General features: G+C 52.0%; 4 protein-coding genes, 1 non-coding gene and 1 pseudogene across 10 annotated transcripts; 2 read left to right on the forward strand and 4 right to left on the reverse strand.

Moving 5' to 3' along the window:
* Window positions 1-7,328: 7,328 nt before the first annotated feature.
* On the reverse strand, window positions 7,329-16,493 carry LOC132502556 (SEC14-like protein 3; annotated as a pseudogene).
* Window positions 16,494-39,710: 23,217 nt separating this feature from the next.
* Window positions 39,711-44,780, reverse strand: GAL3ST1 (galactose-3-O-sulfotransferase 1). Of its 2 annotated transcripts, XM_060119594.1 has the most exons (3): window positions 44,625-44,780; window positions 41,633-41,772; window positions 39,711-40,854 (listed from the first exon to the last, which is right to left on the reverse strand). In XM_060119594.1, the coding sequence occupies exons 2-3, from the start codon at window positions 41,761-41,763 to the stop codon at window positions 39,711-39,713; spliced, it is 1,275 nt and encodes a 424-aa protein (XP_059975577.1). In that variant the 5' UTR covers window positions 41,764-41,772; window positions 44,625-44,780. The 2 variants fall into 2 exon arrangements, with proteins under 2 accessions (XP_059975577.1, XP_059975578.1); XM_060119595.1 differs by lacking the exon at window positions 44,625-44,780 and having other exon boundaries at window positions 39,711-40,851; window positions 41,633-41,766.
* A 12,329-nt stretch (window positions 44,781-57,109) lies between these two features.
* Window positions 57,110-74,376, reverse strand: PES1 (pescadillo ribosomal biogenesis factor 1). Its single transcript, XM_060119347.1, has 15 exons — window positions 74,281-74,376; window positions 71,587-71,666; window positions 67,752-67,905; window positions 66,490-66,599; window positions 64,462-64,633; window positions 64,289-64,378; window positions 61,728-61,844; window positions 61,534-61,608; window positions 61,243-61,332; window positions 60,961-61,088; window positions 60,444-60,569; window positions 60,128-60,312; window positions 59,507-59,667; window positions 59,205-59,366; window positions 57,110-57,626 (listed from the first exon to the last, which is right to left on the reverse strand). Exons 1-15 carry the CDS (start codon window positions 74,302-74,304, stop codon window positions 57,543-57,545), a joined length of 1,758 nt encoding a protein of 585 aa, XP_059975330.1. The 5' UTR covers window positions 74,305-74,376; the 3' UTR covers window positions 57,110-57,542.
* Window positions 74,377-74,656: 280 nt separating this feature from the next.
* Window positions 74,657-108,492, forward strand: TCN2 (transcobalamin 2). Of its 5 annotated transcripts, none has more exons than XM_060118573.1 (9): window positions 74,657-74,744; window positions 74,849-74,941; window positions 99,236-99,393; window positions 100,419-100,580; window positions 101,809-101,981; window positions 102,107-102,293; window positions 103,139-103,310; window positions 105,668-105,783; window positions 107,921-108,492. In XM_060118573.1, exons 2-9 carry the CDS (start codon window positions 74,907-74,909, stop codon window positions 107,980-107,982), a joined length of 1,065 nt encoding a protein of 354 aa, XP_059974556.1. In that variant the 5' UTR covers window positions 74,657-74,744; window positions 74,849-74,906; the 3' UTR covers window positions 107,983-108,492. The 5 variants fall into 5 exon arrangements, with proteins under 5 accessions (XP_059974556.1, XP_059974555.1, XP_059974553.1 ...); XM_060118570.1 differs by lacking the exons at window positions 74,657-74,744; window positions 74,849-74,941 and adding exons at window positions 94,720-94,807; window positions 98,308-98,500; XM_060118569.1 differs by lacking the exons at window positions 74,657-74,744; window positions 74,849-74,941 and adding exons at window positions 95,110-95,320; window positions 98,308-98,500.
* On the reverse strand, window positions 82,529-82,601 carry TRNAG-CCC (transfer RNA glycine (anticodon CCC)). Its single transcript has one exon. It is a non-coding gene; the product is annotated as a tRNA-Gly (tRNA).
* Window positions 108,493-113,279: 4,787 nt separating the features above from the next.
* SLC35E4 (solute carrier family 35 member E4) lies at window positions 113,280-120,023 on the forward strand. Its single transcript, XM_060118873.1, has 2 exons — window positions 113,280-114,534; window positions 119,021-120,023. The coding sequence occupies exons 1-2, from the start codon at window positions 113,916-113,918 to the stop codon at window positions 119,452-119,454; spliced, it is 1,053 nt and encodes a 350-aa protein (XP_059974856.1). The 5' UTR covers window positions 113,280-113,915; the 3' UTR covers window positions 119,455-120,023.
* Window positions 120,024-121,648: the final 1,625 nt, after the last annotated feature.

Here is a 121,648-nt window from a genome sequence, read left to right on the forward strand (position 1 = left end):
AGCATGGCAAGGTGGTCAGGAGCCCAAATGGTAAAAAGAATTAACTGGGGACCATTCAGGGATGAGTCTGTTTACACACAGGACAGCTGCTCACACTGACACAAAGCAAGCAGTTACTGGTAGGGATGGGGTAAAGGTAAACTCAGCTTTTATTTTAATACCATTGGTATCATCCAAATCTTGCCATGTTTTTTTTTTTTTTTTTTTTTTTGCGGTACGCGGGCCTCTCACTGTTGTGGCCTCTCCCATTGTGGAGCACAGGCTCCGGACGCGCAGACTCAGTGGCCATGGCTCACGGGCCCAGCTGCTCCGCGGCATGTGGGATCTTCCCGGACCGGGGCACGAACCCGTGTCCCCTGCATCGGCAGGCGGACTCTCAACCACTGCGCCACCAGGGAAGCCCAACTTCAATCTTTAAATAGTTCTGGAAGAGCCCTTCGTTGGGAGTCTGAATCTAAGTTCTGCAGCTGATAGCTGCATGTAACTATGGGCAGATGGTAGCAGGACTTCCTAGCCTGTCTCCACATCTGTAAAATAGGGGCAGTTGTGCGGTTCATATGGGGGTATGTGGAATAGCCCCTAATGGCAGCTAGGACGATGCTCAGTGCTGGTCAAGTTTATTTGAGCAGCTTCCCTTTGGTCGTCCCATTCCTATTCCCTCCCCTTAGGGGAACCTGCTCAGGGCTTGCCCTCCAGTCTGACTGTGGGGACCCACTGGACCCCCTTGACCTGTGGTGCCTCTTCATTAGGAACTCCCCAGCGCAGGCTGCCCCTTGGGCAGTAGGCAAACAGCTCGGCTGCAGCTGGCCCATCGTGAACCCTGCCTGGCCTCCTGAAGGACCCCTCCAAGAAGTCCTCAGCCCTCAACACACAGCTCCTGCAGGTGGCCCTCCAGGTACTGCATGGTGAGTCTTGGCCTGGTGCCTATGGAGGGGATGGAGAGTGAACCCCTGAGGGCTGCCCAAGGAGGGCAGAATGTGGGCCATGTGTACCATTCCTGTACCTGGCCTCAGTCTTCCACCCCTGGTGGGACAGGTGTGCACCCATTTGGTAGATGAGGCTGGGGTAAGAACCGAAGTTCTCTCTGAGCCTCCATCACCCCATCTGTAAAATGGGCATAACACTTCTAGGACCATTCAGGAAAGAATGGAATAATGGCTGTGATTTACCAGGCATGCAGTAGGTGCTTGTTAGGGGGTAGCTCTGACTAGGTACCAGGAATAACCGTCTTCCCTCGGGTGCCTCGCCACTTCCCTTATGTGGAAGGCTTGTGGTTGACCCTAGAAGCCTGCATCCAGCCGGTGCTAAACTGGGCCATGAAGCTCTACATGGACAAGTGTGTGAACCTGAACCACTCCCAGAGGACATATACCCTCATCTTCAACTGGGGGTCTGTGGGGTTTTGAGGGGTGGGGAGGGAGGTGGGGTCAGATAGCTCATCCCTATCCTGGGGTCTTGCTTAGCTGGGCCACTGGTGTAATCACATGTAGAAGTCTGTTTTTTTGCACTTGGTCGTTAGTAACCAACCATTTATGGTGCCTGGCCTGAACTTGCTGGGGCCTGAAGCTGCCCACCTGGGCTGAGTAGCTTGGCAGAGGACGGACTGTCCTTCCCAACCAGGGTGCAGGCCGTTGAGTGGTTGCAGGGGCCTTAGAGTCTTGTCACTCGTGGCTGACTTTGTAACTTCTGCCCTTTGCTCAGGCTAAATACATCTGTCCCCAGACTCTAGTAATGGGGTGGACATTCTTTAATGTGGCTTTAGGGAGCAAGAAAGTCCCACAGAGTAAGCCTCTCCATGGCTTCCCAGGAAACTTGTTACGGCCAGTCTCCGAGGTGATGGTCCCTTGGGATCCCTTGTCTGTCCCCCGGGTGCTTCTCAGTAGGCCCCGGTTCTGGCCCTTGGTCCCGGCAGAATGATGAGACATTGCAGTTCAGCGTGGAGGCCTTCATGCTCAACGATGACGTGGAAGAGGATGAGGTGAGGGCGATGCCCCAGGTCGAGGTGGATCTGGGGATTCTCTTCCTGTTACTCTGCTTCCCCTCCCAGGGCTATCTTGGGCAGAGTTGGGGGTCAGCCCAGGAAAGGAGTGCTGGATCCCCTGATAGGTTTTCCAGATTTAGCAAATCAAAATTTAGGCCTTGCAGTTAAACATGAATTTCAGATAAACAATGAATTTCTTAGTTTAAATATGTTCCAAATATGACATGAGATATATTTATACTAAATTTTTAAAGAATTAACCAAGCATCCTGTATTATCTGGCAACCCTCACCCTGAGAATGGCAGTGGAATAGGCATCCAGAGCTGGGACTTGGAAACCACAGCCCTGGATTCAGCTGAGCTCTGACCAAAAGGCGAGGCCCTGGGAGTCTCGCATTTCCATGTGCAGGAGCAAGTCTGGGATCAAGCCTGGCCCAAGGATTGCACGGAGGGCTGGGAAGGCCCACTCACCACAGAGAGATTGTGATAGATGTGATTAGGATGGAGGAACCTGGGCACTGTGGCCTTTGTCCCAAAGGATGCTGGCAGCCTGGGGCAACTTGAAGCTTCCTTTCTTTACAGTAAGATACTTCCATCACGGGAGATACAGATGCACAAAGGACAATTAACGCTGCTTGGAGATTATCCCAAGATGACACTAGAATTTCCTGTCTGTACGTCTCTTTATAAGAGTCATACACTACACTTTTTTGCTTCCTTTTAAGAGCTGTTCTCAATGTTACCTGTTAAATCATATATAGAACAGAAAATGAAAATCCTGAAACCCTGAGAATCACCAATCCTTGGGCATATACTAAGTTAGTGTTTTATGAAATAGGTCTGCGTATGCCATGATAGAGTTTGTTTTCCTCCCACTGAATATCCTGTTTCTCTGCATGGGAGAATATTTTGACTAGTGGGTCAAAAAAATCCTGGAGCTAGTGGGATCTTAGTTTTTAACGTGACTAGTGGGATCTTAGTTCTCTGACCAGGGATTGAACCCGTGCCCCCTGCAGTGGAAATGCAGTCCTAAGCACTGGACTGCCAGGGAATTCCCAGGAGAATACATTTTTGTATTCTCCCATGAATGTTAACAGCTATGTAGAATTCCAGTCTGGTTGAGTTGTAACTTAACCAGTGCCCTATGGCAGAAACTACCCATGGGTTCCAATCTGCCCCTGTTCTAAACCATGGTTGCAGTGAGGAAATGCCCATGGGTAAGGGAAAATCAGGAGAATTCTCTCTCCCTCTAAGGACCTATTATGCACTGGGGCTGTGACAGTCACAGGCTGACCTGGCTTCTCCCTGCAGTGCCCAGTTGGATAAATGAAGCATAACGTAGTTCAACACAGGTGGTTGTGTTGGGGGGCATGGGAGCCCAAGAGGAGCCCTCTCACCTGGGGCTGGGGGCCTAGGTTCTTCCGTAAGTATATATCATCTGCTGGATGAGCATCTGGAGTTGGAAGAGACCCTTTGAGCCTGGCCAGAAATCCTGTTTTTACAACAACACCTCCTACAGGTGAGTACTTCCTGTTTCAAGCTGTGGGAACCTGGGCAAACTCCTTCCCCATTTCTCTGAAATGAAAGTGTTGGCCGCCATAACGCACAGGCCTTGGGTTCTGGAAGCTGGGTAACTGGGAGAGATGAAAGGCCTCAGCTAGCTCCGTACCTGGATGCTTCACCCACATCATGGGAAATCCTTATCCTGGAAATGTAGGTGGCCTCTCCTTGGTACAGGAGAACCAGGACAAGGACTGAGAGGACTGGTCCCACCACCATCCAGGTTCACAGATACTCGTTTGTGGTCCTGTCCCCTCTGCCCTGTCCCATCTCCAGCTTCCCTGCCTGCTCCTGGCTTTTCTTTTTTTACCTTGATGAGTAACTGTGGGCTCAGGGTCACTTCCAGCTGCCCCGCACGGCCTGCCCCACACCACTGGGCAGCCCTGAGGTGCTTCCCGGCCCCGTCCTTCCCAGCCTCCTGTAAGACACTGAAGGACTTGCTGGCAGTGGTTCTGGCTGTCAGCTGCATCACTCTGCTGTTGATCCTGATCCTGCTGTCCCTGAGGAAGGTGCTGGAGGCTTTCCAGCTGAGCTGCCCACTAGGCTGGCTGGGGAACACACTGAGGCGGGCCTGGACCAGGCCAGACACCGAGGAGAGGCAGCCGTTGGCCAGGGCAATGGAGAGACTGTCTTTGGAGGAGGAGACTGATGGAGTGTCCCAGACAACCGCTGAGGAAAGCAGGGAGTCAGGGGGCCCTTCAGAAGACCACTAGGTGACCCTTTATATTCACCCAACAAAGCTTTCTACTTCTCTAGTGCTCTGCCCTTAACTCCCTCTGGTACTTGTTTGTGTTTGTACCATGTGCTGGGGGCAAAGCTGACCTTAACTGTGTGATGTGAAAGTGGATTCTCTGGAGAGGCTGTGGCGGTGCTGGGTCCCAGGGGAAGAGGAGGGGGTCTGGTGCCTAATTAGCATCAGGACAGAAGGTTGCCCTGGCCTGGGGTCTACAAGGTTAACTGGCCCAGACTTTCGGCCTCAGCTGCCAAACTTGAACCCCCTCTTTTAAGGGAGACAGGCTGTGGTCACCACCTTTGCCTCTCAAGGGCAGCTGAGGTCTTTCCTTCCCTGTCTCTTCCCTGGCATTTCTGGGCTTTGGGAACTGGGACTTCACTTCCCTTCCCACACAGTGGGGAGCCTGCAGGCCTTGGTCTTCCTGCCACTATACTGGTTGCTGACTGCTGCTGGAATGAGGGGGCCCATTCGCCAAGGCTAAGTGGGGTTTCTTTCCCTCCCCAGCCACCTCCTGGACACTCAGAACTGGAGCAAAGCATCCTGCCCCTGGGTGAGACTGGAAACCTGGAGGCTGGGAGCTGGAGGGCTGCTTCCCACCGACTGGCTACAGAGTAGGAGTGGGTTTGCTGTGGCTGGGCATCCATGGATACCAAGGGGCACTTTTGGGTTCTTGGCTCCAGCCCTAGCCTAAGCTCTCTGCGCTGCCCCTGCCTCCTGGTAGCAAGTTCCCCTCTGTTCAAAATGGGGTCTATAAGCTGCAGGAGAGGAGCTTAGACAAATGCAGCTAATCCAACAGCACTGCGCACAGCTGCCTCAGCCTCAAGGGTGCACAGGGTCCACCCCTTCATCCTCTGCCCCTGCTGCAGCCTGGGGGTGGGGTCTTTACCTCAGAGGGCAAGGGTGAGATCCCCTGTCCCTCCACACTGTGTCCCCGATGCTGAGCCATCCTCCCCCCATGACATCCTTGCCCCAACTGCAGGTGCTGCCACCATCTTCCAAGAGCATGAACCCATCCTCCTCTTCTCTGCCTCCCTGCGTCCCTCTCCTCTCTCTCATTTCTTATTCGTAGGGTGGCCAGATAAAATATAGGACACTCAGTTAAATTTTAGTTTCAGATAAACAATACATTTTAAGTATGTCCCAAGTATTGCCTTTTTTCTTCTTCTAAATCTGACAACCTTTTCTTCTTTTCCTCCTTCCTATCCACACCCCCACCCCAGCCCCCAGCTCAGAGAGTCGGCAGTCTTGTCCTGTTCTGGCAAGTTGCTGCAGTAACGTGAATTAGTGGTGGGAGGAGGGTGCCTTTAACTCCAGTCCTATTTCTGCCACCCACGGGCTGAAGGAAACAAGGCCAGTGCATTTTGGGAGCTGTTTTTCGTCTATAAAATGTGTCCATAAGTGCAGATGGAAAGTACTAGCTGCTTGATTAGTCTAAGAGTCAGGCCTCCTCTTCTGCCCATGGGTTAAGCTCACCCCAGTGGGCTCAGCCCTCAGCTCATTCCTAAGGAACTTCAAGTCCTTTGGTTCCCAACCATCCACAGTCTCTGTGTAATTCGACTCCTCCTGTCAAGAGATGTGTCAGGACCTGGGGCTCAAGCCAGCAGCTCCATGTCCCTGAGGCCATGTCCCTGGAGCGAGAACGTCCTGGGGCCCTGGTGTCTCCTCTAGTCACCCAGGGTCTTGGTGGATGGCAAGAGGCCATGCTTCTCAGAGACCATATGAACAGTGGACCGGATGCTGAGCTTTGAAGTACAAGCCCTGCCCCCTCTGCTGTGAGTTTCCTTGGAGGAGCTGCTTAATTAGCATTGTGGGTCTCCATTGTTCCAGCTGCCCAATGGGCATAACACCTCCTCTGCCCGCAAACTGAGATGGGAGAGGGTGACATCCAAGACACTTCCACTGGATGATCTAGGACAAACAAGTCATTCCTTCTCTCCTTCTCTGTAAAAGTAGGGTCTTTGGAAGCAGTATTATAGGGCAAGTAAGAACAATGTCTTTGTAGTGAAAAAAAAAAACAGGTCTTGGATCTGCCACTTAAGAGGGCATGGGTTTGATCCCTGGTCAGGGAACTAAGATCCCGCAAGCTGCGTGGCACAGCCAAAAAAAGAAAAAAAAAAAAAGAGTTGTATGATGTTGGGTGAGTGACTTCACCTCTCTGAGCCTTGGTTTCCTCATGTATAGGTGACCATGATACGTGGCCTAAGGGCAGGCGTGAGAGTGAAATGGGCTAAACTCATAAAGCACTTGGCACTGTGTTTGGTGCATAGAGAGCACTCACCGAATGACAGCTGTGGGTTTTTTTTTTTATTATTGCCAGGCAGCAGCTAGAGCCAGATGTGACTTCCTTTGCTTCTAGGAAAGTGCCTTTAATTGTTTAAAACATAAGCTATGAGTTGCCAGGGAAGGCGGTGAGGGTGGTAGAGACGGGTTGGGGAAGCTGTGTGCTCTGAGTCAGACAAAGCCTTCTCTAGGCAGCTCCTACCCAAGGGGGCAGCCACTGCCATAGATCTGGAGGCTGGGTCACCTGGGTCTCCAAGAGAGTCCATCCCCTCCACGGCTCTGTCCCTGTCCGAGGTGCTGAAATCTCCCCTAGTACTTCTTATTTGCACACACATGAATCACTTGCTCCCTACCTCCATTCAACTTCACAAGTATATATTGAGCATATACCATATAAGGAGTAGCAGTAAAAAGAATTTAGATACATCTCCAACCCAGGTTGCTGATAACTCATGGAGAAAAAATTCAAGCACACAAATGCCTCAGAAGTGAGGACAAAGGCTAGGAGGCTTGTTTTCCTATTTTTTGGGTTTCAGGGACATCCACTTGTTTTTACCCTTGCTGCTTCCTCTTCTGCAACCTCAGCATTCTCCAAAGCTGTGCCTCTCGTATTTCCTGATCTGACCACAGCCTATGCGTTTTCCCCAAGGCAGCCGTTTCTTTACTTACTAGTGTCACAGAGTCAAGAGGACTACTGAGCAGTTTCTGGGGGAAGAGTAGGATATATAGGCCGAAAGCAGAGGGTCAGGGGTCTCTTGGAAGTGAGGGAGCTGCCTAGACAGGGGTGAGCTCTTTGTCTTATTTCTGCATGCCCTCATCCGGAAGCAGCACCTACACTGTGAAGCTGACCTCCTTGGTGTGGACAAAGCTATAGGTATTGTCAGAGCTCAGGACATCTAGGGGGATAGCTGGACAGACGGGTAGTTTGGCCTGACTTCACACTCCCTGTGCCCTGCCCTGGCCATGGGGGAGAACAGGCTGTGTTCCCACCTGCTGTGTTTGCCAAGCTGGACCAAGTTCCCCCGACTGCTTTTCCCTTCCCCATGGGAACTGCCATTCCTGAGCAGGGCCTGTGAACAGAAACTGACCTCCTCCTGGCATGTGCCCAGCCTGGCTTTAGTTGCACCAACTGGCAATGAGAACAATAGCCACTGCCTCCCACTGTGTCCACACCTGGACAGTCACATGACAGGTGTGCAAGGGGGGCATTTCAGAACATCAGAGGCCTCCCAGGCCCCTTGATGAAGTGGGGTGCAGGGCGAGGCCTGTGCATGCCTTCTGCCTCATTACAGGCACCCGAGAGGTAGGAGTTGTAGCCTCTGCTTCACAGGTGAGCAAACCTGTGCTCAGTAAGACTTTTGCTCAGGGTTATGCAGCTACCACAAGACTGAAGTGGGACCCTGGTACCACACTCAGCTGTGTGCCTCTGGACAAGTTGATTTACCTCTCAGAGCCCCAGTTTCCTCCTGGGGAATGTCGCTGCCCTATTGTCCCTTGCCTGTGTCCTGCGGCCTGAGTGCTCTCAGCCCCTTCTGTCTCTGGCTCTTGGCACACGATAGGTGCTCTCAAGTGTAGACCGAATGAGTGACTGTATGGATGAATGGCACTGACCTAGGGCGTATGTTCCTTGTTGGGGGAGGTGGTCACTACCCCTCTGTTTCTTCCTATAAACCATGGCACAGGTGGCTCCAACCTTCCAGGGCTGGGGCCCAGCCAGGGCAGACTTAGAGACACCAGCTTCCATGCAGGTGAGGCTCCCGTCCTCGGGCACCAGGTGGGCGTTGTAGCGCTGGCTGCGCTGCATCTCTGTCATCTCCCCAGTCCGCTGCCACTCCCCCATCTTGGTCTTCAGGAAAACCCCGAAGCCAATGTCTGCACTGTCAGATGAGAACTGCCACCTGTGTTGGGGGGGAAGGAGGGGAACAGGTCGCTGCTCAGGCTGAAGGGTCCCTGAGGGTCTAGGGCCCAGCCAGGGGTGGGTTGGTGGCCTGTTCCTTACCTGAGGACACAGCCTGGGAACAGGATCTCGTACTCCACCTGGTGCGAGAAGCTGCGGTTGATCTGCACCAAGTGCTCGTACTGTCTTCACAGGGTCCTGCATGTACATGGACTTGGGGATCTCCCCACCATAGTTGATTTGCAGACACAGAGCAAGATGGGCTTGCTCCCCACCTCTTGCATTGTTCATGCTGTTTCTCCTACCTGAGCTATTCCCCATCTCCTGGAAGTATCCTGCTCATCCTGTCCTCCCCTACCCACACCCCCACCCTGGGAAGCCTCCTGTGTCCCTCCGTCCTCAATCAGGGCCTCTTCTGGGAACTTCCCCTCCCAGCTCATCCCTCTGGGTCAAAATTTCCCCATTTCTTGTTTGCCTGCACAGTTGATGAGAGCTCTGTCAGGGCAGGGCTGGGACTAACTCAATACCTGGCTCACAGGGGTTTCTCCATAGACATTTGTGGAATGAATGAGTGGGTGAGAAAGGAACCGAGTTCTACTCCTCTACCCTCCCCTGTTCTGGGGCTCTTCATACCTTAAGTTAAATATTTGGGGTTCCCATCTGGGTCGGTCAGGGTCCCCCCAAACTGGGCAGGCAGTTCTTCAGGACTGATGAGTTTTAGCAAACCTTCCTTCCAGTTGTCTGTGGGGAGAGGGGTTGAAGGGTGACTATTGAGCATGGAGGGGACCCATCAGCCCCCCTCTTACCAGGAGGACCTGACCTTGGGGGGAAGCCGTACAGGAGCTAGGCTGCCAGGGCCCATTCCCTAGGCCCCCAGGCCTTAGGCTGCAGAAATGTCTTCCAGCATTGTGTTGCCATGGAAACATGTTTTCCCTGGCTGATGGATGTGCAAATTTTTGAGGGTCTCCCAGTCATAAGCAGTCAAGATTAGAGTTGTCTAACTGTTTCAAGGAGCCTAATGAGGTCAAGGACCATGTCAGGGGCCACACTGTGTGCAAGTGACATACACAAGTCAGACCTCTGTGTGGAGAGGGACAGCCCTGGGTCTTTGAAAGGACCGCCCCCTCTCTGCTGCTTAATCACCACGATCATAATGCCCATTATTATTCTTCATGCCCTATGCAAAGCTCTAAGTGTTCTGGATCCTGGGGTGTCACCACGGCCCCAGCCCTATAACCAATTCAAGTTGTCCCCTGCTGTGGCCATGGGAGATACCAGTGGGATGAGAAGGAAGACCATAATGCCTGGCATCTCACAGCCAAATGCACAGAACCCTGTGTGCCACCAAAAGGGGCAGAGGCCTGGACGTGGGTCTGGAGTGTAGCAGTTAACCACACTGCTCCAGGATTTGGGGGCTACCTTGTGATTCACCCAGCTCCCTACCCCAGTGGATCTAGGCAGAGGCAGAGACTCAGGTATCAGAAAGGGAGAAAAAACAGGGATTTGTTAGATTCATCCCCATCCCCCTGGATCCTCAGATCTCCTGATTTGATGATCTGACCATTCTGATTATGAGATGTTATCCTCCAAGCTCAGGGTCACTGGTTGAGTTTAAGAACTATTTCTCTTCTCTACTTCTTTTTTTCTATCATTAAAACATTTTTTTTGCCCACTTATAAAGGTAATACATGTAATTCTGAAAGTTTAGAAAGTACAGAAATATTAAAAACAATTATAAACCACCTGATTTCTTGCTAACCACAAATTATTTTGTTGTATTTCCTTCTAGAAATATATTCTTGTTTTTATAAAAATAAGACCATACTACCCACACCACTTTATAATCTATTTTTCTTTTAACTTAATGACATTTCCCATGACATCAAATCACTTTTCATGGCTGCCCAATAATTCATCAAATGGATGCATTGTTATTTACTTATCCAGTCCCTTCTTAATGAGCATTCCTTCTCTGAATCACTTCTCCTCTTCCTGTTCTTCTTCCTCATCCTCTTCAGCCCAAATTGCCTTTAGAAGCACTGAGGTGACGAGTGGTGAAAAGAAACTTGATGCCCATAGCCCAGAGGTTGACTAGCAACCAAACTGAAACTGATAAGGAGAAAGATGTGGAGGTTTTAGTCACCAAAGAGGTATGGCAGGGAGTAAGACAGAGGTAACAGGATAGACTCTATAGTGTAAGACCCATTTCATCTTTGAGAAGGAGGAGCCTCTGACTTTAGGTGGTGTGTGGATCTCTGGAGGGGGTGATGGACCAAACTTACTCCAAAGTTCATACGTAGAGCTTAGGGGATGGAGCTGGAATTACTTATTTCCCAACACTATAATTTTCCTGTGAGTGTCCTCACTCAAGAAGGGCTTCATGAGGTTGTATCCCACAGGGAACAGTTTGGCGGCTGGAGAGATATAAGCAAGTATAATGGGGAAAAGATAATTCCACTGGGCCACTCTCTCCATAACAGTCATAGCCAACAATGTGGAGGAATCATGAGCTACCTTGGCAAGTTCCAATGCCCTGAACCTGACAAACCATCCAACCAACCGGTCAACTAAAACAACAAGCAGCCAACTAACCAACCACCCAGTCAATCATCCAATGTATCAAACAGCCAGCAAACCAGCCAAAAAATAGCCAATCAATTCACCTTCTCACCAACCCATCTATCAGCATACCAATCAAACAGCCAACCTACCAAATAGTCAAACAACCAATCAACATGTCAGCCAATCAGTAAACCAATCAGCTAATTAAACAACCAGCTAACTGCCCAACCAACCGCCTCTTCCAGTCAGTCAACCATTCAAATAACCAACCAGCCAACCATTCAAACAACCAGCAATCAACCATCCAAGATACAGTCAAGCAACAAATCAGCCAACCAACTAACCAATCTGCCAACTAGCCAATCACCCACATAGGCAATCAAAATGCTAACTAGTCACTCAGTCAGTCTACCAAGTTAACAACTATCCAACCAGACAACCAGATATCCAACTAACCACCAGTCAACCAGCCAGCTAAACAACTGGCCAGTCAAATAGACAAAAACTAAGCAATGAATCAACCAGTCAACCATCAAACATATATCCATCTTTCTATCCACCCGCCCACCCAAACAACCACCACCCAAATACCTATTGAGTTCCCACCTGGCCCCAGGCCTGTGAGGGATACAACAGAAGTGGAGAATTAGAGGCCCTGCCTTCAAGGAACAGACAACCCAAGGAAAACAGGATGAATACACACAAGACAACTGGAGGCTGCAGAAAGCAGTTGACAGGAAAGGCCAGACTGGGCTGCACCAGCTGCCAGTGCCAGAGGCAGTTTGAGGAGGGAGAGATCAACATGGGTGGGAAAGGTGAGGGGGGATTCCTGGAAGAACTGAGGTTGGAGCTGCCTCTTCTTGCAGTAAAGCCAACCATAGAAGTTACCAGTTATGGAGAAGTTACTCTGTTTCAAGCACTCTGATTTGCATGCAGCCAAGCAACCAACCTGCCTCACTGCTATCCAGGGAAAAAGGCACTAGTATTGTCCCCAGGGTGCAGGTAAGGAATTGGAGGCACAGGGGAGTGAAGTCACCTGCCACACACCTTTCACAATGAACATGAACTTCAGGGTCTCTGGGTAATTCTCTTCAAGGAGGCCAAAGAACTGTGGAACCAAGAAAGACCCCATGAGAGCCCACACCTCTTCTTCTCCTACCCCCATTCCCTTTGCAACCTCCCCTCTGGAGGATTCAGAGGCTGTGGAGGGTTTCCCTTCTTTCCATCACCTCCATGGCCCCTGGAGGAAATCTCACCCCAGGCTATTACAACCATAACCTAATAGTAATTACATAACAATAATCATTTTTAGAGCAAATGTTATAGCAACGGTAGTATATAATAATGATTTATGTAATAGTAAATAAAACGTTTACTGTTTATTAAACGTTCACTATTTGCCAAGCACTTGTTTATACACTTTACATAACAACTCACTGAAATATCCCTACATCCCTTTGAAGTGCAATCAGTATCCCCATTTTGTAAGTGAGGAAAATGAAGCATGGAGGGATAAAGCGACTCGCCTGAGTCACAGAGCTAGGGTTGACAAGGCTGGGCGGGGTTTGTCTGAAGCTGGCCCCTATGGTCTCATTACAGTGTTGTCCCTGAGGCCTGTTCTGTGGGATCTTCCAGCTAACATATCTTTGGGTCCTGAGCTGCAGTGATGGGGTCCAGGAAAGCTACCACCTTTTACCAGATCCTGGCTCTGAGTGAGCAGCAAGGTCACAGCAGGCCAAGCTGGCCGTTAAAGCAAGCAGGGGTGCCCAGGGGCCTTTCCCCACCTCCTGGTACACTTCCCCCAGGGGTGTCAAGAAGTGCTTCAGCCCCAGGCCTTCACAGTCAAATATCATCACGATGGTCTCAATCTTCCTCCCCAGCTGTGAGGATGAGAGCAAGGATCAGGGTGCAGGCTCAGAACTTGGGAGATGGTGACCCCAGCACATGACCCTTCAGGGCTTCTCCCAGATTCCTACTCTGGCCTCAGATGAATGAGTGGACAAAACAGTGAATGCATTTACTACCCATCCATCCACCATCCATCCATCATCCATCCACCCATCATGGCTATCCATCCACCCATTAATTGACCCACCCACTCATCAGTTCACCCATCCATCCCTTCATACTGCTGTTTATTCAGCCATTCATTCCTCCATTTGTCCAACTAATATTTATTAAGCACCTATTTTGAGCCAGACACTGAAAGTATAGCATGTAGCTCAATAATCCAGAGTTCTTGTCCTTAAAGAGCTCACAGGCTGGTTGGGGAGACTGACAAGCAACCAGATCCCCATGGTCCTGAAGCGAGAGCTGGACAACATGGGAGCTGTGGGAACACATGTTAACCCAGATGGGGGCCTCAGAGAAAGTGACAGTTTGAGACCTGAAAGACAGATAGGAGAGAGCCAAGGGAAGTGTGGGAGGGCAGTGTGTGGGCTGGAGGTCGGGCTGTCCAGACAGAGGAACAACAGGGGCAAAGACTCAGAGGGAATAACGGTAGCTAGCATTCTGAGAAATATGAATTAGGCCCTGTATGCCAGCCATGTACTTGCATTATCTAATTTAATCTTTGCGACCATTATTATTGTCCCTGTTCTATAGGTGAGGAAACAGGCTCAGGGAGGTGAGGTAACTTTCCAAGGTGGCAAAGTTACCACCACCAAAGTTACCACTTTCCAAGGTGGCAAACCAGTACACCCATCCGGGAAGTGGCAGAGCTGGTGTTTGACCACAGAGCCCTCTGACTGTGACAGCAGAGAGCACAGGTGTGTTCCTGGGACCAAGTCCCCTGGCAGCCTCACCCGCTCTGTCTGCAGGTCACACTCGTGCAGGATGTGCTCACAGTCCCTCATCTTGGTCTTGAGCAGGTCCTGCTTGGTGACAGAGAAAAGCAGGCCCTTGGGGTCAAGCGGCCCGATGATGTCATACCACACAGGGCAGCCGTCACGGTCACAGCCACACAGGGCCCCAGGCATGTACTTCTGGATCACCTAGGCATGGACAAACACATGAAACTTGGCATCAGGCACCTGCCAGAGATACCCAGACCAGGCTGCCATGGGCGGCCTGAGCCAACACACACCGTGGTACAAGCACTGTCCCTCTGCTGGAGGGTGGCTCTACTGTCCAGGTAAGAAAACTGAGGGGCTTGCAGGAGGGGGTCTTGCTCACAGCAGGTACATGGCTAAGGCAGGTCTCAGCCACGCCTGCTTGAGGCCTCTGGGCTCCTTAGTTCTGCCCCCAATGTCTCCCGTGTCCCTTTCCATGGAAAGGAGTTGGGCTTAGTGATGAAGAACATGGATTCTGAAGGTCACAGACCTGGTTCCAAAACAGATGCTACTGCTTCCCTCCTGTGCATCCTTGAGCAAGTGATGCCAACTATCTGAGCCCCATTCCCCCTCCTCTGTTGGGGAGAGTCCCCAAGATTACACAGTGCCTGACTCAGAGCTTGTGCTCCACAAATGAAACTAGGACCACTGCTTTACTAAGACGCCGGTGGTGGGACTCTTCTCCCCAACTCCTTGGTGAGCTAAGTTTCTTTCCCACCTAGACAGGATGCTTTGACCAAGGCCCTAGGGGTGAGGGCTCAGAGCCACGAGCTAACTGTGGTGGTGAAGAGCCTGGATTTGGAGGACAGACAAGCTTGAGCTCAAATCCCAGCTCCACCTTGGGGCTGTGGGACTTTGGGTGTGCTGCTTAACCATTGCTGGGCTTCAGTGTCCTCATGTGTACAATGGGGACAACAGTACCCACTTCATGGGGTTGTGAGGATTAAATGAGATCATGCAGATAAAGTCGTAACTCAGGCTTGGACATCATAAGTCCCCAGGAAATATTCATAATTGTTAGAGGAGAGGTGCCTGCACACTCATGGTCTTTGCTACCCTCCACTCATGGGCCCGATGATCCAGAGGCTGCTCGGGTGGTAAGTCTATGAGAGACTGGGGAGGGGGGTGCGGGTGTTGGCTCACCTCGGGGGGCTGCCAATCAGTATGTGGTCAATGTCCATGGTCTTCCAGAACTCCATGTACTGAAAGGGAGTTGAGTGGTAAGGTCTCACTGGGCTCCCAGCACCCCTGAGGAGGGGATGGGGGTAGGGGCTGGAGGCAGGGATTGCCCCCACAAAGCCCCTCGCCAAATTTCCAGGGAGGGGGATGGGTCTCACCTTGTGCAGCATGGCCTCTGATTTCTGCAGGTCAAAATTCTGAGCTGTGAGGAGATGGAAAGAAGGCATGGGGTGGGAAAGAGGTTGCCTTGCAGTCATCTTGCCCTAGTCCTGGGCAGTGGGGGGCTATGGAGGGCACTGGGGGCCTGGGTGGGACCTCCCTTTCCTGTCCCCTCCCCTTTCCTGCACCTGAACATGTGAAGCAAGGTGGTGTGGTCGGATCCTGAGAGCCTTGGGTCCTTCTGGAGCAGCTGGGACAAGGGCCCTCTCACTGCCCCCTCACCCTGACCTCCCCTACCTCTGCCCTCACCTCAGAGCCAGCGCAGAAGGAAATAGTCATCTGGGTTGGGCAGGGCAGGCAACACATCCTGGACATTTTCTTGGAACTGGGAAGAGAGACGTTGATTGAAGAGGTTTTCACACTGAGCCTTTGCCCCAGACTCAGTGATTGTTTTCGACTTGCCTCCTTCTCTTCCAGTGCAGTCTGGCCCACAGTGAGGATGGGTGGGTGGATGGATGCGTAGGTGAATGGAAGGAAGGATACATGGGTGAGTAAATAGAAAGAAGAAAGAATGGATGGATGGATGGGAAAAAAAAGGAAGGACAAATCAATGAATAGTGGATGGATAGAAGGAGAGATGGGTGTGTGAGTAGCTAGATAAGATGGGTAGGTGGGAGTAGGAGGATGGATGGAAGAAAAGATAAATGGGTGGATGGGTGGGTAAGTAGATTGGAGTATGAATGTATTCTTAGTTCTTTTCATGTGTTAGCCCACCAAGGCTTCTGTCTTTTTTTCCATCCCATTTTCTACAAAAACATGGTTAGTGATTATGCATCCTCTTCTCCACTGACCGTGGGGATGACAACACACTCTACTCCATCTCTCAGCTCTTACAGACAGATCATCTTTCAGTGTCCTGGGGAGTGAAAGGGAACAGAGTCAGAGGGCAGACCATGAGCATCTTCAGCTCCCACCTAAGGGGAGGTGGGGAGGGGCATGTCAGGTAAAGGTCTCTGGGTCCGGCTCCTGGATGAGAAGTCAGGCTTGATCTGGCACCCACACTATTGCCCGGAAGTGGTGCTATTCCCTCAACCTCTGCCCTGGACAGGGCTGATGTCACCGGGCACTGGGAGACCCAACCCTGGGTGAGGTGATGACAAAGAGACAATGTCAAGGACATGCTGAGCCAACAGACTGGGGCAGTGTTCCGGCCACCGCCCTCCCTCCTCCTCTCAGCCCTTTTCCCCTGGCTCTCACCTTGGCCAGGGTCTCTGCCTGCTTGGGGCTCAGGTCTCCAACTCGGCCACTCATGGTCCTGGGTGAGGCTGGAGGAGTGGAGGCCACTGCAGGCAGAGGCCAAGCCCGGTCTGTGGTCCTGACCAAGTGGAGCCTTTTGCCCCCACTTCTGGGCGTGGCTCCAGGCACCTACTCCTTGGCCAACTGTTGGGTTGCACATTACATAATTGGGATTAAGTGAGGTCCCGTGCTTGGCTCTGGGATAGTTTGGGGTGGAGGGAGGCAGGTGTACACGGGAGGGCGTGTCAGAGGTCCCCTGCCAGGTGGAAGAGGCTGGGAGGAAATGAGGCTGGCTTCCCATGGCATGGGAGTCCAGGTTAGGTACCTGTAGAAACCCCCTCAGTGCTCCCCAGGCCTCCAGGGAAGGGGGGATTTCAGGGGGAGTGAGGACTGCTCCCTGCAGGCACCCCTTCTTTCCGATGCTCAGTCTCCCCATCTCACTAAGGAAGAGACCCCGCACTTACGGTTCTGCAAACGTCACCCTCACCCAGCTCTGATGGCTAGGAGTCAGGGACTTAGTCTAGTAAACAGTTCATTCACTTTGTCGGGGTGGGAGGCTCATGTCTTTTTGCAACAAATGTCCCTATTCAAGAGGAGACAGGCTGGGGCAGAAAAATGGAACTCGAAAGGTGTCCTTGCTAAAGGTTTTTTTTCCCCACAGGGCTGATGCTGCTTTTCCTGTCTTTCAAATTCTATCCTGTGGTGCTGGTCCCTCACCTTCAATACAGGGAAGGGTTGAGCTCCCCCAACCCTGCTGTCCTCCCTTCTCATCGCTGAGGTCATGGGGACACAAGGGTCCTTGTCCAGGACCTCGCATCCCCTGGGTCCTAAGGGAGAGGTGGGGCATGTTGATGCCCTTGGGGCAGTAAGGGTGCTTCTTGGGATTTTAAACATCTTATCAGTGAGGGGCGTTCACCACTTGTGCCAGGTGATGAGGGAAGCCCAGAAGGTTTCCCTGTCCTTTGAGATATAGACTGTCAAGGGTCATGCACGTCTAAGGGATTCTCCAGCTGTCAGAAGCTCCAAGAGGGCAGAGGCCACATTGTCAATGACTGTCTATAAGGAAACCAGGAGTGCATCTGCTTGAGACCATAGTACAGCCACATGGCCACAGCTTCCAGGCCTTGAGGGGGTCCACATGGGCTGAAAGTTTCCCCTGGTCTAGCCTCGGACCCAACAACTGGGCTAACTCAAGCCCCTCTTCCCAGTGCTGTTCCAGGTCCCCTACCCCCAGGGCATTCCTGGTCCTCACCCCTGGGCTGTCTTGGGACCTCTTTACACTGATGTGGGTTAGCGCTGACACCTCCTTGCTCTGGGCCCTGATAGAATTGGGTCCAGAAGGAGAAGGGGGGCTGTCTTTGGCGATCTCCCTCCATCCAGGGTGCCTGCCACGTGCCCTCAGGAGCAGTTAGGTACCTCTCCACACCCCGGTCCCGCCCCACTTCACATTCCAGCCTCTTTCTGCAAAGCCCCCAGCTGCCACCTACACCCACTTCCTGCCAGGTGGGCAGCACGCAGAGATTGGGTTCCTCCACTGCCCTCTCATTAGCCTCTAATCCTGCCTGTTTCTCAACAGTCACCTTTCTCACCCTAATCCCTCTAATGTGAGGGGCCCCAGTTACCTCTGGGGACATCAGAGGCTGGGCAGGGAGGGCCAGGAATAGGAGTTGGGGTCCTCCCAGGAGTTCTGAGCCTTCAGAGATAGCCCTAAGTACTTCTCCTGACCCAGACTACAAACAGGCACAGAGCACATATTGTGTGCCCACAGCATCATTGTTGTTATCATCATTATCATCATCATCATCATAAATAGTGCTATCTAATGGAACTTTTATTTATTTATTTATTTGTTTATTTATTTATTTTTGGCTGCATTGGGTCTTCATTGCTGCGGGGAGGCTTTCTCTAGTTGTGGTGAGCAGGGGCTACTCTTTGTTGTGGTGTGCGGGCTTCTCATTGTGGTGGCTTCAGTAGTTGTGGCACGCGGGCTCTAGAGCATAGGCTCAGTAGTTGTGGCACACGGGCTTAGTTGCTCCGCGGCATGTGGGATCTTCCCAGACCAGCGCTCGAACCCGTGTCCCCTGAATTGGCAGGTGAATTCTTAACCACTGTGCCCCCAGGGAAGCCCGTCTAATGGAACTTTCTGCGGTGATGGAAATGTTCTGTATCTGGGCCGTGTCCTATTGGACATCACTGGTAGCCAGTTGTCACATGTGAAATGTGGTTAGTGAGACTGAGGAACTCAAGTTTTAAATAAATTAAATTTTGATTAATTTTATTTTATAATAGATTGCCCCATGTGGCTTGTGGCTACCATATTAGCACAGATCTACTGCATTTATTGAAGGCTTACTACATGCCAGGCCCCACGCTAAGTGCATCACCTTGTGGGACTTCCCTGGTGGTTCAATGCTTAAGACTCCCCACTCCCAATGCAGGGGGCATGGGTTTGATCCCTGGTTGGGGAACTAAGATCCTGCATGCCACACAGCATAGCCCCCCCCCCAAAAAAAAAGAAAAGAAATGAAAACAATGGGATTTCCCTGGTGGTCCAGTGGTTAAGACTCTGCACTTCCACTGCAGGGGATGCAGGTTCAATCCCTGGTTGGGGAACTAAGATCCCACATGCCTCACGGTGAGGCCAAAGGTAAAAAAAAAAAAAAAGCATCACCTCATTTAAACCTCAGAGGCCCCCTGGGATTAGCTACCATTATTAAGCCCATTTTACAGACAAGCAAACTGAGGTAGAGAGAAGTTAAGTATCTTATACAGAGCTAGGCCCATGCAATTAACCACTCTGCTGTCACACTGGAGGCCATCCCACAGTCTCAGCTCTGGGGGCCTCCACCTTAATCAGGGAGAGGACCCAGGCACAGAAGTCACCCCAATGGGATGTAGGTGGCATTGAGCCAGACCTTGAAGAAAGGGAGGATGTCGATTAGTGGAGATTGGGGTAGAGGAAAAGGCATCCCAAGTGGAGGAGACGGCATGGGCCAAGGTGTGGAGGTGGGCAAGTGAAAAGCACCCGGAGGGCAGAGCTGAGGATGTTACAGTAAACAAGATGGATTGGGTCCCTGCCTGCACGGAACTCACAGTCTCCCATTTGTTGAGCATTTCCTCTGTGTTGAGAACATTACATTGTTATCAAACCATTTGGAAACAGGTAGGGGTATCTCCATTTTACAGTCAAAGATATGAAAGGTCAGAGAGATAAAGAAACTTTTCTGAAGTCACACAGCCAGGAAATGGGAAGCCAGGATTTGAACCCAAGCCTGTCTGACTCTGGAACCTGTAGTGGAGCCACTGCCCAGATGTGCCTTCTCCCAGACGGCTTAACACTGTGCTTAGAAGACAGTAAGTGCTCGATAAAAGGTCTAAGATCCATTGTGTGTTAGGAAGCCTGGATCCACCCACCTTGGGCTGCAGGGTGTTTTGAGGCCAGGAGAATTCATTTCCCTCCCTTGAAACAAAGGCCTCGGCAGAGGAGAACCACCTCCACCCCCACCCCCACCCACCGTTTCCGTTTTCTCCAAGTCCTAGTTTGTCAGGCTCTCAGGGGACCATGGCTACAACCAGGACACCAACAAACAACTGCAGGGGGATAGACGGGGCCACCCAGTCCACACCCAGGAACCCCTCCTTTCTGGGGGTTGGTTACTAGGAAATGTGAAATGCCGTCCTACCAGAACCAGCTGGGTGAGTACAGAGGGGGCCCCGGGGGTGAGGGAGCCTCACCATGGGGCAAACGTGGCTGGGACGAGGCAAGTGGGAGTGGGGTTCAGGGCACAGTGAGATGAGGTGAGGGGAATTGCGGGGGTGGGAGGAGGGGAGGGGCGCCTTGCCGGAGCCCCAGTGGTGATCTCAGCAGCGCCCTGGGACGGTCTGCCTTCCCTCTTTTACCCTTGGGCAGTTTCATCTGCTTTTTAAATTAAAATATGGTATAATTCACATACCGTAAGTTCACCATTCTTAAAGTGTACAATTCAGTGATTTTTAGTATATTTACAAAGTTGTGCAACCAACTCCACTGCTTAATTGCAGGACATTTTCATTACCCCCGAAAACGGCTGTACCCTTTAGCAGTCATTCCCCATTTCCTGCACCCCTGCTCTTGCCTCTGGCAACTACTAAGCTATTTTCCATCTCTATAGATTTTCTTATTCTGGATATTTCATAGAAATCGAAACATGCGGTATGTGATCTTTTGTGACTGGCTTCTTTAACTTAGCATAATGTATACAAGGTTCATCCATGTTGTAGCAGGTACCAGTATGTCATTCCTTTTTATGGCTGAATAATATTCTTTTGCATAAATATACCAGATTTTGTTTACCCATTCATCAGTTGATGGACACTTGGGTTATTTCCACTTTTTTGGCTATTATAAATAATGCTGCTATGAAAAGTTTTTGTACAAGTTTTTGTAAAAACATGTTTTCACTTCTCTTGGGTGTATCTTTAGGAGTGGAATTACTGGCTCATATAGTAATTCTATGTTCAACCTTTTGAGAAACTGGCAAACTGTCTTCCAAAGTGGCTGCATCATTTTATATACTCCCTAACAATGTGTGAGGGCTCCTTTTCTGTTTTCTTATTTTGCTATTATAGCCATCCTAGTGGGTGTCACGTGGTATCTCATTGTGGTTTTGAATTGCATTTCTCTGACTAAAGCTCTTGAGGATCTCTTCATGAGCTTATTGGCCATCTGTATATCTTCTGGGAGAAACATCTATTCAAAATTTTAAAATGTCTTTACCTAATTTTAAATTGGGTTGTCTTTTTATTGTTGACATGTAAGAATTCTCCATATATTCTGGATTTTAATCCCTTATCAGATATATAATTTCAAAATATCTTCTTCCATTCTGTGGGTTGTCTTTTCCCTTTCTTCAGTGTCCTGTGATACACAAAAGTTCTAAATTTTGATGAAGGCTGACTTATCTATTTTTTCTTTTATTGCTTATGCTTTTGGTGTCATATCTAAGAAAGCATTGCCAAATCCAAGGTCATGTAGATTTGAAACCTCACACCTGGTCTCAGATTGGCCGAAACAGCACAACTCAGATCAGATTGGGACTTTAACTCAATCACACCTCAGATGGTATTCAAACCCAGCTAAAACTCAGATTGGGACTTGAACCCAAGGGCTGGGACTCAAACCCACTTGTCTTTTTTTTTTTTTTTTTTTTTTTTTTGCTGTACGCGGGCCTCTCACTGTTGTGGCCTCTCCCGTTGCGGAGCACAGGCTCCGGACGCGCAGGCTCCGCGGCATGTGGGATCCTCCCAGATTGGGGCACGAACCCGTGTCCCCTGCATCGGCAAGCGGACTCTCAACCACTGCGCCACCAGGGAAGCCCAAAATTTGACATTTTTAAAAGTACAATTCAGTGCCATTAAGTAGATTCACATTGTTGTGCAACCATCACCACCATCCAGCTCCAGAACTTTTTCATCTTCCCAAAAGGAAACTCTGTACCCGTTAAACAGTAACTTCCTATTTCTCCCTCCCCGCAAGCCCCTGATGTCACCAGCAAAGCCCATGAACAATTCTCGGGAAATAAAAATAGAATCTGGGTAATAAAATAAAGTCTAACCTTTTTTCCTCTTTTCCTCTGTGCTTAGTCTAGTTTCACTTGCTCACAGGAGGCCGCCTGCAGAGGCCGTGCACCCGGCACTTCAGACCAGAGTTCCTGGTGCAAAATGGCTGCACGGACACCTCAGCTCGGTGGGCCACGTGCAGAAGTGCTGCACGCACCACTCAATTCAAGATGGCGGCAGGAGCCTGTGTGCAGAGATGCTACGCCCAGCAGGGCGATCTGGAGCCGTGAGCAACACGCCTGCGCCAGACCCGTGAAAACCCCGCCCCCTTCCGACTGACGAGAGCCCTATAAAGCAGCCCCGCTGAGGGCCTATTAGGGAGGGCCTAATGGAGGGTACTCTAGAGCAAGCTCACACCTGTCCATTCTTTGATCAAAGAACGAAGCTTTCCTTTGCTTCTGAACCAAACTCGGTCTCAATCTTTTGGCTCAAATGACACCAGGTAGAGGGACCCCTGTTGGGGCCCGACTAGAAAGGGTCAGTAACACTGGCAACCACCATCCTACTTTCTGTCTCTATGAATTTGACTACTCTAAGTACTTCTTGTAAGTACAATCATGCAACATTTGTCCATTTGCATGTGGCTTATTTTGATTAGTTTAATGTCATGCAGGTTCATTCATGCTGTAGCACATGTCAGAATTTCCTTCCTTTTTAAGGCTAAATAATATTCCATTGTATGAATAGGCCACATTTTATCTATTCCTTTTTTTTTTTTTGGCCTCATTATGTGACATGTGAGATCCTAGTTCCCCAACCAGGGATCGAACCCATGCCCCCTGCCTTGGGAGCATGGAGTCTTAACCACTGGACCACCAGGGAAGTCCATATCCATTCATTTGTTAATGGATACTTCGGTTGTTTGCATCTTTTAACTATTATGAATAAAACTGTTATGAACATTGGTATACAAATATCTGTTCAAGTCCCTGCTTTCAGTTCTTTTGGGTATATACCCATAAGTAGAATTTCTGGATCATAAGGTAATTCTATGTTCAGTTTTTTTGTGGAACTATCATATTGTTTTACCTAGTGGATGCACCATTTTACATTCCCAGTAGCCATGCACAAGGGTTCCAGTTTCTTCACGTCCTCACCGATACTTACTATTTTCTGTTGTTTGATAATAGCCATCCTCAGGGGTGTGAGGTGGTGTCTCATTGTGGGTTTGATTTGATTTCCCTAATAATTAGTAATGTTCAGCGTCTTTTCATGTGCTGTTGCCCATTTGTATATCTTCTTTGGAGAAACGTCTATTTAAGTCCTTTACTCATTTTTATTGTTTTTTTTTTTATTTTCAAATTTATTTTTGGCTGCATTGGGTTTTCATTGCTGCCCGTGGGCTTTCTCTAGTTGCGGTGAGCGGGGGCTGCTCTTGCGGTGCACGGGCTTCTCACTGCGGTGGCTTCTCTTGTTGCGGAGCACGGGCTCTAGGCACACGGGCTTCAGTAGTTGTGGCGTGGGCTCTAAGAGTGCAGGCTCAGTAGTTGTGGCGCACGGGCTTAGTTGCTCTGCAGCATGTGGGATCTTCCCGGACCAGGGCTTGAACCCATGTCCCCTGCACTGGCAGGTGGATTCCTAACCACTGCGTCACCAGGGAAGCTCTTTTTTTTTTGGCCACACAGTGCAGCACACGGGATCTCAGTTCCCCGACCAGGGATGGAACCTGTGCCCCCTGCAGTGGAAACATTTAGTCTTAACCACTGGACTGCCAGGGAAGTCCCTTTTACTCATTTTTTTTTTTTTCTTTTTTTTTGCGGTATGCGGGCCTCTCACTGCTGTGGCCTCTCCCGTTGCGGAGCGCAGGCTCCGGATGCGCAGGCCCAGCGGCCATGGCTCACGGGCCCAGCCGCTCCGCGGCATGTGGGATCCTCCCAGACCGGGGCACGAACCCATATCCCCTGCATCGGCAGGCGGACTCTTAACCACTGCGCCACCAGGGAGGCCCCCTTTTACTCATTTTTAAATGAGTTTTTGTTGCTGTTTTTGTTGTTATTATTGACTTGTACGAGTCCTTTATATATTCTGGATTTTAACCTCATCAGATATATGATTTACAAATATTTTCTCTCATTTTGTGTGTTGCCTTTTCACTCTGTTGATAGGTCCTTTAAATCACAAAAGTTTTAAATTTTGATGAAGTCCAATTCATCTATTGTTTCTTTTGTTATTGTTTCTTGTGTTTGGTGTCATTTTCAAGAAATCATTGCCAAATCCATTGTTATGAAGCTTTCCCCTTACGTTGTTTTTTTTTTTTAGATGTTGGGGGTAGGAGTTTATTAATTTATTTTTGCTGTGTTGCATCTTCGTTTCTGTGTGAGGGCTTTCTCTAATTGTGGCAAGCGGGGGCCACTCTTCATCACAGTGGGCAGGCCTCTCACTATCATGGCCTTTCTTGTTGCGGAGCTCAGGCTCCAGACGCGCAGGCTCAGTAGTTGTGGCTCACGGGCCTAGTTGTTCTGCGGCATGTGGGATCCTCCCAGACCAGGGCTCGAACCCGTGTCCCCTGCATTAGCAGGCAGATTCTCAACCACTGTGCCACCAGGGAAGGCCCTCCCCTTATGTTTTCTGCCAAGATGCCCTTGTTGCTTACCATAGGAATGGGTTGCTATGGTGATAAGAGCATGGGGGAGGATTATTAAGGAGGCTGCAAAGTGGAGAAGCTTATACACTGTCCAGGGCTGGAGCTAGCACACCCCTTCTCACAATACCAGGGTGTACCCTAAGGGCATGGAGTGTTCCAAGTTCTTCATGCCAAACTGGTCTCTGATTTCATTGCCATTCTTGGGCAACGTGGAGTGCCCAAGACTACTGTGGGGGAGGCTGAGTCTGGGGGTGACTGCAAACAAACTGCCAAGCAGCTGTAATTCCTCTCCCAACACTGAGGAAATGATTCTCAAATAGTTAAAAAATGTATGGTGCTGAAACACCGGCTTGGGTAGCTGGGTTTGAATCTTGGCTTCCTCTCAAATGTGCTATGTGAGCTTGAGTCTCAGATTTCTCATCTGTATATTGGGGCTAATAACATTCCCTTCTTATAAGGTTAATGGGATGATTAGAAGAGGCCAATAAGGTACATCACCCACCACCTGGCACATGGTAAGCAATCAATAGTGTTGGCTTTTATGGTTATTATTGGGCGGCTCACCCAGCCTGTCTTCAACTCCAGGACAAGGGCACGGCTAGGCAAGCCCATCCTTTCTGGTTCCTTGTCCGTTCTGTGGCTGCCCCACCCAACCCTCTCCTTGGGTCTCTCCAGAGTGCTGAGTCACGCTGCCAGGCTCTGCCCTCTGGCTGTGCTTCTGGTATGACCCAGAAGGTGGATGGGTGAGGGGCACTCAGGGCTCTGGAGCCAGACATCCTGAATTCCAATCCTGGCACCACCACTGCGCAGACTGTGTCTCTGAGCCGTACTTTCCTTACTTTCCAGGGATGACTACGTTTATTTCTCAAAGCTGACACAAGGTTAAACAAGAGAGTGTAGATGGGGCAGCAGGCTGACACAGGCGCTCAGTAAATGATATCACGTTTTTTGCAAGGCTTTATTGAGTGTCTGGGGAGCACAGTCTGGCCTGGTGGGCAGGGGTGAATAGGAGTCAGACACGGGGCAGATGATAACTCCACTGCATGATGCGCACTGGTCCAGCTGCTCCGAGAGTGCAGAGAAGGCACCTGAATTCTGCTGGGGGCTGGGTGGGGAAGGAGCCTAGGGAAGGCCTCCCAGAAGAGGACTCCAGGAACCTTGAGGGGGCACAGAGCAAGATTGGGGAGGGAGTCCAGGCTGAGGATACAGCATGAGCAAAGGCAGGGAGGCAGGAAGGAGCTTGATGAACTGGTGAGTTCGGGTTGTTGGGTGGATGGGGGTTAAGGTGTATCGTGGTCAGGTCCCAGAGGGCCTTGTCAGCCACCACTGACAATGGCCCCTCAGGGGAAAATGGGGAGACAGTGAAAGGCTTATGCAGGGAAGGATGTGATCAGATTTTCATTTCAGAAAGATTTTTCTGGCTGCTTATGGGCATAGGGAAACTCATGGGCTCCTTTCTAATAATCCAAGCAAGAGATGACAGAGGCCCCAACTAAGGCAGTGGCTGTGGGGAGGATGAAGTCCAGAAGTATTTAGAAAGCACACCAGCAAGCGGCAGAGCCAGGATCTGAACCCCGGTCGGACCACCTCTTTCTGCTACTCCAGACGGCCCCACTCAGCCTGGGCCTGGTGAGCTTGGCTTCTTGGGCCTCCACCCGCACTGCATTCGTGAGCAGAATGCTGAGGGGCCGTGTTCCTGCTTTCTCAGGGGCAGAGGCACTGCTGGCCCAAAACCGCCCTCTGATGGCTGAAGGTGAGGTCACCATGGTCACCTGAGTGCCCTGCAACCCAGGCCTGTTGCAGCCGCCTCCTCTCTGAAGTCTCCAGTCAAGCTCCCGTGCTGTCTGCACAGATGGACTTGGGTTCACATCTTACCTCCTCCTCCTTATGTCGTGTGACCTGACAAGTCACTTCCTGCCCTGATCCTCACTCTCCTCTTCTGTAAACTGTATGCTTCAGCCCAGGCCAGGTGCACAGTAGGTGTGGAGTGGACTTTGTCCCTTCACGTCCCACTGAGAGGCACAAATGTCCAAGCAGCTTTGTCCAGGCTCTGAGCCCCTAACCCCCACCCCAGGAACCCAGCTCCTTGCTCTGTCCCACTGTGTGCCCTGAGCCCCAGGCTGGCCTTGCCTGGCGGGGGCCCACCTGCCCACATTGACCCTCTCCTTCCCTGAGAGGCAGGGCAGGGGCATCGCTGGGAGCTCACCCGGGTTCTGGCTCCACCTCTGCCATTGCACACGGAGCCTTTGGCCAAGGCTCTCCCCCTCGGCGAGCCTTGGTTACTGGACCTGTAAATTGGGGCTATAATTCCCATCTCCTTCAGGGTGGCATGTAAAGGGGCTGTGCAAACTGTGGAATGCTGTGCCATGGAACTCTGGTGAAGCCGTGGCTGTCCCACAGTGGTGTCCCCTCCAACCTGGACTCTTGGAAGGTGAACTGGACTGGGGTGGAAATTTGGGGGGCAGGAGAGCCTTTCCAACTGCATTGAAAAAACCCCTATATGTCCCTCACCTGCATCCCCACCACCGGAAAATTGTGGGGCTTTCCAGCCAGAAGATGTGCTGGGACCGGGAGGCGCCGCCTCTGTTCCTCTGGACAGGTGAGGGCTGGGTATTTCCAACCATCTTATTCTGAGTAAGAGTTTTGATCTGTGGCCTCCTGCCAAGATTCTGCCGTTCTTTCCTGACAAACAACACGGCTGTTTTGTAACCTGCCTTATAAAATGGTTTTATTAATAATTATCAAATGTGTACACACAGTTGTTCACAAAGAAATCGTAAACATCAGAGAGCATCACCCAAGAGCTCTTCCGGCACCCTTCCGGCCTCGAATACCCAACAGCCACCCTCACCCCATTCCTCAGTCTGAAAGGCTCGTCCGCACCTGGTCACCCTCCCACATCTCTTAGTTCTCCCTTCAAGGGTCCCTTCCTCGGGCAAAGCACATCTGATTTCCCATTGGGCTTCTTTGCTGGGAGCTCACCTAGAATTTGGCTCCTGCTCCTCCAAGCACACGTGGTGACGACACGCCCACTTGATAACCATTGGAGTCACTTCTGCCTCCCTCAATATAGGTGAGCTTCCTATTAGCAGAGTCGGGTCAGCCCCGTCTCCCCGAGGTCCCCAGGGCCTGCAGTACCTGGCGCTGGGCAGACACTCAATAACCGCTGATGAATGAATGGATGAGCAAAGAAACAAGCTTCGGGTAAACAGCCCCTTTCTGGCTACTTCCTTTTTTAAAATTTATTATTTTTTTAATTAAAAAAATTCTTTTTTGGCCTTGCCGTGCGGCGTGCAGGGTCATGTAGGATCATAGTTCCCCGACCAGGGATCGAACCCGGGCCCTTGGCAGTGAGAGCATGGTGTCCTAACCACTGGACGGCCAGGAAATTCCCCCCCACACACCTTTTTTTTTCTTAAAGTGTTAAGACACAGGGATGGAAGTTGCTGAAGACATGCTCCCTTTCTATCTCCCAAAGTGCCCCTCCCCCCTTGCCAGGTAGGAGATTCTGCTGTCCCCTCTGCAGGTGACTGCTGCCCTGACGGCTTAACAGAGGTGTGCTCTGCCAGCTCTGGGATTCAGTGTCGCTGGTGCCCACACCTGACCCCCTTATCACAGCCACATTTGTATAAATTCTCTATGGTCAGAGCCTTGGGAAACCCTTGTGCAGAGGAGTCTATGCTGCCTGCAAGAAAACCACACGAGGCAGTGCTGATGGTGGGAAGTTGGCTATGAGTGGTTAGAAAGGCAAGGGTCATTGTTCACAACTATGAACCACTTGTCTTTACATGGGGGGCGTGAAGGTGGAAGTAAGGCACTGTGAGCCCGCATCATGACAACAGCTGGGAGCAGTGAAACCTGGCACAGGGTCCTCGCAGCCCCAGTCGGCCGTGTCCTCCATAGCCTGCCATGGGCAGTGGGAAGATGGCCCTGGGAAGCCAGGACCTCTGGGGGCTCTGGGTATCCCTGCATTTGGGAGGCTGCACAGAGGGTGGCTGTGCAGTGCAACTGGGGTGACGGGAAAGCCTGCCACATCTGGGATGCAGGAGAGGACCTTGGACACAGAAATGTCATGTGATTTTTGCCTGACAGCCTCAGGCCATCTCTTTGGTGCTGGTACGCAGTTTTTTTCTTGCCAAACTATTCAAACACTGTTGGGCCAGGAGTGCCTCGTGGCACTGGCTTATGGCATTCAGTTTTATTTAGTTTGCTTTTTATAGCAGCAGAGCTTCTGCTCAGACTCTGTGCTCCATCACTCGTGGTGGATGGAGGGCTGGGGTCACAGATGGAGGGCTGGGGAGCCAAGGACCTCACCTGGCTCACCGGAAGACCCCACCTTCCCAAGCCTCATCATGTTCTTGTCTAAAACATGCTTTGGGAAATCGAGAAACCTCTTATTAACTGGAGAAGATGAGAGCACAGAATCTGAGAGTGGGAAAGGGACCAGAGCTGGGCTTCTTGCTGGCAAAGCACCTGGATAGTGGGGCTCGCGGAGGCTTCCGGTCCCTGGGAAGGGCCTGGGCAGCCAGGATGCTAATGCTTTGCAGCAAGGACCCCTTTTACAGGGACGTCTGGCCACTCACTCCCGGGGACGTCACCTGGGTGGCCAGCACTCCACCCCATGGGACAGCAGTACAGGCGCAGGGATCCAGAGCCGAGGGCCGAGCCACTCTGGGGTTGCGTCTTCAGAGGTACTGGGGGCCAGTGGCCTGGCCCAGCCAGAGGGCAGGGAGCAGAACGAAGGGGGCAGGGCAGCAAAGCCTGGGCTCCCAGGTCCAGGTTGAGGGTTTCATTGCCACCTAGAGTCAACCACAGAGGCACAGCCATCTCAGCGGCTTCCTCGGTTCACTTCCAGGCATGGGCTGCCCTGCTGGATGCAGTCCGTCCAGCAGCGGTCCTGACTGTGGGCTGTGGGCTCCAGGAGGGCCAGCCATTGAGAAATGAAGCCTTCATTGGCCAGCTACTGAGTTGCATTTGGGGTGGGGGAGGAGGGGGGTTGGCAGCCAACCTTCAGCTGTCCCCTTGGTGAGACACAAAGATGGAGGAAAAGCCTGATGGCTCTCCAAGAAGCAAGTCAGAGTCTAGGATGAGCGCCCTGGGAGAGCAGCTCTACCCTGCACCCCAGTATGTTCGTTCCACCTCCCTCCAGCTTTGCTTCGGTCCCAGCCCCCATCAGAGCCTGAAAGAACCCAAGCTGAAGGTGGGCTGGATCACAGCAGGCTGGGGGTAGGGAGACACTGGGAATTCCCAGGAGTCTCAGTCACTCCCACTCAGCGCTGCGTAGGGCTGAACGTGGCTCTTCCTCCTGATGGTTGTTCCTGCCGGCTCTCGCTCTCCACTTCTGATTTTCCCTCCAAATGCAGTAGAACAACCCTAGAGGGTTGATGCTCTATCAGAACCGAGACCCGCAGCCCTGCCTGTCCTTCCACCCAGCTGCTTACAGCTGGTCCTGCCCATCCCTGCTGACCCCCTGCATGTGGAGAATGGGGCTTCCCTGCTCTTCAGGCCTGAGGCTGTGCTCCCTGCAGGCCCTGGCGCTCATGCGCATTCCCCCAAACCAGGACGCCAGGTGTGGGTGAGCCCTGGGATGGGGGGACCTTGTCAGGAGGGACACCAGGGCAGCTTCTGCAGGTAGGACCCTTCCTCAGTGGACACTGGCTCATCCTCAGGGTTCTCATCCTCATTTTCTGCGAACAGGGCATGGGGTGTCCGTCTGAATCCTCAGGGTGATCTATGCACCAGGGTTCCCCTTCCTGCTCGGCCACCGAGCCAGGTTGGCCCACAAGGAGCTGAGATGGTGATGGCTGAGGTGGGTGGCTTTCTGCGGTCACCTCCAGCACTGCCCTTCCTGGGGGGGGCAGGGGCAGGGGACAGGAAGGGGTGCTAAGGGGTTGGAGAGCACAGGCACAGGGGCGCCCAGGGTCTTCATTGCAGTGGAGACTGTCTTGTTGCCTCGAGACTCTGAATCTTCTCCTCGGAGGCCTTGTCAGGGAGCAGCACCTCCACAGTGTAGCTGACCTTCTTGGCATGCATGAGGCTGTAGGTGTTTTCAAAGCACAGGACGTCTGCAAGGATGGAGAAGTAAGCAAGCAAAGCGAGCCTGGCACATCTGCATGCCCAGTGCCCTTGGGAGTGGGCCGCCCAGAACTGTGAGTGGGGCTGGAGGGTCTGCCCCAGCCCATCACTCCCGACTATCTTCCTGCCACTCCTGTGTGAATGTCACTGACAGTGGGACACAACCAGCCTTCAGTACCGATGAATTTGGACAGGGACTCAGCAGTCCCACTGTGGCCTGGCCTGAGTCACTTCCCCTCTCTCTGCATCTCAGTCTCCTCAGCCTCCAAATAGGGGCTCAAAGGGCTAGCTCTGGGACCCCCAGCCCAAATGAGCTGATAACCTTTGTCCTCAGAAACACAAGGGAGTGTTTGGCCCTGGGTTAATCGTTAAATTCATCCTGGCACTTCCCTGGTGGTGCAGTGTTCAAGAATCCGCCCGCCAATGCAGGGGACATGGGTTCGAGCCCTGCCAGGAAGATCCCACATGCCGCGGAGCAACTAAGCCCATGAGCCACAACTACTGAGTCTGCACTCTAGAGCCCGCGAACCACAACTACTGAGCCTGCGTGCCACAACTACCGAAGCCCATGTGCCTAGAGCCCATGCTCCGCAACAAGAGAAGCCACCACAATGAGAAGCCCGCACACCACAGTGAAGAGTAGCCCCCACTTACTGCAACTAGAGAAAGCCCATGCACAGCAACAAAGACCCAATGCAGCCATAAATAAATAAATAAATTTATTAAAAAAAAATTCATCCTGATGTGATACTGCTAGTATACCCATTCCCCAAGTGAGGAAACTGAGGCTCAAACTGGTGACGTGACTCGCTCAGCCAAGATCTGGACCTAATTCTTTTTTTTTTTTTTTTTTTTTGCTGTACGCAGGCCTCTCACCGCTGTGGCCTCTCCCGTTGCGGAGCACAGGCTCCGGGAGCGCAGGCTCAGCGGCCATGGCTCACGGGCCCAGCCGCTCCACAGCATGTGGGATCTTCCCAGACCAGGGCACGAACCCGTGTCCCCTGCATCGGCAGGCGGACTCTCAACCACTGCGCCACCAGGGAAGCCCTGGACCTAATTCTTGACCCCAGTTTTCTTGTAAGAGGACTTATCCCAAGCCTGGCTAGAATATGCCCTCTTCCAGATGCAGAACCCTTTGAGCACAGGAATCAGGGCATCCATGGATGCTCCCCGTCACTCTCTCCATGCCATGGAGGTGTGTGACTCTCCCTGGAGCCCATGCTTGCCATGTGCAACCACAAGGGAAAGACCTTAAGGACCCTATGAGGAGCTCCTCACAGGCTAGAAAGGAAAACTCATGCCAGCTTCTGCCTCCCCCAGGTCATAGCTAAGGCCATGACCTGCCACACCAGCCTCCCCGCACTGGTCCAGCAGCCCTCACCTGCACTGCTCAGTATGGGAGCCACTAAGGCTTGAAATGTGGCCAGTGTGAATTGAGATCTGCTGTGAGTATGAGATACACGCAGGATTCTAAAGACAGTGCAGGGCTTCCCTGGTGGTGCAGTGGTTAAAAATCCGCCTGCCAATGCAGGGGACACAGGTTCGAGCCCTGGTCCGGGAAGATCCCACATCCCACATGCCGCGGAGCAACTAAGCCTATGCGCCACAACTACTGAGCCTGTGCTCTAGAGCCTGCGAGCCACAGCTACTGAGTCTGCATGCTACAACTACTGAAGCCCGCTCACCTAGAGCCTGTGCTCCGCAACAAGAGAAACCACTGCAATGAGAAGCCTGCGCACAACAACAAATAGTAGCCCCCGCTCGCCGCAACTAGAGAAAGCCTGCGTGCAGCAACGAAGACCCAACACAGCCATAAATAAATAAATAAATAAATAAATTTAAAAAAATAATAAAGACAGTGCAAAAAAATCTCAGCGATCATTTTTATATTGATTACATCTTGCAGTGATACCAATTTGGCTCTGTCAGGTTAAATAAAATATATTATTGGGAATTCCCTGGTGGCCCGTTGGTTGGTACTTGGCACTTTCACTGCTGTGGCCAGAATTCAATCCCTGGTTGGGGAATTAAGATCCCGCAAGCCGTGCTGCATGGCCAAAAAATAAATAAATAAAATATATTATCAAAATTGATTTTACTTGCTTCCTTTCCCTGTTCTCACATGGCTACTAGAAAATTTGAAATGACATATGTGGCTTGCATTTGTGGTTTGTGTTATGTTTCTATTGGACAGCGCCAGTGTGGACTCTGGCCACCAAGACCCTCAAATTTGAGAAGAGACCTGGGAGTGCAGAGCTCAGAGGGACCTCAGGGGCCTTGGGGGCTACCTCTCCTGGGATAGAAGGAGAAATTGAGGCCGGCGTAGGGCTCTCTCCCCCACCTCACCTGGGCTAGCATCCTCTCCTGCGATGGGCTCAGCTCACCCTCTTGCCTGCTCATTCTCCCTACAGTGGTGGGTATGGGGTCCAGCTGGCTGGTCCCGAGTGCAGGCCCCACTCTGTGACTCCCTGCAGGCCACCTGTCTTCTGCCCAGCTGGTAGCCCCGCCCATGCCTACCACTGCCCAGAAGCCCCGCCTCTTCCTGCCAGGCTTCTTGTCCCTACATGGCAAGGTCCATTCCTTGTTGGGTGCCTAAGGCACCAAACCTTGACCTGACTGGCCCAGATTCAAATCCTCATGTGTGAAACGAGGACAGCGATGCTTGCCCCACAGCATGTTGAATGTGACCACCTGTTGTCACGCGCACAGGGGCTGCTCTCTACCCTGCCTCTCAGTCCCCACCCTCTACTCCTGCAGTCCCATCAGATGCTTCCTTGAGCCAGGAAGGCCACCACTGACACCCAACAGAGGTCTGAAACCACTGTCATTGTGCCCTGACATGTCCCAGGCTCCAATTACCACCCCACGTGTCAGGAACAACTGCCCATGATTCATCACAGCCTTTAGGGCATGTGGCATCGGGGGTGAGGAGAGACTTCCCAGACCCAGACCCAGCAGGTGGATGTGCAACCCTGAGCTGGACCACACCTAGCCTTCAGGTGAGGGGTGACAGGAGGCTCCTGGATACAGTCAGCTCCCCCACCCCTGGACAAGCAGAAAGCCAGAGTACAAGACGAGGACACGTGGGATCATGCTGCATGAACGGGACCTGCACACAATAGGTACTTGTCTGAGATAAGCACTCCAGTGCAAGGAGCTTATTCCGGAGGTGATCCGGGAAAGCACAAATAGGAGAGTGAGGAAGTGAGACAGAGGTGGGGAGGTGGCTGTACAGGGAAGTAATCAAGAAAATAAGGACAAGGCGATCCCAATGGGGATAATGGGTGACAGTGTGGAACGCTCACCTCAGAGTCCTGCCCAGGGTCTGAGGGTCTTTAGACACCTTTGCTTGAGGGCTGCTCCAGGGGCTGACAATTCTGCTGGCACCTGTGGCCCTGGAGGCTGGATGGAGAAAGGCCTCGGGGGGTGGTGAGGTTGAGGGGATAAGGGCAGGGGACACGGGCAGGGCACCAGCAGCTTCACCTCTAATCTGGGACCACGTATTGGGCTTTGTGCCTGCTTCTCAGCCAAAGGCATCCCTGCTCTGTGAACCCCTTACTGTTCCTCCCGGAGCCTGGAAGACGGAAGTGGAGTGCCCGAGCCATGCAGCGGTTGGGTGACAATCAGGACTGTCTGAACTTGGAGCTTCCTCAGGACTCTGTCTCTCACATGCCGGCACCAGGCAGAGCACACACCTGGGGCGCCTCGCTGAGCCCGAGATGCTCCCTCCTCGGCCTTGCATGGGAGTAACTGGAGTGGATCTGCCTCTCCTGTAGGGCGAGGTCTCCCTAGAACCCCACAGACCATAAGCTAGAGCTTCAGCCACAAGGGGCAAGTGTGGGCCACCCTCCTCTGCTCCTTCCCTGGCCCAGGCCCCCATCCCTCTCCCTGGTTCCCCACCCCAGCACCACTGAAGCCCACCTTTGAGTAGTCCTGCGCCTCCTCCAAAGCCTCACTTGGCTCCTTGTCACTCTCAGGAGAAACTGCAAACTCCTTAGTCTAGAGCGCAAGAAGATCGCTTGCTGTCCTTGCTGAGCGGATTTCTCCTGCTCTCCTCCTTATTCCAGCCCCCTTGCCTCTCCACTATTACCTGTCCAGCTTTTTCTTATGCTGTTCCCTCTCCCTGGAATGCCCTTCCTTGCAACACCCTGCATCCAATCCCTGCCTCCCTCAAGGCCTATAATCAAAACCCTCCTCTTGGGCTTCCCTGGTGGCGCAGTTGTTGAGAGTCCGCCTGCCGATGCAGGGGACATGGGTTCGTGCCCCGGTCTGGGAAGATCCCACATGCCACGGTGGGAAGATCCCACATGCCGCGGAGCAGCTGGGCCCATGAGCCATGGCTGCTGAGCCTGCGCGCCCGGAGCCTGCGCTTCTGGAGCCTGTGCTCCGCAACGGGAGAAGCCGCAACAGTGAGAGGCCTGCGTACCGCAAAAAAAAAAAAAAAGCCCTCCTCTTCTGCAAGGTCTTTTCTAATAGGTTTTATTTGCTGGGAAGTGAGTCCCAGTCCAGTGAGTGCGGCGGGCATGGGGCCTGCACACAGTAGGCACTTGTCTGAGAAAAGCACTCCCACTGTGGCACGCTTACACAGTAGGTACTCAATAAGAGTTTGCCAAAGATGTGATGGCAAGGGAAGCTGGGAGCGGCTACCTCTCCTTTTTCAGTTCTTATATGGCTCTCTGTGCTCACGGGTGCCCAGGGCCACCCACTCTCCAGACTCCCTGCCTCTACCTGCCCGTGTCAAAACTTACCTGACCTGTGTCCCGCCCCAGTGTCATGTGAGCTTTCAGCTAATGAACTCATTCCAGCACTCGTGTGCCTTGGCTAATCTATTATCTTTCCCAGGGACACAGGCCCCAGTCAGTTAGGACAAGTATGAAGAAGGCCCTCAAGGGCGAAATAGCTCCCTTTCTCCCCTCTGTCCTATTTTCACTCTCTCTTTTTTACCTGTTCCTTCCCTCCCTCCTTTCTTCTTTTATCTCTTCCTTCCTTCTTTTCTTTCTCCCTATTTCCTTCTTTCCTGTCCTCTTTTTTTTTGGCCACACCATGTGGCATGCGGGATCTTAGTTCCCCGACTGGGAATAAGACCAGAGACCCCTGCAGTGGAAGCACAGAGTCCTAATCACCGGACCACCAGAGAATTCCCTTTCCTCTGTCTTTCAACATTTATTAAGAACTGACTGGGCTTCCCTGGTGGCACAGTGGTTAAGAGTCCGCCTGCCAATGCAGGGGACACGGGTTCGAGCCCTGGTCCGGGAAGATCCCACATGCTGCAGAGCAACTAAGCCTGTGTGCCACAACTACTGAGCCTGCGCTCCAGAGCCCACGAGCGATAACTCCTGAAGCCCGGGCGCCTAGAGCCTGTGCTCTGCAACAAGAGAAACCACCGCAGTGCGAAGCCCGTGCACCACAACGAAGAGGAGCCCCCACTCGCCGCAACTAGAGAAAAGCCCGCGCACGGCAACGAAGACCCAACACAGCCAAAAATAAATAAATAAAATAAATAATTAAAAAAAAAAGAACTGACTGTGTGCCAGGCACTGGTCTGGGCACTGGAGGCCTATTGTTTCCATAAGACCCGGGCCGCATCCTGGAGGGCCTCGCAGACAAGCACATCCACAGCTCTGGGTGAGCAAAGCTGAGATGGGAAGGCTGGCGGCCCTAAGCTAGCTTGGGGGCTGGGCTGTCAGGGAAGGACACCCAGAGGAAGAGGCGGAGCTTGCTTTGAAAACACATAGCAGTATTGGGCCTGCAGAAGTAAGGCGGCCTTATTGTAGAGGGAACAGCATGTGCGAAGCCCCAGAGGCGTGAGGCTGCCTAGCTTCTCCCCAGTGGAAAGGAGGATAGTGGAGGGCTTGGAGCAGAGGACAGCCTCTGGCTACAGGTGGAGGGTGGATCCTAGGGGCGAGCCTCGGGGAGATGCCTCACCCAGGCAAGTGTGTTAGTGTCCTGGGGCTGCTGTAACAAAGTACCACAAACTGGGTGGCTTCAAACAACAGGAGTTTATTCTTTCACAGACCTGGAGGCTAGAAGTCTGAAACCAAGGTGTCGACAGTGCCACGTTCCCTCCAACTCTGGATAGACTCCTTCATGGCCTCTTAGCTTCCGGAGGTGGCCGTCACCCTTGGCGTTCCTTGGCTTGTTGCTATATCATGCCAACCTCTGCCTGTCTTCACGTGGTGTTGTCCCTGTGTGTCTGTGTCTTCACATGGCATTTCCGTGTCTTATCAGGACACCAGCCATATTGGATTAGGGCCCACCCCAAAGACCTTGTCTTCACTTGATTATATGTACAAAGCCCCTATATCCAGATAAGGTCAGTCATAGGGGACTGAGTGTTAGGACTTCAATGCATCTTTTTAAGGGATACAGTTCAACCCATAATGGAGAGGAACATGTGGTTTCACTGAATTTCTCCCGGGGGCAGCCTTGATCCCTGCCCTGGCTCTCACGTGTCCGGTCTACAGATGCCTGGTCACCATGGGTGCCCCCAGCTCCCACTGGCCAGGAAGGTCAGAACTAGGCAAGACCGAACTTGGTACCATGGCGCCTTCTGCTACTCAGGTGTAGCAAGAACAGTGTGGTTCCTGAAGGCTACCCCTGCAGAGCCCCTTGGAGACCTCCTACTTTTTCAGCCATGGGACAGCCCTCAGTCCTGAGGCTGAGGTGGCCGACTGGAATGGCACTGAAGGTCTGGAGGCCGCAAGCACCAGCCTCAGCATCTGACTGACCTAGGTTTGCATCCTACCTCTATGGCTGCTGGCTGGGTGACCCTGGGCTGGTTGCTCTGCCTCTCTGCGTGTCAGCCACCTCCTCGGGGGAGCAAAGGGAATTGTGCATGTTCCCACGTGGCACAGGGCTGAGCACAGAGTGGTTGCTCAGTACCTGGCAACTACTCATTATCAAAGTATTAATTACGTTAATAAAGGAGTTAATAACTGTAATGCTTTTAAAACAAGCCAGGCAGATAGTAAATGCTAATGAAGTAATTTATGTTCTTTGCATCTACTAACTGCCAGATTTGTTCTCCTTGGATCTCAAGAGGACCTAAAAGGGCCGGTAGTAATAATAATAAATAATGTAATCATATATAATATTATTATGGGCATTTCTAGGCCCTTAGGGGTCCAAGGAAATAGAATTGTGGGGTTCCGCAAACTCAGGAAGTTATCATATTGCACTAAATCATGTCTCTCTTTGATTAATAAAAGGAGGGAGAATTCTCTAATAAATGTGGGGTCAGTTACATCTTTTACTGCAAATAGTCTTAGATATTGTCAGTTTTATTTATTTATTTTTGCTTATTTTTCTCCCAATGAGTTAAATAAAGACTCCAAGGCTGTGCTAATTTCTTGCCACAAGGAATATTATGAGGGTGTAGGCAGTGGTCCCAGGGAGTTGGTGGGGTCAAACCTGTCCCATACTGACCAACCGTCTTGGTTGCCCAGGACTGAGGCGCTTCCTTCAATGTGGGAACTTTCATTGCTAAAACCGGGACAGTTCTAGAAAAGTGAAACAGTTGGTCATCATAACTCCTTCCTACCCTCCTTGGACCAGAAGCTCACTCCCAGGAGGAAGATTGACTCAAGCCCAGGGAGGTTGAGTGATCTGGCTGACTGATCTGGCTTTGAATTCTGACCCTGGCCCTAATTAGCTGTGTGACCTTGGGTAGGTCACTTAACCTCTCTGAGCTTTGATCTATAAAGCTAGGTTGTTGTAGGTATTCGGATAAGTTATGTAAGCACTTGGCTTGGAACCTGGCACAAACAGGTCTCCAGTAAAGAATCTCCTGGCTGTGGTTTCTGCCTTTCATATCTGGCTGCTGGCTACTGGTTAGAGACCTGAGGAAGGGCCTCTGTCCCCCGGGGAGGCTGAGGGAAGCAGATGGTTAGAGCTGACACATCCCTGCCGTGGTTGATCATACCCGACATGCCTTGGTTGCTCTCTGGACATGAGCTCCAGGAGGGTCTAAGCCAACTTGCTGACTGCTGTCTGCTCAGGGCCAGCTCAAGGCTGGGGCGCACTACAGACATCTAATGAATATAAAATGTTTTTTGGATTAATTAAACTGAACTCCAGGGTGGAAGGGGAAAACCCAGGACTTAGGTAAGGTTAGAGTACAAGCAGATGGTGAGTCAGCCTGGAGTGGTCAGTAGGGGAAAGGGGGCAGGCAGGGATGGGGTGAACAGACACTGGCTATGGAAAGGGTTTGGGGTCCCAGGGAGATGGCTTAGTATTGGGTCTGATACATCTTGCAAGGTGACCTCAAGCATTTCCCTCCTGCTCTCAGAATGTCAATTCCCACATGTGTAATATGGGATGGTAATTGTGCCTACCTCAAAGGATTATTGTGAGGATTAATGAGATTGCACAAGGAACCATTAGCCTGGGCCCTGGGCCTGCTGTTCACGGCTCCACCAAGTTCTCCCCACCTCCCTGTCACACACACACACACACATACACACACACACACACACAATCTTCCAGGTCTTGGTAGCTCATGGGACCCCTTCAACCACACAGGGCTTCAGCATGTGACAGATACACACCAAACCCTGCCATACCACTGGGCTCTGCCCCACAGACACACTCAGGTGCCCACCATGCTCCCTTGGGGTCCCCCAATCCCCACCAGTCACCCCACACACACCAGGGCCCCGCCGGTCAGCACCACTGAGGCTGATTAACAAAAACACATCAAATTCTTTTACTTCTGAAGTCTCCCCTTTAAGGGGAGCCAGAAAATAGAACATTCTTTTTTGGAGGGAAGGGGATTTAATTTAAAAAACCGAAAACCAAAAACCAAAAAACTATAATTAGTCAAATACTGATCTCAGGCCCTGTGTGCGGTGGGCCCAGTCCTTGGCTGGTCACACCCCTGCAGCAGCCCCGCCTCACCCCAGGGGCTGGGGTGGCACCAGGAGGGCCGTGGGGGGAGGTCAGCGGGCCCCTGCCCAGCCCTCCTCCACGGGCGGGCGTCACCACTCCAGGAAGTCCCGGATGAGCTTCCAGAGCTTGGTGACCCACAGGTTGACGCCCAGGTCCATCAGGTACTGGATCTCGGGCGTGAGCATGCGCCGACAGAGCTGCGCGTGCCGCCGCCCAATGCTCTTCTTGAGGTTGTAGCCCAGGATGGATTTGGTGCCCAGCGGCTGCCAGGGCTGCATGGCCGAGTCCTGGATGGCGGTGGCGTCCACCGCGTGGCCACCGTCTATGCAGATGCGGCGCATGCGTTCGTTGGCGCGCCTCAGGGCGGCCACCTCGCGGGCCATGCGCTTGTGCCCAAAGGCCTCCACCTTGCGCCAGAAGCTGGCATTGAAGTGGCGGTAGAGGCGGGCGTCCAGCACGTTCCAGGCTGTGGCGCGCTGGTACAGCTCGCCGGAGAGGCGCGGCACTGCCGAGGCGCGGCGGGCATTGAGCTTGAAGTAGAGCACGTCCTCCAGCTCCCAGCACAGCAGGTCCTTGAGCAGCACCAGCGACTCGTCGAAATACTCCTGCAGGAGCACGAGGTGGAAGCGGCGCTCCACCTCCAGGATGTGCTCCTGCACCTGCGGGCTGCCGGGGTCCAGGTCGCTGTCGTAGCCCAGGTCGAAGAAGAGCAGGTTGCGGAGGTAGTGGGCGTTGTAGCCGTGGGGGTCGTAGTAGCGGTCTGGGTCCTGCAGGAACTCGGCCAGCTTGTCGCGGCCCGAGAGTTTCCACGTGAAGGGCACCACGGAGCCAAAGTAGTGGAAGGAGGACTCGAAGAGGCGGGCGGGGTCGCGGAGCACAGTGATGAAGGTGGCGTTGGGTGGCACCAGGCCCCGGACCTCGTCGTAGTGGAAGCGCATGTGGTTGCAGATGATGTTGAAGCAGGCCCCAGGCCGGTAGTCCTGCACCAGGCTGCGCGCGAAAAAGGCCGGGTAGTCGAAGTCGTTTCGGCCATTGGGGAAGGCGAACTTGAGCCCGTGCTTCTGGCCGAAGCGGAACAGGATGTTGAGCAGCGTGCTGCTGGCTGTCTTGTGCGTCTTCATGAACACGATGTCGCGCCTCGGCTGGCAGCCTCCCGCCGAGCCGTTGGCCGGGGTCGGTGCCTCTGGCTCACTCAGGGCCGGGGAGCAGGGTGCTGAGCCCTCGGGGGTCCTGCTGGGGATGGAGTGGTGGCAGAGCCTCAGGACTTAGCACCCCGGGTCCTGCTACCCCAGGTCTAGAGAGCGGGCTGCTGGGGGTGGGTGTGTGGCAGGGGAGCCCAGGGACCAGATGGGCCTGCGTTCAGGCTGCAAGGCCTAGGTCAGTTGTTTGGCTTCTCTGGCCTTACTTTCCTCATCTGTGAAACGGGGACAATAAGCCTGTTCATGGTGTTGCTGTGAGGACAATAACACGTCTCATTCATGGCCGCTATTAAGTACATTTATCATGAATTAGCATTAGGTAGGACCACATGAAACTTTGCAGGCCGAAAATGGTCAGTTATTAGCAGTTTCCTCTAGTTCAACTTAATACCTCCAATTAAGGGCACAGGCTGTGCTGCGGCCTGGGCAGAACAGCCCTGTGGGGAGGTGGGGTGGACTCATGGTTAGGAGCCAGGCTTGGAGGCAGACAGACCCCAGTTTGAATCCAGGCCTGTGCCAGCTGTGTGCTCTTGGACAGGTCCTCCCCACCTCCTGGCCCCATTGGAGCCCACCGTGCAGATGGTGTTATTTGATTCTTATGCTTCATGTCAGGTTCTGTTACAATACCCACTTCACAGATGAGGACACTGAGGCCTAGGGTTCCACAGGGTGTTCTGCTCTCAGTGGGATTTCTGCCTGGCACAGCATGATGCAGGGCACAGGGTGGCCACCCAGGAGGTAACCGTGATCACGGGGGCAGGAGCCAACCCTCCCCCACCCCCAGCCCTCGGCTGCCCAGCAGGGCCACTCACGTGGAGGCCAGGCCAGTGTGCAGCGGGGGGACGGCGTAGGAGTACAGCAGTAGCAGGAAGCTGGTGAAGAGTGCTCCCAGCACAAGCCCCTTGGCCATGGACTCCCAGCGCTTCTTCTGTGGCAGCGGCATCTCAGACACCTGTGGGGAGTACAGAGCAGGGAAAGCATTAGGGGTCTGGCCACAGGGAGCCCCCACCACCATCTCAGGCCTGGCTGGCTTGAGAGGCAGCCTTCCACATTGGGACCTGCCTTTGCCAGCTCTGTGGCACCCCAGCAGGTCCAGACAGGGACAGAAAGACACGGGGCTGCAGATGGACCCGCTGGGCAAAGCCAATGCAAAGAGAGGCTAGGGAGTGTGGCAGGGAGAAGGTTCTGCTGCCTGGTTCGGTTTTAACTTTTAAGCTGAGTGGTGGGTACGTGGGTATTCATTCGTTTATTTTTTACACCTTTTGGGGCTTCATAATGAAATCATGTTCTAAGTAAAAAGGAAAAGAAGACCCTTTCCCAGTGCTCTGTCCCCCCAGGCCTGGGGCCAGGTTTGTCTACAGGGAGGGGCCTGGGCCTGAATCCCTCACCTTTCAGAAGGCCCAGCCAGCCCACCTGTCCCCCAAGTCATGCTTCCCAGCTGCCCAGTGAGGGGCCAAGGCTCCTCATCTCTCCTTACTGGCCCCCATGCCCATGGGGTCTGCAGGGGAGCCAGATGGAGAAACTGAGGCTCAGAGCGAGGAAGGAGAGGGCTCAGATCACACAGCCAGCCCGGCCTCTGCCCACATGCCCATCTTTTCTCCAACTGCCAGCAGGCAGGGTTAACCGGGTAAGTATGAATTTCAGATAAACAACAAACTTCCCTGGTGGCGCAGTGGTTAAGAATCCGCCTGCCAATGCAGGGGACACGGGTTCGAGCACTAGTCTGAGAAGATCCCACATGCCACGGAGCAACTAAGCCCGTGCACCACAACTACTGAACCTGCGCTCTAGAGCCCGCGAGTCACAACTACTGAGCCCGTGTGCCACAACTACTGAAGCCCACGTGCCTGGAGCCCGTGCTTCACAGCAAGAGAAGCCACCACAATGAGAAGCCTGCGCACCGCAATGAAGAGTAGCCCCTGCTCATGCAACTAGAGAAAGCCCACGTGCAGCAACAAAGACCCAAAGCAGCCAAAGATAAATAAGTAAAATTAAAAAAAAAACCCACAACAAATAAAACTTTTTTTAGTATACACGTGTCCCAAATATTGCCAGGGATATAGTCATACTAAAAATTATTCAATATGTCTCTGAGTATCAAATTTAACTCGATGTCCTGTTTTTTTTGTTTGTTTTCAGTTTGGGGGGTAGTAGGTTTTAGGTCTAACTGTGGTGACCCTGTCGGCAGGGGGCTGAGGACTGAGCTGTAACGGGGGCAGTTCAGGCTAAGCCATGGGGGGTCCAGGAGAGAGCTGGGACTTGGGAGCCTTCCCACCGCCCCTTAGCTGCAAAGCCAAGGTCCAAAACTTTCCACTGCTGCTGTGGTGCATGCTGCACTAGGCCCTGGGCCCCAGAGGCCAAGAGAGATCATGCGTGCTGCCCCGTGATCACACGCATGGCACGTCACCACTGACCCTGCGGCCAGAGGTCAGCCAGTCAGCCTGGAGGAGGACCCCATGTAATTCCCCCTGGAAAAGTGACCGGAGGCACCCACAAACCTTTCCCAGAAAATGGGTACTCCAGGTCTGCCTGACCAGTCCCTAAGTTTTCCGCTTCTCATCTAGAAAGTTGTCCTCACAGGAAAGGACATGAAGAAGAAATTTGCAGAGGAAGGAACTATATAAGAGGGAATTTGACTTCCCTGGTGACAATGACATATCTCTGTTCACTCTTAGGTGGGCAAGGTGGACAGGGTCAAGGGTGGACGAGAGTGTGAGAGAGTTTCCGGTACTCCTATCAAAGGAGGAAGGTACAAGCTCTTCCAATTCCAACTATTCTGCAAAAACACTTGGGCAAAGTCACCCATGCAAGGGTGTTCATGGCGGTTTGGTCAGAAAAAAGTTAGAAACAACCTCAGTGTCCATCAGCAGGGCACCTGTTCCACAAACCAAGGCCCCTTCCCAGATGGAGGCATCTGTATCCGCTTTACAAAAAAAAAAAAATAGGAAAAGAAAAAGAAACAAAGTGGAGCTGAGTGGACTGGCTCGAAAACACACCATGATCTACTAATGTGGAAAAAGAAAGTTCTGGAACACTATGCCCCCAGATCCATATAGGCAATAGGTAAATATACATAGGCCCAGAAAGAAACCACTGTAGGGGCATATTCTAAGTTTTAACAGTGGTATTCTCTGCGTAGCTGGGGGAGGGGTATAAAAGGTAATTGTTTTCTATATTATGCATTTCTGTAAGGGTGGCATTTTTTTTTAAGGAGCATGTTACTTTTAATCAGAAAAAGGCAATAACATGTATTTACTACAGTTGAATAATAGATAAAGTTTGCGAGGTGGGGAAAGTCAGCTAGCAAAGGTCTGGTCATGAAGAGGCCTCAGGAGAGGGGAGGGGCCAACCTGGAAGCCCCGGGCCTGTGTTTCAACCACAGGAACCCCTTGGAGCCTCAGTTTCTCATCTGTTAAGTGGGGAAGCTGGTAGTGCTGGCTTTTCCTGAGATGGGGCTGGCAAAACGACTAGCGCATAGTTATCGCTCAGAGACTGTGGGGACCTGCTCCGGGTTCCTGTATTTGTCGCCCTCAGGGTGGGCTCCCCCTGAACAAGGAGTGGCTGCCCCCACCCCGACCAAGCACAAACCTGCCCCCTGCCTCAAGTGACCCCACCAGCCTCCTGTTCTTCAGGGGTCCCAGCAAATATCAGGACAGAGCCCTGGGCCAGGCCAGAGCCTCAGATGTGAGCCCCAACCCTGAGTGGGGCCCTGGGCTTCAGTTTCTCTGACTTTAAAATGGGGAGGGGTTCGGATTGCTGCCCTTTAAAAAACCCCGGGGCCCTCCCCTGCCCCAGGAGCCCCACTCACCAGGCACTTTCTGGAACTCTGGGAGGCAGTTGGCAAGGCTCTGGGTGCAGGTCAGGCAGCAGGGGGCGGACCAGCCTCCCAGGACCACCAATCAGGCTCTGCCTGGCCCCGCCCAGGACCGCCCCCTCGACCCCCATCCCTGCTTCCCTCATTTATTTGTTCATTCCCCCACTTTGGCTTCCTCAAAACCAGCCGGGCCCTGCCCTACTAGGTGATGGGCCCTGGGCCCTGGGCCCTTTACACCCTCTGGTTTCACTTTTGAGCCCTGCTATGAGCCAGGCCCTGGGATGGGGTCTCTTCCAGAGCATCTCACTGACTCCACCCAGCTATCCTGGGAGGCAGACCCCACTGTCACATCCATTTTGCAGATGGGGAAACCAAGGCTCTGGGAGGTGATGTGACTTGCCCAGGGTCGCAAGGCAGCGGGCAGGGCTGGGATTCGAGTTCAGGTCTGTTGGCCTGCAATGTGCATCTTCCCGTTTGTCCATGGCGGCCTCTGCCTGGCATGTCCCAGGCCCAGCCCAAGCCTGTGGGGAGGAGGGTGTGCACAGCTGGATGTTCCATCACAGAAGGCTGAGGCTTGCAGGCAGCTGACGGTCCCAGGTCTAAGTCCATGGGGTACCAAGGACAATCTCAGCCTGGCCCGAGCCTCATGGCCTGTAGCCTGGAAGACAGTGCAGCAGGGAGTCTGAGGCTTAGAAATGGCAGAGCCACTGTCAAGGTCACACAGTGCAGCAGTAGCAAAGACAGGGCCAGAACCTGAGTCTTTTTCCTCTGCTATGGTGATAACAGTCCCAGGCACTCAGGGCAGACCATCCCCCCTCCCTAGCTCACCCTATCTATTCCTCTCCTTCTGGGTTACCCTAGCCACATCACCCTCCGTCTGTGCCAACGGCTGGCTCCAGGCCAGGCCCAACAATCCTCCTGTTTGGCTGGACCAGCACACTCCAGGGAACAAAGGAGAAACAGGACTCATCCCCCACAGCATGCATACGGGGAAACCGAGCCCGGGATGGTGAACCTTCTGGCCTAGAGCATCACCACCAGGCAGGCCTCAGTCCCAGGGTGTCCTGCTCCCCCCAGGGGCCCGTGCGCGGGACAGAGGAAGACACACTCACCTCCGGCCGTGTCTGGATGCCCCTTTCCTCTCCCTGACTGAGCCACATCTGACTCCCCGGCTGCCTCTGCGGTCACTGGGAAACAGGAACACTCCAATGACACCCAGGAGTGTGCTGGCTGGCTCCCTCATGCTCTAGTGGGTGTGAATATTCATGAGTTCCCTCCCTGGGGAGAGCAGGTGGCATGTCCCTGTACCCTGCAGGTGCTGCCCTGGCCCTCTGCCCCCTGGGTGGTCCCCAACCCTCTCTGGACCTCAGCAGCCAGGTAGCTCCTTCATCCAAGGGCTCAGCAAGGTCCCTGGTGTCCTTGGGCCAAGGACAAGCAGCCGCAGAGCCCGGCAGAGAGCCTGGGACTGGCTTGAAGGCCACGGGAGGGACAGGGAGGCAGGTGAGTTTGGGGAAGCTAATTTCTCCTCCAATCACATCTCATTTAAGTCTCATAGCTACCCTATGAGTCAAGTACCACTGTTAGCCACTCCCCAGGTAAAGACCAAAGCTCAGAGAGGTGAACTCACCTGTCCAAGGTCACACAGTTAGCAAAGAGCAGACAGAACCAGAGTCAAAACAGGGACTTACCAAACTCTAGGGCTTAAAGATGCCAAGACACAACCTGAGACCAAGGTTTGTCTAAAATCTGTGAGAGCCCAGAGAGCAAGCACCTCAACCTGGAAGGCCCCCTGGAGGAAGAGTACCTGACCAGGGCTGGGAGGTACTGAGTCTGATGAGATTCCACCTCTCTGACCTCCAAATCCTTCATCAAAGAAGTACAGTACGGAATCCTGCCTGTCCTGCCTCCACCCTGTGAGAGGGATGGTGGCACCGGACACCCTGGACCAGCCTTGAGGGATTTGGGCCGATCAGAGATGCTGATCCTTCCCAAGGTCTCCGTAGGAAGAGGCAGTTCTAGGAGCCAGAGGCCCTCGGGCTCAGCCCAGGCACTGGAATCTCTCGCATCCTGTTCTTAGCTGGGTTCAGGTCTGTTCTCGCTCAGCCTTGCCCATGGACAGAGGGTGCCCAGAAAAGCCCCCCACATCCTTCCGTCAGTACTGATGCCCAGAGCTCCCACCATGGCCCACGCGTGGGGCTCTAGGGACCCAGGTATCACCATCAGTTATTAATAATTACTACTGTGACGGTCATTTATCCCACATCGAGCACTTTCATAGGACGAGCAGCTGCCAGTCCCTCCCAAGGAGCAGCAAGCATCTGACAGTGTGCTCTGAATGCTCTTTCCCCCAAAGCCCCACCCAGCTGGGGAGCAGCCCGGCAAGCCCCCACGAAACAGGGGAGGCCCAGAGTCCTGATCTCCCTGAGTGCTGAACCAGGTCCAGGGCACGGGATAGAGATGTTTTATCTTTTCTGGGCTGAGCTAGCTTGAAGACGGATGCATGGGAGAAACTCGGGGCAGAGCTGGCATCAAATAGCAGACATGCTGGTTTATGAGCATGGAGTCTGGGCCACAGTCCAGTTCTGTGCTCAGGACTCCTCATGCATCATGCACCCTCATAATCTTTGAAGGGAGCCCTTAGGTCCCCCGCTTTATTGTAGATGAGGAAGCTGAGGCACAAGGAGGGGAAGTGACAAGCCCAGTGTCACACAGGGGTAAGAACCTCGTCTATGGAGGAGTGGAGTGAAAGCTTCTGAGCAAGAGGTGAGATCGTGGGAAGAGTGGGAAGCTAGTAAAGAAGAGCCACATAAATATTTTATTGACACACATATATATCTGTAACAGTAATATATAGTTTTGAAAAAATTAAACATTGAAAGTTTCATATTTCTAAATATTGTTTTTGTCATAGTGGATCAAGGCCAACAATAAGGAAAAATCTATTTGTTGCTTCTGCTCTTAATATTTCTATTTGGAATTTGATCACTTCCTTTCCTCTTTGATAACAACCCTACTCTAGTAGCCAGTGTATACATTGCATTGTATACATTTTATTCAATTAATTTGATTCAACTGATTTTCATACAGTTCTTTATTAGCTGGCCTTTGGGGTTAGACTTCCACAAGCACTAATGGTACAAAAACTTCATTTTAGAATGGCAAATGATCATCTAATAAGAGTTTTGCTAGGAAAATTATTTGAGGCATGCTAGAGGATGCCTAAGGAACATTCTGATCCAGTGACACTCAAAGTAAGAAGCGGAATATAAGATAAACTGGCAAAGATAGAGGGAAATTTCAGTGTAGCATAACATAGGCTTTTACTTTTTTATTATATATTCATTAACATCCAGAAAAATGAAGATGAAATTCTAAAGATGCAGATGCATACTAATGCTCTAATCCTATTGTCAACACCAATTAATTTTTTTTTTTTTTTTTTTGTGGTATGTGGGCCTCTCACTGTTGTGGCCTCTCCCGTTGTGGAACACAGGCTCCAGACACACAGGCTCAGCGGCCATGGCTCACGGGCCCAGCCGCTCCGCGGCATGTGGGATCCTCCTGGACCGGGGCACGAACCCGTGTCCCCTGCATCGGCAGGTGGACTCTCAACCACTGCGCCATCAGGGAAGCCCCCACCAATTAATTTTGTATGCAATTTTTCTTCCGGAAATTTACATTTCCTCTTCCATAAAATTAGTCTAGAGGCTGGACAAGTTACTAGTAACTAGTTTTTCAATTATGGTAAGTGACCCATAGCCTAAAACTGGCTATAATACAGACATAACACTCTGAACAGCTTCCTATACACTACCAGTAGTAAGGCTTTGTACAGATATGCCTTATCATCTTACAGACATTCAGTTTTAAAATGTAAATGGTACAGGATATTGATAAACCAATTAGTGCTGATGCAAAGCGAATTCCTCTTTTATCTCAATTACAACATGATAATAGTTCAAGATAGTTTAAGTCTGAGACAAGGGCAACTGAATAAAACAACAGCATCCTGATGTGTAAAGAGGAAAATGTGACTCATTACTGTTCTAAAAATATCTCAAGAACTTTGGCTCTTTTCATTGCTTTTATCAAAAGCTATGACATAACACTACTCTGATTTTTTACATATTTAGTAAGCATTGGGGAAGTATGAAGAAAACACCTCAATAAAAGCATTTTCTAAAGTAAGAAATGTTTGGGATTAGAAGATGCAAACTATTATATATAGAATGGATAAGCAACAAGGTCCTACTGTATAGCACAGGGAACTATATTCAATATCCTGTAATAAACCATAATGGAAAAAGAATACGAAAGGAATATATATGTATATAACTGAATCACTTTGCTATACACCAGAAACACACGACATTGTAAATCAACTACACTTCAATAAAATAAATTTTAAAAAAGAAAAGAAGAGCCACGTGAAGCCAAGCTTTCCAGAGTGGGAGCATTGATTGCAGAACCTGTGCCTCCAGCCCTGCCAGAGGGGTCTCTTCCCCCAGTGTCAGTGACGTCGGCTCCGGCTGGTTTTGCCCCCACCGGAAAAAAATTGTTGTAATTATAAAAGCAGCACATGCTCAATGAAAAAAAGTTCAGACAATTACAGAAAAATATAAAGAGGACAGTGAAAAGAGCTCCATCCCCAGAGGGCAGCACCCTTAAAGCTTCGGCACAAGCCTCCTCGCATTTTTTCTGTCTATCCATAGAGGTAATAGGAGGGGTCTCTGTTGGGGAGCACATTTTGTTTTTTTCACATATCAATAGATTGTGGACATTGTTTTGTGATCACAATGAGTTTTAAATTGATCTGTTCTGCAGGTATTTACTGAGCACCTGCACTGTGCCCAGCACTGGGGTGCATGATGCCTGGTGCATGGAGCTCGGGCTCTCAGTGCTGGATGTGAGAGAGGAGCAAGCTGACAGCTGCGGAAGCTGTGATAGAGGACACACTGGCAGGGATTCCTGGAGCACAGAGAAAACACCTGATCCAGCCTGGAGGCGGGAGGAGCGTGGCCACGGAGACTTGCTGGGGTAGGGGGCCCCAGCGGCAGAAGCTACAGTGTTTTCCAATTTCCAAAGGCAGTTAATTCCCTTTCTCCCTGGGTACATGGCTAAACTACATTTTCCATTCTCCTTTGCAGTTCAGTGTCCTCATGTGACTGAATTCTGGCCAGTGGAATATGAGCAGAATGAGAGCTGATGAGGTTAAGTGGTCAGATCTTCTCTGCGGCCTCCTTTCCCACTTGCTGGATGAATGCGGGGGGTCTCTAAGGATCTGGAGGTGGGCAGGGCCATGAGATGGGAGGAACCTGGGTCTCTGCATCCCTGCTCACCAAACACCTGATTGGATTCAGGAAAATGACAACTAAACTGCCATTGTGTTAAGCCTTTTAAAACTTGGGGCTTATCTGTTACAACAGCTAGCATTAACTAACACACCTGTTACCCTAGAATAAGCAGGCAAAGAGAAGAGCATGTGCAAAGGCCCAGGGCAATTGAAAAACTAACAAACATTCAACCTGTTTGGGAGTGCCCAGTACGTGTGCATGTCAGAGGTTGGGTGGGCAAAGGAGATTAGCAGTACAGCCAGAAAGGGGGCAGGGGCAGGCAGGACATTCAGGGCCTCAGGAAACATGCTAAGGAATCTGCCTTGGATCCTGTCAGCAGTGGGGAGCCCTGGGAGGGTCTTCAGAAGAAGAGTGAGGAGATGGGCTTCCCATCAGGCTGCCGGATAGAGAATGAAGTGTAGGGATGGGAAGGAGCAGGAGAGGCAGGCACACCTATATGGTGGCTGTTACAGCTGTCCAGGTGTGAAGGGACCTGGACCAAGGAGAAGTCTGGGAACAGACTGGGACCATCTGTAGGTCATGGCATGGACAGCATTTGGTGGGTGACAGGGTATGGAAAAGGGGAGGAAAGAATCTCTGCTGGGTTGACTGGCTGGCTGGGAGTGGAGCTAGTTCCTGAGTTAGGGGAGGCTATGAGAGGGGCAAGTTTAGTATTGGGGTTAGAGGGACAGTGTCGGTTCCAGTTTAGGATACATTGAGTCTGGGGGATGTGTAGGATGCCCGTAGAATGTGCAAAGAGCAGGAGGAGCCCCTGCTTAGAGCACAAGAGATCTCGGGGGAGAGAGGTTGGGGCCATGGGCACAGAGGTGGAAATTGAGGCCAGAGGAGGAGACAGAGTCACCAGGGGAAGGGTGAGGAAGGACAAGACCCCTGCACTTACGGGAACAGGGAGGGAAAGAGCCCCCCAAGGAGATAAAGGCCTCCAAAGACATCGGCTGCAGAACATTCTGTGGAACCACTGCTCCTGTGAACCATTCCCTGACTGATGGGCATCCATGCTGTTTGTTCAGTGCGCACACATAGGAACAGGGCTCTGGCAGAGATGGTGGTGGAGTGAGGGTGTCCTAGGGCTGTTTCCTGTGGCTGGAAGAGAATCTTACAGGGACAATGGAGACTTTAAGAATAGAGCAGAAAGACTCTCCTTACAGTGCTTAGAATGCATATTTGACAGCAACTGTTATAGCTCTAAAAGTGCCCATCCTCAGAGCCAGCACTTCTACCTGTGGGAATTTGTTCAAAGAAGAAAATCTAACAAGAGATCTGAGACGGAGCACAAAGATGTTCATTGTAGTATTATTTAGAGAAGGGGAAAAATAGAAACAACCTAAGTGTCCAACAAGAGGGGATGGTTAAAAATATGTGACATTCATCCAAATGGTCTAATATGTCCTCATTAAAATGATGCCCATAATATATAATGAAGTAAAAAAATATATACACACATATATGTACACACATACACACACATAAATATATACTTACACACATGTAATTTTGTTTTACAAAGAGTCTGTATTACTTTGGAAAAAATTAAAATTAAAAATAACGATGTTTCCATTTTGAAAAATTGCAGTCTGGCTGGAGGAGGAGGGAACCGTGGCTAGTCTGAACCATGCCCCACCTTGTTGTGTGACCACGGCAGGCATGCTGCCCTCTCTGAACCTCAGTGTCCTAAAATGGGGAAGAGACAGCAAGGGTCTGGGACAAAGAAGAAGCTGGAAAGTGTGAGCTGCACAGTTGAAGGTGCAGATGGAGAGGTTGGCCCTCCCTCCAGGAGCGCCGGGGGACTGACTGGCAAGAATCTGAAAGCTTCCTCCCTCTGACACCCTCTGGAGGGGGTGCTGGAGTAGAGATGGGGAGGATCTCCCGAGGGGCACTTCAGCTTTCAGGACCACCTTCAAACTTGTCAAGGAGCCCTGACATCTTTCTCCTACTGCCCCCTTGGCTGGGGGAATGGCTGCAGCTGGGTACCAGGCCTGGCAGCTGATTAAGAGGGCAATGTTCTTTGATGACTCAGAAGACATTTTGATCTTGTGGGGTCAATCACCTATTTCCACGGTTCCAAATGGCAACCACACAGACACGCTTAGTGTCACCTGCTAGCTCATGTGATGGCGGGGACACCGAGGCTCAGAATTACGAGCAAGCCCACAGGTCTTGCCTCGCTGCTTTGTCCAGGCAAAATCACCACCCCTCCTGATGGCAGATTTGAGTCGCCCCAAAGTAGCTCTAACTGAAGAGTGGCAAAACACAAGTTAAGCAAGTAGTCAGTCCCTTCTTTATTAGCTTCAAAATCACCGAGAACCCCCCAGGTGAGTATGTGAGAGTTGGTAGTATCATTCTCCATACCTTCTAGCATGACTGAAATGTTTTTTAAAGGGATATCATGCACTTGTTTGCATAAAAATATGTAAAATATAAAGGTTTTTTAAAAGGTGCTGAGCACTTGCTATGCACAATGCCCTGGATCTGCCCGCCTCGCTAATCCTGGAGAGGTCTGCCTATAAATCCCAGCTCCCCAGCTGGGCGACCTTGGGCAGGTGACCTCCCCTCTCTGAGCCTTGGTTTCCTAACAAATGAGGATATTTCAAACTTCTCACGGGTTTGCTGTGAGCATCAAACGGGATGAGGCCTAAGGAGCCCTTTGCACACACCTCGGGTTATTATCATGACCCTTCTAGATCCACCTGGCAGGAGAGGCAGGACCCGCCAGTACCATCTCCTGGAGGGCCACCCTCCCCATTCAAGCACCCATACTTTCCATGCTCCAGACCCAAGGTCCCTGACTCCCAGATTTCACATCTGAGAAAATCAAGGCACAGAGAGAGAAGGACTTGCCTAGGGTCCCATGGCAAGTCTGGGCACCACTGGGATCAGATCTGGGGGTGCCCAAGCCACACCCCATCTCTGCCCTGGGGCTGGCAGGTAGGAAAGCATGTTTCCTCTGGAACCCCGCTTCCTCTGAACCATCACTCCTCACCTGGCTGTTCCCCTCACCCCAGCCCGCTGACCTCCGTGGGCGCTCTGCTTCATCCTGCCCTCCCTGTCTGGAGGAGGACAGGGCTCCTAAACAGGGATGGTCCATATTCCTTGCTCAGTCTGAGGGAAGCAAGAAGCCCTTCACAAGCCTGTTGCCATGCCTGGAATTCCAACATCTGTGTATCGTTCTCCCAGGTTAATCATTGCCTCTTTCACCAGGGTGACACAATTAGTCCCCTAAAACCTGGAGGGAAGGACACACTCCTCCCTTGCTGGATTGGACCCATGCCCTCAAATATCAGACCCATGCGCATCAGACAAGGGGATGCACAGGAGGCAGGCGTGCTTCTTTGTCCACAGGGATTCCTTCAGGCAGGGCTCTGCCCAAGTGAGAAGCAGGGAGGAAGCAGTCCGAGGTGGCAGCTGGGAACAGGGCTCCGTTGTCTCTGCTCCCAGGGTAGCAGCCTGCCCACCCCCTGAGTGTCAGGCAGAGCTGGGAGCTAGGGAGGCAAGGGGGGAGGGGTCCTGAGCTGGGGGCTGGGGGCAGCCATGGAAGGTCTAAGAGGCTAGGACCCCAGAAGGGCAGACAGATCTTGAGCAAGGCTGGGGTCCTGAAATGGGGACTCGGGCAAGTCACTGAATTTGGAGTCAGTTTAGCCACATTTGAACTATGTGACCTTGGGCAAGTCACCGAATCCCCCTGAACCTCAGTTTCCCCCCTTGGATAATAGGGTTAGTAACAATGCCTCCTCTGAGGGGCAAGGGACAGTGCAGCAGCACATGGGCTGCTCCAGCTCAGGCCTGCCCATGGCCTTACCCTCTCTGGGCCTTAGGTTACCCTCTTTGCAAAGGCAGAGGTTGGATTCTCCCAACTGGACTGTCCTCCTGAGGATTTCCATGGCACCTGTCACCGGGGCAACCCAGGTGATCAGGTGTCAGGCCTGCTGCCCTCTCTCCCTCCCTCCCACTGGTGTGGGTTACTGCAGCCAGATGTGTGCCCATCACCTCTCCTGCTCTAGGCAGGTGGGAGGGGGTCCCCGCTGGGAAGGAACCACAGCCTTGTTCTGTATTGTTACCAAAGCACCTTGGCTTGGCACCAACGGGGGCAGACCAAGCTGGACCTCCTTTCTGAGCACTGGTCCAGGGAACAAGGGAACTGTTGGGTTACCTACGGGGCCATTCCTGGATACCAGTTTATCCCACTCCCACAAGCCTTTCCTTGGTGGCCTTGCCCCCTAAGTGGTAGAGGACAGGGCCTTCCCCAGGCAGAGAAGATCCATCTTTTACCCTGATGCCCAGCCCCTGCTCTGACGGCCCCTCTTCTGGGGAGGGCTGGTGGGAAGAGGGAAGATCCCTGCCCCTCCTCCCCCAGGGCTCTGGCACCATGTCCAAGATTAATGATTAATGAACTCCCAGTTCCAGCCCAGCTCCAGCCCCACCCGCCCCAAGTCCAAGGACTGGGTAAACCCTGGGGAAGAAACCAAGGGCCGGGCGAGCACCAACCTGCGCACCCCCCCTCCCACGGCCCCCGCAGGCCCCAGCCTTCCCATCCTCTGTCAGCCAGGACAGGTGCGTGGACCCTGAAGCGGTAGTGTAGCACTCCCTCACCACTCAGGTCTAGAGTCTGGCGTGCGCAGCCCCAGTTCCGGGCGTGGGCAGCGCGGGCCTGGACCCCAGGGGGTAGACTGAGGCAGGGCGCAATCTGGTGATGGGTGCTGGGCCCCCAGGACGTACCTTGTCCCCGTCCTTCTCGGCCTTGGCGTGCAGGCTCGGCCCCGGGCCGCGCCGCCCGGGCGCTTACTAAGGCGGCGGGGCTTACCCGCCGGGTCCCCCAGCTCGGCCGGGCCTGGACCATGTTCCCGCCCCCGCCGCCGCCGCACCCTCTCCGGCCAGGTGCTGCCGCCAGCCTGGCCCAGCCCCCCCGGCGCCACGGCCAATGGGCGCCCCGGGCCCCGGCCCCCTCCCCTCCCCTCCGCGCTTGCCCGGGTCGCACAGAAGCCGCATTCAGCGCGCCGGGGCGCAGCGTCGCGCCCCCGCCGCTGGCCCAACAAGGCGCGTTTGTCTCTGATGTGCCAACGGGACCATTGTCCTGCCGCCGGACCCTGAGGCTCGGCCGAGCTCCCAGCTCCGTAGAGGATTCGAGGGTGCCTGGGAAACGGGGTGGCGTGGTGATGGTGAGGGCAGCCCAGCTCTGGGAAAAAGGAGGAGGCTACACTAGCTGCTTAACTTTATTCATTGGAAGATATGGCCTCTGGCTCTAAAGTCAGTGCAAACTGGGGACACATTTTTGGCATGTGAAATGTGGATGAGAGGAGTAGGGGTGGTCATACCACTGGGAGGTCTCAGCTGACGGCCCCCTCTCCAAGGTGCCCATCACTGAGCACAGTGCCATCAGGATGCAGGTGCCGCATTCAGGATCTGACTCTTTCCAGTCCCAGGCTTCCCTCCTTCACCCCAGAGGAGCAGGCCCAAGGATGGGGATTAGTGCCTGCCTGGAGATGAGAATGCTCAGCTCCAGTTGTGGGCAGTGCAAAACCAGCTGGCCACCCAGTGGGGCATAAGCCACGTCAGAGCCCCACTGCCCCCGCCATTACTGGGCGACTCCGGAATGGGGAAAATTCCACATCAGCATGACTGCCAGGGATTTTTCCATATCTTTTTTTTCCTATTTATCTATTTTTGGCTGCGTTGGGTTTTCATTGCTGTGCGCAGGCTTTCTCTAGTTGCGGTGAGCAGGGGCTACCCTTCATTGCAGTGGGCGGACTTCTCATTGCGGTGGCTTCTAACGGAGCATGGGCTCTAGGCACGCAGGCTTCGGTAGTTGTGGCATGAGGGCTCCGTAGTTGTGGCTCGTGGGCTCTAGAGCGCAGGCTCAGTAGTTGTGGTGCACAGGCTCAGCTGCTCCACAGCATGGGGGATCTTCCCGGACCAGGGCTCGAACCTGTGTCCCCTGCATTGGCAGGCAGATCCTTAACCACTGCGCCACCGGGGAAGTCCAGGATTTTTCCATATCTGATGGGCCCGCTCTCCGGCCTTCCCCTGGCACCCCTGCCTTGGCCCTTGGATGTACATGCACCCAGGCAGGACCAAGTTATCCCCTAGGGCTGCAGACTTTGGCTCCAGAGGCCCTGACCCTGTCCCTGACTCTAGAAGACCACCCCCCGACACATGCCATGAAGCATGTCAGGGTGGAACATAATCTCTGACACCCGCAGCACACACCCACGGTGAGGCCCAGCGAGACAGCAGCCCTAGGTTCTCCACTCCCTCAGCCAGAGAGCCTGCCCAAGCTCTTGCCTTCCCCCTGCACAGGCTGGGTCTGAAGACACTGCCCAAACGAGCTCTAGAGAGCCTGGGCACTTCTACAGAGTGAGGGCCAGAGGGCCAAGGCCCTCAAGTGCCTACGTTTGGCAAAGGAGGAGCCCAGTTCCAAACCCATACTTCCCCATCCTGGGCCCTGCTCCTGAGAGCACTCGGCCCACAGGAGCACCCTAGGTGGGCATTCAGAATCTCCCTGCCTGACCCTGGAGGGGTTGAGTGGCCCTGGCTCTGCCATGAGGCACTGGCAGTCCAGGCAAGGGCATGTCCCCTTGGGCCTCTGCAAGGGCACTGCCAGGGTCAAGTGGGAAGCTATAAGGATGGCCCAGGCAGGGTTACAAGTCCAGCTGCTGGCAAAGCCACATTGGGGGTCCTTGGCAGCTCTGCCCATAAGCCCACAAGGTAAAGCTAGGTACCCTCAACTCAGGCCCCATAGGTCCTTCAGACACTGGCTTTTACCTCCCGGGCTGACTCCAGCAGGAAGTGATGACAATCACGGTTGGTGTTTGCTGAGTACTTTACCTACCAGACACCTGACACGAGTGACTCTCTGAAACATTATCACTGAACCCTTCACACATGCCTGGGAGGAAGGCTCCAGAATTTCTACGCTTAGCTTACACATGAGGAAGCAGGTTCACAGAGGAAAAGTCTCTGGGCTGGAATGTGCGCCTACCTTCTGGCACCCTTGGACACCAAGGGATCCACAGGCAGCCAGAAAGCTCCTAGCAGTGACTGGCTCCTCTCAGTGAATACCGAGGGCTGGCCAACCTGGAGCACTAGGTGGCCCTTCTCCAGCCCCAGGAAGGCTCATGAACACAGAATTCAACTGGCTGCAGAACTCCAGCCATTTAATAACAAATGCTTCCCCACCCTACCCCCCAACAGAGCACTGGGAAAATCGTGGGTCCAACCGTACTTGTGCGGGAGGGGATGCAGAAAGCCAGGGTGAATGGGAACAGTCAGTGAAGGGCTGGTCGGGTCCCATCCCCTGTGTCGCTTGACCCCGGGAGCATCGCGTCGGGCCAGACACAGAGGCCTCTCCTCTGCCCAGCCACCAGCAGGGAGCTCCATCCGAGCGAGGCTGGGGCTGTCCACGGGCCCAGTCAGAGATCGTAAGAGGAGGCCAGGGCCAGCAGAGGGAGAAGGATGAAAACAGAAAAGACCCCGGTCTGTCACCAAGCCCAGGCCCTCTGGGTCCCTATGCCAAGTCCAGCCTCCGGGAGCTGGCCTCACCCATGGCGAGGCTGCCGCCACTCACTCCGGCCTTGCCTTCTTGGCCTTCTTCTCAGACCTTACAGCCTCATCGTGGGCTTTCCGCTTCTCCACCAGTTTGTTAGCCTGTGAGGAGGAAGGGGAGGATTAAGCTGTGATGGGGGGAGGAGGACGGGGAAGGGGAAGGGGACTCCCCCTTCTGCCACTCAAGGCCATCCCTTAAAAGCAGAGCTTCCAGGAAAGCTAACAGGCAAATTACCAAGGGGAAAAAGCAAACGCCTCTGAAGAGCCTCAGGTGAGGAACCGTGCCTTCACCCCTGCCTTTATGACTCTGAAGTTATGGACCCACAGCAAGTCAGGAGGATTGCAGGCTCCCAGAGCTGGAGGCAACTGCCCCACTGACCCCCTTGACCTGGGAAAGCTGGGGGCCATTCAAACCTTCACCAGGAGCTGCTACGGTGGGGTCAACCTGGAACAGTCCTTCCCTGGGGCCATGTGGCACGATCTATTCCAAAACAGGTAGCCTTTCAACCTGGCAATTACACTCCTAAGAATTTACCCTGCAGAGACACTTGGAGGTAGGCAGAGAGGTGCTCAAGACTGTTCTCTGAGAACAACTATAAAAGGGAGACAACCTAATCCTGTCAGCAGGCAACAAGCCATGCACTGTATGAAGCCATGGACAGTTCATGCTATGGTTAAATAACAAACACACAGCAGAACAACCTACAGGCAGACCTCGGAGATATTGGTTGGATTCCACCAACCACCCCAATAAAGTGAATACTGCAATAAAGGGAGTCACGTGAATTTTTTGGTTTCCCAGGGCATATAAAAGTTCTGTTTATGATATGCTGTTGTCTGTTAAGTGGCAATAGCATTATGTCTAAAAACACCGTGCATATACGTTAATAAAAAATATGCTATTGCTAAAAAAACCTAACCATCGTCTGAGCCTTCAGTGAATTAGTCTTTTTGCGACAGTAACATCAAAGAACACTGATCACAAATCACCATAACAAATATAATAATAATGAAAAAGTCTGAAATATTGTGAGAATTACCATCACTGGTGACACAGAGACATGAAATGAGCAAATACTGGGAAAATGGTGCTAAACAGACTTGCTAGACACAGAGTCGCCACAAACCTTCCATCTGTAACAAACTCGTTATCTGTGAAGTGCAATAAAGCAAAGTGCCATAAAACAAGCTCTGCCTGTATGTGTAGCACAACGCCCCCCAAATAACATCTGTGTTATTACATGCACAAAAGAAACCTGGGGGGCTATTACTACAGATCACCCCAAGGGCAAGACTGTGAGCCACTTTTGCGTCCATTACAGAGTTCTGGCATGCACAGAACTCTCAAAATTTTTTTTTCTTTTATATTGAGCATATGTGGCTCTGTGAATGAGAGGAAACAAGACAGAAGCTGAACCAAAACCTCCCACAGTCCCTCCAGCTTCACGCACTTCTGTGAAGTGCAGGCCCCGCGTCTGCTGCAGCAGCTCTGGCCCCCAATCCCAGCAGACTCAGAAACCACTGGGTGCAGGAAGGAGACTGACACCAAGATGCCCAGGGCAGGCAGACAACGTCAGAAAATCGTTAGAAAAGGGCCCAGAGACTGCCCGGGAGAGCCAGCCGGCCTCGAAGTTCAGCTGTGCGGCCCCATCTGGAGCCTCAGGCGGCGGGGAGACTCACCTCGCGGATTTTGCGCCTCTTGCCAAACATGATCTTGTTGTAAAGGTACTTCTCCCGCTTCTTCATCATCATGATGGCCAGGCGCTTGGCCTCACTGTCCTCCTCCTGGGCCAGCCGCTGCTTATCCTCCAGCTTCACTGTGCCCGCCATCACCCTGGGCTTCTGGGGACACAGGGGGGACACTTGTGGATGCAGGTTGACTCCCACCCTCCACCCCCAGCCCCTTGGCTCCCACCCTTCTGGCACCAAGGTGGCCAGTGGGGCTGCTTCCCAGGCCGAGAACCCCATCAACTCCCCGGTACCTTCCCCTCCATCCTCGGCTCCTCCGGGGCCGTCAGTCGGGCCTCTTCCTCCCTTTCCGAACCAGCCTCCTTGTCTTCTTCCTCCTCTTCTTTTCCTCCCTCTTCATCACCATCACCTTCATCTTCCTCCTCCTCCTCCTCTTCAGGTTCATTCAAATTTCCTACAAACAGCCAAGGATTCCAACACCCGGGAGGCTGCTCTTCCCCTTGCGGCGTGAGAACTGGCGCCAGGCACCACCCTCTTTAGCACAGACATTCCAAAGGCAGAGCAGGGCCATCCAGACCACAGGCCCTCTGGCACCTCCCCCAAAGGCCCAGCTGCCTTCAGAGCAAACTCCAGGCCCCCAACCCCTCAGCTCTGCTGTCTCCCATGGAACTTCCAGACCATTCTGCTCAGTCACTCTGGACATCAAGTAACACTGGATTATAAGACAAACGTTTCCTCTTCCTAAGCCACATTACGCCAATGGGAGTTTAAAGGGCTTTGTACCCCTGCTGCCCTGTTCTCTGGAGCTTGTCACCTTTGTAGCCAAGAAGGGAAACAGCCAGGTGAAGCCCCGGAGCCGAGGTCAGCCTGGAGGAGCTTGCCCACCCCGCCCCGCCCAGCTCCCTTTCACTCACCTGGGTGCTCCCCCCGCTGCAGGGCCAGCAACTTCAGCTTCTCAGGGGGCACGTAATCGCCTTCCTTCTCTGACACGAAGGGCGAGAGGTGTGGAGGCAGCTGCACCCCAGGGAAGTAGTCTGCCACAGGGAGGAGGAGCCGGGCGTTCACGGAGTCAAACACCCACTGGGGCTGCACATAGTACCTGCGCAGGGCGAGGGCAGAGAAAGTCGTGGGGCCACCCGAGACCCCACTGCATCTGCAGGGGCCTGGAGACAGACCTCCACCCCCAGAAGCCCAAACAGGCGGAGGAAGATGAGGGCCTTGGGGGCCTACCTGCCAATGACGGGGGTCTGTTGCCCAGGCCGGTCGACAATCTGGTGGGTGATGCCAGAGTCTGTGACGTCGTACGTGGCCCCAATGTACAGAGATTTGTCCCAGGACACGCTCCCCCCAAAACTCCTACAGGCACAGGGGGAGCCCATGAGGGTACTGAGGCATGAGGTGCCCACCCTGGAACCCGCTGGCCCACAAGCTCACGCTCCTAGGACACACCTGTCCCCTCCCCACCCCAGGAACCCCCCCTCCAATTGGCCGACGCCTCCAGTGCTGGCCCAGGGTAGACCTTCTGCCCTAAGCTGGTGAGGAAGTGATGCCAGCTGCCCTCTAATGGGTGCTTTCCACGTGCTTGGGGTGTGCTGAGTTTTCCACACCCATTTTGTTGAATCCTCACAACAGCCCTAAGCAGCGGATACTGACGCCAGCCCATTGTTACTGATGGGCGTCCAGGGCTGCGCTGTCTAGGGCAGGACCCAGCCCAGTATGGCAGAGCCAGTGCCGTCAGGCTCCCCACCTGATGACAAAGGCCAGGGCCTCCCGGGGCACCTCACGGTTCAGGAAGAACTTCAGGCCCTCGAAGAGCTTCTTGTGCTTTTCCTGCGCCTCCAGCTCCTTCCTGCAGTCCTCCTGCACCACCATCTCCTGCCGAGAAAAGGGGATGCTCACACTATCAGGCCTGCCTGCACCCCACTGGAGGCAGAGGCTGGAGACGAGCCCCTCCCCAGCTTCCTTCTAAACCCCTCAGTCCGCCCGCCTCCCCCACCCCCGTGCTTCCAGAGGGCAGCGCAGTCCTCACCCCGTCAGCAGGAAACTCATCCACCTCGGCTTCCTCCTCCTCCGCAGGCACCACCACACGGGCCAGACTGGCACTGAGAGAGGCTAGTTTCTGTGGGAAAGCAGCAGGGTTTCAGGGATGCTGCTCGCGGGTGGGGAGGGGTAGCGCTGGCAGTTCTCGGCAGGGTGTCAGTGGGTTTGGGTTCTGAGGGTAAAGCCCTGAGACCACCTATCTAGCCATGACCGCCTCCACCCCCGGGCCAGGAACCACCCTTCTGGGGGATGCAGGGCCAACGCTGGAAGCCTCTCTCACCTCCATAGAGCTCTCGGAGTCCAAAGCGTAGGTGTCCTCGCTGGCCTTCGCTTCTGCATGGGCCTGACCCTCGAGCTGGGAGGCAAGGGGAAGGTCAGAGGAAGAGGATGCCCCTAGCCCCCACCTCCACGTGGGGAGAGAGGCCGTGGCCTCTGCCCGGTGAGGAGAAGGTGCTGGGCTGGGCCGGGGCCTACCTTGGGAGGGTAGTGCAGGTTAAGTGACTGGTAGAGGCGGAAGTTGACGAACCCCAGCAGGGTAGTGTAGAACTCGGTGAAGGTGGCCATGACCCTGTAGTCCACGTCTGTTGGGTGCTGGGGACACAGAGACACATCAGCAGTGTCAGTGCAAAGATGGCACTGACAACCCATGTGGGGTGGGGGCTCCGGGTGCCCAAGGACCAGGAGCTCCCTCAGGGGGGCCCCGCCTTCAGAGCTCTGCCCCAGGAGAAGAGGCCGTGTGGCATGGCCCTACCCAGGAGCATTCTGGGCACCAGTGAGGCTCTGGACAAGGGTCCCAAGGGTTGTCCTGGAGGCCAGTGCCAGATCCCCGTGCCATAAAGGGGATGCTAGGAGTGAGAAGAGGGAAGCCTTTGTCACGAGGTTTCCAGGACAGGCTGGTGCCCCCGCTCCCTGCCCCAGCTCTCCCCTTCACCCTGCAAGGCAGACTTCTGTTCTTGCAGAGGCCGCTCATGCCTGCTCCATTAGCCATCCCGTAATTTCCATTTACTGTCTTTTCTGGGGCCAGCCCATGAGCACCTGGGGGCCTGGCTGGGAAAGGTGACCCTGGATCAGCCCATCTGCCTGGGTGGGGGTAGTGGGCGGGCGGCACTCAGCGCCTATGAGCCCTGGCAGGAGCCTTCAGACAGATACTCAGAATTCAGCAACCCTGCCTTGGGCCCGAGCCGGAGACAAAGGCACAACCCGAGGACCCAGGACAGGCTGGGCAGCTGCCTGGCGCAGCCCCAGGGAGCTCCTGGGAAATGCTGCCTGCTTGGGGCAAAAACACAGAGCAAGCAGGGGACACGGGAGGGCTCGTCTTAAACCTTGAGGAGTTGATAAAACAAAACAAGGCAAGGATCTGAGACCCAAACCAAAGTGCCTCGACCCTTAAGCAGCACTGCCTGGCATACCAGAGAGGCCAGGCCAGCCTGGCCGACTTCTGAGACCTGGACAGGGGGATTCACCAAGCAATGATGAAATCAGTAATGATCACAGCATCCCTCCTGTGCCTGTGCGCCTGTGATGCTGAGCTGTTTCTACATCCTGCCAACAGGCAGTGACTGGGCTGTGGGGGTACAGGGGCCAAGAGGTGCCCCACTTGTCCCCCACTGATACCTCAGTCCTTCCATGAGCATCCACCAGGGCCTTCGACGGGCCTGGGAGCACGTGAGCAGTGACTGCCCCACAGCACAGCAGCCCCCTGGGCCCCGTTACCTGCCTGGGTCCTGCTGCCAGGAGCCCAGCACTGGCTGCACAGGGGCCCCAACTATGACCCAGGGCTGGTCCCCCATCCTCTTGCTGAGAGGAAGCAGCAGCAGTGAGCTGGCCAGAGAGGAAGGAGGAAGGGGCAGCCCGTGCCCTCCCCCGTTCCTCCAGGGCCAGCTGTGTGGAGGCCGGCCTCCACAGGGCCCTATTCACCACTGGCAGGACAGACAAAGACCAGTCTGAGCAGTGAGGGGGTGGGACATCAGAGAGAAGGAAGGAGAGGGAGGGGCAGAGAGGAAGGAGGGAAGGCAGGGCAGAGAAGGCAGGAAGGACAGAGGAGAGGAGAGACAGACAGCGGAAGAAGGAAGAGCACAGACTTGCACACACGCCTGCCCCCAGGGAGTGGGCACAGGGACTGCTGAGGGCCAAGCACCTCTCACCCACAAAGACCACAGGCTGCCACTAATTGTCACCACTGCTCTGTGCTCAGCGGGGGTTCCGGCCTGTGGCCCCCAGCCCAGAGTAATCAGCAGCGGCCCAGGGGACCCAGACAACCAGCTCATGCTGGAGCACCCGCTGCCCGGCCAGCAAACCTGCCATCCAGCTGGGTCTCCACTGAAGGCACCAGTTCTCACTTGAGGCACAAGCGGGAAGCAAGGCCAAATGCAGGCCCACAGCAGGATAAGCCAGGTGCCAAGCCTGAGACCCTGTGGGAGAGTAGAGGCTAACAACCCCCATACGGAGGTCAAACCAAGATTTCTCTCGATGGATCCTGCCAAAAATTCTCACAGTCTTAAAAAGAAAGATGAGTAAGAAATAGCGCCAATAATAAGTAGTGCTCCTCTTGTGCTCATTCTCCCCAATCTCACCCAGTCCCCAGCTCTGGGTGGGGCACAGGAGTGGGGGTGGCAGAGCGGGGTGAGGACCCAGCAGGTTGGAGGGCAGGGCTGTGCATACAGGCAGTGATCGGCCCCGGTGGCCGCTCACTGTTGGTTCTGCAACCCCCAAGGGCCAAGCACCAGGCACTTTTAAAGCTTTTTTCCCTCAAATCCTCACGACAAGGCTTAGAAGGTGGAAGCACGTTATTAACTGGGCACAGAGAGGTAAGGGAACATGTCCAAGGTCAACCAGCTAGCAGGTACTGGAGTCAGGCTGGCTCGGGCTCGTTACAATTCTGTACCACACCCCCCCACCGCCCTGGCCGGCACTCAGGAACCCAGCTGGTTTTGCAGGACAGGAAGAGCCCCCCTTCACCCACACCATTATCTCTGTCTAGGAAGCAGAGAGGGAGCAACGGTCGCTGCACAACCCTTCCCCGTGGGCACACTCACGTCGTGGGAGAAGGTGTAGGGTGTGATCCACACGATGGGCTGGCCCAGCACCTCGGCCTGGTAGTAAATGCCTTTGATGGACAGGAAGACCTGTGGTGAAGGGGGAACAGCGTGGTGAGGACACAGGGGTGCGGGGCGGGGGGTTGGGCCCCGCTGGGTGGCCCCGGGCTCACCTTGCGCAGGGCACGGGCGGCGATGACGTAGTGCATGAACTCCACGGCCAGCCGGTGGCACAGCTGGATGGTGTGCACGTGGCACTTGCCGGTCCGTGGGAAGGTGGAGAAGAGGAAGCACATGGAGAGGGCGTCGTCCAGGTCCCTCAGGGCATCTATGAACGTGGGGTACCTGAGGGGCCAGGAGGGCGGCGCTCACAGGGTCGCTCAGCCTGGGCTCTGAGGGGCCCCCTATCTTGTTGCCCCACCCCAGGCCCTGCCACCGCCATCTCCTGAACAGGGAGCTGGGCAACGCCCTGGGGCCTGGCAGCACCAACCTCCCCACAGCTTCAGGAGGAACCACCGAACCAGGATGTGCCCACCTGGCTCTGAGGTCAGAGAAATCTGAGTCAGGAGGGGCCAGCCAGGTCTTCAGACACAGAGCAAAACAGAAGAAAGCCCCGCAGGGACCTCTCAGAACAAGAGAGTACTTGGTTTCCTGGTTCAGAGGCCAGAGACTCAATCGGCCCCCTCTTGTGCCTCGAAGTTTCCTTGCTCTGCACCTCACAGACAAACCCAACAACCCAGGCCTTTCCTAGAAACAGCGCTGGCCATTCTTTTTTTTTTTTCTTGTGGTATGCGGGCCTCTCACTGTTGTGGCCTCTCCCGTTGCGGAGCACAGGCTCTGGACGCGCAGGCTCAGCGGCCATGGCTCACGGGCCCAGCCGCTCCGCGGCATGTGGGATCTTCCCAGACCGGGGCACAAACCCATGTCCCCTGCATCGGCAGGCGGGCTCTCAACCACTGTGCCACCAGGGAAGCCCTGGCCATTCTTTCTTAAGCAAGCACTGAGGAGAATGAGGTGATGCAGAATGGGAACGCCACCATACTGCCATCTAGTGTGCACATGAATCCAGACACTTGCTTTTTTCTTGTGCATTTTTTTTTCACTTGTTCCACAGGACAGCTGTGTCACATGCGTCATCTCTCCGTTAGAGGAGGACCTGCTCGGAGCAGGAGCAGTTCGCAGACTGCCCAGCTTGTGGCCGCAGGGCTGGGGTGAGAGCACCTGCTGTCAAGCTCCCAGGCCAAGGCTGTTGCCCTGCTAGCCCATGGCTGGCCCGACTCAACGAAGCCAAGTCCGTCCAGCCTGGAGCTAAGTGTTCCCAGGGCCAACAGCCACCAAGAGAAGGCAGACATTCAGTTAGCCCAGAGTTTCTGCACCTTACCACCACTGACATTGTGGGCCAGGTTGTCCCATGTTGTGGGGGCTGTCCTGTGCACTACAGGGTGTTGAGCAGCATCCCTGGCCTCTACTGATTAAATACTAGTAGACCCCCTGCTGTCCAAGTCAGGAGAAGCAGAAGTGTCTCCAGACATTGCCAAGTGTCCCCACTGATTTAGTCAATGAATGACGGGGATTGCTGAGAAGGATGGGCAAGAAACAGTTGAGAGGGCTTCCCTGGTGGCGCAGTGGTTGAGAATCCGCCTGCCGATGCAGGGGACACGGGTTCGTGCCCCGGTCCGGGAGAATCCCACATGCCGCGGAGCGGCTGGGCTCGTGAGCCATGGCCGCTGAGCCTGCGCGTCCGGAGCCTGTGCTCCGCAATGGGAGAGGCCACAACAGTGAGAGGCCCGTGTACAGCAAAAAAAAAAAAAAAAAAAAAAAGAAACAGTTGAGATAAGAGGTGTCCAGTCACGTCTTCCAGGACTGACCATGCACCCCACGCACACCCCCAGGACTCCAGCTCTCTCTCACCACAGGGCTTTTGCACTTGCTGTTTGCTCTGCCTGAACCATGCCTCCCCTGGCTGGCTCAACTGTCTCCCCCCAGAGACCTCCTCTGACAAGCCTGTAACTAACGTGCGTCCTCCAGCTCCCTTCCTGGAGAGCATCCCTCGTGGCACTCATGTGGACTTGCAACCATTAGAACAACTTGCCAGTTTGTTTTCTGGTCTGCCTCCTCCAACAGGACGCCAGCTCTGTGAGCAGGGTCTCGGCCCTGTTCCCCACTGTACCCCCAGCACCAGGTCAGAGCCCCCGGCTCACCGCTCCTTGACGATGTGGTCGAGCTTGTAGTTGGGCTTGTTGTCCTTCAGCCGCTCCACCGTGTTCCACTCACTCTTCCCATAGGCCTTCCGCAGCTTCCGGACGAACACCTGGGAGAGAGGAGGAGACCGCTGATGTGGGGCCAACGGCTCCTGGACACCCCTTCCGTGGAGGAGGGATGCTCAGGGCAGGAGGGCTCTCCGACCATGGCTGTCTGCCGGCACGATCTGCCCCCTCAGCCCGGGGTTTGCACAACAGCCACCTCCACGGAGCAGCGAACCTGACCCAGACTGACGACAGAGCCACCCCACTGCATCCCGCTGACAGATGAACACGGATAAGCATTCAGACGGGCTGACTCCGCATGTTTACGTGAAACTATAACGTTTTCAGCCCTATTTTCCAACTGAGAAGTGAGACAGACCAGGGCCAGGAGGCTGGGCCAGAAACACCAGTCCGCATGTGTGTGAAACAAGCCTCGGGCCCACGTGTGGGGCTGGGCCACACGAGAAAACGCAGTTGAGGCCAATGGTGGCCCCAGAAAGTCCTCTAAACTGACCAACTGCCTCCCCCGAGCACTTCTTCAGAGGCTCAGAGGCCACCTGCGCTGAGACTGTAAATAGCAGCTCTGAGAAAGCCAGTCCCACAAGGGGCCCAGTTCCAATGCAATGAGCTGAGGTGTCTGGAAAACCCAGCAGCAGGACAGGTCCAGCCACCCACCTCGGCCGGCTCTGGCGAGAGGGCTGCCAGCAGCTGTACCCCACAGCCTGGCCCTGCTGCTCGGCAAAGGCTACAGTAACAGCAGTCTACTTTCAATTATTTGCATTTGGTATAATTAGGTTTCTACTTTCCCTGTGGTATTTAAGCATTTAATCGTTTCTATTTGAGGAATGAAAAGCTTGGTCTCCTGGGAACAATTCCAGAAAGAACCTGAATAGGAGTGGTTTATTTGGGCAGAAAACACACCAGAGAGCCCCTGAAAGACCACAATCTTTGCTTCAGAGGCAATACACTTACCCTTTTCCAAAAGAACCAGGGGAAAAGTATGACAGGTAACGCATTAATCATTGGCCAGGTTCTATGTAAATGATTTCCACGCCTAAGATCTCAGTCAATCCTCCCGACACCCTTTTGAGGTAGAATTACCTCACCCTATGTACAGGCTTGCTCAGAGAGATCAAACAATTTGCCCAAGGTCAGTGTTAGAGGGTCTGCATAGAGCTGGGAAGGGCCCCATCCAGACCCTAGAACCCAGGCCTCACCTTGTACTCCCGGAACTTGTTGACAATGGGTTCATGGAGGAGGAACTTGATGTCTTTGATAAGGTAAAAGGTTCGGGCTGCCGTGGAGCCCTTGTTGACCTTCTTCTTGTGTTTGGGTTCATGGGGATAAATGCCCTTCAGGATGCACAGCCGCCTGGAAGACAAAGGCCACTCCTTCTATCAGCAAACGTGCTGAGCACTGGGCACGCTGGGCCTGGAAAACTGCCATGAACAGAGAACACAGGAACCCTGCCCTTTGGAAAACTCACATCCTAGTGCAGGAGTGCGACAGTGACAAGTTCCCATAGTGCAGACAGTCCCAAGCACCAGAAAGGAAACAATCAGGATACTGACAGGGGCCAAATGGCAGGTACCTCTTTTAGCAAGGAAAGTCAGGAAAGGCCTTGCTGACAAATCAACATTTCAGCCACATGGAGGTATATCTCATTTTATTGAATTTCACTTTATTGCACTTTGCAGGTAATTGCATTTTCTTTTTAAACAAATTGAAGGTTTATGCAACCCTGCATTGAGCAAGTCTATCGGTGCCATTTTTCCAACATTTGCTCACCTTCATGTCTCTGTGTCACATTTTTGGAATTCTCACAATATTTCAAACTATTTCATCATTATTCTATTTGTTATAGCGATCTGTGATCAGTGATCTTTGATGCTGCTATTGTAATCATTTTGGGGGCACCACGAATAGCACCCATACAAGATGGTGAACTTCATCAATAAATGTTGTGTGTGTTCTGACTGCTCCACCCGACCTGCCATTCCCCAGTCTCTCTCCCTCTACTCGGGCCTCTCTACTCCCTGGGACACAATATTGATATGAGGTCAACAAATAACCCTACAGTGGCCTCTAAGTGTTCAAGTGAAAGGAAGAGTCCCACGTCTCTCACTTTAAATCAAAAGCTAGAAATGATTAAGCTTAGTGAGGAAGGCATGGTGAAAGCCAAGACAGGTCGAAAGCTAGGCTTCTTACACCACAGCCAGCCAAGTTGTGAATACAAAGGAAAAGCCCTTGAAGGAAATTAAAAGAGCTACTCCCGTGAACACATAAACGATAAGAAAGCAAAACAACCTTATTGCTGATATAAAGTTTTAGTGGTCTGGACAGAAGATCAAACCAGCCACAACATTCCCTTAAGCCAAAGCCTAATCCAGAGCAAGACTCTAACTCTCTTCAATTCTATGAAGGCTGACAGAAGTAAGGAAGCTGCAGGATGAAGTCTGAAGCTAGCAGAGGATGGTTCATGAGCTTTAAGGAAAGAAGCCATCTCCATGACATGAAAGTACAAGGTGAGGCAGCAAGTGCTGATGTAGAAGCTGCAGCAAGTTATCCAGAAGATCTAGCTAAGATAAGTAACTAAACAACAGATTTTCAATGTTGATGAAATAGCCTTATATTGGAAGAAGATGCCTTCTAGGACTTTCATAGCTAGAGAGAAATCAATGCCCGGCTTCAAAATTTCAAAGGACAGGCTGACTCTCTTGTTATGGGATAACACAGCTGGTGACTTTAAGGTGAAGCCAATGCTCATTCACCATTCTGAAAATCCTGGGGCCCTTAAAAATTATGCTAAAATCTACTCTGCCTGTGCTCTATAAATGGAACAACAAAGCCTGGATAACAGCACATCTGTTTACAAAAACCAACGTCAGGGGCTTCCCTGGTGGCACAGTGGTTAAGAATCCACCTGTCAATGCAGGGGACACGGGTTCGAGCCCTGGTCCAGGAAGATGCCACATGCTGTGGAGCAACTAAGCCCATGCGCCACAACTACTGAGCCTGCACTCTAGAGCCCGCGAGCCACAACTACTGAAGCCCGTGCACCTAGAGTCCGTGCTCCGCAACAAGAGAAAGCACCGCAATGAGACGTCCACACACTGCAATAAAGAGTAGCCCCTGCTCACCGCAACTAGAGAAAGCATGAGCAGCAACGAAGACCCAAAGCAGCCAAAAATAAATAATAAATTTATAAAACAAAACAAAACAAAAAACATGGTCAATGACTATTTTAAGCCCACCCTGGAGACCTACTGCTCAGAAAAAAGTTTTTTGTTTTTTCAAAATATTACTGCTCATTGACAATGCACCTCATCACCCAAGAGATCTGATGGAGATGTACAATAAGATTAATGTTGTTTTCATGCCTGCTAACAAAACATCCACTATGCAGCCAATGATCAAGGACTAATTCTGACTTTCAGGTCTTATTAAGAAATACATTTCATAAGGCTATAGCCACCATAGACAGTGATTCCTCTGATGGATCTGGGCAAAGTAAATTGAAAACCTTCTGGAAAGGATTTACCCTTCTAGATGCCATTAAGAATTTTCGTGATTCAGAAGAGATAAAAATATCAACATTAACAGGAGTTTGGAAGAAGTTGCTTCCAACCCTCATGGATGACTTTGAGGGGTTCAAGACTTCAGTGGAGGAAGTAACTGCAGATGTGGTAGAAACAGCAAGAGAACTAGAATTAGAAGTGGACCCTGAAGGTGTGACTGGATTGCTGCCATCTCATGATAAAACTTTAACAGATGAGGAGTGCTTCTTATAAATGACTGAAGACAGTGGTTTCTTGAGATGGAATCTACTGTGGAAATTGCTGAAATGACAACAAAGGATTTAGAATATTATGTAAATTTAGTTGATAAAACAGCAGCAGAGTCTGACAGGATCGACTCCAATTCTGACAGAAGTTCTACTGTGGGTAAAATGCTGTCAAACAGCACTGTGTGCTACAGAGCAATGGTTCATGAAAGGAAGAGTCAATCAACGTGACAAACCTCACTGTGGTCTTATTTTAAGAAACTGTCACAGCCAGCCCAGGCTTCAGCAACCACCTCCTTGATCAGTCGGCAGCCATCAACATCGAGGCAAGACCCTCCACCAGCAAAAAGATTACCACTGGGCCTCCCTGGTGGCGCAAGTGGTTGAGAGTCCGCCTGCCGATGCAGGGGATACGGGTTCGTGCCCCGGTTTGGGAGGATCCCATATGCCGCGGAGCGGCTGGGCCCGTGAGCCATGGCCGCTGAGCCTGCGCGTCCGGAGCCTGCGCGTCCAGAGCCTGTGCTCCGCAACGGGGGAGGCCACAACAGTGAGAGGCCCGCATACCGAAAAAAAAAAAAAAAAAAAGATTACCACTCACTGAAGGCTCAGATAATGATTAGCATTTTTTAGCAATAAAGTATTTTAAATTAATGCATGTTCATTTCTTTTAGACATAAAACTACTGCACACTTAATAGACTACAGTATAGTGTAAACGTAACTTTTATATGCACTGGGAAACCACTTCATTGTGGTATTCATTTTATTGCAATGGTGTGAAACCGAATCCACAATATCTCCAAGGTCTGCCTATAAAGGGCAGAGGGAAGAGAATCTTAAGAAGGACAGAGGCTGTAAGAGTGGGAAGTGCTGGGTGCGTTTGGAAGATGAAAAGTGAGTCAGGCAGCAGGATGCAGGCTGTGCAAGAGTCTGGACTGGACTCTCCAAGGAGCTGAGAACCACAAGCTGCAGAATCAGGGGTCACTACTGCCAGAAGGGAGAGGATGGGTGACAAAGACCCAGATAAGAGAGCAGCAGTGCATTGTACCAGTGGGCCCATTTTGATGACTCAGGGTGGCACGACCCAGTTCTCCAGCTTCCCCATGGACCACACCTGGCAAAGCACAGCTCACTAAAGCAAAGCCAGGCAAGAAAGAGAAGGAATATCAGAATCCCAGACAGAGTTTGCAGCAATGCAGTTAAGAGAGGGATGTGGCTGAATTTTCACTGGCCAGGCACCCGAAGTCCCCCTCTCCTCTCCAACCTCACCTGAAGTCGGCCAGGCTCAGCTGCAGCTTCTTCCGGGCTTTGTTTCGGGTGATGTAGTTGGTAGCAGAGCCTCGTTCATACTTGAGGAGGATAAAATCAATTCTCCATTAGCAATGATTACAATGACGGAGAGCAACCTCTGGACATTGCTCATGCAAGAGGCGACTATTACTCTGGATAAATGGCCAAGAGGCTGTGGGGAAGGAGCGCTCCTGCACTGTCCCTGCAGATGTCAGCACAGAGGAGGACACATACATCTGCACGATGCAGGACCATGAGGTTGCTGTGGATCAGGTGCTATGCCAAGCACTTAGTAGTGGCTGTAAGTACTGACCATTATGATGACTGATTTGCACACATTATTCATTTAATCCCCATAACACTATGAGGTGGGTGCCATTAAAATTCTCATTTCACAAGGGAGGAAAACAGGCTCAGTAAAATAACCTGCCCAGGTCACATAGCTTTTTAAGAACTGGGGCTGGATTCAGACCTAGGTCCAAGTCCAGAACCTGAGTGCCTCATCCACTAAGCCAGTGTTCTCAACTTCTTTTTCATTATAGCCATCCCTCCACCACCAGAGGCCTTTTTAGACCTTTTCTCCCCTTTAATCACCCTCTCTCACAGCCCCATAAAATGTTAATACCACAGATATACTGTAGATGTTTCTGTAACATAGTCCTTCTGAGGGCTACACATCATTGTAATGTCTAAGATGTCCCCCAACCAATTTCTGTTCCCTTCGGGATGACACCATCCAGTTGAAAATGCACACTCTAAGCCACATTGCCTCTCTCCTTCCTCATTCATTCCACAGACAATAACAAGATCTCTACTATGTTCCAAGTGTTTAGCTAAATGCTAGGAGGGTAATAAAGACAAAAGGCCTGGTCTCTACCTGCCCCCAAAGAGCATGTTGTGTTGTGCAACCATCTGGACATCTGTGGTGCTAAGATGCTGCCTCACACTCACACCTCTGTATCCCTGATAGAGCAGCAGTGCACTGTACCAGCTCCCTGCAATGCTAACCAAGCACGTCCTTCCCAAACGAGGTCTTCCTCTGGATTAAGACAGCACAGGCCTCAATGGCCAGGTCCAGCTCTAAAGGGACAAACCTGTAGCCTCCAGAGGGGTATGTTTATGAATAATCCCACAGTCACGAAACATGCCCTTCATTCATTCTTCCCTTTAGACATTTATTGTCTACTGGGGATCAGGCCCGTGCCAAGTTCTGGGGGTACAAAGATGATTTTCAGACTGTCTTAGGGAAGCTGCTTTCATTAAAATTGTTTTCTATTGCCCTACACTGTCACCATTCTTATTCTTTCAAACATTAAGGGGATAATTAAAGTCAACTGGGGTGGCTTGACTCCCTGGGTGTATTCAGCATTTTGGGCTGTTAGATGCTACTGGCACCTAGTGGGTAAGAGGCCAGGAATGCTGCTAAACATCCCACAACACCCAGAACAACCCTCCCCACAACAGTTATCTGGCTCAAAATGTCAAAACGGTTGTGAAACCCTGCTTTAAAAACTGTCATGATTTGTTGGGACTTCCCTGGTGGTCCAGTGGTTAGGACTCCGAGCTTCCATTGCAGGGAGCCCGGGTTCCATCCCGCAAGACGCTGGGCGTGGTCAAAACAAAACAAACAAACAACGACAAAAACTGTCATGATTTGTTTACATATCTGCACCAGTGCCTCAAAGACAGGTTTTCAATGTTATATCTTTGTAGTTCCAATCACTAGCACTTAGCTCAATAGCGTGCTGGATTAAAAACAGATTGGCAGCAGAAACTTTCCAGCTGACGGAAACAATCGAGGCAACTCCATCTTCCTCATCCTCATCCCTATCCCCTCTCTAATCTCTTTATGCCATCAAGGTGATTCTCCATACAGCAACAAGAACAACTCCTTGAAAAACGGATATTACTCCCCCTTTAGTTGATTCTTACTGCTTTTTGAATAAAATCAGTCTCACTGTGCCTGACAGGCCTTGCATGACCTGGTCCCTGTCCAACCCCAACTTCACCACTCTCCTCTGTTTACTATACCCCAGATGCCACTCTTCTCTGTTTACTATACCCCAGCCAAGCTGACATCCTTTAATTCCTTGCACACGGCAAGCCTTTTCCACCCGAAGGCCTTAGCACTTAGTTTCCGCTGCCAGGCTCGTTTGTGATCGTTTTATTTGGTTATTTACTTTAGTGTCCAACTTCCCCACTAGAAAGTGAGCTCCACGAATGCAGGGACCACAACTAGTTGTTTATGTCTCCCATCCCCAATGTCCAGGACAAGGCCTGATTCAGCAGAAAAGGAAGTCGCAAGTTTTAGAGATGCTAAGCTCAAAATAATGGTGAGCTCTACGTAATGTTCATCACTTTCAGTAAAGTTATCCTCCGGCTCGGCCTGTTTTGGGGTGCAGCTTTGCTTGGTAACCTCAACGCTCTTTCACAGCTCTACTCCAGGGTTCTTTCCCCTATTTTACAGAACAAGTACTGCCGTCCTCGCCCATCCATCCTCGAACCCCTTCTGCCTGCTGTCTCCTGTCGCGTTGATCCCAGCCGCTTCTGCACCCACGAGGATCCAAGGCTGGGGAAAAGCGCAGTCCCCGGGCTCCGTCGCTCCCGTCTCCTACCTCCTGAGGCACCCCCGTCCCCCCTGCCCCGGACCCGCCCCGGCCTCTCGCCCATCACCTTCTTCTTCTCCAAGCCTCCCATGACTCCACGCAGAAAGATCTACAAGCACCGCGAGGACACCACCACTTCCTCCCGCAAGTGCCCTGCCTAGGGCCCCGAGGCCCCCACGCCGCCGGCCTGCGCGTGCTGTCCAAGGAGGTGCCTGAGCGAGTCTACTGAAAGATGGAAATTTTCTCCTAGAGATTAAAACTAAATCCTCTGAAAAAACTCGCTAAGACAACTCTTTTGGGCTCTTTCTCATCGGTGAGCCTGTTACAGGCATTTTTAATGTTTAAGCATAGGCGTATATTCAGGCATTTCTATAATCATCCTGATGTCGAGCTCTTGACGTTATGAGCCCCGTTGCATGTTGGGATGGAAGGGGCCGGAAGGCTTAGAGGCGGTGCAGGGCTTTCTGGGATGCAGATGCGCTCTGAGGTGTGGGAGTACCAGTCTCCCTTGTCTGAGAGGCCGCCTCGGCGGTAAGTGAAGCTGGGCTCGCTTCGCCGTTGGCCATTGGCTTTTACTTTTGTCCATTCGCTGTTACCGGGATAAACAGAGCAAAAGCAGACTTTTTTCTTCACAGGGGTGGAGAGACTCGAGAGGCCACTTACATTTTCTGAGCCTTAGCGGAGTGTTGAAAAATGACGAAAGACCAAGCAGAATTACAGAACTCGTGGTATATTTAAAATGCACATTCAACACGTTTGAGCTTTTAATATGTATACACAAATTTCGTAGTGTGTTCCTCAAAGAATAATTACAAGATTTATACAAATAGTCACACCAAGTGGTGTGGTCTGGGAAGCAGGTAAAATTTGTAAAATTTGATGTTTTCTTCTTTCAGGCCTCTAAACTCCATTTGGAGATTGCCTCAAATTTTTATTTATTTATTTATTATTTAAGTTATTTTTGACTGCTGCAGCACATGGGATCTTCACTGAGGCATGGGGGATCTTTCGTTGTAGCTCACAGGCTCCCTGTCGTGGTGCGTGGGCTTCTCTCTAGTTCCGGCATGAGGGTTTTTCTCTCTCTAGTTGTGGCGCTCTGGTTCCAGAGCGTGTGGGCTCTGTAGTTTGCGGTACATGGGCTCTGGATGAGGCGCGAGAGCTCCGTAGTTGCGGCGCACCGGCTTAGTTGCCCCTCAGCATGTGGGATCTTAGTTCCCTGACCAGGGATCGAACCTGTGTCCCCTGCATTGTAAGGTGGACTTTTTACCACTGAACCACCAGGGAAGTCCCAAGATTGCCTCAAAATTTTAAATTTGAGGCCCTGTGGATATGACCTGACCCAAGGTTGTGGTGATAGAACTCACCCGTTAAAGGTAAATACAGACATTAAGCACTGGCTAGTGCTTGTTTTGAACAATGTGCATTTTATTATGTACTTTCAATTAAAGCTAAAATAAAGTAAAAACCTAGTGATTCTACAAACAGCAAAAAATGAAATGAAATGAAAACCGGGTAGGGGAAGGTGAGCTGGCAAAACTTTGAACGAACTTGCCAGGGAGGTGTGAGGAAAACCAGGGTCATGTGGTGCTCACAGCAGAAGACCAAGGAGTGTTCCAGAAGGGGGGCAGGAGAGAAGGAAGGATGGCAAAGATTGGTGCCACCATGAAAGTTATAAAAGGTGCAGAGGTGGTGGTCTCTATCACATCTCTGTTTAATTCATCAGTCTGGTACCTGCAGAAACTGGATTGATTCTGGAGAATGATTACTGTGCACTCAACCAAGTAATAGCCCTGATCACAATTGATGTGCTTGAAATTGTTTCATTGCTAGAGCAGATTAATAAGGCTTGAGGTATGTGGTTTGCTGCCATTGATTTAGCAAGTTCATTCTTTTACATTCCACTTAGAAAAGAGGATCAGGACTTCCCTGGTGGTCCAGTTGTTAAGACTCCATGCTTCCAATGCAGGGGGCACGGGTTCGATCCCTGGTCTAGTAACTAAAATCCCACCCGCTGCGTGGTGTGGCCAAAAAAAAAAAAAGAGGATCAGAAACACTTCTCATTCTCATGGAACTGATAATATTCATTTAGTTTTACGTTGGGGCTATGTTAACTCTCCTGCCCTTTGTCATAATACTAGTCTGAAGAGATCTGGATCATCGGAACAGCCCACAGATGTGACATTGATCTGTTACACTGATATGCTGATCAGACAGGACATGTAGAGAGGGCTCTGAAGCAGGTCCTGGCTGCAGAGCAAACTGTGCCCCACTTGGACCATCAGATCCAGCAGACCCTATGGTGTTGGTGGAGTCAGCGGAGGGAAAGATGCAGTATAGAGCTTACAGCAAGCCCCAGTGGGAGAATCACAATGCAGAACTCTGGAATTCTTGGGCAAGGTCATGCCACCTACTGCAGAGAAGTATACACCATTGAAGAAATACCTGCTGGCTTGTTACTGAGCCCTGGTAGAAAACAGTTGGCCATTGGTCATCAAGTGACCAAGTTCAGAACTTCCAATTATGAGTTGGGTTATTTTGGACCCAGTGAGGAATAAAAGTAAATGGGCCCAGCAGAGGTCATTATAAATATAATCAAGCCCTCCTGGGACCAGAGGGCACAAGTAAGCTGCATGAGCAAGTAGCCTAGGACCCCTATTGCACACAACAGTTGCTCCAAAATACCTTCCCTGTTTGCACCTAAGCCTGTATGGAGGTCCCACATGACTAGCTGAAAATGAGGAGGAAAAGACTCAAGCTTGGTTTATGGACAGGTTGGCTCAGTGCACAGGTGCAAAGCAAAAATGGACCACAGCTACATAGCAGCCACTTTCAGGGTTGGTCTTGAAAGACAGTGGAGATGGAAAATCTTCCCAATGGGTGGAGCTGCAAGCAGTCATCCACTTTTTATGGAAGGAGAAGTGGCCCAAGTTGAAAATACAGATAGGTTCCTGAGCAGTGGTCAGTGGTCTGGCTGTCTGGAAGGGGATCTGGAAGGAAAAGGACTAGAATATAGAGATAAGGAGGTCTGAGGTAGAGGCATATGGCTGGATGAGAGAAATAGAGAAAACACTGAGCCCCCAATATGCCACTATTCCTTGAGGAGACCAACTGGCCACTTGATAATTCAGCTACAGTGGGCCTTTCTGTCCTGGAAATGTCACCAGTTTGTCCTCAGAGAGATATATACCTAACCTGGGCAAGGGTCTGCCTTGTCTGCCTGCAGAGTCTCAGCCAGAGCCACTATTCAGCAGCCTATGGAATGCCTGATCTACAAGCATGGAATCCCACATATCATAGCCTTCAACCAGGGACCCGTTTTACATGCAGAGAGGTGTAGGAGTAGGCCCATGGCCTTGGGATCCCATGGATATACCACCTACTGCACCATCCAGAGACATCCAGCATCACAGAATGCTGGAACAGCCTTCTACAAGCATAGCTGAGGTACCAGCTTGGAGGAAATACTCTGTGATAAGCAAACCCACTTAACTCCCAATGACTCACTGGGAGAATATTGTGCTTCCCATTCCTGTAACTCTGAGCTCTGCAATGTTGGAGACCCTGGTCCTCAAAGAGGACATGCTTTTCCCAGGGGACACAGAAAGGGTTCCATTGAATTATAAGTTATGGCTACCACATGGGTACTTTGACCTTCTTGTGCACAGGGACCAGCAGGTTTGAAGAAGAGTCACTGTACTGGCAGGAGTAGTTGACATTGAGCAGCTGGAAGAGGTCACACTGCTCTACACAATGGGGATGGGACAACACGTGCAGAACCCAGGTGAGCTGCTTGGGAGCCTCCTGGTACTCCATTGCCCACTGCAACGGAGAATGGACACATGAATTACCCCTGGCATGAAAAGAGTTAACATACCAGAGGTTCACGACCCTCAGCAATAAGGTTTGGGTTATGCTATCATCAAGACCTGCTGAGGTAAGAGCTGAGACTCAGGTGAGTCTAGGATGGATGGTGGAAGAAGATGAATACCAACTGCAGCCCTGAGTCACGGATCAACCAAAGCAATGGAGGTTATAGTTTATTCCAGTAGTAGTTGATTAGGTTCCACTCAGGAAGAGAGGCCCGTGGAACTATCCCTGAACCTGTGTGGAAAAGTAAATGTATGTGGTGCAAGGGGTGGACTGTAGTGGCTTCAAAACATGCCTCTCAGGTCTCCTACTGTGGGGAGCACAATTGCCCGATCACCCCAGCTGTGCTCTGAAATCCATCGAGTGCTAGTGCGAAGGCTGTGCTTCCCATGGGCTCCCAGCCAATGACTGAGCACAGCAAGGATACTGAGAGAGGCCTGGTCCTTGGAGTCACAGGACTCCTTTGCTGGGTGACTGTTTTGTGTCAGTCTCAGCCTATCATCGATAGTGATGCTATCGGCTAGGAGTGCCTGGGGGGCCTGTACTACCAGTGGGAGCCCCCCGCACCCCAGACATTTCCCCAACTGGAGCCAGTGTCGTGGATGGACTAGTCCTTGCGGTTCTCACTGTGATTGCAAGATACACCTCAGCAACAACCATTAGGGAACTTTGGGGGGAAAAGAAAAGGTTTATTACAAGTCCTGGAGGGTACCTGGCACGTCTGGGGCCACACAGCAAGGTCACAGAGAGCATGCACCTGGGGTTTGCCTTTATTGGGGTTGAGGATGAGGTGCCTAGGGTTTCACAGGTTCACTCTTTATTGGCACATTTAAAACAGAAGAGCCAGAATTAGGACACGGGAAGGGAAAAGTGGGGTCACTCAAGCAGTCAGTTATGTAGTTACCCAGGACTTTCTAAAAGGGGAATTTTGGGGAATTCCCTGGAGGTCTAGCAGTTAGGACTCTGCACTTTCACTGCCGAAGAGGCAGGTTCAATCCCTGGTCAGGGAACTAAGATCTCACAAGCTGCTGGGCTAAAAGAAAAAAGGGGGGGAGGGACTTCATGGGTGGGGGCAGCCTGTCTCCTTATCTATTTGTTTAACTAGTAACTGTGTCCCGCAAAATGTTTGAGGTGCGTGTCTTTGAAATGAATGCCTCAGCAATCGAAAGCTTAACGTCAGGCACTTACAATTAAAAAAAGAAAAAGCTTACTGTCAGGCACTTACACTACAGTAACTTTTTTTTTTTAATTTATTTTTATTTTTGGCTGCATTGGGTCTTTGTTGCTGCGCTCGGGCTTTTCTGTAGTTGCGGTGAGCGGGGGCTACTCTTCGTTGCGGAGCGCAGGCTTCTCATTGGGTGGCTTCTCTTGTTGCAGAGCACGGGCTCTAGGCACGTGGGCTTCAGTAGTTGTGGCTCACAGGCTCTAGACCGCAGGCTCAGTAGTTGTGGCGCACGAGCTTAGTCGCTCCACGGCATGTGGGATCTTCCCAGACCAGGGCTCGAACGCATGTCCTCTGCATTGGCAGGCGGATTCTTAACCACTGAGCCGCCAGGGAAGCCCCACTACAGTAACTGATCCCAGGGCTTGCCGTAGGCCTTGCTGAAAGTTTCTTAAATCTCTATAGCATTAATTATTAGAGAAATGCAAATCAAAACTACAATGAGGTATCACCTTACACCGTTCAGAATGGCCATTATCAAAAAATCTAGAAACATAACTAATAAGAACCTACTATATAAAAAATAAAATAAAATTCAAAAACAAAAAAAATCTAGAAACAATAAATGCTGGAAAGGGTGTGGTGAAAAGGGAACCCTCCTGCACTGTTGGTGGGAGTGTAAATTGATACAGCCACTGTGGAGAACAGTATGGAGTTTCCTTAAAAAACTAAAAATAGAACTACCATATGACCCAGCAATCCCACTACTGGGCATATACCCAGAGAAAACCATAATTCAAAAAGACACATGCACCCTTATGTTCATTGCAGCACTATTTACAATAGCCAGGACATGGAAGCAACCTAAATGCCCATCGACAGACGAATGGATAAAGAAGATGTGGTACATATATACAATGGAATATTACTCAGCCATAAAAAGGAACAAAATTGGGTCATTTGTAGAGATGTGGATGGATCTAGAGACTGTCATACAGTGAAGTAAGTCAGAAATAGAAAAACAAATATCGTATATTAACGCATATATGTGGAACCTAGAAAAATGCTACAGATGAACCTGTTTGCAGGGCAGAAATAGAGACACAGGTGTAGAGAACAAACGTATGGACACCAAGGGGGGAAGTGGCAGGGGTGGTGGTGGTGGTGTGATGAATTGGGAGATTGACATATATACACTAATATGTATAAAATAGATAATTAATAAGAACCTGCTGTATAAAAAATAAATTCAAAAAAACAAAAACAAAAAGACATGTACCACAATGTTCATTGCAGCACTATTTACAATAACCAGGACATGGAACCAACCTAAATGTCCATCAACAGATGAATGGATAAAGATGTGGCACACATATACAGTGGAATATTACTTGCCATAAAAAGAAATGAAATTGAGTTATTTTTAGTGAGGTGGATGGACCTAGAGTCTGTCATACAGAGTGAAATAAGTCAAAAAGAGAAAAACAAACACCGTATGCTAACGCATATATGTGGAATCTAAAAACAAAAACAAAAAAAATGGTACTGATGAACCTAGTTGCAAGGCAGGAATAAAGAGGTAGACAGAGAATGGACTTGAGGACATGGGGTGGGAGGGCGAAGCTGGGGCAAAGTGAGAGTAGCATCGACATATATACACTACCGAACATAAAATAGTTAGCTAGTGGGAAGCAGCAGCATAGCACAGGGAGATCAGCTTGGTGATTTGCGATGACCTAGAGAGGTGAGATAGGGAGGGTGTGAGGGAGGCTCAAGAGGGAGGGGATGTGGGGATATATGTATGCATATGGCTGATTCGCTTTGTTGTGCAACAGAAACTAACAGTATTGTGAAGCAATTATACTCCAGTAAAGATCTATCAATAAAAATATCTCTACAGCAGTCTCAGACCTCCCTTACCTATTTCCTTCCTTCCCTCTCTCCTTCACAGGGGTCAGACCTGCACCATAGTCTGACAGGTCCGCTGGCTTCCTCTGGTTCCCTTTCCCTTTATACTCATAAGAGTTTTCCCCAATCAATCCTATGCACATCTAATACCATCTTGGCATCTGCTCTTGGAGGACCAGGACTAACACAACCAGTCATAGATTTATAGCTTGATTTTTCACAAACCAAATACACCCATATAAGCAGTACCCAGCTCAGGAAACAGAACATGACCAACACCCAGGAGCCCTCCCTGCAGTGCCCCCTTCCAGTTCCTATCCCTCAAACAGAATCACTAATCAAATTCCCACATCATACCTTAGTTTTGCCTATTTTTCAACTCTATGTGGACAAAAAAAGTCACCTGCTGTATCAGTAAAAAAAAAAGGATGTTCCTGCCATCAGGCCATCAGCCACTGCAGCAGCCTCACTGGGCATCCTTACTACCAAGTCCAAGCTCATACTGCTCACTGCACGACAGGCCAGTAAATTGAGAGATGAGTTGTTGTGGCAAGGAATAGCGACTTTATTCAGAAAGCCAGCAGACCGAGAAGATGGTGGACTCATGTCCCAAAGAACCATCTTGCCTGAGTTAGAATTCAGGCTTCATTTATACTAAAAGGGGAGGGAGTAAAGTCAAACATTTCCTGGTCAGCCTCAGGAGGGGATGTGTTAGTTTCCTCCTGCCTGTAGTCATTCACAGGTGGGCCTGGTCAGGATGTGAGCTAAACAAAGGGATTTTAGCTTAGTGCTCATCACCTGGGAGGCAGGGGTCCCAGAGGTGGGTCATTATAATTCAAGCTTATAGGAAACATCCCTTTAGTGATTAACTTGTAATAGAATTCCCTGTTACACCCTGAAGGGATTCAGAATGGAGAAAAACAGGATACTAGCCCTAGATAGCTAAGGTGCATATCAAAGGAATGATTTCAATGAGCCCAGACTCCTGCATCTTCCCATACATAGAAAAGCACTAAATTCATTAACTTGAGATGTCTGTTTTCTCTTTAATTAACAGTAATCTTTTGATGTTCCAACTACCTGGGCTTTTTGTTGTTTTTCATTTGTTTCTTTGTGTGTTTTTTGTTTGTTTATTTTTTTGCAAAAGCTCTATGTATCCTGGCTCCTCCCTTACCTCTTCAGAACAGTCCCTTAGAGCTTTCTGAGAGGCTGTATCCTGGGCTTAAGTCCTCAGAAAGTCTGCTGAATAAAACATAATTCTAAACTTAAAAAAAATACTTATTTATTTATTTTGGCTGTGCCGGGTCTTAGTTATGGCACGCTGGATCTTCAGTACGGCATGTGGGATCTTTAGTTGCAGCATGCGTGCGGGATCCAGTTCCCTGACCAGGGATCGAACCTGGGCCCCCTGCATTGGGAGTGCAGAGTCTTACCCACTGGACCACCAGGGAAGTCCCAATTCTAAACTTTTAGGTTGTGCATTTTTTTCAGTAGACAATTATATCAATTGAATCTCATAGTATGGTTTGTCAAGAACTGTGAAAGGTCTGAGGTGTTACTCCACTCACACAGATACATAACTTTTATATGTGCATACTGAAGAAACATGAGGCTTCTGGGTCAGGAAACAGAGCTCTATCTTGATACTCACAACCAGATTAACAGCCAGGGTAACATTGCAGCATCATTCCCCGCACCTAGACCCACAGGCAGTGCAATGAGAACTGATGGAAACTTTCTATGTGAGTGCCAAGTTACACCCCGTAAATGAAGGATAGAGAACAACAGATTTTCTAATTTCTACCTGCAGCAGAAAAGCAGCTGCCTCTCCTCTGCTTTTTGGAGATTGAATGAAAAGTATCTTAGATACTTACCCTAACCTGTTTGAATGTAAATGCATTGCTTCAAGGACTGGATAAGCCCCAGTGTCTGGCTTCTGTGACCTAGAGCTGTTTGGATGTGTGGACTTCATCCATTATGACAGGGAGATAGCTCTCTAGTCTTCCTGGTACCTTTGGGAGCTTAACTCTGGGCCTAGTCTGGGCTGTAACCATTTGACTCTCTCAGGGAGATAAGTTCTATTATCGTTTTGTTTCTGTCTCTCCCCCCCACCTCTAACCCCCGCCACAGCATGCCCAATTGAACCCGAGCTTCTGCAGTGGAAGAGTGGAGTCTTAACCACTGGACCACCAGGGAAGTCCCTATTATCCTTTTGGATAAGACCAATTAACTACACAAATGGCTACAGATTAAAGTCTTATGGTATGTGGAAAGCAAAATGCTTTTAGGGGAAGTTAAAGCAAGCATTTGCCCTTTATATTGTATACATTTCCACCTCTCAGGAGGCTAGGGCTTTTTACAGGAGGACTGAGACATTCATGGAGATTTTAGTTCCCTACATGCTGTTTTCTTTTTTGTCTGGCTTCTTTCAATCAACATTATGTTTGTGAAATTCATCCTTATTGTTGTGTGAATGTTCACTCATGCTAATTGCCATATAGAATATACCATACTTTATCCATTCTATTCTTGGTGGAGATTAGGTAGTGCAAAAATTCAACCAATTGTGGAGATAGGGAACAGTCCACAAGACTACTCCCACTCTGACACCAGTTGCAAGTGCACGGATCCCTGAGATCATCCTCAGTTTTGATAATTCACTAGAAGGACCTTCAAAACTCAGTGAAAGCTGTTATACCACAGTTAACAGTTTATTACAGGGAAAGATACAGATTAAAACCAGCCAAGGGAAGAGACACTTGGGACAGGGTTTAGGAAAGTACCAAACGTGGAGCTTAGTCATCCTCCCCCTAGAGACTCAGGGCAGTGTCACTTTCCTGGCATCAATGCATGCCGCTATACATGGAGTATTGCCAACCAGGGAAGCTCACCAAAGCCTTGGTGTCCAGAGTCTTTATTGGGCTCCATCACTCAAGCAGGGTTGACTACCCATGTGGCTGATAACAATTTCCAGCCCTCAGGAGGTCCAAGCTGCTGTCACATGAACCAAAGTGCCCCACCCTAAAAAACTGTTATCTCGGGGCCTCCCTGGTGGCGCAGTGGTTGAGAGTCCGCCTGCCGATGCAGGGGATACGGGTTCGTGCCCCGATCTGGGAGGATCCCATATGCCGCGGAGCGGCTGGGCCCGTGAGCCATGGCCGCTGGGCCTGCGCGTCCGGAGCCTGTGCTCCGCAACGGGAGAGGCCACGACAGTGAGAGGCCCGCATACCGCAAAAAGAAAAAAAACAAAAAAAAAACAAAAAAAAAACAAAAAACTGTTATCTGTCTGGCTCAAGGCCCCCAGTCAAACAAGGACACTCCTATCAGGCATGACATTCCAATGGCTTAGAGATTACCTCCCAGAAGCTGAGGGCAAAGGCCAGTCCTCTATTTCTCCTTGCAGTTTTTTTAATTCACCTTTTATTTTATAGCTATATTATTAGGTTTAGAATGGTTTAAAAAATCTTAGTGAATTGAATCTTTTATCAATATGTGGTAACCCTCTGTTCTGGTCATTGTTGTTGTGTAATAAATTATCTCAAAATTTAATGATTTAAAACAAGAATCATTTTGTTATCTCATGGTTTCTGAGGGTTAAAAATTTGGCATGGGGGAATTCCCTGGCAGTCCAATGGTTAGGACTCCGTGCTTCCACTGCAGGGGGCACAGGTTCAATCCCTGGTCAGGGAACTAAGATCCCTGTGTGGCACAGCCATAAAAAAATAAATAAATAGAAATTGGGGATGGGGTCAGTTGACTGTTTCTGTCTATAAGTCTTATGCAGTTGAAATCATGAAAGCTGGAATAGTCATGAAAGCTGGAGAAGCTGGGGGCTGGCTGGACATGCTTCTGTCTCTTCAGGTAATCACAGGGCTTCTTCAGGTAATCATGTGGATTACTTTCCTGGGCCAATTTAGGCTTCCATCCAGGATAGCAGCCTCAGGGCGGTTGGACTGCTTACACAACAGCTCTCAAGTGTTGCCACGAGCAAGGTGGCAGTGCATTTTCTTTTCTGACTTGAAGTCATATATTATCACTTCTCCTATATTCTGCAACTTACAGGCAAGTCACAAATCTGCCCAGATTCAAAGGGAGGGGACTTAGACTTTGTGGATGAATGACAAAATTATAGAAGACCACAGTGGGACAGGGGGTATTGTTGCAGCCATCTTTGCAAAATACAATCTGATATATGCTCTTTGTCTCTATTAATGCTTTTTGCCTAAGACTATTTGATCTGATAATAATATAACTAAGCCAACTTTATTTTGGTTGGTATTTTTCTGGTATATCTTTTTCTAACCTTTCACTTTTAATCTTTTTGCATTTATATGTTATAGGAATTTCTCTTGAAAACAGAATATAGCTGGGTATTTTAAAAACCAACCTGATAGTCTCCGCCCTTGAACTGGATAGTTCAATCCATTTACATGGATTGTGATGGCTGATATATTTGGGTTTCTGTCTTCTGTCTTATTTTTGTTCTACCTGTTCACTTTTTCTGGGTTTCTTTTTTCTCCCCCTCCTTTTTGTTTTCTTTTAGATTAAATTCTCCCCACAATAACTCTGTTTGTCCTTCTACTAGTTTACATACTCTGTTTCTGTTCTTTAAATGATTATCCAAAATTTTTAACTTACACATTTGACTTAGCAGATCCTAAAGTTTATCATTATCTTTGTCTTCTTCAGAAATTTTAATAAAAGGATCTTAGTAGGCTTTAACTCCAATCTGAACCCTCTAGACTTACATAAAATTGTTGAACTTTACCTTAATTTTAAACCCTGTATGTTACACATTATTGGTATTGTTTTATGTACTCAATATTTGTTTACATTTATCTGCAGCCTTGACATTTTCTTTGCTCCCATTCTTACATCTTAGACTTTCCTTCTGGAATCATCTTTTTTTCTCTTCTGGAAGTATGTTAGTCAGGTTCTAGTGCAAGTAAACTCTCAGTTTTGGGGTGTCTTAAAATGTCTTTATTTTACTCTTAATTTTTGTTTTTGAGTGATGGTTTCACTGAGTACAGAATTCAAGTGACTAGTACAGTCTCAACACAATGAAGATATCATTCTAGTCTGATCTGACTCCCATTGTTATTATTGAGAAGATATCTGTCAGTAGAATTACCATCTCTCTGTAGATAATGTGTCACTTTCTGTCTTCCTATCCAGCTTGAGATTCACTGGGATTCCTCATTCCAAGGATTGATATCTTTCCTCAATTCTGGAAAATCCTCAACCATTATATTTTCAAATATTGCTTCTTCTTTCTCACCATTTTTTTTCCTCCTGTAGTTTCCATTAGACGTATGTTGGACCATCTTACTCTGTCTTCCATGCCTCTTAACAGCTCACATTTTTTTGAAATCACATTTTTATTGATTTAACTTGCAAAAAGAAGCATAAAATTAGTATGTATGGGCTGATTGAGACAAAATTGAAGTCAATCAACTATGATATTTGATAATCTATCAAAAAGATGATACTAAGATTTTAATTTCTACTAAGAACAATTAAAATCAAAATGTGAGTCTTTGAGCAACTGGTTAAAGTAGCATCACTTTTAACCTAGTCTCCCAAAAGAACCCCCACTCTCCATAAGTTGCTTAAAATCAGTAGACCCTCCAGAACATAGGATTATTTATTTAAGGACACCAGCAACATATCTTCAAAGTCCACAGAAATGATGAGGTGATCATTTTAAGGACTCCTCCTTTTTTTAAAAAAGAAGTAGACTTTATTTTGGGGACTTCCCTGGTGGTCCAGTGGTTAAGAATCCGCCTTCCAGTGCAGGGGACATGGCTTCGATCCCTGGTTGGGGAACTAAGATCCCACATACCACGGGGCAACTAAGCCCACGTGCCACAATTACTGAGCCCACGTGCCACAACTAGAGAGAAGCCTGCGAGCCACAACTAAGACCCAATGCAGCCAAATAGATAGATAGATAGATTGATAGATAGATTTTATTTTTAATTTCACCCCCCCCCCACGCCGCACAGCATGTGGGATCTTAGTTCCCTAACAAGGAATCGAACCCACACCCTCTGCATTGGAAGCGTGGAGTCTTAACCACTGAACTGCCAGGAAAGTCGCCAGGACTTCATTTTTTAGAACAGCTTTAGCTTTACATAAAAATTGAGTAGATAGTGCAGAGAATTCCCATATATCCCACAGTCAGTTTTTCTTATTATTAACATCTAACATTAGTATGGTACATTTGTTACAATTAATGAACCAATATTGATACTTTATTATTAATATACATTATTCAGATTTCCTTAGTTTTAAACCTAATATCTTTTTTTTTTTCTGTTCCAGGACACCACGTTACATTTGTCATGTCTCTTTAGGCTCCTCTTGCCTGTGACAGTTTCTCAGACCTTCCTTATTTGTGATGACCTTGACAGTTTTGAGGAGTCCTGGTCAGGTATTTTGCAGGATGTTTGGAATTTGTTTTTTTACTCATGGTTAAACTGGGGGTTAGAGGGACTTCCCTGGTGGTCCAGTGGGTAAGACTCCGCGCTCCCAATACAGGGGGCCCAGGTTGGGTCCCTTGTTGGAGAACTAGATCCCACATGCATGCTGCAACTAAGACCCAGCATAGCCAAAATAAATAAATAAAATAAATAATAAATAAATTTAAAAAAAACTGTGGGTTGGAGGAAGAAGACCACAGAGGCGAAGTGCCATTTTCATCACATCCTATCAAGGGTGTATGCTGTCAACATGATTTATCATTGTTCACCTTGGCTTTGGTCATTTGGTTGATGAATTGCTTGTTGGGCTTCTCGATTGTAAAGATGCTCTTCCTCCCACCCACTTTCCGTACTGTATTTTTTGGAAGGAAGTCACTCTGCACAGCCCACACTTAGGGAGTGGGGAGTTATGCTCCCCCTCCTTGAAGGCAGAGTATCTACATACATTATTGGGAATTTTTCTGCATGAGAGATTTGTCTCTTATCCATTTGTCTTAGTCTGTCTGGGCTGCTATAACAAAATACCATAGACTTGCTATAACAAAATACCATACCATAAGTAGCTTGCAAAGAGCAGAAGTTTGTTTCTCACAATTCTGGAGGCTGGAAAGTCCACGACCAAGGTGCCGACAGATTGGGTGTCTGGTGAGGGCTTGCTTTCTGGTTCATAGACAGCCAAATTTTCACTGTGTCTTCACCTGGCTGAAGGAGTGAGGGCTCTCTCCAGGGTCTCTCTTTTTTAAAAAAATTTTATTGAAATATGGTTGTTTTACAATGTGTTAGTTTCAGGTGTATAATAAAGTGATTCAGTTATTTTATTTATATAGATATATTTATAGATATATTTATATATATATATATATTCTTTTTTTAACATTCTCTTCCATTATAGGTTATTACAAGATATTAAGTATAGTTCCCTGTGCTATACAGTAGGTCCTTGTTAGTTACCTACTGGGGTATCTTTTATAAGGAGTCTAATCCCATGCATGACGGCTCCTAATTACCTCCCAAAGGCCCCACCTCCAGAAAACATGGCATTGGGGATTAGTTTTTTTTTTTTTTTTTTTTTTTTTCCGGTACACGGGCCTCTCACTGTTGTGGCCTCTCCCGTAGGGGAGCACAGGTTCCGGACGCACAGGCACTGTGGCCATGGCTCACGGGCCCAGCCGCTCCGGGACATGTGGGATCCTCCCGGACCAGGGCATGAACCCGTGTCCCCTGCATCGGCAGGCGGACTCTCAACCACTGCGCCACCAGGGAAGCCCAGGGATTAGGTTTTAACACATGAATTTGGGGGGGGACAAACGTTCAGTGTATGTCAGTGTTTATTTATTTGTTGAATCATTTATTTATATCAGTATGTAAGCATGGATATTTATTTTTTACTTTGGGTTATAGTCTAATATCACTTTTGTTGCTCAAATTATTCCAGCTTTGGCCACTAGGGGCCCCCCTTCAGTTTGCTCCTGTATCCCTTTGACATACTCCATCAGTGTGGGTGCACATGTGCATGTGTGTACTTCCTTACCTTCTGGCCCTATAAGATGCTCCAGGCTCATCTTGCATATTTCTTGTCCCAGTCCTAGTATCAGTCATATTAGGGGAACCTGCTTCCTTTTATTGGAGAACGGTTATTATAAATCAAACTCTGGGCACTTGGTAATCTTATTGCTACTATGCTGTCTTTGCTTCTAGACCCTCTCAGCTGACAGCAAAAAATATGTTTGTGTGTACTGTTCTGTTGTGTACACACATACCTATAACTATTTCTGGATGCAACCATCTTTGTCTGTATTAAGCTAAACATGAATTCATACTGATGTCTCCACCACTACCATCACCACACAGATCATTCTAGCCTCCTCCCTTGCTTGTCTGTAAACCCCGACTCCAAGAGTGAGAAACCTGCCTTCTGTAACCTGCCATCCATTTGCTTAATTGTTCAATTCCAATACTCATGTCTGCTAGCATCAGAATTATTAACTCTCACCCTCATGATATAGTGCTTATGTGCAGATCTTTTTGCCTTTATTCTACAGACCCCACTCATCATCACAGTTTCTTAAGTCAGCACCCTTTCCCCACTCTTTTTTTTTTTTAAACAAATTTATTTATTTATTTTTGGCTGTGTTGGGTCTTCTTTGCTGTGTGTGGGCTTTTCTCTAGTTGCGGCGAGTGGGGGCTACTCTGTTGCGGTGTGCGGGCTTCTCATTGTGGTGGCTTCTCATTGCAGAGCACGGGCTCTAGGTGCGTGGCCTTCACTAGTTGCGGCTCGTGGGCTCTAGAGCACAGATATATATATATATTCTTTTTCAAACTCTTTTCCCTTATAGGTTATTACAAAGTATTGAGTATAGTTTCTTGTGCTATACAGTAGTTTCTTGTTGGTTATCTATTTTATATATAATAGTGTGTATCTGTTAATCCCATACTCTTGATTTATCCCTCCCCTTCCTTTGGGATTCTTTGAGGTATAGGTTTGAAGTACATTACGAAAGAGATATCATTTTTTTCTGCCATGTACCAGGCTGGTTTTTAAAATATTATTTGTAATAATAATAATAATAAATCACTTTTAGTCTTCATTATTATTGAAGGTCTTAACGGTGGAAATGGAAGCGCTCCCAGAAAGGCAGGAGCAACAACAGAGGAAGGTCCCTTGGCCACTGCCTGCCGTGACCTCAGTCAATTGTCCCCTCTGAGCCTCAGTTTCCTCATTAACAAACTGGAGGACGATGGAGCTGTTCTGAGGGCTAATTGAAAAAAATGTATGTCCGTTGGCACACAGTGGCCACTCAGTTTTTATATCTTGAGTCAGAATCTGTTTCATGAACACAGACTGCGGGCCAGTTTCTTGACCTACTTGAATCTTCATAAAAACTCTCCCACATGTGGGTATTGTTATGACCCCTTTAGAGATTAAAAAAATGGAGGCTGAGAAATTAACACGCCCAAGTCCACACAGAAGTAAAGGGCATATTCTGCACCTGAGCTCAGTTGGTCAGATGCCAAGTGTCCTTCTAGCTCAGCCATTGCTGGCCGCACCGTGCAGCATACGGAATCTTAGTTCCTGCGACCGGGAATCGAACCCTCGCCTCCTGCAATAGAAGCACGGAGTCCTAACCACTGGACAGCCAGGGAAGTCCCTAGCTCTGCCATTTCTGATCACCAGGACCTGGAGGCATTGCCTCTTCCACTGTTTCCTTGCCAATCCTCTTTCCTCAGCTACCTCTAGTCTTTACACATTCTGTTCCCTCTGCCTGGAATACTGTCTTTGGCTGGAGAAGTGGCCAAAGGAAAGGAAGATGAGCCCTATATTTACTTTGAAGCTGGACCCAGACCTCTGCAAGAGTCACCTGTGAATTCAGAACAATTCCAAGGATCTGTCTGAGCAGCTCTCCTGGGACCTGCAAGTAGGAATCCAGTGTGTCCCCTCCTGAGGTCCTGTCAAGACCGCTAGCCTTTGAGGAGGGAGGGGGAATGCAGGGGAAAGAGGGGAAGGCTGCCGGACAGGATTACTCCAGTCCTGCCACAGCATCATTTGATATTTCCCAGCCTTGTGTTGGGGAGAAAGAATTTTCCTCTACCGTTCAAAGGTTCTTTTGGCTGGTCTATGATCAAATTGACGTGAGACAGAGTAACAGGAGAAAATCAAATTTAATTTTGTAAGTACGAGAACCCCACATACATGAGAGGTTCAAAGATAGAAAGGTAAAATGAGGTATTTATGCCATCCTGAGCTAAGGAATGGGATAGGGACCTGGGGCTTCAACAGGAAGGAGGGCAGTTCACAGGAACAAGAAGCAAAAGAGCAAACATTTGGTAATTAGATATTTGCCCTGCCACACAGATGGGTCACTCAGATAAGATTCATCTCTGGTAATAATTCTCATTTTGGGAGAGACTTCCAATGTAAGTTCTTCCAGGTAGTTAAGGGAGGGACAGACGTTTCTCTTGAGCCCACAGGGTCTTGATTTCCTTTAGCTCAAAAGAATCCATATGCTGTGGCGTGTTTGGGGGAGGCTGGAGCTGAACCTCTTCAGTTGCATGGCTTAAGATGGTCCAACAGTCTTGTGTTACATGCAAGGCTGTTTTCTCTTACTTAGCTGGAATGCAGATCCTTAGAATTTGGAAACTTGCTAAGTGAACACTGACTGTTCCCTGTAACATTCTTTCCTGGATTTTGACAGATAGTTATTGATAAGAGCTGAAAGTGTTATGAGCTCAAACCACACACTAGGCACCGTGCTAAGCATTTTATAAGCATTCTCATTTGATCCTCATGAGAAACCTATGAGCACGGTGCCACACACCCATTTTACAAGAAACAGGCTTAGAAAGGGTGTCTCTTGCCAGAGGTCACAGAGGCAAGACTAGAGTCCAGGTCTGTGGGATGACGCCTTTTTTGGTGTTGCTGTTGAGATTTAATAATTTTTTTTTTTTTTTTGCCTTATCAAGGACATTCTTAAGTGAAACCAGCTTTTCCCCACCCTGGAGTGCACAGGGGTAAAAGAATACAGTGACTACTAGTACAGTTTGGTGTCACTGCCTTGATTCCTGCTAAGGCACTAGCAGTTTTAGATGCCACTGGTTTACACCATGAGTGTAAATACCCAAAAAGCGAACAAGACAGATAATGTCTTAGTATTTTCTAAAGTAATTTTGAACTCACAGACCCCCTAAAAGGGTCTTGGAGGCCTCCAGGGATCCACAGACCACACTTTGAGAACAATCCTCTGGGTTATGGGACTATCAGTGATTTTCTGGTTTTTCTTTCCCTCTTCTTCCTCTACCTCCTTCTTCTCCCTTAACATGTTTTCTAATTTTTCATGCAATCCACATGTCTTACTTATATAATTTTTAACATTTAAGATTAATTATGAACATCTTTCTACATTAAATGGACTCTAAGATTTTAATATATTTACATTTTAAATTAAGAAAATGGATATTCCATATGTAACGATACAGCCATGTATTTATTATATTCATTCTTCTCACACCACCTTCACACATACAATTTTTTTTCACTTCACCTTTCTTTTTTTTTTTTTAAATTGAAGTATGGTTGATGTACAATGTTATATAAGTTTCAGGTGTACAACATAGGGGTTCAAAATTTTTCAAGGTTATACTCCATTTATAGTTCTTATAAAATATTGGCTATATTCCCTGTGTTGTACAATATATCCTTGTTCATGCATAAAATTTAATTATTTTCCTGTTGGATTCTTTCTTAGACTGTATCCTAGTCCAGTCATCATGAGACCACCAAGAACAAACCTTTAGTCTGACAGTCAGCTCAGTTGATCCACTGCAATGAGAGGGAGGAACTGAGGGCGTCTGACTACACAGAGGGCAAGGCGATTACAGGATTTGGGTGAAGAGTGGGGTTAGGTTAGGTGAAATGTGAACCAAGCAGTGCTGTTTTTTTTTTCTTTTTTGGCCATGCCACGTAGCATGTGGGATCTTAGTTCCCTGACCAGGGATCGAAACTGTGCCCCCTGCGGTGGAAATGTGGAGTCTTAACCACTGGACTGCCAGGGAAGTCCCAACCAAGCAGTATTTTGATAGGCTCAACACAGCACAGGGCTGCGTGAGAAGTGTCAGCTTCAGGTTTGGACAGCAAAGTATCCTGTGTAAGTGGAAACTACAAAGTTGAGACAGGCATGGAACGTAGAGTCCAGGAATTCCATACTGGGGCAACTTCTCTGTGTCAAAGTGACTTGGCGCCTCTGGGGTTATTTCTTTCTTACTAACATAATTTCAGACAGCAAATTCCTGATAGTTTGTGATTGTAGGGGAAAAAAAGAAATCCCGGTAAAAAAGTACAAGTAATAGTCACTCACACAGCATGGTTGTCAGGACACTTTACAGTTGTTGTAACGTGACCTTGGGAGAAATGTTTCCTGTTTATACTGCAGCTGGCTTTGTCCGTGCCTGTCTGGACAGGCAAACTTTTACCTGCTTATTCCAAGCTAATCTTTACTTTCTCAGCTATAGACCCCCAAACAGAAGTCCTGAACTAAATGATTTAGTCGTTTTTCTTTTTCACTTCCCCTGATTGCATTACCTGAAACAGTCCAGTTCCACCTCCAATCAGTCACTCTGTTTCTAATAGCTATGGAAATGCACCACATCCCCACTGGTCACTACAGTACCTTCGAGTCCTCAGGGATCAGAGGTGACTCTCCCAAGGAAGCTGCTTCTCACCAGAGGCTGCTGTCCTGGAGGTGGCAGGAAACAGAATCATTGCCACCTGCCACAGGCAGAGGGTTGGGGAGTGGGGCAGTCCCATCCGAAACCAAGGCAGCTCCATTGCCCACAAATTTCCAAGGCCCCTGTGGAAGTCTGAACCCAAGAATCTGCAGAAGTTGGGCCTCTAGCTGGCATCCCTCCTTCCCTGGAACTCTTCACCCTGATGGGCTGTGCCCAGCCTCCTTGCACTAGACGATCTAATTTTATATTTATAAGGTACTTCCGTAAACAGATGCACGTCTCTGTATTTATTTATGTCTGTATTTATTGGCTTGTGATAAGTCAGGATTATCTTGAAAGAATGAACTGTGGCAATTTGCCATAAAATGATTGCAATAAAAATTTTATTTAGAAGTGATTAGAGATGTTTTAAGGTCATAACATCTTCACGAGTTGAGCTGGAAGGGAGCTTAATTAGAATGATCTTCTCCAACCCTTTCAGCTCACACAGGAGAAACTCTTTCAAACTCAGAGAGGTGAAGTCACCTGGCCAAGGTAACACAGCACCTCCAGAGCTAACTCTTGGACATAGATTCTCCTGTGGGCCTAGGCAGGTGGGGAATCCTTTGTTCTCTCTCCTCCTTGAAGAGATTTTTTTTAGGTTACTTTCGTAGTCCTGACAAGTGGCCCTGCTAACCATGGCTTTGTGTCTCAGATGATTAAGTCTTGTTCTTTAAATGGCTTTGTTTTGTCTCCAGGAGGCTCCCAGCTTTCTGATCGGCTGAGAAAACTGGCCTGTCTGGTCTGGTTCGGCTGCACTCCACACACCCCCACCCCCACCTCACTGCCGGGCGGGCCGGCAGAGAACAGCTGACTCCAGCCGCTGCTCATGTGACCATCGCAGCTCCCTGTCCTGCTCCCTGTCCCAGGCCAGGGTGGACACTTTCAGGGGCCCCTTCTGGGAGGGGTACCAGGTAGGCACCCCAGCCCTGCCCATCCACCTCTGGAACAGCCAAGGGGATACAGGACAGGAGTGGTCGGACAGACTTGGGCAGATCAGAAGTCAGACCTCCTGCGCTGGTCCAGGGCTCTTTGGGCAGCGGGGACAGAATGTGGTTGGCTTCGCAATGTCGCACACCACCGCTGCTTGCCCTCCCCCTCCCCCTGTCCCCGACCTCCAGGAAGGCCTGCTCTGCCCTGCCCTTCCTTCCTCTGTTCTTTGGCCTTCCTTTCCCCTCAGCTACAGACCTTTTCCCCTTTCTCTCTGCTGACTTAGCAGCGTGCCGCCGGGCGTGGAGGGATTAATCAGTGATAGGAAGCTGCCTCTTTCGGAGCAGTGACTGCTGTGGTCAGGAGAGCCTTTGCCAGGCCAGCCCTAGGAATCGGTCCTGCTCCCCGCCTGCTGCTCACCCCTGCTCCTGCCATGGGGTGCCTTGGGGCCCTCCTCTTCCTGCTTGGGGGCCTGGGAGCTCTCGCCCAGATCTGCGGTGAGTACCTGGATCTACTCCGTGCCTCTTGCCTGCTGGGTCCTTAGAAGAGAGGACCATCTTGTCCAAGCCCCTCATTATATAGCTGGAGAAACAGGCTCAGATGTGTGTGTGTGGCGGGGATGACTTAGCTGGCCCTCTGGGCTCCCACAGCAGTTTGGACTTAGCTGGACCTCAGTGTTGTAGCACATTGTATTGAGATGAATTGTATGTGACTCGCCGCCAGACAAGATCACTTCCATTAATTCAGTCATTTGTTCATTTATTCATTCAATACACATTGATTAAGCCTTCTGTGTGCCAGGCACCATGTTAGGCTTTGGGGAAAGAACAAAGAGCAAGACAGGTCTCCCCGCCTCCCTCCTAGAGCTTCCATTCTAGTGAAGGGGATGGCGGTCAAGAGGCAGGTCAGTGCTGTGTTGGGGCCTGTGATGAGTGCCAAAGGAAGCCCAAGGCGTGGAGGGTGTGGGGGAATGCCAATTCAGGGAGAAGGGGTGGGAAGGATTTCCAAACACCAGGGGGTGATGCAGGAACTGAGACCTGAAAGAGGAAAAGGAGCTGGCAAGGAAAGGAGTGAGGGGCGGGCACCCCAGCAGAGGGAAAGCGAGCGTGTGGAGACCCTGGCGGGTCATGGTGGTGGCAAGTCGTTTGCTTTACATTCCATACAGGGGCCTGCCTTCTCTGGTGCCCCTGGGAGTATCTCGGGAACTATTGGGGCCTATCAGGGAGTTGGAGCGCACAGGCTCAGGGCTGCTCGTGCCCTGGAGCCCCACGGGAAGCAGAGGCAGGAAGGGAAGGTGGGCTGCCCGCCTCTCTTCATCCCTCGTCGTCCTCTGCCCACAGCGTTTCACTCTGCCTACACCAGCAGGGTCTCCTGTGACCCTTGCAGAAACCGAGAGGCAGGTTCAGTCGTGTGCAGGTGACACATGAAGCAGTCAAGGGTTGAAGGGGCCAGGTGACCTGCCCAAGGCACCCCAGGTTTCCAGGGCTTTGCTGGACTCAGTTTTCAGAACTCCAGGTCACAGTCTTCCCTGAGCACCAGGAGCCTCCTGCCCGGCATGTTCCACAATTGCCACCAGACCCCTCAGCCCTTGGCTCTCAGTTCCTGTCCAGGCAGTCCCCAGGGGAGACCCGGCACCCTCAGTGGGTGTGAACCTTTCAACAGTTGGTGCATAGCCCTGACCCCAAAAGAGCCCTGGACTGGGTTCGGGGGTGCAGCCCACTGCTGCTGGGCCATTTAGTCACTCCCAGTCTCATTCACTCACTTGTAAAATGGGCTAAGAATGCTCCCCTGCCTTCCTCCTTGGTGTGATGCAAGGATCCCCCCACCTGCTTTACCAGGTTCAAGCCCTGTGTGGCTGTGAAACTGACCCAGTCCTGCACTAGTGCCCATGCAGGGTGGGCTCCCGTGCTTCCTCTTGTTAAAGCCAGTCCTCAGCTGGCAGAGCTGGGCGGCCCTGTGAGCTGGAGGCCCTGAGGGGAGGGAGCTCACTTTTATTACCCCGGGTGAATCTTAGCAGCTCCTTCCTGCTAAGGAGGCTGAACTGTGTTTACCCACCTCTCTTTACAGCACCAGCTCCTCTTCCTATCACGCTAATCCCAGGGCTGACTCACCCGCTGGAGGTCAGAGCCCAGGGTGGGGGCGGGGCTCCCTCCAGTTTGAAGAAAAGGGAGAGGAAAAGAGAACTGTGGAGGGAGAGATAAGGAGAGAGACAGGCTGAGAGATGGAGAGAATGAGATAGATCCAGAGAGAGAGAGAGAGAGAGAGAGAGAGAGGGAAATTCCTACAGAAATGGGGGCAGGCACACAGAAAAGCACTGAGAAGGAGAAAGGAAAAGAGAAACAGCCCCCTCCCCAGTTCCTTTGCTCCGTCCCCTGGGAGGGGCGGCCTGCCCAGCAGCTGGAGCCCCACAGCAACTGGGAGGCAGTAAATGGGGAAAAGTCTAAAGTGGCTCCAAGGCCACCTACCCAGCTCAGGTTCCCTCCCTGAGGGAGGAAAGCGCCAGTCAGCTGGAGCTGGGAAACACCCCTAAAGCTTCTGCTTCCCTCGTGGGTAAATCCCTAAGCACACAGATAAATGGTCGCAAAGGATGATGGCTTTCTAACAATTCACCTCACAATCTCAGGTCCTTTTCACCTAAACTGAGGGGGCAGGAAAAGCGTTATTTTGAGATCTGCCCAGAGGAAGTTCACCAGGCAGCCCCAGCTAGCCAGTGGGCAGGCTGCAGTGTTTTTGTTTTTGTTTTTTTTTAATTGGAATATAGTTGATTTACAATGTTGTGTTAGTTCCAGGTATACAGCAAAGTGAATCAGTTATACATATATATCCACTTGTTTTGAAGATTCTTTCCCCATATAGGTCATTACAGAGTATTGAGTAGAGTTCCCTGTGCTATACAATAGGTCCTTATTACTTATCTATTCTATATATAGTAGTGTGTATATGTCAATCCCAGTCTCCTAATTTATCTGCCCCCCTTCACCCCTGGTAACCATAGTTTTGTTTTCTACATCTGTGACTCTATTTCTGTTTTAAAATTGGTTCTGTAATCTGTTCCCAGTGTGAGCTGAAGTTTTTGTAAACGGGTAGAATGCTCCCACAACTTTGGACTTCTGTCTCCTCTTTTGTGCAATGCAGTGATGACAGTACCTACGTCACAGGGCTGGCCTGAGGACCGAGGGAGGTGGGGTGCAGTGCCTGGGGCATCCAGTCTCTCTGTCACTCCTGATGGGCAGAGTGGCTGCCTGGCACCCGCTTCCTCTGCCCTGGGCCCACCACCTCTCCCTGGCCCACTCCAGCCACTCTTTCAGGATACCGGCTTTTCCCCTGTTACCCCTGCCTCTCCCTACAGTCGGACTCCCGCATACGAGTAGGGTGTGTGCCAGGTGACATAAGGTGGGGATGTTGATTCCCTGGAGAAGACCCTGGTAAGGTGTCGCTGGTGGCATGGCCCTGCGACCTCACTTGGCCTGTTCTCTTTCCTAAGAAATAACAGAGGTGGACAGCACGCTGCTGGAGAGGCTGGGCCAGCGCCTCTTGCCCTGGATGGACCGGCTCTCCCCGGAGCAGCTGAACCCCAGTATCTACGTGGGCCTGCGCCTCTCCAGCCTGCAGGCTGGGGCCAAGGAGGCCCACTACCTGCACAGCCTCAAGCTCAGCTACCAGCAGAGCCTCCTGAGGTCTGGCCACGCTCTCTCTCCTCTTTTCCCCATGGCGTGCTCCACATCCTAAGAGACAGGAGATCTGCGTTCCGGTTTGGGCCTGTCACTGCTTTGTTGGGAGACCTTAGGGCAAGTTTCATCTCCTCTGGGCCTTTCTCCATCTGTGGAATGGGGTTGGTCTGACTAGACTGGAGATGCCAATCTGGGGCCCTTGGGCGGCTACTGTACCCTCCGGTACCTGAGGCAGACATTACTAATCCATGGCCACACTCTTTCATACTGAGCCCAGCAGCAGTATCGGACTATCTGTGCTCCCTTTCCAGGGGGCATTAAGAGGAAGCCTGTTCTGAGGTCCAGCACAGGAGTCTGAATGAGAGGTGAAGGGTCAGGACCACCATGGAGCATCTCTTGCTTGGACTCCCTCTTGAGAAGTGGATGCAGGGCAGGGAGAGGAAAGAAAGGGGAGAGTGTATGGGTGAAGTGTGACCAAAATGGTGGGGCAAACAGGTCATTTGGATGCAAGAGCCCTCAGAGTTTGTCCTTGAGTTTAATTTCTCATCTTTATGAAATAAGCGTGACATACACAACTTACATAACTGACTACATCTGCTTTTGGCAGGTCTTGGAAACGTTCCAACTGCTAGGATTTTTTCCACTTCATGGTGGTGGTGGGGCACCCCAAGCCAGGCTTACCAGGGTGGCACTTTCTCACTGAAGTGTTGTTAACTGGCGTTGTCCTATGTCTGCCTCCAGCAATGACAACAGTGACTCCGAGGCCAAGCCCTCCATGGGCCAGCTGGCCCTCTACCTGCTCGCTCTCCGGGCCAACTGCGAGTTTGTTGGAGGCCGCAAGGGGGGCAGACTGGTCTCACAGCTGAAGCGATTCCTGGAGGACGAGAAGGGGGCCATTGGTGAGGAGGCGAGGTCTGCCAGGGCGGGGGAGGGCGCATGAGACAACATTGTCTGGTGAAACATCTACATCAGAACTTCGGGTTTTCTCCCCAGGCCTCTTTCCTGCCCTCCATTCTGCCTCGTCTCCATATCCGCTAGAGGCTTGGGCCTGCCCCGGTAGCCATTCTTGATCAAGCCTTTCCTGCATCCCACATACACTCTGTTGGCAAGCCCTGCTGCTCACCCACCAAGACTGGCCTGATTACCCACCTCTGGGACAGCTGCACAGCCTCCCTACTACTCACTCCTTACCTCTCTCCGCTAACTTTCCTGCCTCCTACCTCAATCTGGCACACACAGAGCCAGCCTTTAAATATAAATCTGATCTTGTTAGTGCTGCTTAAATCCTCCAGCAGCTGCTCCCTGCTGTGTTCACAGCCCTCAGGCCCAGCCTGTCTGCCCTTTTCTCCTCTCCAGGCCCTGCCCACCCACCCTCTGGCTCACCCACTCGCCCGCCCCTGTGTGGGCTCTGGCCACCCTGGCCTTCTCTCAGCTCACAAACCAGCGTCTTGACATATGTTTCCTCTTATCTGGAAGGTTTCCTTCCCCTCCTAGCTCACTCCTACTCCACCTTTACCTCTCCCCCGCCCTTTCTCCCCAGCATCCCTGACTCAGAGAATCCTTCCCCGACTCCCCAGCTACTCAAAAACCTCTGTTATTTGGCTATGTGGACCTCGGTCCACAGTTCAGTTATAATCACGATCTCGTGAGCGTGGGTTGTGTTATTTCCGGAGGCCCTGGCTGCACTGTGCCTGGTCTGTCATCACTATTCATACCTCCAAGCACAGCGCCTGACACTTAGTGGGGTTTCAGCAAGTATGAGTCAAGGGAATGAAGGAAAGATGGATCCCACGACCCAAAGGACAGTGTCGGGAAGTGCAGGCAATGGGTCCAGTGCTGGCGGTGCTGGTTGCTGGGAGTGGACAGAGAGGTCACCCCTCAAGCCCAGCATGACAGCCCCACCCTGTGGTTTTCTCCCTCCCAGGGCATAATCACCAGGGCCACCCTCACACCAGCTACTACCAGTACGGCCTGGGCATCCTGGCCCTGTGTGTCCACCAGAAGCGGGTCCATGACAGTGTGGTGGGCAAGCTCCTGTATGCTGTGGAACACGAACAGCATCTCCAGCAGGGCCACTTCCCTGTGGGTGAGTGAGCCAGACCCTGAAGGCCAGGCTGGCACTCCTCCAGCCCCCTGCCCCAAATGAAGCCCTCCACCCCTGGTTCCATGCTCACCTTTCCTTGGGACCCCTCCTATCGAGTCCACTAGGAGCGCAATGGTGAGGGTTTGTTGTGGTGCAGGGGCTGCGAGCCAGCGCTGGGGCTGGACCGTCTTCCTGACCCCATCCTCCATCGCATACTTACTGTAGGTCACCCTGGACAGATCAGCTGGCCTGTCTGGCTCAGCTTCTCTGGTAAAATAACCCCCCAGCAGCATCTCAATAGAAGATGCCTTACATGTAAAGGGCATAGCATGGTGCCCAGCATGGAGAAAGTTCTGGATACACAGCTATGATGTACTCATCAAATGAGCTGAGAGGCCTGAGGCCTGGATTCTGGATCTGCTTCCTCACTGTGTGACCTTGGGTTTCCAGTGCCCTTTCTTGTCATCATGATTGCAAGGTCTCCTTCTAGGCCTGGCTGTGTTCTGTGAGTGTGTGTGCCTCGCATAGGGCGGGGTAGGATGGAGTAGGTTGGAGGTGGGGAGGGTAGGTACCCAGAGAGAAGAAGGTAGCAGGGCCCCTGCCAGCAGAGAGCTTGTTCTGCCTCAGAGGCTTATAGAAAACCCACCGCGGACACATTAAATCATCCCAGGGTGGGGAGCTTAAAACCCCCCAGGGCCCAAGCAGCTCCCTGGACCTAATAAACCAGACCACCTGGGGGTGGACCCAGGCACCTGCTCCTTTAAAAATCTCCTGGTGAGGAATTCCCTGGCGGTCCAGTGGTAGGGACTCTGCTCTTTCACTGCCGAGGGCCCAGATTTGAGCCCTGGTTGGAGAGCTAAGATCCCACAAGCTGTGTAGCACGGCCAGGAAAAAAAAGAAAAAAAGAAAAATCAAACAAACTCCCCTGGTGATTCTAAAGTGCAGGCAGGTTTGGGAACAAGTGTGTAGGCTAAAGTCCTCTTGGCCCTCCCTCCTCCAATCTCTCTCCCCAACCTCTAACCCCCAGGCAGCAGATAGGGATATGGTTACCACCCATCCCAGTTTGCCATCCTGGAAACTGGGCGGACTGGGCTGTTGGTCCCCCTAGCTGGTGGAAACTTTCTGAAATGCTGCTCTGACCATATTGTCCCCCTACCTCCAGCCCTCCTGTGACTGCCTGTTGCCCCAAGGTCCTGCCCGGGCTGACCCCACTTGGCTCTGTCCCTTGCAGACACACTGGCCATGGCGGGCTTGGCCTTCTCCTGTCTGGAGCTATCCAACCTCAACCCAAATCAGAGAAACCGGAGCACTGTGGCCCTCAGGAGAGTGCAAGAGAAGATCCTGAAAGCCCAGACCCCAGAGGGCCACTTTGGGAATGTCTACAGCACCCCTCTGGCACTGCAGGTGGGAAGGAGACTCTGGGCTGGGCTCCACCCTGGTGGCTGGTGGGAGGTGGACCGGTGGGGTGCTGGAAGACCTGGCCCCTCCCCGCTGGCTGACCCGCCTCCTCTTCCCCATTCGGTCACCAGTTGCTGATGGCCTCCCTTAGGCCCACGGTGGAGCTGGGCACAGCATGCCTCAAGGCCAAGGCTGCTCTGTTGGCCAGCCTACAGCACAAGGCCTTCCAGAACCCTCTCATGATTTCTCAGCTGCTGCCCATCCTGAACCAGAAGAGCTACGTGGATCTCATCTCCCCAGACTGTGAGGCACCAAGAGGTAGCCGGGCCTTTCATAGAAGCCCTGCTCTTTTCAATCTGCAATGAGGTCTGCCTGTCCCAGGAAGGGAACTTGCTCCATCTTGATTTACTGAGTCAACAGGGGTTTGCAGGTGTGCGTGGGACACACGGGCAGCTAAGATGCAGTCACAGATGCTAGAAGCTCACAGTGTGGGGAGGGAGATATCAAATGGTGAGCTGTGGGCAGGCCATGAATCTCCAGCCCCTTGTGTGATCCCCAGTACAGAAGTGTTCGAATGAATGAATGGCGAGAGACACATTTTGGTTAGCTCTGATACATCATAATGAGTCCCAGTTAGCTGCTTGAATCAGGGCTTCATCTTGGGGAGGGACTGGGGTGGGTGGGTGAGATTTGCCAGTGGAGAAGAGGGAAGGAAAGGCAGAGCAGGGAGGGGGGCAGCAAGGGCAAAGGCTCAGAGGTGTACAAGACTGGAGTTGGGGGGAAGGGTCTCCCTAAAGAGTGGAGTCTGAGACAATGAGCTGGAGTGGCAGGCAGGAGGGTGAAAAGGAGGGGAGGCCCTCAGAGGTAACATGTATGTTCTAGAAAGAACCCTGGGTGGGGGGTGCTTGTGGCAGAGAGGTGGGAGGGGGATCCTAGAGGCAGAAAAACCAGTGAGGGGCCTGACCTTGGGTGGCGAGGGTGGTGGGAGCTGAGGGACAGGGGAGGCTGGGAAGGCAGCCAGGTGGTGGTGGTGTTGACCAGGATGGGACCGAGGGGAAGGAGGAGGTCTCGATGGGCCACAGTGTCTTCCAGGGAAGAAAGGAGGACTAAGGCCTGGCCCCCTGCCCTCAGACCAACTGCCCCTTCCCCTCTCCCTGGCACAGTCCTGTTGGAACCAGCTACAGAGACCCCTTCACAGACCCAAGTCCCAGAGTTCATCCATGTCACGCTGAAGGTCTCCAGCATCTTTTCTTCATACAGACACTCCGTCTCTGTCCCTGTCAGCTCCTCTTTGGAAGATGTCCTGAAGAAGGCCCAGGAGCACAGCAGATTCAGGTGAGACTGCACCCCCCCCATCTCCCAGCCCTCACCCGACTCAACCCCACATCCCCAAAGCGGGACATGGATGGGGCAAGGGATGGAGAGAGGGTTCCCTTGGGAGAGGCCTGGGCTCTCTTCCACCTTCTCCGCCGCCGACTCACCCACGCTGTGACAGAAACAGGCATCATGATTAGAGCAGGCTCCCGAGGCAGACCCTCCACATCTGGAATCCCAGCTCTGCCGCTCTCCAGCTAGGGACCAGGCCAGTTATTTTCCTGCAGCTCACGAGGATGGCAGTTGTGCTCCCCACATCCACCAGAGCCCATGCAGGAGTCCAGGAATTAGTGCGCAGAGAGGACATGGCACATGCTGTTTGTGTGCAGGGTCCCGCACTTAGAAGTGCTCGATACATGTTAGCTATCAGAAGAATAAGAATTTTTATTATCAAGCGATCTTGGTCTAATCCCTGTGATTATTTAATTACCTGCGCAAGCCCTCTGCAGAATGTGGAGGTGGGACAACAGCCTTAAACTTGCTTCTCACCCTGAGATTTGACAGATCTGAGGACAAGCATTTCCAGAGCACTGCTCTGTGCCAGCTGTGTCTGTGCCCAAATAAGATGGGAGAGATCACCAGTGAGGATCTGGCCCAGAGGATGAGTACCTTCCACCAGACCCCACTAGACCCCAGACTTCTCTTCTAGAAAAATGTGCCTCAGTTTGAGAGGGTTCCAATTTCTGTCCCCAACTGGAGCTCCCAAAGGACAGCATCCTGCTGCCAGGGAGGACTCACAGCTGGCACCTTGGAGTCATCTGGGGCAGGGAATTTCAGGCCAGAGATACGCAAAAACCCCTATAAAGGATGAAAATTCCCCCAGACCCCAGGTTAAGTGATTTCTGTAATAATATGTCTTAGATGTGTACTAATGTTTACTATTTAAAGTCCTTTCTGTTTTTGGCTCTTAGGCGGCTATAAATCCTAAACAGCTTTGCAAATTAAGTACAAAGAAAACTGTGAAACCAATAACATTCAAATAGGGACTGTCTGCTGAGGAGCAGACACACCAGTGCCAGTGAGCCCGACATGCTCAGCACTTTCTCGGGTTTGAGCTGCCATCAGGCGGAGTTTGCACAGGCAGCTGCAGCTTGTAGACTCTTCCGTGGCCCCGAACATGCCACTTATTACCAAGCCGACCTCAGTCCTCTGGGGGCCACACACCCTGGGCACCCTTGGGAGGCCTTAGTCCGGCAGGCCCTGGGATTACCTAGAACCTGCTGGTATTTGTGTTTGGATATTGTCATCAAAATGGAAAAAATTTTGAACTTAACATTTTTATTCAGAACTCCAGGACTCAGAAAACGTCAGGGATACCAATCTGAGAAATGATTCTCTTGGTGTTGGAGGGGGTGTGGAGGCACATTTGAGGCATGTGAGTGCACAGCAGAGAAAGCTGGATTCTAGAAGGAGAGAGAGGAAAAGAGAGAGACGGAGAGAAAGAGACAGAAAGAGGAGAGAGAGAAACGGAGAGAGGCCGGTACAGAGCGGTTCTCCGGGCAGCCATGTGGCCCTGCACTTAAGGGAGGACTGGGGACGGGCTGCTCCCTAAAACCTTCCCTTTGACCAGGTCACCCTGAGGGTATTTCTGTTTCTTAAAACTATGAAAACCCTCCCTCTCTAAGAACAACACCATTGATAAGGAGACAGGAAGGACAGGGCCACAGTGTTTTAAGAGGATCCCTTTGGGGACTTCCCTGGCGGTCCAGTGGTTCAGACTCCAGGCTTCCACTGCAGGGGGCACGGGTTTGATCCCTGGTCCGGGAACTAGGATCCGGGATCCCTTTGTGTTTGTGGCAGTGGCGTCAGGGAAGGGTGGCATGAAGAAGGAGTCTCTTGGTTGCAAAAGCCAGGAATCTAATACAAGCCTCTCTGGTAGTGGGGAGCATGGGGTGTGTACAGTCGGAGAGAAGACTGAGCAACCCAGCCACAAGGATGGGGATGCCCCTGAGCCACAGAAACTTCTGGAACCAGAGACCCAGAGCCACCACTGGGTGTTTCTGCCTCTGTCTTGCCTGTTCCTGCTTCTTTCTCACGCTGGCCTCACTGTTTCTCGTGGGCCATTGTCAGCTTCTGATTCCCACCCCCTGCAATGTCAGCCCCCAGAGGGGATGCAGTCCCCTGAGTGGGCGGTGTCCGTGGGGCTGGAGAGGAGGCGTGGAGGAGAGACCCATGGTGGGGTGGCCCAGGAAGGGTTTGGCTCGCGCTGCCCTGAGAGCGAGGGCAGGACTTGCCTTGTGTGGGTGGTTCTGCTTCTGCCCCTGGGTCGAGGGGAGCAAAAGTCACCTTTTCTCCCTCTTTGCCTGCCCCTTTCTTAGGTATGGAACACAGGCCTCCTTGTCAGGCCCCTACCTGACCTCCGTGATGGGGAAGAAAGCTGGGGAACGTGAGTTCTGGCAACTCCTCCGAGCCCCCGACACCCCCCTGCTGCAAGGTGAGTCTGGTGGCCAGCCCCCTCTGGATGTGTCCCCAGCCCAGCCCTGTCCCAGCACTGAGGCTTTGTCGACTCACGCCAGCTTTCCCCTGAACCTTCCTGGGCCTCAGCCTCAGATAACCACTGATGCTCAAGTTTGCATATAATATATTTAACTGTATTCTGAAGAATTTTTATATACGTTATTGTGGCAACTCTAGGAAAGCAGATAGGCAAAAAAGAAGAAAATTAAAATTGCCCATAATCCGCTACCCAGAAATAACTTCTTTTAACTTTTGGTATATTTTCTTCCAGATAATTTTTTAAATATGTACGTTTGTTTTTTCATAGAAATGAAGCCATACTCTATAGCAGTGCTCTCCGATAGAAATAAAATGTGAGCCACATGTGTAATTCTAAATTCTGCAGTTGGTGAAGCTAATATTAATAATATATCTTATTTAGTCCAATACATCCAAAATATCATTCCAAGATGTAATCAATCCAAAATTATTAATGACATATTTTGCATGCCTGGTTTTTGTACTTTTCAAGTGCTCAGTAGCCACATGTGGCTGATGGCTGGCATATCAAATGGCACAGCTCTATATACTGTTTTGCAATTTATTTTTTTCAGCCTTAACATATTGTAGCCATCTTTCTGTGTTGATATATGTAGGTCTTCCCCTTTCTTTGTAATAGCCACATAGGATATCTCATCCAGCAGGGTGCTTTGGGCTACAAGTAACAGAAATGTAATACAAACTAGCTTCCACGACATCCATTGGCTCATCCATTGGCTCATGTGACCAGATTCCAGTGGGAGCAAGGACTACAGCCTCAGCCCCACCTCCCTGTGACTCTCCTCCTCTCTTTGCTGGCTTCCTACCTCCAGAGAGGCTACTCTGTGTCTTCCTGGGGCTGCTCCCTTTTATGACTTGGGAAACTTGTCTCTGAATCCCCCAGCAAATGTCTCCTGGCATCCTGAAGGCGGACTTGGGACACAGGCGCGTTCGTGGACCCATCCTTGTTGCTAGAGATGGCCCAGGTTCTGCGCCCATCATTGGCTAGAGAGAAGGGATCATGGCAAGACTGGCTTAGGCCAATTAGGGCCCAGCCCTGGCGTGGAGTGGGATGGGTGGACCACAGCTTATCAACTCCTGCTGGACCTTTAGGGTGTCTCCAGTTTTAACTCTTATGCCCCAAGCTGTCATAAGCATCCCTGAGCACCTGCCCAGTTACGAGACAGACTCTTAAGGGTCATCTGTCCCCACTCCTGCTACCTGGAACTTCTAGTGGGCATTTGTCATGGGCCAGGCATGGGGCCAAGTGCTTTACAGAAGGTGGGATTCGCTGAGGGAGCCCAATAAAAAGCATTCTCTTTTCCTGCCTGGCTTCTGGACAAATTGAGAAATAAAACCAAGAGGTGACAGATGGAGAGACCAGATCTGGCCTCTATTACTGATAAAGGCTGGACAGAGGAGGTAGCTGAGGGGGAGAGCCCGATGGACTCGGCCATGAGGCAGACGTGGGTGGTCGTGTCCTCTACCTACCCCCCTCGACTCCCACTCCAGCAGGAAGCCCACTCCCATGGGGAAAAAGGAGGGCCCGGTTGTTGATATCACTATTATCCTCACTTTAGAAATGGGAACACCAGCACTCAGAGAGGTTAAATAACCTGCCCAGAGTCACACCCCTAGTGAGTGCAGAGCTGGGGCTTGACCGAGGTGTCGTGCTGGAGCCTGGATTGTCCCTAGTGAGCAAAGGCTGACTTCACTCATAGTCCCCAGACCACACCGAGCAGGTCCCTCTTCCTGATGGCCCTTTGGGGGACTATGAAGATAGTGACCCTGCCGGTCAGCTGTTGTCAGGGTCTCTGGTTCCTTTGGCCCCATGTTGGTTATCCGGTGTGCTGTCCCATACCCTCCCACACCCTCTGGGGGTCCCCCACTGCAAAATGAGCCTGTGGGTCTCAGCGACCCTGAGGTCACAACTGAGTTCAGAGTCTCCAGACTGGCTCTGGACAGGCCCCCAGTCTCCCACCACCAAGCCCTGAGCCCATCTTACAGACCGTGGCCTCAGGGCAGGGGTCCAGAAGTTGAGGTTGGTGGGGAGAACACTCCGCCCTGTTAACTCCCATCCCACAATATTTCTGCAGGTATTGCTGACTACAGACCCAGGGATGGAGAAGCCATCGAGCTGAGGCTGGTTGGCTGGTAGACCCCAGGCTCACCACCCCAGCTGCCTCCCACACTTCCTGGGCTTCTGCCCTCCCTCCAGACATCCCTGTAACAGGCACACGCCTGACCCTGCTGCCTCCTCTTGTGCACTTGTCCCCGGATCGCCACAGCCACCACCCCTGTGGGGGTCCTAAACCACCACCCACCCTGGAGCAGGGAGCCCAGCACCTTCCCCGGCAGGTCTGACTGCCCAGGTCTGGCCCCACCTGGCCCCGCAGGTGTCCCGTGAAGGCCACTCGTAGGCTGGAGGGTGTGAGCATCTCAGACTCTTTGGCACGAGGAGGCCACCGGCTGCTGGCGTTGTGAGTACCGCTTGCTCTGGGATGGGGGTCCTGCAAGGAGAGCTCTGTGGCCCTGACCATAACTTTCCACTCTTCACTCCATCGGGGCTGCTGCCCCAGAGCTGACTGCGGCATAGCAGCTGGCGAGGGCTCTGCAGGGCTGCTGTCAGCCCACCTCCAAAATGATTAAAGAATTGATTGTGCACATGCCCCAGGGTCCTGATGCCTCATGCTTGGAGCCTGTGCTGGGGCTGGGAGCAGAGAAGGGGGAGAGAGGCCCGTGGGGAGCAGAGGAGGGAGTGAGCATTCTCCTGGGTACGGGTGGGGGGTGCACAGGAACGGTGCTGGCGGTGGTGACGCTGATTACTGCTCAGGGGGCGTGTACTTGCTGGACGCTCTCTTGCACAACTCTGAGGTTGTTGATGTTTCTGTTTTCCTCTCTGCTTTACAGAGGGAGAGTGTCTGGCGCGGGGGGGGGGGGGGGGGGCGTGGCTTAGGAGACGACAGACCTGGCCTGGGGAGGCCTCCTGGCTCCTCGACTCAAACACTGAAAATCAGGGGCTTTCATGATTGTGCCGACTTACAAAAACAAACAAAAAAAAGCATAACGTGAGAGTAGCGAGTTAAGTTTTTTGTTTTGTTTTGTTTTGTTTTGTTTTTTGCGGTACGCGGGCCTCTCACTGTCGCGGCCCCTCCCGCTGCGGAGCACAGGCTCTGGACGCGCAGGCCCAGCGGCCATGGCTCACGGGCCCAGCCGCTTCGCAGCATGTGGGATCTTGCCAGACCGGGGCACGAACCCGTGTCCCCTGCATCGGCAGGCGGACCCTCAACCACTGCACCACCAGGGAAGCCCACGAGTTAAGTTTTATTTGGGGCAAAATGAGGACTATAGCCCAGGAGACAGCATTTCAGATAGCTCTGAGAAACTGCTCTGAAGAGGTAGGGGAGGGGTCAGCACTATATATGATCTTAGCGAAGGGGGTACATGTAGTCAAGCACACATTTTGGCAGAGACCTGCTGCTCGTCTTGTGAAGGTTACTGCTAGTCACCAGGAGCAGATGGCTCCATTAATGATTTTAGTGCTTTTCTAGATAAGAGAAGATGCAAGAATTGGGCTCATAAAATCTTCTAAAAATAACTGCCTGTTCTGCCTATTTTTCCCAGAGCACAGAGTGCCTCATTCCTGATCTCCACCCTGAACTCCTTTCAGGGTGTGTTGAAGGTCAGTGGCTACAGGGGCTAGTGACCTAATCCTCGTAGAGGCAGATGGCAGTTGACAAGTTTTAGTTGGCAAGTATTAGGATTACATGGCAGAGTCCAAATGCAACTGAAGGCCCAGGACCCTAGAGCTTTTCCCCAAGACACAGTCAGGCGCCACCCCAGGCCTCAGCGGCCAGTGGGGTGGGGACCCTGCCTCTTTGTGGGAGGGCCTGGGCTCTGGGCTGCCCTCTGGGAAGTAGGGTTCAGGCCAGGCAGGCACCCCACAAGCCCCACCCCACCGAGGTTAGGGAGGGGGTCTGCCCTTGGAGGGGCCCTCTGACAGCATGTCAGGTTTCACAGTGACTGTCACAGAGCCGTCCACGCCATGAATTAAACATGTGCTTCTTCCTCCAATATTTAGGGTCTGGGCAAGTAGGGGAAGTAAGCGATTTAAAAAATGCTTTACAGACATGCAAGTACCTGAAAGCCAAATGAAAAAGCCACCTCCGTTTTGAAGGTGAAATGTCTGTGCCCAGATCCCCAGAGTGCTTGTTCACCTGTCCTTTCTTAATCTCGGCCAAGGGCACTTTAGAGAGGATTCAAGACCTGCCCTGGGACTCTCTCCTCACAGAAGGGTGGAGGCTCAGAGAGACCTGCGGCTTCCCTCAGGTCACACAGCCTGTGGGTGTCAGAGCCAAGGTCCCCACCCATTGACCCCAGCCCTTGCCCCTGCACCACCTTGCTGCCTCCCCACCTCCTGAGGAAGCCAGGGCCCCTCCCATATAGGGGACGCCAGCTGTGGCAGGTCCCAGGCCAGGCTAGGGGGAGGGTGGACTTAACTGAAGGGAGCACCCCTGCACTGGGCTTTCAGCGTCCATGGTCTGGATGTGATCCTCCCTCTGAAGGAACTGTCTTAGTCGGGGTGTGTTTGGCTCTGAGCAGCAGGGAGCTACTGAATCCTGCTCAAATCAAAGGATATTTGCTGACAGACTTCCCTGGCAGTACAGTGGTTAGGACTCCATGCTTCCACTGCAGGGGGCATGGGTTTGATCCCTGGTCAGGGAACTAAGATCCCACATGCTGCTCGGGGTGGCAAAAAAAATAAAAATAAAAAAGGATATTTGCTGAAAAGACTCAGCCCACCAATTTAAGGGCAGCCGAGGGCAGTGGGGAAATGGAAGTTGGGGCTCAGGGCTCCATCCCTGCACTACCCTCAGGCTCTCTCCTCTCCGTGTCCTCCCCCTCCGTCAGCTTCCTCTGAACGTGGCCCCAGCAGTGACTCTGCTGACTTCCAGTTTAATTCCCCAGGCCCTCTTATCTTCTTAGCCTGTGTCCCAAAGCCTGGAGAGGGGTCTGACTGGCACAGCCCACTTCTGGGCCCTGGGTCATGTGTCTAGTCTGGCTCCATCAGCAGGGACCCCGAGAAGGGGCATGGGTGGGAGGACAGTCATGTCTACAGTAAGAGTCTGACAAGCAGTGGCCGCTCTGGAATGGGGGCCCAGGTTTGCGTCTGGCCTGCATTTAGAGCTGTGTGACTCCAGACAAGCCGCGTCCCCTTGCGCAGCCTGTTCCTAACTCACAACTGTGGGGTGGCGCCTTGGTTTACATTCATGCCTGTGAGCTCATCATAGATCACAGATGGGGAGACTGAGGCCCCGCAGTGAAGTGACTGGTCTAGAGACATGCAGCGACGAGAAGAGACCCGTCCCAAGCCTCCGCAGCTCAGTTGCTGGAAATGGGTTCTTCTTCCCTCCTGGTGCCTCCCAGGGTCCCGCCCCGAATCACCTGCTTCCCGCAGCAGCGGTGGGGGGCGGCAGGTGAAGGGCAGCACTCAGACCAGAGGGATATGAGAGCCTGTGGGCAGGGGCAGGCTGCTCGGGGCTGCTCTGGGCGTTCAGGTGGACCTCAAGGGGTGCGAAGGAGCCCTTGCTGCCCTCTATGAAGCTGGGTGCCCACCCCCGCCATTCTCCCACAAGGGAACATCCTGTGGAGAGTCTTGCTGCCTGCAGGTCAAGGCAGGTTAAAAACTGGGGCTCTGGAGCCAGGTAGATGTGGTCTGAATCCTCCACCACCACTCAAGCTGCACGATCCCTGCTTTGGGCTCTGCCCTCAGCCTCCCCCTCGCCCCTCCTCCCCCCCAAGGATGTACAGCTATCTCCCTCCCACCAAGGCCAACACAGGCCTCATCTTGGTTAATCCTCATTCCTCATAGCTCACCCCTCACCAGGCCAGGCAGGTGGGAGTGCTTTTTGGCAGTCTTGGAGGAGGTGTAGACACTGCCTACCACTCCGCAGTAGCTCAGCTCTTAGAAGATTGGGGGGTGTTTACTATTTTTTAATTCATTGCTGTTTTTTTTAATTAAAGGGAGCTTAACTGGAAAACTGACAAAATCTCAAAAAGAATCTAACCCTTAGGGGCCCTGATTCCTCCTCTTCAGGAAATGTGGGGCTAGGGGGGCTGCCCCCTTGGCTGGCTCAGTTTCCCTCCCACAACCACTCCTGGAAAAACCCCATCTAAATACCTGCATATTTTGGTCTTTCACCTGGAAATCTCCTGCCCTACAGTTTGGACTATTCAGCAGTGATTTGCAGGCTCATGCGGGTGTCAGAATCACCAGAGGCAAATGAAAAAAGATTCACATCCCTGGGCTCACCAGAGGGTATCTGAATTCAGCAGGTCTGAAACAGTAGTGAGGCTGGGGAATTTTAATCCCAGTCCAAGGATTGTGATGGGGATTAGGGGACACTTGCAGCCATTCTGTGTTCTGACCACCAGAGGGCGCCGTGGACCGAGATGAGCGGTCTCCCTTTGCGGTCTTGTTGCTCCATCAAGGACTTGCTGGTCAGACGACAGGCTAGGGGTGAACCGTGTCCCAGTGGGAAGGAACTTCCACAGAGAAGGAAGCTGGACGTCAGGAAAGAGGCTCACAGTGGGCAGTGATTCTTGCACACTTGGACTCCTGAGCTCAGAGAGGCCAGGGCCCAGCCTGGAATCCCTATCAGCCTGTCCTGCTCTGGGGTGTGCTGTTTACCCAACACCGATGCAGGGGCAAAGGCTTAGTGGCAGCTGCTCTGGCTCCCAACCCACCTAGGGCTCTTTGTCCTGCCAGGGATGGGGGCAGAGGGTGGACCCCAGGAGTTTCAGCTATGAGTCAGCTCTGAGTGCCCAGGGGATGGGACAGGGGCTGCTGGCCAGGGATAGATGCTGGCCGGCGGGACCCTGCTTCCGCAGCTGTGGGTGGCCTTGGTGATTCAGCTTCCCTCTGCCTGCCTAGAGGGGTCCCGCCCTGGGCTGGGAGAGGGAGGAGCTGTTCGGGTTAGGGAGGGGCGAGGGAGGGGTATTAAGGGACCCCGTGGTCCAACTCTTCCGGATGCTGAGGCTCCACGGGATAACTGGCCAGAGATTGGGTGGTTCCGAGACTGGTCCTAGGATGAGGTCTCCTGGGGGGAGGGTGTCCTTGAAAATGAAATCTCTTGATGGGCTAGGGCTTTTTATCAGGCTCCCTCAGAAAGATACCCCAGGGTCTCCCGCCGTGTGTTCATCTCTATGGGGGGCCTGCCTTGGCGCTGGGTGGGGAGGGGCCTGATCCTCCACCGGTGTGGGAATGGGGGACAGACAGGCTGACCACTCCAGCTAGGAAGAGGTCTGCTGACGGAGGTAAAGCTAGGCTGATAGAGGAGGAGCTGCGAGCGGGCGGCGTGGGGGAGGGGCGAGACATCCCTCTCGGCTTCGGGGGCGGAGCCTGGCCGGAGGTGGCGCCTGGGGCTCAGCCCAATTTTCCGGGTGAGGCTCGAGGGGCGGCCGCGGAGGCGGGGCCTAGGGCACGGAGCCTCGCTCTCCGCCCGAACCTGGCGAGAGATCCCGCCGCAGCCTGAGCCGCCGGGAGCCGGAGCTGGCGCCGAGGCCCTGCCGGAGCCGAGCTGAGTCGAGCTCGCCGTCTGACACCGGCCGCAGCGCAGGCCGGCGCGTCAGCAGGGTCTGGGCACTGTCGGAGGCAGCGAGCCCGACCACCGGGACCACCGGCACCACCGGGCGCGGGAGCCCGGATCGTCCTTGCAGGCCTGGCCTGAGCACGCTGGAGGACCTGGGGTTTGGACTGAAGAGAATAGGGATGGAGGATTCCATGTAAGCGTAGCGTGGGCACTAGGAGGGGAGAAGAGTGGAGACTTCGCCTGGCACGGGGCAGAGGTGCCCGGCGCTTACTAGGCCAGGCTTGTGCACCAGGGAGCCTGGCATCCCAGCAGAAGCGACCTAGGCTCTGACCTGCCTGAGCCGGGGACACAGCATAGCTCTTGGACCTCGGCTGCCGCAGGCCGGGCACAAGTAGCAGTGCCCTCACCTGAGACCGAGCGGGATCCACAGTGGGGCTCTCTGGTGGCCCAGAGCTGGTCGCTGGGGAGCCGGCCTCCTGCCCCGGCCCCACTGGTACGGATGTGCCGCTGCCCGCGGGAGCGCCATGACGGCAGGATGACCTCAGCTGAGGCAGTGGCGGTGGCTGGCGGTGCTCGGTGGGCTGGGTTCCCCCAGTGGCCCCCTGACACCCCGCTGGCGCTACAGCGGCCTGGCCGGGCCTGGGTGGCCGTGGCAGCGCTGGTGTGGCTGCTGGCGGGAGCCAGCATGTCGAGCCTCAACAAGTGGATTTTCACGGTGCACGGCTTCGGGCGGCCCCTGCTGCTCTCGGCGCTGCACATGCTGGCAGCTGCGCTGGCATGCCACCCGGGGGCACGGCGCCCCATGCCCGGCCGCACCCGCCGCCAAGTGCTGCTGCTCAGCCTCACGTTAGGCGCCTCGATGGCCTGTGGCAACGTGGGCCTGAGCGCTGTGCCCCTGGACCTGGCGCAGCTGGCCACCACCACCACGCCACTGATCACGCTGGCTCTGTCTGCGCTGCTGCTCGGCCGCCGCCACCACCCACTGCAGTTCGCCGCCATGGGCCTTCTCTGCCTGGGGGCCGCCTGCAGCCTGGCCGGAGAGCTCCGGACACCCCCAGCTGGCTGTGGTTTCCTGCTGGCGGCCACCTGCCTCCGTGGGCTCAAGTCCATTCAGCAGAGTGAGTACCCAGGACACTGGTTGAGGAGGTGGGGATCGGGGTGGGAGTGTGGCCTGGGTGGCCCTGTGAGGGGCCATGGCCATTATCCAGTTTTACAGATAAAGAAACTGAGGCACATGGCTCGGGAAGAGTCAGGAACTGAGGCTCAGAAAGGGCCAGCCTCTCAGTGAGTTCCAGGCCCCAGTCTTAGGCTCTAGAGGCCCAACCAGTGTTTCGTCCAGTTGGCTGCCATAGATCTGTGGTCCATGTTTTGTCAAGCCTGGATCTCCATACCTGATCGAGGAAGTCACTATATTGTCCCCATTTGACAGGTAGAGGGGCTTTCCCTGGGCCATGTGAGCAGCAGAGGCAAGATTTGAACCCAGGCAGGCAGACTTCATGCCGTCCAAGTGATGTGACATAAGGCTATGGACCTGAGGGAGGCCTGATAGTGGAGACTAGGGAAAGAGAAAGAGGGCAAGGCCATGAGCTGGGATTTGGAAGTCGAGGGCTTTTGCTAAGTCTGGGAAGGGTTGGTATTTACTGGGAGCTGCAGTGTAACTGGTCCCATGCTAGGTGTTGACCTTGAGTCTTCATGGCAACCACCACCTTCATCCCCATTTTACAAGATGCTGGAACTGAGACCCAGAGAGGTTCATGATTTGCCCACAGTCACACAGCTCCTAAGGACTGGAATCCTAGTCCATGTGACTCTTGACCTCAGCTCTGATGAAAGGGGGTTGGGGGCTCTGGACAGAGGGTAAGGTGGAGGTTCCAGGCCTAGCCCCTGCTAAATCACTCTGCCTGAGGGTGGAGACCACCTTCCTGCCTGTCCTACTGAGGGTCCTTTGAGTCACAGCCTCCACCATCTCTCTGCCTCAACCCAAGGGTGCCCACTCAGGTTGGGGAGGCCTGGGTTCCAGCCACACCTGGGCTCGTGCTTCCTGGGCAACCTTGGCCAGAAGCGGAGATCTGGATCTTGTCTGGGCCTCAGTCTCCCCATCTGTTTGGTGGAGGTCAGAGTTGATAATCCCAGGGCTTTCTTGGTCTCCCTCCCTTTCAGCTCTGAGATCCTGTGACCCAGGCCTGGGAGAGAGAAAGGGCTGCTCCAAGGGCCCTGGGCTGGGGTTAGGGCAGCCTGCAGCCAGAGAAGGTTGAAGTCAGAGCTCAGCCCTGTCTTAGAGTCATTGGAGCCAGGACCCAGAGTCCCTGTACCCATCCTCCAGGGCCCTGAGGTGGGGCCAAAGCCCAGTTCTATTTTTGCCTTCAGGTTACATGAGAGCTGGGACCTGAGTTCTGGGCATGAGTCAGTGGGAAACTTGACCTTGTACCCTGCCCTGAGCAGGGCCAGAAGGCTGGGAAGGCCCCAGCCTCAAAGCTCACATCATGTCTGCTGAGGCCCAGCGCTTCTCACACAGGAGGAGCCCCAGCCTGCAGGACAGGCTATGGCCAGCCAGGCCTCGGGCACATGGACATGGGGTGGCAGGTACCTGGCATCAGGCTGCTCCTTGGCTCTGCCAGCTCTCTCCTTGTCTCCTGCCTGCCCCTGAAGGAGGTTGGATGCTTGCTCTAGGTGCCCACAGCATCCTCTGCTTCCTCCATCAGGACTCCACCTGCCTTGTATTATAGCCTCTTGTTTACCTGTCTGCCTCCCACCAGACAGGAGCTCTGAGAGGGCATGGCCTGGTTTTGAGGCAGCTCCATGTCCCCAGCACATAGCCTGGGGCCTGGCCCAGGTAAGGTACCCCTTAAATGGTGGATTTATTAATGGTCTGATGGCAGAATTGGCAGGCTGGTTAAACTCCTTGGCTCAGGGTGCTAAGGAGGGAGCTTAGGAGGCTGGAGGCCCCACCAACAGAGATGGGAGCCCAGCAGAGGTGGGGAGGAACAGACTGGAGATAAGGGGTGAGATGGGTTTTGGACAAGAGGAGGTTTCTACTGCCAGACTTTCCAGGAAAGTCATCAGGGCCAAATTTAGACTAGAGTGTGAATGGCTGACACCAGCTCCTTCCCTGAGGGCAGACTCCATGGGAGCAGAGGATGAAAGTCCAGAAAGAGGAGTGCCCAGCAGCCACGGGCAGGTCCAGCAGCATCTCTCCTTCCTGGGCCAGTTGTGGACCTGGGGGGCTACACGGGGAGAGGAGTGATGCCACCTTCCCACTCACAGAAAGGCTGGGAAGTGGGGGTGCCAGCGTGCTGAGACTTGTCCTCAGCTACATCCACCTGCATGAGGGAACAGCCTGACCCTGCCCGCTGAGCTCTCAGGCTGGTGAGGAGAAGTAGGGATCACAAGGCAGGGGAGAAGTGCTAGAGCCAAGGTGGCCATAGCTGTGGTTGGGTGGCTACTTCTAGGGGAAACCAGAGAAGGCTGCCTGGGGGAGGAGGCAGGCAGTGATGGTGACAATAATGTAATAATAGTGGCGAACACTTGCTGAGCCCTCACTGTGTGCCCACACCATGCCCAGCTCTTCATACAGTCAGAGTAGGAAAGGGCGTTCTGGGAGGGGGAAGCAGGGCTTGCCAGGGCACGGGTGTCAGCCAGCCGGGGCAGCGTGTGGGGGATGGTGACAGCTGCTGTGGCCAGCAGTTGCTTCTGGGCACCAGGCCCTGCACTCAGCACCTCACAGGCCCCCGTGGGGGGCATGTTGTCACCTTGCCCACGCTCCCACGAGGGGACAGGCATAGAGAGAGGGCGGCTTGTGTCATATCACACAGCTCGTGACGGAGCAGAGATGGGATAAGCCAGAAGCCAGCGGAATGGGGTCTAGAGAACATTTGTCCACAGGTGACTGAAGCTTGGCGTGTTCAGATGCTGAAACAAAAGTGTCTTTGGAGGAAGAGAGGTTGTTTGGTTTTTGTTTGTTTGTTTTTGGCCACACGTGTGGCATGCCGTATCTTAGTTCCCCGACCCCATGCCCCCTGCATTGGGAGCACAGAGGCTTAACCGCTGGACCGCCAGGAAAGTCCCAGGAGAGGTTGAAATGCAGGGTTTGGTGGGAGCTGGCAGAGGAGGGGTCGCTGAGGAGTCAGTATGACAGGCTGGCATTTTGGGGCCCCGGGTGGGTGGCCTCTGGCAGAGGATCCCTGCTCTTTCCCTGGACTGCAGCAGAGGGAGGCAGAGGGCTGGGTGGGATGCAGAACAGGAGCAAGTCGCAGGAGGAGGAAGTTAGGACCTTCCTGCCTGGCTGCCTCTCAGAGGGTGAAATTTGCCAAAGACCCAGGAGGCATTCCAGTTATCTGTTCATTTCTAGAAATGCTTGATGGAAGGACTGTTGCCTAGAGAACAAAGCCAAAACATCAGAATGAAATGGAGAGAGAAATAAGATTTCCTATTCTAAGCATAGCCTATGAGTAAGCGCCTCTGTGGCTCTTTGGAAAGTGTGTGTCAGAAAATGCATAGAGGCTCAGAGAGCCCTGGGCGGGGATGGGGAGCCATGACTCATTTCTCTCCACAAAAACTGTCTCCTTGCCTTCATGCAAGTACTATCATTTCATCTGAGCCGGGTGTGATTTTATGATGGGCACCACTGGTTTTGTGAACCAGCTGGGTTGTAACATGAATACACACACACACACACAGGCACACATGTGCAAGATGGTAGGATCCCCTCTTTCCTTGCAAAGACTAAGTTTTCCTTGCAAAGACTAAGTTTTCCTCTGTGTCCTGGATTCATCTTGACAAGCCCCAGCGTTGGTAGCAAAAGATGCTGATTATCAGCGATGAACAGTGAGTGACAGCCGGGAGCAAACAATGATCTTGTTGTTCCCTGTCATCCCAATAGTCATAAGTGATCGAACATTTGATTCAAACAGTTTTTATTATTTCAAACTCTCTATCTTTTTTAAGCTAAAGGCCACATAGCTAGTAAGTGGCAGAACGGGGCTGCTGGTGGCCTGTCCCTACTCTGGCGTGGGAGCTGCACTGTGGGGCTGAGGGTGCGAGAAGGGCTGAAGCCAAGAAAGCTGGGTCGGGGTCGCTTGGTTCAGGGCCTTCAAAGTTGGTTAAGAGCCCAGGATGTTTTTCTCCAGGACCTGGGGAGCCCCTGAAGAATTTTTTTTTTCATGTTTATTGATCAGTGGGACATCACAAGCAGATTATTGTTTCAGCCTGTGGGAGGAGTAGGTGATAACGCTTATTTATCTTATCTTTCTACATTTACTGAGCACTTACCTTCTAAGGGCTTTATGTACATTATCTATTTTAATCTTTACAACAACCCTGCATATTTAAGGTTTTATTATCCTCCGATTTTGCAGGTGAGGAAACCTAGGCCTATAGAGGTTAAGTGCCAGGTCACAGGTAGTCAGGAGGGGACCTGGGTCACCACTCAGGCAGTCTGACTTTGGATTCTTGACCTTCCCGTTACAGAGCGGGAGCCACTAATTCCGCCTGAGGGGTTGGGGCAGGCAGGCTTCCTGGAGGATGGGCCGAGGAGGAGGTTGTGCTGGGTTGGCCTCATGGGGGTTGTCTCGCTCCGGGTGCTGATGGCTGCTGTCCTGGTTGCAGGTGCCCTGCTGCAGGAGGAGAGGCTGGACGCGGTGACCCTGCTGTATGCCACCTCGCTGCCCAGCTTCTGCCTGCTGGCAGGCGCGGCCCTGGTGCTGGAGGCTGGCGTGGCACCGCCGCCTGCCCCCACCGACTCCCGCCTCTGGGCCTGTATCCTGCTCAGCTGCCTCCTGTCTGTGCTCTACAACCTGGCCAGCTTCTCCCTGCTGGCCCTCACCTCGGCCCTCACTGTCCACGTCCTGGGCAACCTCACTGTCGTGGGTAACCTCATCCTTTCCCGGCTCCTGTTTGGCAGCCGCCTCAGCACCCTCAGCTATGTGGGCATTGCGCTCACCCTTTCAGGAATGTTCCTTTACCACAACTGTGAGTTTGTGGCTTCTTGGGCTGCCCGCCGGGGCTTCTGGCGGAGGGACCAGCCTGGCAAGGGTCTCTGAGACCTGAGGGAGCACAGGGACCACGCGGGACTGCCTCAGCCTGAATCCAGCCTTGGCCCATGGCCATGGGAAAACGGGGAGACTGGACAGCCTCTGGGGCCGTCGGGGGAGATGGGTCTTCCTGCAGGGCCACCTTGGAGGCTGGAATGGGGACTCCCAGAGAGACCCACCTCCTGTCCCTGCCTGCCTCTCCTCATCACAGACCCCACTCACCACTGGATGGTGGGTCCAAGCCCGGCACAGTCACTGTGCTCGTCAGAGTAATTATTACGATGAGTATCAACTACTACGCCGAAAACTGCTGGCCAAACTTTGAAAACCTCACCGTGTTCTAATGATGAAGATGATGATGATGGTGATGATGATGATGATGATTCTTGGGGGTCGCACAATCCTTCCTCCAGGAAATGGGGGAGGCAGCTAGGAGGCCCAGGGAAGGGCTTCTTTGCTGCTGGGCTTCCCTAGGGAGTTGGGGTCGTCTGTGCCAACTCCAGGCAGCTGCTGTGGCCTCAGCCCTGGGCCCCCCAATTTTGGGTCTTCCGTCCTCAAATAAACTATTTTTGCTTGTACACCTGTGTCATTCCTCGGGGTGGCAGCCAAGGGCCGATAGCTGCCAGCTGCCCACAAGGAAACGAGGAACCCCTCCCTTACCAACCAGGGCCTGGCCAGGCCCCCACCCCAGCCCTCTGCTCCGGCCCCTGCACGCCATCTTCCCGCAGCCCCGGGGGCATCTCCTAAAACACACACTTTCTGTGGCTCCACACTGCTCTTGGGACAAGGTCAGAGCTTCCTGCACCAGACCACAGGGCCCTCAGGGCCTGGCCCCACAGCTTCACCAGGCTCCTCTCCCCTCTCCCCTCTCTCCTCTCCCCTCCTTGGGCTCCACCTTCCATCTGCACCCGCTTCTTTCAGGTCCCCCCCCAACCCCCGACACCAAGCCTCCCCACCAGAGCCTCTGCACGTGCTGGTCCCCTGTCTGCTGTCCACTTCCTACATCTGCTTTTCCCTTTCTCATGGCGAAACTCTTGCCTGGGGGTGAAAACCCAAACATGCAACCCTCCTCTAAAAGAAAAACCGAAAAAGAAGCCTGAGGAAGGAAGGGCCTGGACGAGGGGCCGTGCCCAGGGCTGTGGGCACAGAGGGCAAGGAATCGGGTGGCTCCATGGAAGGAGGAGCACTGGGGGGCGGGGGCACCTGGAGGGCTGGCCTGACTCAGCTGCATCACATCTCATCCTTCCCTTGGCTGTAAGCACTTAACTCCCGCCACCTACCTGCTTCTGCTGGGGGCCGCCTGTTAAAAACCATAAGGTCCCTGCCTGGGTTAGAGAGACCTGGGGCTTAATCCTGCTCCGCCCGCTGCACTGTGTACCTGGGGTAGGTACCTCCCCTCCCTGAGCCTCAGTTTCCATATCTACAAAATGGGCTGATGATCCCCGTGGAGAGGATTCCAGTGAGGAGCCTGGTAGGCAGGGCCCGGGGAGGAGAGAAAACGATGGGGCCAGTGGGCTTGGTCCCTATCTTGGGCTAGTCATCTACTCTCTCTGAGGCTCTAGGCTCATATGGAAAATGGGAGGATGGGAGCTAGACCAGGCCGGGGTTGGGGTCTCGGGGGCCTGGGACTCAGGGAGGAATCATGCATTCCTTCACATAGCCAGAATTCGTGGAGGACTGCTGTGCCAGCCAGTGATAGACAGGGCTGCATGGAGGGTCGGCCCCAGGCTGGGGGTGGGGGCAATCAGGGCCTGGGAGGCACCCAGCCTGGGCAGGACAGGCGCAGGGTTTCCTGGCTCTGACCTCAGCCCAGGCCCATCTTGTGGAGGGGAAGTGGTCCTAGGCTGAGTCACTCACCACCCACCCTCCCTGTGACTCAGAGATGCTACCGGCCCAGCCCCGTCCTGGTGTAGCCTGGATACCTCCGGGCTCCGCACTGAGGCTTGGCCAGACAGGATAGAGGATGAATGGCTTCAGGTGGGTAGGGCCTCCTTGGTCCTCAGGACCCTTCCCCATTCAAGGAGCCCCCTGCAATAGTAGGAGCCTCCTGCAGTGCCCAGGCCCTGGCTCCTGGGCCCCAGAGAATGCTTGGCTTTAGAGTGAGCCTCCCATCTGATCAGAGCCAGCCCCTGGCGGTTGTGGGGGCAGAGTGGGGGGAATTGGAGCTGTGCTTGACCTGAGGGCCACCCAGCATTGAGGTGAT

The sequence above is a fragment of the Mesoplodon densirostris genome, chromosome 15 (genome assembly GCF_025265405.1).
Source record: "Mesoplodon densirostris isolate mMesDen1 chromosome 15, mMesDen1 primary haplotype, whole genome shotgun sequence".
NCBI classification, from domain to species: domain Eukaryota; kingdom Metazoa; phylum Chordata; class Mammalia; order Artiodactyla; family Ziphiidae; genus Mesoplodon; species Mesoplodon densirostris.

Excerpts from the sequence above, each read along its gene's own strand:
- PES1 (XM_060119347.1), bottom strand. The coding sequence starts at position 74,304 with ATGGGAGGCTTGGAGAAGAAGAAG. Across the intron at positions 64,634-66,489 it reads GACCACATCGTCAAGGAGCG|GTACCCCACGTTCATAGATG; the intron begins GTGAGCCGGGGG and ends CTGGCCCCTCAG. Across the intron at positions 57,627-59,204 it reads AGAGGCGCAAAATCCGCGAG|GCTAACAAACTGGTGGAGAA; the intron begins GTGAGTCTCCCC and ends TCCTCCTCACAG.
- TCN2 (XM_060118569.1), top strand. The coding sequence starts at position 95,257 with ATGGGGTGCCTTGGGGCCCTCCTCTTCCTGCTTGGGGGCCTGGGAGCT. Across the intron at positions 98,501-99,235 it reads TACCAGCAGAGCCTCCTGAG|CAATGACAACAGTGACTCCG; the intron begins GTCTGGCCACGC and ends GTCTGCCTCCAG. Across the intron at positions 99,394-100,418 it reads GGACGAGAAGGGGGCCATTG|GGCATAATCACCAGGGCCAC; the intron begins GTGAGGAGGCGA and ends TCTCCCTCCCAG.
- SLC35E4 (XM_060118873.1), top strand. The coding sequence starts at position 113,916 with ATGTGCCGCTGCCCGCGGGAGCGCCATGACGGCAGGATGACCTCAGCT. Across the intron at positions 114,535-119,020 it reads GCTCAAGTCCATTCAGCAGA|GTGCCCTGCTGCAGGAGGAG; the intron begins GTGAGTACCCAG and ends TCCTGGTTGCAG.
- GAL3ST1 (XM_060119594.1), bottom strand. The coding sequence starts at position 41,763 with ATGCCGCTGCCACAGAAGAAGCGCTGGGAGTCCATGGCCAAGGGGCTT. Across the intron at positions 40,855-41,632 it reads CACACTGGCCTGGCCTCCAC|CAGGACCCCCGAGGGCTCAG; the intron begins GTGAGTGGCCCT and ends CTCCATCCCCAG.